This window comes from Anastrepha ludens, chromosome 2 (assembly GCF_028408465.1).
Source record: "Anastrepha ludens isolate Willacy chromosome 2, idAnaLude1.1, whole genome shotgun sequence".
Taxonomy (NCBI): Eukaryota; Metazoa; Arthropoda; class Insecta; order Diptera; family Tephritidae; genus Anastrepha; species Anastrepha ludens.
In genome coordinates, this window is record NC_071498.1 from 103,273,551 (window position 1) to 103,383,383 (window position 109,833).

General features: G+C 36.0%; 2 protein-coding genes across 2 annotated transcripts in view; one reads left to right on the forward strand and one right to left on the reverse strand.

Annotated features, from left to right (window-relative positions):
• The first annotated feature begins 28,589 nt into the window (after positions 1-28,589).
• Positions 28,590-94,390, forward strand: LOC128854975 (calexcitin-1). Its single transcript, XM_054089506.1, has 6 exons — positions 28,590-28,806; positions 60,670-60,827; positions 70,457-70,509; positions 70,980-71,099; positions 93,483-93,695; positions 93,786-94,390. Exons 2-6 carry the CDS (start codon positions 60,770-60,772, stop codon positions 93,894-93,896), a joined length of 555 nt encoding a protein of 184 aa, XP_053945481.1. The 5' UTR covers positions 28,590-28,806; positions 60,670-60,769; the 3' UTR covers positions 93,897-94,390.
• A 13,222-nt stretch (positions 94,391-107,612) lies between these two features.
• Positions 107,613-109,833, reverse strand: part of LOC128854976 (uncharacterized) — a 10,515-nt gene continuing 8,294 nt past the window's right edge. The window contains exon 4 of the mRNA XM_054089507.1: positions 107,613-108,547. Coding sequence (XP_053945482.1) covers positions 108,340-108,547 — 208 coding nt within the window. The 3' untranslated portion in view covers positions 107,613-108,339. The remainder of the gene's footprint in view (positions 108,548-109,833) is intronic.

Consider the following 109,833-nt stretch of genomic DNA (forward strand, 5'->3'; position numbering starts at 1 on the left):
TACCTTACATAAAATTCCAGTCTGATTTGCCAGTCCGTTTTCTGTCCTCATCGGAACCACTTTACCGATTTTTTTCACCAACCTTTGAATTGTCGACTATTCGGTCGATTATTTTCGCCAAAAACATTACAAATTTTGCGCTACGTTGTTCTTAAAAGTTGACCATTTTCATAATAAGTTTCATTAATTTTAAAGCGTTGTTCTATCGTAAAAAATTATACATCTCTCTGCTTGACAAACGTCAAATATGAGATAAGAAAATGTACCATCTAGGAATTATTCACTACTGACATCTAGTCGTCACTTTTGAAATGCCTTTTATATCATTTTGTACAAACAATTATTTATTTGCGGCTCGTGAAAATCAGCAAAATATCAAGATGTCTGTCTCTCTTATTTCGTACAAAGAAAGTTCAACTATTTTCTTAAGTTTTTATAAAGTAGCTAGAAAAACAAAGATGAGGGATGTATTATTATTCATATTTAACTTACATTTATTTCAAAATAACTCATTATTTCATGGAAAAGATATATTTTTCAAACGCCATTTTTGTACCGGCGAAATATAAACAAAAAAATTAGAAAAAGCAGAATATCTTTTCGTTGTTAACGATACTAATATCATAGATAGTATGGGTATATAAAAGCATTTTTTGAAAACTTAGCCCTTTGAAATTGAAGGTGCTTTAAAAAAATTTAATTACTGAGTAAAAGAAAATCTGAGTGCTGCTTACTTATATAAACTAATAGTTTATAGTTTAACATGCATTTTCTTAGATACTTACACAAAATATAATTGAATAACATAATTAGAATTTGGTGATATTTGTAATTAAAAAAAAATATATTAATTTGAGCCCTGAGGCTCGGTGACTTTCCAACTCAGTTATGCAATGCCGGAGGCCTTTTTTTTAGTTTTATTTAAATGGTGGATGAAAATCCAAAACACCAGGGTATTTCACCATCTGTGAGACCACTGATATGTAAGGCAATGCTAAAACTCAATGTTAGCTTCTTTAATAAACGAAAGCAAAGGATTAGGTCTGACACAATGAAAAACTTGATGTGTACAGGGTTTGAGCCTTCCCGCGTGGAGCGTCTGCCAAGCGATCAACCGAATCGGCTGGTGGGGGAAATTATCGTTGGGCTTTTCCCTTCCACTAGAAACCGGCCCCAGTTCGCTGGCAACAGCGGTGCAGTCAACATCGCTCCGCGCGTGAAAGCTGTTTTAAAAGTGTGTTAGGATTTTGCAGTGGCGAAAATGCAGCGATCGTTGGAGCAACATTACTCGATCAAATTTTACCTAAAGCTAAACAGTTTGTACCTCCAGGAAGCACTGTTAACGCGGTATTTTACAAAGAAGTGCTCCTTCGGCTGAAAAACCGCGTCGCCCGGGTTCGGCCCGACCTCGTTAACAATTGGACCCATCATCACGACAATGCGCCGGCGCACACCACCTTCTTCTGCACCTCTGCATTGGCCAAGATGGGGGTCCGGTGCTTCCCCACTCTCCCTACAGCCCAGACCTGTCCCCTCCGAACTTCTTCTTGTTCCCGCGCCTGAAAAGAAAGCTGAAGGGGAGGCGTTTCGACTCCATCGAGGTGATCCAAAAAACTGTGACAGCCGAATAGAACGTGATTCCGGCGGATGAGTTTAAAAATGTTTCCTGCAGTGGAAGAACCGCTTTTAGCGGTGTATTGACGCTCAAGGGTCCTATTTTGAAGAATATTAGTTGTATAAGCCAAAAGGTTTAATAAAACTGCTTAAAAAAAATAAGGCTCATTATCTTTTAATCAAACCCTGTATAGCTCCGAGTCAATGGCACGAATTATGTGTAAGTAACTGCCATCGTAAGTGTGATCAACCAGTATTCTGTTTATAAGTTGTATATCTTTAACAACAAACTTACAATCCTTGTAACTTTGTAACTTGTAGATGACTCAAATCCATCGAACCGTTCAGAGAAAATGTCACTGCGAATCATTTTCAAAGCTTCTTCTTGCATTCAATTTCGATGACAGTACTATTATCTGCTTTTTCTTTTGCAATTTCATCTGCCTTCTCATTAATTGGTGTACCAGAATAACCCGGAGACCACACGACATAAATATTTGTCCATTGTTTTTAACAATGCCCATAACTCTCCAAAGTTGGGTGATGTTCAACACTAGTAGGAATTTTGCGTAATATTTTGAATCATAGTAAAGTATTTTTGAAACTTTTATTTCAAAATATTTACTTAATTTCTAGCTCATCCTAAACTTGTGGATGAGAAATTTTCTGTTTATTATGGACTAGTTCGTTTACAGGTATGACGCTTATACACAGGCTAAGAATTTTTATTCCATGGCTCATCGTCTCGTTGAAAACAACAGTTGCATAGTAGAACTATGTACGAGTACTTCAGCTTCAAAGTACTCTGGTAATAGAGTATTGCAGAACGAATTGATTTGCCTGCAGGGTATTGAGGTTCCTTTTTTTTCTGAGTCTACATACATATATGTATTCATACTTATCTATATACACTTGTAAGCAACGAGGATGTACATACTTACATATATATGCATATTAGTCTATATGTATGTCTTTTTCAATAATATTTTCGGCAGCCTTTTTGATTCATTCGTAAGTGAAATGGGCCAAACTCTCATACATATACATTCATACATATATATCAAGGCCACTTTTCGGTTAGTAATTTTTTAGAAAAAATGGTATTTGCTTTTTCTTGGTGTCGGGTTTATTAATGCAATATAAAAGTTGCATTATATGATTTAATTTCAAACTACCTTGATGTTATGGCCTACAAATGTTACTCTTATGATGATAATTTGCATTAATTAATTTTTCAATATATGTTCTGCATATAAGTGACTTAAATAGTCATACACCTCCTTAGTATTCGGAAATTATTGAATTTAGCGCGTTTCTCAATATGTAACCACAAATTTCTACAAACATTAATCTAAGCTGCAAGTTTTAGATATCCTTAGGTAAGCTTCACTTGTTCTTCGATGCGAGTAAAAGTGGCATCACAAAAGTTAAATAGCGGTCAGTTAATATATTTGCCGAATATAACGTAATTTTTTTGTGTCGGTTTAGAAAGCAATTTAAACAAACAATAATTTTTTAATTGTTTACATAATTTTTAGCGACGGCTCTTAGAGGAAAAGATGATTTGAAAAGTTTGTTAATAAAATATTGCAAAGAGAACAAATCACTACGCGAAATCGATCATTTAGTGAGTAAAAGTTATGCTACAACTCAAAGGGTGGTAAATACCCTATGATCAAAAAGTACCGGGAATGTTTAATTTAAACGAACCGCGCACGTAGGAACCGGTCCATATTTTTTTCTCATGTTGGTCGGCCAGACAGTCAATAAAGACTAATATTTACCGTTTTGAAGCGTTTGAGCGGAAATGTGGGCAAATAATTCTTGGATTTTGCAAAATAATAACGCGCCATCGCACCGAGCCCAAATTGTGCTGGATTATTTGTCCAAACACTAAGTAAATACCATCATGCAAGCACACCGTATTCACATGAATGACCCCGTGAATGACTTCTTTATGTTTCCCAAGTTGAAGTTGACACTTCGTGGAAGGAGCTTTCAGTCGATACAGGAGACCAAAGAGAATGCGACGAAGGCCAACCCTTCGTCGGCCTACCAGGTGTGCATGGAGGACTGAGTTAAACGTTGGCACATGTGTGTTACTTCAGACGGGTCATATTTTGAAGGAGATAAAATAAATTTGTCTGAAATTTAACTCTGTCTTTTTTTATTATATTTCTAATAACCCTTTAACTGTTTATGTCGTCAAAGCGAGATTAAAATTTTTCGCATTATGTCGAGTATATTGGTCGTGAAAATAAACAATTCGCATTCGTTTTATTATTCAACGAATCAACTGTAAACTTTTTCCCCTGTAAAAGGCCAAATAAAGATCTTTTAAAAAATGTACATTTTAGAATATTCGTTAGGCAGGCAACCCTATTTATTTTTATACACAATAGCTTGTATAAGCAAATTCTGGGAAAGTACCGTTACAAAACGATTTTTTCAAATAAAAAAGTAATTTGTAGGCATTTCTCAGTTCTCAGCGTAATCATATATTAAATAAAAATACATCGCAGGATAAGTTCCCCAAATTGAAAACTTAAGTCGAAAATGATATTGGAAAGCCTAACTAACCAAACTAACCAACCTATCTGCCGAGTATTGTATGACGGTGGTTATTATTCACGGAATATTAGAAAGAAGACTTTCATGAGTAGTGACTATTGGCATAACCGGATCGCGTTCACAAAATATCACTAAAAGTATAACCAAACATTTTAGAACAAAGTCAGTGTTTCAAGTGAATGCAAATTTGCTACTCGTATTAGTGGACCCAATCGTCGTGAAAAGGTATAGAGAAAAGTCAACTCAGAATTAAATTCTAACAATATGGCCGGCACTGTCGAGCAGTGAGTGGTGATTCGGTGAAGGGTTGGGGATGCATAGTGGTAAAAAGGGCGGGCAATTTGACTATCAAGTGAACATTAAACATATTCTAACAAGATAATGGCCCTAAGCACACATCTAATAATGTAGCAGAATGACTTTTACACAATGTACGAAAACAACAGCAAACATCACCTCAATCAACAGATACAAACCCAATAGAACATTTACGGCGTCAAATGTGTAAATATCCAATATAAATTAAGAAACAATTAAAAAATGTCCTTCAAGAAGATTGGAATAAAATATCGCTTGCCGTAACTCAAAACTTGGTGAAAGCAATATCATTACCGCTTAATGCTATTACTAAGTGTAATGGTTATCGAACCAAATAACCAAACCAAATCGAACCAAATTTTTCATTTACATGAAAAATGAAAAATTTAAATTCTTTCAAGTTTCACTATTTTTATTCAAAATACGGCACTTAACTGAAAATTTACATCTCTTAAATGTCCCCATGAGCAAGTGTAAAGTTAAAATCTGTCTAGCAATCGATTCAGGAATGCCAAATTGTTGAGAACGTCGAGATATCGATGTTGAAGGTTGTTCAGCAACACTTTGCGCTACAGCAGCAACATTCTCAATAGAACGTCTAGCTTTTGATCTGCCAGCCCTTTTTTATTCTCAACATAACCAGTTTCTTGAAATGTTTTCACCTACCTTTGAATTGTCGGCCTATTCGAGTAAAAAGGTAATTCAAGCAAATTTGAAGTTTACATAAAATGACTTGTTTACACTTTGAATTTTGTAAGCATGTGATTGAAGTGCTGGAAGATTTTTTTTAGCTGCTTTATTCGTATAAAAATGCGTTATATACTTTCGTGAACGTTTGCCATCGGAATGAATACCGCATGAAAACATAAATCTCATCCAGCTGATTATTTCAATTTATATAAAAGTAGATTTCGAAAAGGAAATGTAAAATGATTAGCTAAACATATTTTTTGAACTTTTGCTGATACTCGCATAATTGAAAGGAGTTGTGATTTATTAAATGAAACTTCAAAATTCTTTAAAAAACCGAAAAAAACACGCACAGATTTCAATGATTTTATCGACGATTGGTCAGCAGAGCGGAATCGCTATCCAACGAGAAACTGTCTCTTTGCCGTTCGATACTGTAATTAGTCCATAAATTGCACACAATTCTCTGCCCACTTGTCATAACTTTTCACTTTGGCTGTAGTGGCGCTGAAGAATGTGCGATTTTTTGTTTATTTTCCTGCATTTTAGCACGCTAGAACACACATAATTGACTTCATTAAACACAGAAGAGTCAAACAACTTTTTTTAAGTGTACAGTCAATTTTAAATCGCACGATATCTGACAGCTGGTTTGGCATATCTTTTAATTTTCCCAATTTAGCTATAACTTTTCAGGTCTACCTAAATAGTACAGGGTGGGTCAAATAAAACCTACTAATGTTAAACAGAAATAACTTTTGCAATAATCATTTATTTTGGTTAATTGTTTTTATACATTGAATATATTTTATGGAAATTATGTATGAAATATTACATCAGACAAATGTCCACCATTTTTCTCGATACAAAGATTGACTCTTTTTATCGCGCTTTCCATTACACCACATAATGTTTCTGGTTGAAGGCTCAGTATTTCGTCTCGAATATTTTGCTTCAGCTGTCTAATAGTCTCTGGTTTATTAAGATACACTTTGTCTTTTAAATATCCCCATAAAAAGAAGTCGGGCGTAGTCAAATCTGGCGAACGAGGTGGCCAAGGGAAATCTGAATTTTTGGAAATCAGACGTTCGCCAAAAATTCCACGCAGCGGGTCCATAGTTTGTCTAGCAGTACACGCAGTTGATACATTTTGTTGAATCCACAAATTAGGATACTGCTCCGCCATTGGTCGCAAAAAGTTTTCTATCAATGTTCTGTAAGAAGCTCCTGAAATCGATTCCGGCGTTTCATCCTCATTTTCGAAGAAATATGGACCGATAACTCTAGTGGGCATAACGCCGCACCAAACAGTACATTTAGATGGGTGCAACTGGTGTTGGTGTGTTGCCCTTGGATTTTCAGAGCCCCACAATCTACAGTTTTGTTTGTTGACATAATCATCTAAATGGAAATGCGCTGGAATTAAAACGTTGCCGATATTTACGCTGCATTGAAACAATTTATCGTTGACAAGAATAGAAAAACTCGATCATTTTAACGCGTTCTGTTATACTGTAGGGTTCCTTAATAAATTTCCAACAATTCAATTATAGTCTACAAAAAGAGAAAAATAAATATGTCAAAAAATAAAAAAGTTATTTGTGCTTAACATTAGTGGGTCTTATTTGGCCCACCCTGTACTAGTAATAATTTTAACGCGTTGTGAAAATGTGCGTTTTTACTTGGCATATAGAACGTCAAGGACCCTTTATATCTAGTACTGAAAAATTAACGTAAGTGCTAGTACTTAGTACTATATATGGTAGTATACACTACCTTTTTAGTCACTTACCTCATTGGCACTTTTTAGCGCGTTTTCAATTCCGTCTCAAGTGACCTGCTTCAGCTGCCTAATAGTCCCTGGTTTTCTTTTTCAATATTCCTACAAAAAAACCGGATACGGTTAGAATAAATTTATATTAAAAAAAATGTCGTGAATTTCTTATATTTGAAAATATGCAACACTGTCAGCAAAAAATTATCAAACATCAACTCGTCTGATGATTCCTCTATCCGTTGATTCCTCTATCCCAAAGGACGCATCAAACGGTTGTTTACAATAGATGTAATGGCTGCTCTTGAATGGCTTCGCGTTGCTCTTCAGTCCAAACATGGCAATTTTACTTATTGTCGTAGCCATTAAGCCAAAAATGGATCACATCGCTGACTATCATAAGTTGGCTTGAGCGTTCGATGAACACTTTTCAAAGAGCGTCGATTTTCGTAATACGATTTGTAAACGTTGATGAGGCGTAAGTCTTTCCATGATGAGATGTCAATGAATACTGAAAAAGTTAATGGGGAGCACTCCTACCAGTCCCTTTGGTGTCTAAAATTAAAATATTTTGCTTGGAATGCTGTTCTTGGTAGTCAATGAGAATATTCTGGGCATGCTCATTTGATGAACCAAAACCAGTGAGTGTGTTGCTGTAGCCAAGCATCATATTTTGAGTGCGTATAAACTGAGCTCCAAATTAATTTTTTAATTATTTCAGCATATTGGCATTTAACTCCTTATAAAAGAATATCAGCCTGCAAGCTATGAGTAAATTAAAATTGATTGTAGTTGATGAAGATTGCGTACAACTGGAGGACATCCGGTTCGGGCAAGACAATACGATGGCCCACAAAGCATGGCAAGATGTATAGTTTGAGGCATACTTTCTCCCGGCAATTAAGTCTATCCATTAGGGATATTGGATAAAAATGACTTAAAAAAAAACCGAAAAATGCAAAAACTTTCATGGTGTCCACTTATCAGACCTCATTTTCGAAATACAAAAAATTTAATTGATTGTAAAAATAAATTTATTTATAACAGTTACCAATACTAATAAAAATACGAAAACTAAATATTTTTATTTAAATAAAAAAATTAAATTTCCTTAGGTATTTGTGAAAATTATAAGATACCCGTACCGGAATTTGCTACGATGCGTCGTTGTGTAAGATATCAGCTGCTTTCTAGCAAATCTAAATCCTAGTAATTTTCTTTTTCGTTTTAGAAATGTGACAATTTATTTTATCGCTTTAAATTGCAGCCCTTTCGATCCTCGTTTCATAAATATTGCTTATACCTGTTTTAGAGAGGGAATAAATTTTGAGAAAAAGATTAGATTTTAACTTATTTTGCAAACTAATATGCATAAAGGAAGCATAATTTAAACAATTTTTCTTTTATTTGGACGAAAACTTAAAAAATATGCGCATATACGAGTATGTTGGAGTTCCATGCATGTATGTATTGGTGCCACCATTCGTGTATGTAAGTTTAACAAATAACGAATTTCTTACTTGTTCGCGGACTGACTGGGCTAAGCTGCAAGCTGCCTGCACAAAAATACAATGCCAACAAATGCTTGCAATTCGAAAACAAACCAACTAACAAACTTGTAACTCTTCACGGCAATCCTATGGTGAAACCAATATATGACGTGCAATTACTGCAAACGGAGAAACGGAAAGACATAGTGACAAACTTTAGCCGACAAACTTTTGAGTTAAAATGAACGTAAGGTTTGAAGTCGCGAAAAAGTAGACCAATATGAGGTTTCAAACCCATTTAAGTATACATATACAAGGTGGCGCAAAATTAATCGCCCCGACGGAAGATTTATAATCTTTGCAAAAGGCATCCTTTATCATCGTATTTGACAATTTTGATTATGTGAACAGCTGTGGTATACAAACAAATAAGCAGTGGAGCGCGTAAAAGCCAAAATAAAGATTTTCATCATTCAATATAATTTTTTTATTTAGTAAAACAGTTATTCAAAAAACAAAAACAAATGGATGATTAATTTTGCCCCACCTTGAATATCTAGAGTTACGCTGCAGTAATTTTTTATTTATTAAAAAAGTGAATTATTAACTTTTCGCCAACATGATTGTTAGGTAGTTACTCTGCTGGTTTTTTTTTTTTATTTAGTAGAAAGGTTATTCAAAAATAACAAAATTATTAATGAATGATTAATTTCGCGCCACCTTATATATTTGAGTAGTTGCCCTGCAGTCAAATTTACTAGTTTGTAACTATCTGACTATCACTTTCCCTGCCATCACAGCTGCAAAATACTCGTAGTTGAGAATTGCCTTACTATCGGTTTGCTTTGCAGCTGAAGTAGTTCGCAGGCAACTGGTACTTTTTATTTGGTATCGTGTCAATAGTCAGTCTATGCATCAAAATGACACCAGATAACACAAGTTTATAATTAACACATTTTTTAAATAAATAAAAATTTAATAAAATGAGTAAAATATGGAAGGAAAATTCCAGTCCAATTTGAAGCGAAAATCACCGATTTTTGAATTGAGTAAAGGAAATCAAAACACTTAATTCTACGCTTAAGAAATATTTATTACGAATTTAAACTAAAAAATAATTCTAATATTTAATTTGTTGTTCGACTTGATATAGTTATATTTTTAAAATTACAAATGTCACGAATATTAGATTCTGTTATTCACAACATTTTGTCTTTTAATTAATTACTATATTACCTTATAGCTACCATTAGCCGCCTTTGAATCTATCGCCATCCTTCTCTAATCCAAAGCCTCTTCTTTCCTTTTCCACCAGTGCTGTTCTTCTCCCTCTGTTTTTCCTCTTTATTGTATCACAATGGACTAATTTGATTCTTTGTCCAAGTGTGCCCTCGACAGGCAATGGCAAACCTCCGAGTGTATTTCTGCCATCTAAAAGCTTCTCATAAAACATCTGTCGTTCGGAGTTGGTTTAAAGCTGTAGGTTCCTTCATTTGTGGTACGAAATCAAGTGCACACCACAAATAGGAGGAGGAGCTCGGTCAAACACCCAAAAAGGGTGTAAGCACAATCATATACGTATATAAGCTACGGCGATTACAAGTTTTTAAACTATTTCCAACTACACTACTAACCTGAGGAGAAAGACTTCGATGGAACTCTGACTTTGCTTAAACCCCTTTTCCTTATCAGAAATTTCTTTGTCTAAATTTTTTAACTTTGTTGAAACATCGGACAACTGATCTTTTAATTAACAAATATATCTGCCTTTCTCTTTCTGTTCCCTAGAAACAGACGTTGAACTTAAGTTTGTCTGACTTCCTCTTTCATGAAGCCATCGTTCGTCTGTTGATTTTGGCAAAAAATCACCAGTTCCTAATTCGATAATCGAATTATAACTCAAATTCTCCCGATATGGTTCGAAGCCATTTTTATTTTTTCAATCGAATCAAAAAAGCACTACGGGGAACGAGTTTTAACTGCCCGAAGTAGGTATTGGAAAAATTGGAAATAGAGTTCCAGAAGGCGATAATGTCACTTTTTAGTAATAACGGACAGACGGACAGATATAGCTAAATCGACTCATTTCGATTCCTTTATGCTTTTACATACAACTTTTGTGTGTACAATATTAGAAACCCTTGGGCACAAGTGCGCGGATATAAAAACTTTCTTATCTATGTGTATAAACTTTTTGGTCGACTTAATATGATTTTGTTTTCAAAAGTATATAAATATATTTCAAAGTCTTATTGATGCTGAAACTAAATGAAAACTACTCGAAGAATAATTATTAATTTTTTGCTATTTAAAACTAAAAAACAATGAGAATAACATTCATGAATTCTAATTCATCATTTTACGATAGGTACAATTCTAGTCGCTTTCGAACCACTTCTAGTATAACTTCTTCCAGAATGTTTGCTGAATAGTTTGGCCTTTTCCTGCAGATTGCACGCATGATAGGGTTTAAGGGGAGTGAAGGAAGCATATGTATTCAGATGATGCGAAGGATTTTACTCAAGGAATAGTAATAAATTAGTAGCGCGCAAGGGACATGGTGAAAAAGTACACACAACCACAAGCATATGACAACACAGGTGCATCTACACGCACACCCATTTATTTGCCCGCAAATGTAAACACAGTCGCGGGATGCAGTCAGCAGAAAGCGAAAGCAAGCTGACACAAGTGGAAAATCTGGCACACACAACATTAACCACTTCCAAATGCATACATACATATGCGCGTACGCATACTAGCAGCATGCGGCAGAAGCAGTTGAAGACAGCGTTTACCATAGCAGATGATTTAATCCTTTGAAGGATGAGTGAAATGAAAACCATGGAAATCCCAGCGAAATTCAGCTAAAGCGCATATCCTGTAACGAAATTGTATTTATAGTACGTGAGCAATGCGACTGTAGCGAAATACTAAGCGCAGTAGACGCGCTTTTCCAACGTACCACTTGAAAACAAAGGAGTAACGGAAGTATGTTCATCGGGCCGTAACGCCCATATGGTGGGAGGCATGAAATTGTCAGACAAATGAGCGTAAAAAGTAAACCAAGAAACCACAAATTTAAAATGAAATGCAATGAAATGATAAAAAAGAATGCGGTAACAACTGAAACAACAGCAGTAGAATTTCTAATTTACAATAGACGAAGCGCAAAAAATGAACCGACAAAAGGACGCTCGAACGCCGTTGAATGAATGGCAAGTCAGACATACACGAAGACGACAGCACTGCATTACGCCCACCTGCCAGCTGAAGGTAGCATCAGGACTGTATAAAATGCCAGAGAAGAAATAATGAAAAAGAAGGCATAGAAATGCGGAGCGTCAGCCCATAGGAAACAAAGCTTCACGAGGAATAGCGCACTGCCTATTCCATGCGCCTTTTGCATGGAATAACCTAAGACAAGTAAAATTCTAAAACATCTTACAATTTCTACTTCGTTGCTGCCAAGTTTAATAAAGTTGTCAAGATTTTTTCGCATTTTTGCTTTTAGTTAGACATTGCATGCCACAATTATCACTGTGGCACAAGGTAAGCACTGGTTATTGTTATTACCATTTTCCTTGCAACGTGCTACAAAACGCTTGTATATGTGTGTGTGTGTTGATAGTTCGGCGTTGCATTGCTACTCGCAACTTGGCATGCAACAATCAAAGACAGCCACAACAACAACAAAAAAACTCAAATGCTAACAAAAGCTGCGGGAGCTTAGTATAGTCAATTTGGCGCTTGAAAGAGTTAGTTCCACGTAGTTATTCTAAGTTGCGAGCTGAAGGACCTCCTACGGTACAATAACGGGGAAAATTCTAATGAGATTTAATTGAATTGTTCTCCAAATTATTTTGTGAGAACGAAAATCAGTTTGAGTTTTCAAGTGATCGCTCGTATTGCTCATATTATTCGCTGTATTATGCTAAATTTCTTAGGGGTGTGGAATGGAAAGAGATTTACGAGGGTTGTTTCTTTTATTTTTGGCCTTGAGCACTTCTAGTGTTGTCAGACGCCATCTGACTTTTCTATTGGAAAGTTTGACATATTTTACAATAATCGCATATTTTTTTCGTACATTTTAATATGTGCGCCATAGTAATGCTGTTTACTGCGGCAGGACGAAAATTGGTTCAAACGAATGCAAAAGGGTTTTGATCATCATGAGGAATGTTTTGAAATGCCATAAAACGATATTCAACCACCAATGTTTATTTTTTCCTTGTGAGACCTGAAATATAAATAACAACCGTAGGTACCGAGTAATTTTTTTTTTTTTTTGAAATTTTTAGATATGGCATTGTTGGAAAATATTAAACTTAGGTACAAGGTGACGCAAAATGGATGATCCAATTTTGATTCCCAATAACTTTTTTATTAAATAAAATCACTAATTTTGTATGCATGAAGCCTTTATTTTGACCTTCACGCGGACAGTTTGACCTGCACGTGGCCAATTTGTGTACTGCAGCTGTCTGGTTCCCAAGAGTTATGTTACAAAACAAAAGCTCAGAAAAATTATAAGTCTTCCGTTAGGGTGATTCCACCTTGTACAATTCTGGCAATATTAAGTATGTAAATGTTGTGCGCTTGTTGCGAAAAAATGAGACATTTTATTCCAAAACCCTAACCAAATTCAAATTGATTGGAGGTATCACACATAAATATTCATAATATTGGTAGAGAATGACCCAACCCATCCATTTTTAAAGCCAAGCCGAACTTCGGCCAATTTGACTGAACGCGAACCGATACCGAATTGAATTTTTTTGACCGATCATGGTCGAAGCTGAAACCGAATTTCGGTTCTTCTCTAATGTAATATTAAATCTTAGATCATCTCATTCATCCAATTGCTATACATGGGGAAAACTGTATGCATTGAAATTTAAGGAGATGGAAAACCTTTATATCAATAGTGTTATTTCATTTGTTACATGCCCTTAAATCCTTTTCTTTTTAATAATGAACCTAGTAATTACCCTGCGTCTACCAACCCATACGAGGAGCTCAGTCCGTTCCCACGGCTTCAATATACATGTTTTCGATACTTCAATTCAGTACAATTTCAACTATGGATCGCTTTGCACCGAAACAACCGAAATCTACGCTATAAAACCCGAAATGCTTGACAAAGTGATGACAAGCGCAGAAAAAAGATCGCAGTTTGTGATTGCTAATAAAGGTGGCCACTTGATTATATAAAGGGGGCCACTTGTAAATAACCACACCAAATACAATAAAAATACCTCACTTATGCAAATCAGATTTTTTTCTCAAAGTTATTCAATGTTTTCATACCGACCTAAAAAATGGCACACCCTGTACATGGGCAATGTTTATACTCCTACAATAAGAACAAAGAGTTTAGTCTGTATGACGCCCGCGTCTTTTTGGTTTTAGCGCCGGAATAACAAAGGCAGTGGTCGATGCTTAAGTGACGATATCTAAAAATGTTGAGTCCCCGAAAAAAAACTCATCATAGCATCGTCAATCATTTAGTGAGAGAGAATATCATCGTTTTCTTAATGGTAAAAAGCTATTCCGATGCATAAGAATCGATAAAGTTTGGCACGAATGACGGCTTTATAAACTAATAAACCTACTTTCATTCCAGTTCAGTGACATTCTGAAATCGTACATATCAAATAGGTACTTCAGAGTAAAGCAAAAACGGGGTATAGGCTGTATAATAGGAACGGTACTATACTCTCTGCCTCAGACCTGCAGTACCAAAAACGTAGAAAGTAGCTACATTTGCTGACGATACTTGTATCTTAGCTGTTGCATTAACCGAAAGCGAACCCATCATAAAATTGCAGAAATCCATTGACGAAGTTGTTACTGAAAATTGAACTATACAATTGAATGAAACCAAATCAGTTTTCACTAACAAGAAAATCTTATGTAAACCTGTATATTCTGTTAGCGATAATGCCACATGCTATACATGCCAAGTATCTAGGAATGACCACATCAAACCAATTGAACTCAATTTAAAAATTCTAAAGCTGCTATGATTAATGGGTCCCGGTGGCCTAGAAATTTCCAAAAATCCATTTTTTTAATTATATTTCGAAAGTATAGGCTTCTAAGAATATACTGTCAAATTTTTGGGAGGACATTCCTAGCATTTTCGATTATACAGCCGTTTTAGCAGGTAGAGTCAGATTCGTCACGCGGCCACTCTCAAAACTTTAAACTCAATTATCTCAAAATTTCTTGTTTCGGTCTGGTGTTGTCAAAAAAACAAAAATCTATTCAACCGAATCGTCTGAAATTTAATATGTTGTTCACAACATCAATGGCTACCGCCCGTACTAGAATCATATTATTATTTTAATTATTTCGTATTTTTTTGATTTAAAAACTAAAAAAATCCGATTTTTAGAGTGTCAAATTCAAAACAGCGCCAATTTGTCAAATTTTATTTTTTATTATTCTAGTACGAGACATAGCTAGTCATACTGAGTATTATTTTTTTTGGTTTTTGTGTTGCAGATAAATAGAAGAGCCAAATTGGACAACACCATCCAGGTCCAGTTTTTCGGAAGGATCAACTTCAGCGCCATTTTTAAATTGTTTTTTCATTTTTGTATGTAAAAGAAGTTAAATAAAAAACCTAAAAAATTTGAATATCGTGTTTCAATTGTAAAAAAAATCCTGAAAATACCTTAAATTTTGGCAGACATTCTGAGCTATTAACTTAAAACAAGCACCCCATTTACAACCAAATGATAAAACCAGATCCAATTAGATTGAACCGCAAAGATCAACATACAGCGTTTCCAAAGCAAACCAATCAGAGGAATTGCTAAAGCCCCGGTATGTACGTAATGAAGATCTGCACAAGAATTTAGCTTTAAAAACTGTATCGGATTCAATCAATCTTTTTGCCATGAAACATACAGAAATGATAATACACACATTAATGCAGAAGCTTCCGTGCTAAGTGATAAGCGATTTGTTACAAGAAGATTAAAAAAACAAAAAACTCAAGATTTAGTTGTCAAGATTATATGATTTGAGTTTGAATTTTGTTAACTGCAAATTACTTATTACATTTAAACTATGTAGATGTAATGTTATAGACGTTAATTATAATTATAGCATTTTAATTAAAATTAAAACAAAAAATTTATTTTATGTGAGTTTACTAAAAGAGGTCTGCGCATCTTAATGCTCGTCAGGGAACATCATGGTTAAATGCCGTTAGAAAGAATGGACTACTACTTACAGGAGTAGTTTAACTATACTATTTTTTCCCATTATTTTTCTACGACCACCAAGAGTGGAAACATTTATTTAACAAAAACAAAACAAAAGTTTCTTATCTTTCATTCTCAAATCACAACTAAACATTATTTTTTTCCTAATTATCCCAATTATTAGGAACATAGCTTTGTTTAATTTCCGTATTTATTTTTACATTCTTTGTTGTGTCTTTTGATGGAAGGCTTACAATTTTATGCCGCCTCCGAATGGCAGATGGTTTTTTATGAGGAACTTTTTCAATTCGGAAATACACTCGGAAGGTTACTCTTGCCTGTGACTACTATCAAATTAAACACATAATTTTATTCCGTATTCATTAACATTTCATCATGGAAAGACTTACGCTCCAACAACTTTTGCAAATCGTACAATTGTATTACGAAAATCGACGCTCTGTGAAAATTGTTCATCTCACGCTCAGGTCAACTTGTGGTGTAGATAATAACCGTTCTACCGAACGCACTATTGAATACGTCAATAAGCAAAATTTCCATATTTGGACCAATTATATATACATATATACCTATATACCATTACAACAGTAAAATAGAGTTAACTACTCTAAGGAGGATTATGAAGTAAGATCTTTGTCTCTTCTCGTTCAAAGTGCAATTTGCTCACAGACTGATGTAAATGGATAAGTCGCATCGCTTGTAGTATAGAAATATCGTCGCAGGGTTGATTTTTGAGATGAAATTTCAATAACGGATGAAACACATTTTGCACTCTCTGGCGGAGAGAATTTGGGAACAGATAAGCCGTACATTATTCATGGAATTCATGAATGAAATAAGAAAAAGTGGATGTAAAAAAATATTGTTTTAAAATAATCTTTAAAATCAAATACCTCAAAAACTGGAAATTTGTGGACATCTTGTCGTGTAACCTAAATAAAAAGTAGTATAATTAAGTAAATAAAACGACTTTCCCGCTAACTTTTTGTAATGTCTGGTCGGCTGGTTTCTTCGTCAAATCACATCTCATTTAGTATACGGAGCTTTGAGCTTTGTATACAATTTGTAAAAATTCCTCAAATTTTCATCAAAATATCAAACTTTTTACTCAGAATTTTTAGAAAAATTACGGTTACGGAGTTTATTAGGTCATTGAATTTTAGTAAAGTGCAATTTTCAAGGAGATCAAAATTAACTCCGATATTTGAGAATTTTTTTCGGGTGCGATCTTTTGCATCTTATATATATGGCAGAAAAAACGCAACACCATCAGCAGAAAAAATGGTCAAAAATCAACGCAGTTTTTAAACCACTTGAAACTTAAATCAGAATTCAATGCATACACGACATTTTTCTAAAAACTCAAAATAAAAAAAGTTTGAAATTTTGATGAAAATTTGCCGAATTTTTACAAATTGTATAGAAAACTAGAATCTTTGCCTTGTATGGTAGTTATTGCAGTTGTAATTGTACTGCATTGTAATTGAAATTACAAAATTAATGAATGAATAATAACAGCTTATCAATAAATGGTGTACACTTTATTTTGACGCTGCCGGTACATAGATATACGATAACTGGGATCATGCAGTAAAGCTCGAAATACATAGTTTCAAAGAATGTTAATACATTACAATTAACACTACAGATATTTAGCAGAAACAGTTAAGCCAATCTAAGCTACCTAATCTGCCGACGAAAATCGCATGTTGCACGTTATTGCCGCAAATAACTCCAATCAAGCGTGTTTCGTGTTTTTTGCTACTATAATATATTTACTACTTACGCTTTTGCACAAATTTCAGGTGCAAAAGTATGTGTAAGCCTTGAGCAGTGCCAACAACAAATCTTAGCGGCAGTGTCCATACACGAGTCCCATAAACGAGTACGAACCGGCAACTAAACATTATTTTTTATTCACACAATGGCACGATACTAACACTCTTACAATGGTGTTGTGTGTGGAAAGTGTGTCAATGCCATTTTTGGTATCCCGTTTTTTGAAGTGCCATCTGCAAGCGCACGCAAGAAAATACAAAATCAAATATACCCACACATACGAAATTCAGGTGTAGGATCTGCACTTGAAATGGTGAATGCTGTGAAAATATTGCGATGTGGAATTAAGTTCTACAATCAGATATTGAAATACACATATATATTTATATAAATAAACATGCATATGTAGGTATATTTCTATGTGATGGTACGTCTGCTTCGAGGTCGGTGGTTTTCAGCTCACAAGGCTGGAACTGGTATTCGGAAACATCAAGCTCCTGGTAGTACTAACGCTGATATATCAAATCTACTTATATATCAAAATTATTCAGAATCGTAATCATCATCATAACAGCACAGTTCGGGGTGAACCATTGCTTTCGTTACAACTCGCTTCCTCGTCACTCGGCTTTCAGCTTTTCTTTTGACATCACTTATGCCCATAGTTTGTATATCTTCTTCTATGCCATCTCTCCATATTCTTCTAGGCCGACCTCTCCTTTTGTCGCCTTGTGGGTTTGTTTCGAAGATCTGTTTTCCAGTTCTATTTCTGCTCATTCCCACACTGTGACCGTATCATCGAATTCTTTGCGCTTTAACGTATTTCATAAGTGTGTCATTGTACCGAATGCTGTAAGTATCATCTCCAAGTCGTAAAGGGACCATATAAGGGGTGATAAATTTAGAGTTGGGCTCTGAGGCCAACTTTTCTGCCACTCCCTTCTGCAGCCATTAAAGCCACAGTTAGCAAACGGGTTACTCTAACCCACAAACGAGCTTGGCAGGCTAAGAGAGGCTGCAGATGGACAAAAATGATGTTACCTGTCATATCCGACCAACTGTCGCAGTTCCTCCTGTCACTAAACAGAGGGGGTTGTTGACTGATGACGGGCCACTTTCTATGACCAAAGCACATGGAAAATGTGTGCATCTCAGACAGCGCCCTCTGCCCAGCATGTGGAGAGGAGGATGAGGCGGTCTTCGAAGGTCGAGTAGATTTAAAGAAAATTAAAAACGGAATCCGATTGTCTGTCCCGAAAAAAAGATACATTTAGAGGTATCGGATTTTAAATTGAAATAAAACAAGACAAATTCAAATTGATTGCGAAGTTTTTTATTATTTTTTGTAAAGATAATCCCTTTCAACTGTTGGCTGCAACTACGCCGTAATTCGGCCATCCGCAAACACCTATTTTGAATGACTCGCTGGAGGACTTCGGTCGGTATCTCGTGAATAACTTTAGTAATGTTGACTTCCTATAGCCCAATCGAAGCTGGTTTAATCACAAAGCATTTAGACCTTACAAATAAAAGACCAAATGTGTGGTGTCACACGATCTTGGTGGCCAATCCACTGGTCCGAGACGAGAGATAAATTGCTCGACGGCGCAATAACTTCATTGCTTCACGGGCTGTATAGCAAGTAGCGTCGTCTTGTTGGAACCAAATGTTGTGGAGATCGCGGGCTTCAATTTTTGGCGCGATAGTGTTCGCCATTCACTATTTTCGAAGAAATATGTGCCGATGATTCCTCCAGCCCATAGACCACACCAAACGGTTGTTTTCAATTGATTTAATGGCCTCGAGTTGCTCTTCAGCCCAAATATGGAAATTTTGCTTATTGACGTACCCAATAGTGCGTTCGGTAGGACGGTTATTACACCACAAGTTGACCTGAGCGTGTGATGAACAATTTTCACAGAGCGTCGATTTTCGTAATACAATTGTATAATAATGTTGAAGCGTAAGTCTTTCCATGATGAAATGTCAATGAATACGGAAAAAAATAAATTTGATAGTAGTCTCGCGTGATCTGTCGAAAACCCCTATTGGAAAAAGTACCTCCAATCTGATCATATATGTATGTAGGGTTTTCCAATAATATAGTATTCAAAAAAAAATGCTACAATATTTTTTAATATAAATGGTCGGATGTCATCATGAAGAGGAAAATATGCCGTTAATAGTGGAAAATAACATTAGGCAAATGACTACCACGACTCCGCTTACAGGACAATATACGTTTCATGAAATTTTCCATAACCGAACTGCAAAGTGGCTGCCCTATGTATGTCCTCGATAGCCTCACGAATCAAGGTGTTAAATCACAAGAAGAAATGCTGGCAGAGCAGTTGAGAGTGACCCAAAAAACCCATTTCCAAACGTTTGAATGACATGGGCATGATTTTAAAGGTCGGAAGATGGGTGCCGCATGAATGGTTTAAAAGGAAGTCTTTTTTGCATCGAATCGTTACGGCTGATTTGGTGTATTTCTCCAATCCCAAGCGTAAACGATCGTATGGTCCGCCCGGCTACAAGCCAAAAACAACGGCCAAACCAAATCGCTTCGGCCGCAAGGCAATGCTGTGTGTTTTCTGGCATCTGTGTGGTATGATTTGGTACGAACTATTAAAACCAGGTGAACCAGTTGACTGTGCACGTTACCAACGACAATTGGCCGGTTTGAACAGCGTTATACACCGAAAACGCCCCGAATATGCCGAACGGCGTCACAAAGTAATTTTTCTTGATGACAAGTGAACCGCCACATCGAACAAGAGCGACCCGGGAATTGGTGGAGACGTACGATTGGGAACCGCTGATGCATGCGGCTTACTCACCAGACTTGGCGTCTTCCGATAATCATTTGTTGCATCGATGGGGCACGCACTTTCACTAACAATTACGATTTGCATAAAAATTGCGAGAGTAAACCCTATCTTTTTGAGTTATGGAGCCCTTTTTCATTTAAATGGAAGTGTAAATAAGCAAAATTTCCGTTATTAGTCGTTTAAAGGACAGAGTCTACCATTAAAATATCAACAGCCACTTCATAGTACCAAAATGACAGTTTGGTGTGCATTGTCAAGCAGTGAAATAATTTTATATTTTTTTCATATTTCTTTTTTTCATATTTATAACCATCGAAGGCAAACAATTTTTGTCAATGATGTCTCTAATCGACTCATGCTGAATGAGTATATTCTGCTAATAATGAGAGAACTTCCTTCCTTCAGCGCACACAGTCACACATGGTTTCAGCAAGACGGCGCCATGCCGCACACGTCCAGAGAGTCCGTATCGATACTACGTGATTTCTTCCCTATCGAATTGATAAGCACTGTCGGTGACATTTCCATTTTTGCTATACGGGTTCCACAAAGTGTATGAAACAAATCAAGCGACCATCTCTACACTAAAATTAAATATCGTGCGTGATGTTAATGGCATCTCAACATCAGTTCCCCAGCCAGTGCCACGGAGTATGGAGGCCAGTTTTCAAAAATGTATCCGACGTATGGGCCAACAATAAATATTAGAAAGAAAAAAAAAATACAAAACCCGGACGTGTGTTCTTTATAATAGGTATTGAAACAACCTTTTATCATAAGTAATTCATTTGATGTTCAGGGACATCAAGGAGCTGAACTGACCTCCATTAAATACATATTTATCTATATATTGTATATATCTCAGTTACATTTTATATTAATTCGCAAAATTTTCCCCTCTATTGTACTATATCCTAAACATATTTGGTGCACTTCACAAAAAGGACTAAATAGAATCGTTTAAACTCCAACTGGAAGCATTAGACAAAATGTATATGTACCTATTTCCTGCACTCACACACATACATGCATTCGTATATGTACTTATGTATCAATGCAGCTTGCAAATCTTCACCACAAATACATGCGACATATATGCACAATCAGGATATTTTCAGTAAACCCAAAATGCGGAACGAAACATTGGTCTGAAATCAAAATTAGTGAACTGCAGAAAATGGTCATCTGCAATCAGTATCAGCATCCAAGGCGTTGCAACTGCGGAACAGGATACCTGAGAAGGGCAGCAAAAGGTGGTAGCAGCCGCAAAACCGCAGCGCCATCGCTTGTGTTATTGCGAAACGAAATGAGAAACGAACACACGTGCTCGAGAATCAATGTTGTTTACAAATTGCCTCTGCTTTTTAGCTGCAACTATACGAGAATGTAGGAGAGCCGGCAAGAGAGCAAATGAGAGCACAGCAGAAGGAGGTGGAGGTGGTTTCTCAATATCAATGATAATGAAAATATTAACAAAAGTTTTCCATAAATATATTTTTCATCTCGTATAAATAACCCATATACATACATACATACATATGTTTGTGTGTGTGCGATGAACATACCTACAGTAGGTATGTACTGCTGCCGCATAATTATTACGCACACAACTTCTAACACTGAATTGGATTACGGCTGCAATCTTGCAAAAACCCTTTTTGGTTCATGGGCATGCCTTGGTGATGCATTGGTTAGATGTGAATCGTTGGCATGAGAGCACACAGCGCAGTGATTTAAGCAAGGTTAGCCAAGCTCGACTGGTTAGCATGACTGATTATATGTACAAGAATAAACGAGTATACGGCCGACGTAGCTGAATGGGCTGGTTTGTGACTACCATTCAGTAGGGACCGTACTCGAAACCCGCCCGCTATGAACATGAAACACCAAATTTGGAAAAGGTCTTATCTTATAGCGGATACCCCTCGGCAGCAATGGCAAACCAGTGTAATTCTGGGAAGGAATTTTTTGTCTCTACTTAGTCCTGCCATAAGTTCCGTTACAAGTTAAACACGTTATAGATATGCAATTATAATACTTTTTGTAATGAAGTTAGTTTTATTTAATCATGAAAATATTAAAAAATAAAATTTAAAATTTTTATTCGAGCCGGTCAAGATTTGCCTTTACACAAGCCTTTAAACGATTAGGCCATTCAGCTTTTGTAGCACACACGGGTTCCATGAATATGGACGTCGGTGCTCCAAACAAAGATTATTTGAGATTCTCCACATTTCTGTAAAGTCTTCGACAGGCCATTTTCTCCAATTCTGATCACAAACTGCAGTTCAATGGGTTCATATTTGCCCTGCCAGACGGCCAATCTTCTTCGGCTATGATCACAGGAAAACTGTTTTTTAGCCACTGCTTGGTGATTTTTGCTTTAAGAGCTGTGGCGGAATCTTGCTGGTAGATCCAACGCTCTCCATTGGAGAGAGCACTGCTCATCTACTTCACCATGCCTTCTAGAACATCCTCCTGGTACACTTTTGACCCGGTCTAACTCCTTTTTCGCACAAATGAAGAAATGTAACGACTTTACAACACTCCCCACCAAACCATTACGGTGGTTGGATGGTGGACACACTGAACCCTTGGAGCAACATTGCGTCTTTAGAAACTTTAGCATAGATTTTGTCGTTTTGCTTATTATAATCTTTTACAATAGCGAACATTTTCTCATCCGTGAAAAGAATATTTTCATAGTCGTTGAACGCGTCCCACCGAAAAAGCTGCTTCCATCCCTCTAGTCTAATTTTCGTGCGTTGTCAAAAGATGGTCAGTTGAGCGACGGTCGATACATTCATTCCCTGGACATGGTTTTCTACTTTCTAAGGGGACAGCTTTTATGGCTGCACTAATTCGAACCACGCGAGGACGATTGATCGTGCGGTAAACAAACATCTGACTTGCACTTTTTCCGCACTTATGGAATGCAATCACTGCAATGCGATTTTACTTACCTCCCCTCTCCATTGTTAGCAAGCGGAATTTGCAACGAAACTGTATTATCTATGTAGTACACAATGCATATGAACAGAAGCAAAAATAACGGAACTTTTTTCTGCGAATTTGTTCTCGCCGTATGCATTGTAAAATTTGTCACAGAATTTGTGGCAGATCTAAGTAGAATTGTACAATTTCTCCTAGTGTATGGAAGTATTTACAACATGAAGCATTTAAGGAACATTTTACAATATAATCACTATTCGCTTTTTATAAAGTCTGCTACCGTTGTGCGTTTTAAACGTCTTCGAGAAGAATTCAAACGAAATTTTGCTGATGAGCTTGCCAGGAAGAGGACTGAATTGGCCTGAGAGACCTCCTACTCGGTCATCGGCAGTTGTTAAAGGGGAACTGCACAAATCATTTCTCAGGAAAGCGCAGAAAAGATGGTGCTCCATTTCTTCATGTGCAATTTCGGAAACCCTTTGGCCCCAGTACAATATACGAAGACTCAGAAAGTCCTTTTTACTCCTCACCATTCAATTTCTAACCTCGTAGGTGTGTTTACCGGTCACTGGGCGATCGGCACTCACGCGAAAAAGCTAGGGTTACCATTTAACCCCCATTGTAGAAGCTGAGAAGGAGACTGTTGAGCACTTTCTCTGTAAATGTCCGCGTTTGGCAGCTAGACTGGGTGTTCCTTTCTTCGACAGCCTGGGGCAGTGCGTCAACCTAAATTTCATCAATCTTCTCCGTTAAAGTAAACAACGAAACCACTAACCTTCACGCAATCAGAGCAGGTGTACCACAAGGAAGTGTTCTAGGCCCCGTCTTGTACACTTTGTTCACGGCAGATCTTCCATTATCAAAGAACACATATACAGCCACGTATGCAGATGATACAGTCGTCATGGCCAGGAGTACCCTTCCCTCAATTGCTTCTGATTACCTACAAGAAAACCTTAACAGTGTTAGCGGCTGGATGAAAAAATGGCGCATAAAAGCTAACGAAAGCAAATCGACGCAGATAACATTCACTCTTCGAAATGGCTCATGTCCTGCCGTATCTCTTAACAGCGTTCCAATACCACAAACAGATAATGCCAAATATTTAGGTATTCTATTAGACCGGCGTCTTACTTGGCGATCGCATATATTTTTAAAGCGAAAGCAACTTGGACTGAAATTGCGATCACTACACTGGTTAATCGGCTGCAATTCAGCACTTACACTAGACAATAAGGTGCTTATCTACAAAGCTATTCTGAAACCGATATGGACGTATGGCGTTCAATTATGGTGCTCAGCAGCAAAATCAAATCTAGAAATCATGCAAAGATTTCAGTCAAAGGTGCTCCGCATGTGTGCCAATGCGCCATGGTTTGTACGAAACGAGATTTTGCACCGTGACCTAAAAGTTACGACAGTTTTCGAAGAAATAAACAACCTCAGCCAGAGATACAACAACCGACTTGCCACTCATCCGAATAATCGAGCAAATAACCTTTCCAAGATAAGCTACTCCTCAAGATTAAAAAAATGTCAGCCTAACGATTTAATGCAAAGATTTAAACCGTAATATACGTAAATGCAAAAGTTGTAAAATTGTATAATATATGTATATGTTATATGTTGCTCATTATTAAGTAACGAATTCCACTGGGAATTCTTACTCTAAGCTATTCTTATTTAAATTGTAGGTAAAAATAGTACTTATTGTTATTGTTATGACAGATTGTATGGAATAAATGGAGTTCGAAAAAAAAAAAAAAAAAAATCTTCTCCATTATATCAACAGCTGGCTGTTGGAGGTCTCATAATGGTATCAAAACGGCGCTTCAGTGCCACTTGAGGAGTACCAGACTGACACTTCAACCAAGCTGGATGCCATCTACTTACCTAAGCTGAATGATGCATCGTTAACATTATTTTCAATCACAATTTCAATCAGTTTGACACCAAGTGTTATGCCCAAACATTTGGTCCCCCATAAATATTGACTTGTAAGTAGCATATTTTAGGTAAAATACTATACGCGGTGTGTTCAAAAAGAGTCGCCACTTTTGAATTTTCGCAGTTTACGTATATTAGAATTTTAATTTTTTTGTTCCCTTATTCGGCTCGTCTTCGATTTTTAACTATTCAAAAAGATGGATAAAAAACCTGTATCAAATTTTGTGGGAAAAACGAAATTAAAAGGCACGGATGCATTCCGAATGTTGACTGTGTCATACGGAGAAGCTACTTTGTACCAAAGCAACGTTTATCGGTGGTACAAAATGTTCTTAGAAGGCCGAAAAGATGTGAACGACGAAAAACATGCCGGACGCCCGAGCACTTCAACAACAGACGAAAAAATTGATAAAGTGTAGAAAGTCGTTTTGGCCAATCGTCGAATCACCGTTAGAGAAGTTGCCGAGGACCTAGACATATCGATTGGCTCGTGCCATTCTATTCTTTTCAATGATGTAGGCATGGGACGGAAAATTCAACGCAAAATTCGTACCAAAACTGCTCAATTTCATGAACATCATGAACGCATGAACATTGCTAATGAAATGTTGGACTCTGTCCGCGATGACCCAAATTTGCTCCAGAGGGTCATAGCTGGTGACGAATCGTGGATTTATGGTTATGACGTGGAAGCTAAAGTTCAATCATCTCAATGGAAGCTACCGCACGAACCAAGACCGAAAAAAGCGCGCCAAGTTCGGTCGAATGTAAAAGTTTTGCTTACCGTTTTCTTCGATTTGCTGTGGCGTTATGCATCAGGGTAACAAGGTAACGGTCAATAAAGAATATTAGCTGCAAGTAATGCGGAATTTGCGTGAAGCAATCCGCCAGAAACGCCCGGATTTGTGGAGAGACAAAAATTGGCTCTTGCATCTCGATAACGCCTCTGCTCACACATCGACTTTTTGGCCAAAAACAACAAACTAATGATGCCACAGCCACCTTATCCCCCAGGTCAGACTTGCTTTTGCTTAGCTTTATCCTCCATTTCTTGGCCATGTAGCAATAAGGTTAACAGCTTCTTGTAGCTTATTCGTTACGTCTTCGATAGTGTTATCGGCCGCAAGTATGGCAGTGTCATCCGCAAATGTTGCAGTTACTTGCTGATTTGCCCATAGTAGGGTATATATGAGATATAGCGGAGGACCCAAAATGCTTTCCCGTGGAACGCCTGCGTTATATTTATTTTTTTGAAACAAATGTGAATTTTCGTGTTGAATGCAAAAGTACCTATCATTAAGATATGGTGAAAAAACCTCTCAGTATTGTGTTGGCAACGCGAGCTTGAAATTTTGGAGAAGCTACTCGTACTATACTTTGTCGGAAGTTTGCGATATAACAAGAAAAACAGCTGGGCACACTTTTTCCTTTCGATAGCGCTTTGAGTGGTGCTTACGACTGTGTATGTGATTGGGCGTAGAATATTTTTTTCTGAAACCAAATTAATGAATAGATCTACGTTATTTTCGGTGAGTGACTGTAGACGTTCTAAAAGTATTTTTTCAAAAAACTGCGACATTACTGGTAATACCTATAAGAATTTTTAATAATATAAATAGGTACGTACTTCAAGCTGTGGCACTTGCTAAATAAACTGGTCAAATAGACAATGCAATTTTTTGACAGATTACGAAGGACTTTAGCCGTGATTAAATGAAATCCAGGGAACTTTTTAGGCTTCATTTTGTTAATTTTCTTAACAACTTCTTCTCCAGTAGTTTCCGTTAGACTATTTTCATCAGTTGAAATCGATTTTTGACAATTTGTCCCTCTCACGACGGGATGAGGAAGTGCACATTTTCTTCATTTACAAAAAAAAAAAACAATCGTCGATTTGTAATATGAAACACGGCCAAGAAAAAATGTTCAAAAATCCATGGGAATTTCAAGCCACTTCCAACTTGCTCTTCATTGTATTGAAATTTAATGGGCTTTAAATCTGCGTACCATATTTTTCTTAATCATGACTGAAAAAATTCAATATGTCCAAATTTTACAAATCCTGTTCAAAGTTTGAAACATGAAATAATAAAGCCTTTGATATACAGCGAACTGTATATTTATAAAAAATAATTGATATTCGAAAATAAATAAATTAATAATCAAAACTGTATGCCATATGTGGCATATATTTTTGCAATGGATTATATAACCCAGTGGTTAATATCCTCTCACCCGACCGACAAGGGGTAGCAGTCCGTGGCGTATGTGTAATATTTTTTAGCGATGTGGCAAGAAAAGCAGGAGATTGTTGAGTACAGAGAAACCATTTTATGTATTTCTGTTGTTGTCGATGTAACAACATAAAAAAAATGTTTGGGAAATTGCGCTGAAACAGTAGTCAGTGGCCATACATTCGAGTGCTTTCTTTTTCAGCTCTCAATTAAATGGAAAATTATTTTTTAAGGCATTGAAAAAATAGAATAAGTGTAAAAAGTAAAACATTTCTTCTTTAACGCAAATATGGATAAGACTAAGCTAGAAGATTGTATAAAGAGCATTTATTTATACTTAAGTATATATTGGTTACAAAATATATTTAAAAAAGTGCTAAAATTTTTGAATATTCTCATTTTGTCAAGACCTCGTCTGTGACTGCAGCGTAAATTGCAGCTTAACCAAACCTAAGCAGTCGCAGAGGAGCACGAAAATACGTAAGTACAAAGACAAAATTACGATCAAATTAGAGCAAACTGTTCGACAGAAATAACGAATTGCCGCACAATCCGAGAATGCACGTGGTTGAGCATGCACAACACGCCCTCGTCAACTGCGCTGCTCTGCAGCCGGCATCGGCTTGACAGCAAACACGCCAGCAAACATTTGAGCGACAAACAAATAATTCACCGTACATACTGCATACATACACATATAAACGTACATATATAAACACCCATACATATACGTGTTTATTTACATTTATACCAGAACAAACACAGCCGAATTATGACTTGGCAGCGGAACAACAGAATTAACTGCAGCAGTGGATTTGAACGAGAGAAATGCCGCAATGGCAGCTTCAAATAAGCAGTCAGTTACTTGTATTTGTCAGCTGTGATAAGATAGCGTCGGCAGTGCGATAACAATAGCTGCTGCGAAACAAGGCAATGGCATGACGTCGGCGCCGCAACGCCAGAACTACGGAACACAGTTATGAGAATGGAACAAAAATTCCAGCAGCAGAGCACCCAAACAACCCACCCCCCTGAAACAGCATCGGCGATATCCGAATTCACCAACACATACACACACAGCTGCAAGTAAAGATACAGGCACAATTCGCTAAACAGGCGTATAAAAACGGCAGTCAATTCGTGGGGCAATATCACAAACGTTTCGCACGCGCAACCAGCAACTTGCAACAGTCGCAGTTGGCCAGTCAAAAGGCATAGTATTCTAACGAAAATTCGTTGATTTTCAAACAAAAAAACTCAAAACAAACTTACCAGCCAGAGCGGAGGACAAATTATTGCAGTGCAATTAAGCAAAGGCCGCAGGAGTAGCAAAAATATATCTTAATTGCAGAAGCAATTAATAATTTGGTGAGTGAGTGCTGAAGAAATAAAAACTACGTTCATTAAAAGACAAAATAAAAAATTAAATAAAAGTATAAGTACAAAGCAAAAACTAAAAGTGAAATGGTATGAAATACGAAATAGGAAATAGGAAATGAACAGGCAAACTTTTGAATCATAAAGGATTGTATGTCATGAAAGGGATGAGAATCCTTTCGTAGTGGATAATTTTTCATTGCTAAAATTTCACTTTTTTAATTTTGTAATTCTGCAAATGGATAGAGAATTGTGTGGACTGAAAAGTGCTAGCAACAAGGTAGACAATTGTGTTGTCTTTTTTGTTTGGCTTTTGCTTCTACCTTCGGTTCACCAAGATTTAAGTGGAAAATTTGAAAAACGACTCGCCCAGCTGAAGGTAAAAAGCCTGGAAAATAATTTATGTAGTAGCAAATTAAATTGACATTACAGTGCAATATACACAGGCATACACGTGCGTATATAAACCCAGAAGTAACTGTTTGGAAAAGACAACAACAAGCAACCATAAATTAAGATGAAGTGGACGGGTGGTGATTAAGAATATCTCTGGAATACAAATTGATACAAATTGCCAACTATCCAGGGAAAATAAACTTATTATTGGTTGAATAGTGTTGAAGAAAATTTCTTAGTGAAAATTCGTCTAAAGGAATTAAGAATATTTGCATTTTATTGGTAGGAGGTTTGACAAAATATTCTTAATTAGATACAAATACACAAATGATGGATGAAGATGTGGAAATACACACCTATGGCCTAGCTTCTCCTCCGTTTTTTGTGTGCGCTTAGTTTGCTTTCTTATGTTCCGTTGGGCACAGATTTGTTTGAGTAAATTCTTGTGCTTTTTACGGGGTTAATTTGTCGATGCTTTAATTAAGAGGCAAATAAAGGTACTGGATTTTGTGTGATGGGTTGATTTATTGGAATGATGTGACACACATTTAACAAGTAATAAGATGTGGAAATTAAATCTAAGCACAATGAAATTAAATTCAGAAACGTAGATTAGGCGAAAAGTAAGTGCCAAGTCTTGGACGTACGATGTATCCAAAGGATTATGGAATTAACCTTGAATTGCATTGCCGTCTTTTCCCTTTTAGTGTGAAGCATTTTCTTGGGGAACAATATATTCTATTTTCCGCCATTACCTGTCGTGCTGAAGCGCTATTTGAAAAAGAAAATACTTCTATGAGACTACGAGCATTTTCAACTAAGACGACTCTCGAACAAACCGACGCCAAACAGAAATAATAAATATGGGAAGTTAAGACCAAGGGATGGTTACCAGTTTGTCAAAAAAGGGTGTCTACAAAGTTATATTTGTTTTTGTAATTATGCTTGGGGAAAAAGGAATCCATTATTTTGGCGCGAATGGCTTAAAATTGTTTTTTGGCCGATCTTTAGCTCCTGGGGATGCTACGACTACTGAAATTCCTGTTAGCTTCGATTATTTTGTGATTTTATCGACATTTTCATTAACATCAAAAATGCCTAAACAGAATTGACGAGACCAAAATTGCAGTTATTGCTGTTATATTTCGTATCGACACCATAAACACCATTCACAATTTCACCGGCCTGGCTTGTATTCTCGCCCTCATTAAAGAAACACTGTAAAATACACTGAATTTTTTCTTTTTTGGCTTCCATTGTTACCACCCTGTAACTCAGAACTAAATGTAACAATAACAGCAAAATAGTTTTTTAGTGTGAAATGTCTCCTTGACAACGAGTGTAAACTTTAAGTTGTTTGAACGATACTTTACAAGATATCGATCACTATTGTCATAAACAGAAAGTTGACAGTGAAAATAATTTACATCAGGTGACTAGAATATACAACTCCTCTACAATTGATTATTCGGATCATATCTGAATTAACAGTTCTGAATATCCGACTTAAGCAACTTTTTCAAATACCGTTATCTCGAAAACTGGAACCAACCTGCAAAACGGCGAGCGCCATTGAATTTACAAGGCCTCGATTAAGTAAGATCAGCAATCGACAATTTTCTCGTCGCAATCACTAGCACATTTTGCTTTTGGTCCATGAAGCTATTAAAATATGATAATTAATTTGAAATAAGAAGTTCTTAAAATTTCGAAGTGTTTAAATAATTTGGCTCACCATATGTATTTAATTTTTTTTTGTGGTAGCCATTTGGCTCCAATTCCTTCGAGTAAACATAACAAATTGCAAAAAAAGGTAATGTAATTATACACTAGTCATCTATTTACAAAATAAACGTAATAATTAACCCTTGAATAAACACTTCTTTCATAAATTGTGTTTACTAGGTGGCGTAAAATTTATCACCATATCGGAAGTTATGATATTTACAATTTGCGTTGTACGTCTACCTTATTTGCCCCTTGTGTACTATACAGCTGCAATGTACAAGCAAATCATCACTCAAAATCATATTTTTATTTAGTAAAAAAGTTATTCAAAAGCAAATTAATTTTGTGCCACCTTGTGTAATATATAAATACGAGATGTGCGATCACGACTAGAAGCACCCTTGATAATCATTCACAATTTACTTACGAGTATTTGGTACCACAGTTAACTTTTCCTTGACCTCCAGTACGCCGCCATGATGAGTGCCCTTGTGGTATCTACAACTTCATCTTGAGGAATTAAGAAATTTCAATTTTCGCTAAAAACTCTGGGATAACGAGCAAACAACGGGCCGATCCATTGGTAGAATTTAGTTCTTCTAGGGAAATACGGACCGCATACGTAAAATACTTACTCGCAGCAGTGCCAATACGACGATATATATTCATATTGAAAACACTTTTAGCATTACCTTCAGTCGGAACTTAGACGTTCTTACTTTCGTTAACAGCTCTCTATGTTTTTCTACACTGCTGACTTGTACTAAAATGTAATTTTAAATATGTATTATCTCTAGTGGCTGCTCGAGCCATCCAAACTCTGCCAGCGCTCTTAACTGGATATCCAATCGTTAGGGGGTATCTATCACTCATTTTCACAACGCAGGTCCCTTATTTCCACCCAGTTATTTTGTTTATGAATTTGAGGGCAGAAAATATTTCTTTGGGTAGTGGGTGGGTCGCGTAATATCTTCGGATTTTTGACATGAAATTTATGTCATTGATGCTTGCATGGCGAAATAGAAAGCCAATAAAATAAAATTAGTTTCCGACTTGGTTATTTATATTTCGGCTTTTATATAAAAATATTTCCTTAATGACTATATTTTGTTCATTTCTGACTAATTGCTGTAAACAAACGGCAATAATAAACAAAGAGGTTTGCTTATAAAATATTTATATAAGCGAAAATAAATTTAAATAATTTGACTTTTTTCAGAAATTTGGCACACAAGTTAAAATTGATTCTTTTCTAATTTACAAATTTAATTGCATTTGATTCAGTTATTAAGAACGGGTTGTTATTACAAATGCACATACATAGAGATAAAGCAAAAAATGCTCAGAGTTTTTTACTTGATCTAATATCCCAATGCGGTTAAACAAGAACAAGTATACTTCCACACACAACTGCAAAAGTATCATTAAATATTTTTGGATTATTTTTTCGTAAAATGCAAATATAGAAAATAAGCTCCTAAGTGAGAAAAAAGAAATTAAAGAAAGCAAAATCTTCTACAGATATTTTTAGTTTTATTTTACGATTATATAAGCTTTGGGCTAGATTTACAAATTTTTCTAAATTAAGAATGCATGGCTTAGTGCACAAAGATTCAAGCATGGAGTCAAAATGATATCTCGCTTGAGCAACATCTAAATCAAGGCTACTGTGGAATTTTTCTTTGAAAAAAATAAATTTGTTTGCGAGGCTCATAGAGCCCTTTTTTCATTTTTCGTGTGGTTTACACACTGGCGGTATCATCGGTCCTTATTTTGAAAGGAGCGCAGCCATTACGGTAACTGGCGAGCGCTATCATTTCTAAAAAAAGCTTTTTCATGTTCAACATTCATTCGGAGGTCTGCCATTGCCTGCCGAGGGGCGACCACTATTAGAAAAAATGTTCTCTATAATGTGATATTTCATGCCCGGAGATTCAAATCTGAGCACTTCTGAATGGTAGCCACCCACTAATCCATTCGACTACGGCGACCGTCAATAGTGTTGCTGCTGGCTTCTCTGAATAACCTTCATTTACTAATTTCTAATTTATGTCGATTATTCAGTAAAAGCTAATATAAGTACCTCTTAATTATTATTTTAAACTTGTTTGGCTTAGTGACTGGAATGAAAAATATCACAATTACCTTAAATTTTTTTAAGTAGTCAAAAGTAATTGTGGGAAATATCATTTCTCTTACTCAATTTGAACATCTTATTCATCTTTTCCTTCTAAAAATCATTTCCTACCTCTTCCTTATTTACTGTACCACAATTTGACTGCTGTAACGCGACACATTTTTCTCCACTCATTTGTTTGTCTTTACTTCTACGCATTTATTCAGCTGTCTGACCATTTGTTTGACTACCTGTCCGCACGTCCATCGCTTTGTGATTGCACTGACATTCATTTGCTTACTTTTTCGAAATTAGAAAACTTTGGTCAAATGCACACAATTAAACATAAAAACCACAAAACAACAACAAATGCAACCAATGCTTAAGTTGATATATATATATCTATGTATTCATACCTGCGAGATTGCACTTGGCATATGCAAGCATGAGGATATGTGGATTTTGAGAAACAATAAAGCGATGGCGAATAAAAGCACAATAGACAAAGCTGAACAAATAAATAGATGAGTGATGTGGAAATCGGGGAAATGAATTGTCATTGTGTCGCGATTTGGTCGTAATAAAGCCATCGTGACAACTGAAGAAGCAGCTAATTTGGAAAATATCTCAAAGCTTGTGTGCGCTAACCGCCATCAATGGTTGTGATTGTCGAGCGTTAACAAGCTCACATACATATATATGTGCACATGTGTTTTACTGCATGAACACATACGCATATTTTTACGTACTCCCGTTTAATAACATATTTGTATTACAAATGCTGGCATGCTGTCGTGCAGCTATGCTGCAGGCAGGCACTCAAACAATTAGTTCCATTGTTAGTAATGGAAATAACACTTTTATTGTTTTTTACTAAATTACTTTGGCGCTTGAAAAGTGAAAAGTTAACATAAAAATATCCTCATTTAATTCACATACGTTTTTTACAAGCCTTTACAGGCTCCCCCATATACATACGCAAGGCATAGGGCAGGCTTGACATTGCGTATACGCGACATTGATACATAATCATGTAAATTTATGCATGTTGATTTTGTACGCGATGACTCCCTGTCTCATTGTGATTTACAAACACTTTGATTTCTTGATCTGCTGGTAGTACAGATATGGGGCGTGCATGACACTCGAGAGATATGCAGACACGCGTTGATATGTGCTTGCACATCCACATGTGAATGCTGCGCTTGTTTTGTGTAACACGGTGGCGTATGAGTGATTTCAAATTCATGATAACGCGACACATTTGAATGACGGCACTCATTGCTTACATGTAGAAAATTTAGAGTGGATTTTTACTAACGGAACGATAATCATTAATTTTACAATTGCTTTACATGCTCATTTATCCTGGGAATGCGACACCCACTGCATGTGTATATAATGAATTGGTGATGAATAGAGAGACGAACCTATTAAATTTCAACTTCTTCGTTTCGGTTTACAGCATTGAAACAGCTCAAACCCCTATAAAATAGAAGAATAATAGTATCATAAATAGTTTTATTGAGAACATTAACAACTGTACAGCGAAAAGTTGTCATGCTTAACTCATTTATTGCATGCCACTGAAAGTAGCTGCGAAAAGAGTTGTATGAGCGAAAACTGTTTACCCATCAGTCCATAAAAATTCGAACATTGACAAGAAATATATTTGGCATTTGTAGTGAAGAAATTATCTAGTTTCTTTTATACAAAAGATTACTTAAATCTTCAAGCATTGTTTGAGTCAATTTGAATCAATCTTAAAGTTCAAGCGCATATTTGCACTAATCAGTATTAATTTGTGCCCCTGTTATTTCTTCTAATATACAGAATCTTAAATTCATATAAAAATATGCAACGAAAACCAAAGTTTCAAGCATTCTGCAAAATTATTCAAAATTCCATCAACATTTTTAACATTTTAACCAGCATCTTTAGAATTTTTCGGGTATATAGCTTTATAGCCCATTAAATTTTAGTATAACAAAGTAACTGTCACAAGTGTCTGCAACGAACCGCTGATTTTGCGCAATTTTTGTGACGGTGTTAGACTTTTCTTTCCTTTTAAAAAAATTCGAGCAAGTACTTTGTGTAAAAGCAAAGGCGGGACCAGATAGAAAAACCTGAAAACAAGCTGGTGCATATCCTAATACAGTTAAATGAACTGTAAACACTAAACTTAAATTGTATTCTTTATACTGGCATTAGTTGCTGAAGGGGAACTGTTTCAGCTTTTTTCTGGGCATGCAACTATTATTTTGAATTAAACCTTATGTGTATTGCTTATTTTGCAAAACCCTTCAAGTATGGATAAAACTGCAGCAAATGTTTAAGAATTTTGTACTAAATTTGAAACTTAGCTTATACGATTTTTGTTGTAGTATGAATTTATTTATTTTATTTCATTAAAAACAGTTCTGTACTTATAATCTTGCAACTGGTTGTATATGAAAAAAAATCATAGGGGTACGAATTGATAGCGATTAAGGCAAGTATACACATAGTGCGGCGCATTTAATTAGCCATTTTGCTTCTTTTCACTTAAGCACCCAACAACATTTGAAGTGAAGAATGTGCCAAGAAGAAGAAGAATGTAGACAAAACTTCCGCAATTCTTTTTCTCACCATCAGAACGCTACCGCATTGACTTTGAATACTTAATAATACCATACAATTTGGAAAAATTTACACCTCACTATTTTTGGAACTTTTTGGATTATATTAGTTTTGCGTAGTAATGAATTACGAATTATACTACAAGGAATCATATCCAATTTCATTTAATAGTTTTCGAGATTACCTCGTGCACAGAGTTATCGGCTTTATGCTCTATTAATTATGTGATGGCATTTAATTGAATATTAAATATTTTTATACTTAATTTTCAGTTTTAGTGAACAAGTAGCAAACAAAAAAAGGGAGAAATAGATGACTTAATTTAATAAAAATAAAAAACGTTTAATTTCGAAAATATATATATTTTTATACTCCACTATTTATTTATTTTATTTTATTTACTGATTCAATACTAACACAACAAAGATAAGGCTTATAATTTTAATGCTAGTCATAACTGGATAGAATTTTACAATCAATAACTAAAGGCAAACAATCGAGTGCAGCATTCAAATGTTAGGCTAGGTTAGGTTGAATTGGTTGACTTGCAGTCATAGACCGGATCGGTTCATAGCGATCCCAGATGTAGTTAGTTATGAGTTTTGAAATAGTCAACCCGCACGGGGCCTGTTTCTATTGCGAATTTAAGGAGATTTTTCCTACTCACTGCTGAGATTTTTCCCAATCAATCAAACCGTGGTCGCCATAGCCGAATGGGTTGTTGCATGACTACCATTTGGAGTTCAGAGAGAACGTAGGTTCGAATCTCGGTGAAACACTAAAATGAAGAAACAGTTTTTTCTAATAGCGGTCGCCCCTCGGCAGGCAATGGCTAACCTCCGAGTGTATTTCTGCCATGAAAAAGCTCTCATAAAAAATATCTGCCGTTCGAAGTAGACTTGAAACTGTAGGTCCATCCATTTGTTGAACAAGATCAAGACGCACACCACAAATAGGAGAAGGAGCTTGGCCAAATACCCAGAACTGTGGTGTTTTGCGTGTGGCGTATTTTGAACAACGCATGCCATCCGCAAATGAAATGCTCTACAACTTCCTCGTTGCCCGAGATTTCTATATCATAAGCATATGCTGCTAATGGGCTATATTCCATCAGCACGCCCTTCGTGTTACTGATATGACAATAAGACATATTAGAGTTTGACTGTGATCGATCAAAGAAACAAGAAAAGTAATTATGAATAAGTATTTGTGTTTTAGGTAGATGACTTCATGCTAATACATATTTGAGGTTCGCATCCAAATATGCTCATGCTAGTTATTAATATTAAATTTTGGGGGCTTGGATTTCCAAAGTCGATTCACATATACCAAGAACTGTGGTTCTGACGTCAGTGTTTTGTATCTATCAGCGAGTAGTTTAAAGCTTCTCACGAATTTCGAAGCGAATATTCTGAGAGCAATGTACTCAGGTTCATGATTTGATTATATTCTAAATTTCAGATCTAATATCGCTACTGTTACGAATTTAGCTTTATTCACAAATCTTATTTTAAAACAATTTAAAACAGGCCAACAATGCGATGTCATATTCTTTATATAAAACATATTATAACTTTATTCCCCTTAATGCTGGTATATGCTAGAACCTGTCCTTCGCAAAGTTGCGATTGATTTCGATTACAACTTGGGCACTACTACACTCACAAAAATGAGTGAAAAGGAAGAATTTGAGGTCATATTTATATCAACAATGACGTTTTCTAAACACATAGACTTTATGATTGCCAAGTCTAGATCTAAGCTCAGCTTTGTAGTAAAGAGTTCAAAGGAGTTCCAGGATCTTTCTACGCTGAAGAAAGAACTACGGTCACGGTAAAATCCAGGCTGGCACTTTGGATCTTCCCGGATTGGTGGACTATGCACTTCCGCCTACATTTACCATTACAACGTTCACGATCCTCCTACCCTTAAGGGAAGAGTGGTAACGGGACGATGTAGGACAGGGTGAGTCTAACCATGTATACACAGATGGCTCAAAGCTCAAGGGCAGGGTGGGCGAAGATGTATACTCCGAGCATTTGGGGACCTACTTCCGTTTTCGGCTCCCCGACTACTATAGTGTCTTTCAGGCTGAACTGATGGCAATAATGAAAGCCGCGACACTGGTACAGTGTGATGCGATGTCTGGAAATGACATCTACATTTTTACTCACAACCAGGCGGCGATAAAATCCCTCACACAACATCGACAACCTCCAAGGTAGCCATGAAATGCCGCACATAATAACATGGGTTCCTGGCCCTCTCAACATTGAGGGTAACTGCAGAGTGGATGAACTAGCGAGATTCGGCACCAAATTGACCGGCACCATAAACAATGACATATGTTAGCCATACTCTTACGAGCATGAAGGAAAGCGAACGAAAGATAGCGTAATGAAGCCACCTGCAAAATCGCCCGTCAAATGTGGCCGACTCTCAATGCTAAACGCACAGAATCTCTGCTAAGGCAAAATAAATACAGTCTCAGCACATTGATTTTAGTCATAACGGGGCACTGCCTAATAGGTAGGCACGACTAAAGGATGGGTGTATGAGCACATGACTTCTGTAGAAGTTGTCTTGATGAGGAAGAGGAAGAGACAATTTTACACTTTCTGTGCCATTGTTCTGCTCTATCCAGACGGAGATTTACTATTCTAGGCAGACAATTATTTAACGAATTGGAATATCTCAGTTCTGCAGAAATAGGAGATATTCTAAAATTTTTGAAAAGCATACACTGGAGATAGGGAAGGCCCCCACGCGGCATCACAATGGGCTATGAGCCTGAGTGTGTCCCACAGTACAACCGCTTCAACCTAACATAACCTAATATCAAGACTCGAATATTGCAGCGATATATCTGGGATACATTCTATGAGGGTGTATGTCTAAAAATTGAGAAGATACTGCAACGTTTCACTAGATTTGTCATTAATTCCCTTCCGTTGCCGTGTAGTTTACTTATATATAAAAGTGGATGCTATTTGTTACCATCGAAATACGATGAAAAAATGTCATCGGTAATTTGTATAGGGGGCATAGCCACGAATCATATCAAATGCCACTTCTTACTGGAGTTAATAACCTTTTTTTACTTACTTTTCATTGGAACTACTCGTAATCTTGGCCTCAGCTACAAGTAAGTTCCATTTACCTTATTACAAAAGCAATTTTAGTCAGAACGAATCGCTTACACGTTGTACAGAGCAGTCTCACCAATTCTGTAAAAAATTAGACATATTATCTAACTCATAAGAGACATTTGAGTAAAAACTTAATATAGGGATACTCCTTTTGAATTGTGACGAATGTATCTCATCATAAATCCAAGCTGTTACAGTAGCAGTTATAGCAATTTCAGTGGCTTGGCTTGCACTTTCGCTTTTATCAAAGAAAAATTGTAAAATATACCGAATTTTCTCTTTGTTGATTTCCATTGTTAACAACCTGTAATTCCCAACGGAATTGAGCAACCAAAAAATAGCAAAAGAATTATCTTAGTGTGAAATATCACCTTAACAACGAGCATAAACTTTGAATCCTTTGAGCGGGATATCGATCACTACAGCCATCTACCAAGAAAATAATAAATTTCTTTTCCCCAAGCTTTCGTGTTGTTAATCTATTTGAGTTATTCTTTAATTGATGACTAAATGAATAAATAAAGAAATAATTAAATAAATAAATCAGTGTAAACTTAACACTAATAAAGTGGTTTAGAAATAATACAAAATGTAAAAAAATAAGCAAAGAAGATATACAGTTTGAACACTCTAGGCACTATAATTTTGATAACCACAACTGTTTAACAAAGCGCTTATTAGCGTCACCATAAATAAGTAGAAAAAAACATAATATATTATTACTTTATTTACTGTTTTCGTATACTTTATTAGCAATTTGATTTGACCAATGTATACCAAATGTGGTTTTTAAATGATTCATCTTTGTTATGGATGATATTCGGCGCTGACATTTTTCCGTTTTGGTATGGCGTTCTCTGACTCATAACACGTAAAAATTTGTTGGCCTTGACTAGCAATTTGACCCACAAAGTCATTGTGTTGTCAAGAAGTCAGCGAGAAAACGATTTAAACAGGTTTTGTTATATTGCGAGTATTGCCATTAATTATTTGAAATTTACAAAATTTGCATAAAAGGTTTTGACAGCCATTAGAAATAATTCACGATATCCCCAAGTCAGCCAAGTCAGTGTGTGCTTGTTTATGTATCTTCCTTTCTCTCTCTATATATATATATTTATATATGTATATATAAATTAATTAGATAAATATAAAGTAATAAGAGAACCTGCTGTGATTTTTAACAAATTGGTGTGAAATAGCAAGAAGATTTCTGTTGACAATAAAAATGTTTTGCTTCTATTTTTTACTAGTTTGTTTACCCTAACATACAAAAGTTTACATTTTGATTAAGAAAATAATTTCAGAGGATTTATAAAGACCTCAGATAAGTAAAAGCTTCGTAATATTTCCTTTCGAAGTAAACATCCTATCAGGACTAAATATTTTATTGTACTATGGCAATGATAGTCTTCAGGCTTAGCTTGGACAAAGCAAAGGATGAATTTGGGGCATTACTTTTGAAATTAAATCGTATATACATGTACTATATGTACTTTCATAAATAATTCGAAGAACTCACCATTTAAAATTACCAGTTTGGCAAGCGAACTCAGTTTGTACTTTGTAATACAGGTTCTTTGATCTTGATGATTTAAATATGTATGTAATATATGTAAATACAGTGAATTATTGATTTGCTCGTGAAATTCAGTAAGCGGCTTGTGTTTATTTTTGGGATTGTAATCTCATGTTTTTTTCTTCATCTTCATCTTCTTTTTATGTATACATTTTGTTTTTTATATACACTTTGGGGAACTTTCAATAATAATAAATTAAGCATGCCCTCAGAACGCGTAATCATTTATTTCAAATATTATAATTTTTTTTATTCGATATAATTTCGCTCATCTTCAATATTTTTATTCCTACGATCCTTTAAAAATACTACTTCACAAATTTCCAAGTTATTATTTTATCTGAGATGGCACTCTGTGATTTCAGGCCAACCCAAAATACGTTCCAATATGTTTTTTGCTACGCATATATATGAATATGTTTTCCTTTAACTCCTTGGGGAGGCATAGGCGCACGTGTACAAGCAACAAGAAAAAAATTTTAAATTTAAGCTATATTTTCAGAGCATACTTTGCAATAAATGAATATTTTTGCACTGTGTTAAAAATGCAAAGCATATAAAAATGCACATTCACGGCGTATTTATGTATATAAACTCATTCTGCGCCAGAAACAGCCTACATTTTTCGACTGTCAGAAAAACAATTGTCAAAAATCAATGCAGTTTTTGAGCTGCTTCAAACTTGCACTTTATTGTTTCAAAATTTAATGCATTATAATCCTGCATATTTGATATTTTTCAAAATTTTCTGAATTTTTAGAAACTCGCACAAAATTTTAAAACTTGGATTTAAATGAATTTTGTAGGGAAGTGAACTATATTTTCATAAAATTTTAAAATTGAATAAGAAATAAATGAATAGCTTATGAAAATTTTTTAGGCATATATTTAGATTTTAATGGCATATTTTAAGCGCCTAAAATAAGTTTTAAGAGGATATGCTGATTTGCTCTGGTGATTATTATTCCTTAGCTGGCTTTTGTCTTACATTGGAATTCAAGGCAGTGGATTCCCATCTTCCTAGTTAAAGCTTTTTGAATGCAGTTCAATCGAGACGATATTTGGAGAAAAAAGTTCAAATATGAGTGAATCAACCGCATTTTTAATGACATGTGGCATGCCATTTTATAGTTATAGTTTTCCGTAGTTCCTAGCTGGAGCAAAGGGTCTCAATAAACAAGTAAAAATTAGATTTATTTAAAGCTAAGAATTTCCGCCAAGTGCTATCTACTTGTAGCGCTTTTGCTTCTAATAGTCGCCTCCCGCTGTTGTGTTGCATGTGTCACACCCCCACAGAACAATAGACTTTGCATTAGATTGAAAGATCCTCAATTTTGCTCACTTGAATATTTGTGCTGATCTCCAAACTTTGTTCAAAAGACCAAGCACGATTCTTTGACATTCGACTGCAAATGTCGGCTGCTGAGGCGCAATATTTGCTGATGACGCTTCCGAGAAAGCAGAATTCATTTATTTACTAAGTAGAACTCTTCGAAGAAGTAGTAAATGAGTTCTGCTATCTCGGAAGCAGAACATATTTTATCAGCGGACTTCTTATTACCAGGCAATTTTTGTGGCCGTTTATATGTATGAGTAAGTTTAAATAAACAAAAAGTTTAAATTCAGGTGTAGATGGCCCCACCGTCCACCCTGCAAACAAAACAATATCGCAAAATTGCTTTAAATTCACCATTCTCATTTATATTTAAAGTATTCTTATTATTATTTAATTATTTATTAAATTGTTTCATATACTTTGTTTATTAAATTATTTCTCATACATAATACTTTTTATAATAACATTAGCAAAAATAGGTCAAAATTTTGAACAGTTTGGACAATTTTTTTTTTAAGTGTTAATTGTTGCCTAACAAACTCACATAAATAAAAAATTTAAATTTTATACAAAAATTAGAATGAATCATGGTTTTTAATTAGTATTTCAAGAAAAACTTTTGGTAAGCAGTTTTGTAACTTGTTAAATTTTAGTCTAATTAAGTTGCTAAAAATCAGGTTGATTTCTTATAATTGCTCTCCTTGGCGTTATTGCGGATTGTCTCCATGTAGCAAATGCAGCACCCACAGGACAAAACAAATTATCTAATATAAACGAGAATTTTAGCCACTTCAAATGCACTTTATTATTCTCAAATTTAATTGATTGTAAAAATGCATAACCAAAATGAAAAAGTTTGAAAATTTGTCAAATTTTCACAGAATTTATAGAATTCTAAAAAATTCTTGTATAAATTTTGTAATTGGTATTAATGTGGCCTTTGTTATAGAAAGAACTGTGCTTTATAAAAAAAAATTAATTAAAAATTAATATGTAAATAGTCAAAACTTGCCAAAATGTTAAGATGCTATAGATTTTTTCCCGTACTGCGTTTTGAAAAGGAAAAATTATTTATTCAGTTCAGAAATTTTAATTATTTTAATTTCCTCCTAAAAAAATTCCTAAAATATGTTAATTTTCGCCACTACTGGATCACTGTGACCCCTTAAATTTAAAACTAAAACAATGACTGCATTAAAATTTGCATTTGAAGTATTCGTCTTCACTTTCCCGTGGATCTGTTCATTGACATTCAACTTTTTTATTAGGCATTCCAACAGAATCTCATAATGTGTCACTACTTTTAAGTGCTCTTCTGTCCGACTGGGTGCACATATGTTTGTATGTATTTACATACATACACATGCGTATGCTTATCCGCAATTGTCGCACTCCTATTATGGAAATATTCTACTTAAGGATGCAATCGCTTAGTAGTAGCATGTGCTGCAGCAAGGTGCCGTCTATAAAAACAGCAAACACTTGACATTCGGCAACGTTGCATGACCATTGAGAAAAGTCAAGAAGATCGCTGCTATTGGTGGAATTTTTAGTGCTACGGTGACAAATGCACAATCCACTCAATGTGAACGCAAACAAATTGCCATGCAATTCAGAAGGCAGTATACAAGTGCATACTATACATTCTTGCAAGCAATTGCCAGCGTTGATTATTTGCTATTGAATTTGTTACTGCAACACCAGTGACTGCAGCACACGCCGTTGCACTCGTAAATTTTTCTGGTTGCAGTTTTCGAAGATGTTTGGCGAGTGTTAAAAGCTTACAATAAATCCACTTAGTAGCGTCCTTTCTGGTAATAAAAAGGAGTGAAGGCTAATCGAGTATGTGAGCGCGTTTCTGAGCTTGTCGCATGTGGATTTGCTCGCTCGCCAGCTGGCTGACTGACTCAATAGCTTGTTCGACGTTTGCTTTTGATTTATTTATTTGAGAAGCATAGCAGCATTCGCATAATTGTGTTCTCGTCGAATGGAGGTGGATGCGCTGCATTTCCTTTTATTTCTCTGCAATTTCTTATTTTTGTAGAAAGTTCCAATAAAGAAGAACCTCTAAAAGTTGGCAGCATTTTTCCTCAAACATATGTACAGTTAGCGCCAAAATAAAGTCTACACCATGTGTTGATAAGTTTTGCCCATTTATTTATTTACTGTGAAATTTTTGTCGTTTTTTTATAAAAATGTAGTTTTGTATAAAATTTGGCAAACTTTAAATAAAATTTGAAACTCTTTACTCAGACTTCCTAGAAAAATTTCATAGATCATTGAGTTTTGGTAAAATAAAGTGCAAGTTTCAAGAAGATCAAAAGTAACACTGATTTTTGAGAATTGTTTTCGGATGCGGTCTTATGCATTTTCTCTATTTAACGCCTACTCCACATATTTAATATGGCAGAAAACGCCCCACACCGTCAGCAAAAAAATTGTCAAAAATCAGCGTGATTTTTGAACCACTCGACACTTGCACTTTATTATACCAAATTTCAATGGCCTATAAAATTGCATACATGTTTTTTTGTTTTAATTCGTAGTAGAAAGTTTGAAGTTTTGATGAAAATTTGCTGAATTTTTCAAATTTTATACAAAGTTCGAAACTTTGCTTTATATGATTCTTGTTGTAGCATGAACTATAGTTTTATAAAAAAAACACAAAAATAATTGAAATTACAAAATAAAAGTGTAATTGTGTAAAAAAGTGGTGGACACTTTATTTTGATGCTGACAGTATATATTTTGCGAACGATGTACATTCAAGTATAAAGTAGAACAAATTATTTACCTGTATTCTGTACATAATATCGTATACGTTTGATTATTCATTACTCATTACTTATACATTTCATTGGAGGAAAGTGGCGTTTTGCCGTATTTGGCAGAGACTATGCAAAATGACTGTTATCAAGCATGACTCTGCATGGCAATTTGGTTGTTAGACTAATGTGCGTTCGAATATAAATCTGTAACGTAAAAAATTGTAGGAAATATGTTCTTTATTTGCTCCATGGAATCGAAAATCGACAATAAGTAACTTGTATAACATCTACCGCGAATGGAAAATAACAAAGTGACAAAAAGTCAATTTTTCTTTTGAAACATCAAAGGGGTAAAAAACAGTTTTCTTTTCAAATAGTAATGCAATGAATATTCTTAAAAAAGAAAAACATAAAATTAAGGTTAGTTTGAGTAATTTAATTCCAACAGCATCCACTATGAAGAAAGAGTGTTTTAAGTTGGCATGGCCACATCTTTGAGACGCTTTGAGTACTTCTTCCGCCTCGAACAACTTTTGTTGGATTAAGCTCATCTTGATTTCTCGCGTTGATTTCTGAATTATTTAAATTTTTATTTTTGTATTTTTTGCTCCCGATTTTGTGCCTTTTCTCCATTTAAGCACGCTCCACATTTTTTATATCGCAGAAAACACTCAACACCGTTAAAAGAAAAAATTGTCAAAAATCAACGCGACTTTTTAACCACTTGAAACTTGCACTTTATTATGCTGTTATTATTCAAAAATGTCTGATTAAAAAGTACGAAATTTTGATGAGAATTTGTTCAGGTTTTTATTTATTTATTTAATTATTTGTTTTTAGTAAATTTATAAATACATAATTTCTTACAGACTACAATAAAAATACTTAACGATAGTATTCCATGCTTATCTATATAGTTCATTCAGTAACAATTTGAAAATTTGCTTAGAGGATGAAAACTCAAAAGGAAGAATCCAGGAGTAAATCCAGAAAGAATAAATCATTACTCTACAAGTTCTTTGTAAAAAAAGAGGATATTCAATTAAACCTTTGTTAAAATAAAAGAAAAATCAGAGTGAAGGAATACTCCCTCTATTTTGTAAAGACTTCAAATTTGAAGGAATGAATGAATAAAATTTGAGGCGTTCACTTCGACCTCATAGTCTTTTGTGCCCTCTAATTCATCCAAGCCCAGTTCCCTTATTAAACTTAAGATAGAGCTGGATTGGGCTGAGCGATTTTAAATTATTTTTTTATTTTTAAGACACATGAAATTATTAAAATTCATCTTGCACTTCATTCGAAGGAATCGTATCAACCGAAATAAGCGATCTGAGTGCAAAGCGAAGAAAATTCTTTGAATTTTGCACTAAGCTTGAAACTTGGACTTATATGGTTTTTATAGGAGAATGAACTATATTTTCATAAAAAAATATTCTTAATTGCGCAATTAGAAAACATGTCTGAATATGGTGTTAGTGTTGTTGAGAACTCGAAATATTCTTCAATGACCACGATCAATTGTGCAATTTATTGCTGATCGAGATAGAAGGCAGGATATCTCGATAAAAAAAACCATAGTTCGGAGCTTTGGTGTGCAAATAGATCGAAAGTTTGAAGATAGGAGAACTGAAGCTGGTTTGTGTCAAATCAAATCAAAAATCGAAACTAGTAAACAGCTATCCAACAAGTTTTAAAATGAATAATTTTGAAGTGCATCTACATACCTGTATCTATACCGTATCTAGCATTTAAAGGCAATGTTGACAATTAACAAGCTGACCGCTTAGTTCCCATAATTAGGTGTTATATCACTATTTTATGATTCGGATTCTTTCTGTGGGCTTACCTAACACAAACTTAAGAGGGCTCATAAAAAATTGTAATGTTAAAAGTTTAACAGATACTTCATATAATTTCCAGTCCAAAGAGAGAACAAAAGGTTTATATTCCCAACAAAGGAAGTGTAAAATGAACTATTTTCATTTAAGCAGAATGGATCTATGAACTCGCAATTGGTATTACAGGGCCAATATACGCAAAAGCGATTGTAACGATGAAACGTTAGAACAGATTTTCTGTATATTTTCTGTCCCTCGCACTCACTTAGCTGGTGTGAAACATACTAATTCTGATATGGGGTATAAAAAGTTCAAGGAAGTGCGCATAAAAGGTCTTCAATAGCAAAGTTTTCAAGTACAATAAATAAAGTAAGAGATTGTAGTGATTTTTGGCCTCTCTGATTGGTAGGCCACCCTTCCACCATTTGGCACTCGTTCATGAATAACGATTAAATTAAATATTACTAAACGAGAAATAATGGGTCTTAGAACTAATTATGTGAAATAAAAGAACAAAAACAAAAACAAACAAAAAAATATTGACTTATCGACATACCCTACTCTGTGGTGCGTTTAATGCCTGTAATATTATTTGCATTTAAACAACAAATTAATGGCCGTATTCCGCATAATGAACTCATTTATGGCATACTTTGCTAATAATTTTTGAAAAAAGTCAAATATTAAACTGTTAAATTGATCCTAACGTGCATAGTAATTACCTAAAATGGCCAGTAATGATGAAAGAAATTGACCACAGCAATTAATAGCTGTAAAATATTTATATCATTTATGTGCAATTTATTTTTCACACCTCTTTGGTGTTTAGAAGTGGGTAAAGGAAGCGATAAAATATTATTTTTAAGGATACCAGAAAAACCTTTCCTGTGCATTCATATACAGAATTTAATAGAAACGCGTCCGAAATTTGTATATTTGGCTATTTGGTGGGCTTGTGTGCGTTTTTGCTTTTTAAATATACCACCAAATTTTCGGGTGGAATTAACCTCTCTCCTTATATGTACCCAACATTGTAAGGACAAAAGCAAAGGTTGTCATTTCATACACAAACGAGAGAATAATTTGTTTTTGCATTGCTTCGCAGTTCACCTGTAATTATAAATTTAATTAAGTAGATAATCAGTAAATTATTGTAATATGTGACATTCGCCATTCTTATGTAAATACCCGCAAATATTAATTGGTGCATATGTACGTATGTATTTGTGTATTACAGTGAGATTATGAATTTCAGTAATCGTTGCCAAAGCTGCAAGCTGTGTGGCGAAACAAAAAAATATATCGGGCTTATTCGAATTTAAATTTTGTATCCCCCTGCTGGAATTTACTCAAATTATATAAAGAACGCGGAAAATTTTTAAACAAAAATTAAATTTTATTTTTGCCAATTAAATGCGTGTACCACCTATTCCAAGCTGAAAGTCAATGAAATTAAAGGCTCCTGTGGGCATTCGATATCGCGAGTTTTGTTAGTTGACTTTTTATTTGTGCTCATATACGAGTATTGAGTAGCCATAAAAAATAATAAAAGAATTTTTTTTTATGAATGCATAAAGCGATCAGAAAAATACTTTAATGACACCGAAGTGTGTTTGGTATTTAATGCTAACTGCTGCGCTGGTATTTATGCTGTTAGGAATTATACAATTTTTTTTGTATATTTTTGTTGTTGTTGAAAATGCCTTAATAAATTAAATTTCTTGTGCTTTTGTGTGAAGTGAAAAATGAATTGTTAAATAAAAATAAAAAAAGGGAGAGACCCTTGAGAGAATGAGAGAGAGATAGAGAGAGAGAGAGAGAGAGAGAGAGAGAATAATAAAATAAATTCACAACATTTGCAGTATTCTCTGCAAAAATTTACAAAAAACGGGGAAGGGTCGATCGGTCACAAACCGTGGCAACAACGTGCATTACTCCGAGCATTTATCACCCGCACAAACGCAGCGATTCCAGGACCGCAGCAATGACACAAATTACCGCAAGGCAATACCAATAAATCCGACGCCGGAATGGATAGCACTTTATAGTACGCACAAGCGCTAGACACCCAGGGAATATAACGCCAAAAAGTAGGCACCAAAAATATATTTCCCACAAGTTTGCACCAACAAATAAGCGCCAAAAGTACGCAGTGTTATTTCTCTCTAGAAATTAGAAACCACAAGGAAAAACTCAGGAAAAATAGCCTAAAGTGTATCTAAGATATATATAAGGTATAGCGCTCTCTCTCCTTTTCCTCTACGTCTCTACGTTATATCTTTTTTCTCTCTCGCGGAATGAAAATGCCCAAAACGTTGTATGGCCTTAAAATTTTACTATCCATTCTCGCTCGTCCATCGATGCCTAAGAAGTTTCACTTCAAAAATTCTGATTCTACCAACCCAGATTATTAGGCTCAATTTTCAAATGTAGGTCGCATTTGGTTTTCTAGTCACAAATATAAATCATAAGATTATAGAAGGGGGCTCAAAATTAGTCACCCAAGCGGAAGATGTATAATATTGCAAATGGCGTCGTATGTCAAATCAAATTGGACGCTAGTGAAATAGAGAGCTGCAGTATATAAACAGAAAAGTAACGGAGCGCGTAAAGGTCAAACTGAAGATTTCCATTATGCGAAATTATTTATTTTATTTATAAAAAGTTATTCAAAAACAAAAAAAAAATTAGAATGATTAATTTTGAGCCACCTTGCAAATATTACTGAAATTATATTGCACGAGGATTGTTAGATAAAATCTAAGGTAGACAAGTGTTACGTATCGAGTTAAATAAAACCACCGTCTACTTTAAAGATATATAATTACTCAGATATTTAATTCAATAATGGCAAATAAACTAAAAGAAAAGAGTGAATTTCATCGGTCTCTCCTGTTCGGTGTTTCTCCATCGGTTGCACATTACCTAGGCTTGCTATCTATCGTTGACACAAGTCAAGCTATATATTCTAAAATAGACTTTAATAACTTTATGGGTTCTCAAAGTATTTTCCATGCATGTTAATAGACTTTTGCAGGCATTCAAACCAATTTTCGAAGCACTTCTTGCCTTCTGATTGAGTTTATTTCAACGGATGTGATTTCACGCATCGGTCAGTTCTTCAGGCATTGAAAGCTATTTTATTTTTGATCTGCGTGAAGAAGGGATAAAAATTGATTGTCTATTAATTAGACTTACCGAATAGCCGACCAATCCAATATTTTTAAGGCTGATAATGCACTTATTTAAGCCGATAGTTGAGTATTTGAATTATCGGTATGACAAATCATCCATCTTCTAGGAAACGCTCGCTCAGTCGCCTGAAACGGGTGTAAGTGCCAATTGTACTTATATAAACTTATATACATATAAACATAGAATTTTGATTGATAAACTGTGTGGTAAATGAGGCTCAATACTTTTAATGGAATACAAAGATAGACCTTGATCACTCATAACACTGTTAGGCAATCAGCTGGGGATTTGATGAAACCACTTTTACTGACATTCTGGGTAATAAATAAAAAGGTAAATTCTGACCTTTCAGGGTGGGAATTTTAAGCAATTGTTTTTTGAGTTTCCAGTCGTGGTGGAATATTTAGCCAAATTAAATTGTTTAAAATGCAAATATGTACTTTTACCCTCAAAAGCTCTTCATGGGTATTCTCAGGTACGCGAAAAATGAATCTGCAATTTATTGCTACTCAAAACTGGCCCTAGGCTGTTCTTTGACGCAAAAAGCATGAGTTCATGTGAACAATATACAATAACTTCGGACATTGAGTTAAGGTTTACAAAACACATATGTAGTTTAAATAACTTTTAGCCAAACTTGTGCATTAGGGCTTAAAAAATATAACCGACTATAATTGTACTGACAATTCTGAACAAAACAGTCCAGGGAAGCGTAATTCAAAAATTTTTTTTTTTAGTTTTGTGTTTTTATTAATATCAGAGAATTTTTCCCCCCTTGGAGATTATTTTGGAAGAAAATGTATTTATGTTTATGGTTTTGTGTACCAGACATTAAATTTAGAATATTTATTTCACGCAAACTGCTTCCCTAAAGAGTAAAGATACTCAGTTTAGCTTTTTTTAAATGAAGAAACATGATTTTTCTAACATTTGAATAAGAAGAAAAACATGTATTTATACTCAAACTATTAAAAAAACAAAACCTATTTGCTAACAAAAACCTGCTGCAAGATTTAGTTATTAATCTCCAATCCATTTTTCGTTTTGTTTTTACATATTTTTTGATTGAGGATTAATAACTAAAATTAAAAATAAGGAAGCTCGAATTAAATTTAAGAGCAATGCCTCCATTTATTTATTTATTTTATTCAGAAGTGCCAGTCGAATACTTCAGTCGCCGAAATAAAGTAGAGAAAAATTTAAACCGCCCTAATGTGCGGTAGGTAGGTAGGTTAGATGGCAAGAGTACCACGGGTACACTACAAGTAATACTAGAGTGCCGTTATGATACCATAATGCAGACCGCTACCTGTGAAAAATGTCACAACTTAAAAGAAGAAAAACCATCTATAGCCATCTAGTGCTGTTGATGTAGTGGAGGAGAGAAACGGGATCTCGGCTCGAGAACTGCATCAGGCTATCCCTGAAGGCGCACTAAGAAACTCAAGCGCCTATCCGCTAGACCCGTGTATTTGCAATGAAAGTGTGCAACGGTATCTTTCCCTGCCGGATCTCCACAACTTCTGCAATGGGAGTTGTACGGAAGTCCGAGCTTCTCCACATGAGTTCCGATCACCCAGTGACCGGTGGCCACCGCTATGGAAATTAAATGGCGGGGGATCCTTGACACTTTGAGTGTCCTGCTTCTCCTCGTACTGAGACAAAGTGTTTTTGAGATAACACACGATAAGATTTAACTCCATCTGCTTTGCGCTTGTTTAAGGAAGAAATTTTGCAGTTTCTCTTTAACAACGGCCATGGACCACATGCAACAAAATTTAAAAATATTTGGAAGCTGATGATAAATAATTATCATGAATAGATAAATTTTGCTAGAAAATAATTCTCAAAGCTCATCAATCATTATAAACTAAAAAATAAAAAAATATTTACCACACCCAAGGCACATTCATTAATGGTGGTGTCACTAGGCCAACAACAATATTTTGTACGTTTGATTGTCAAAAAAAAGTATAGGCAAAGTAGAAAACAAAGAATGAATTCGCCTTGTGTCACTGTGGGCTGACAGCCACATGGACATGACGAAAGAAAAAAAATAAATCAGCTGATTTAGCGATATCACTTTTTATAGATTCACCTTGGCCACACCTCTATACAAAGATTTTTTTTTTTAATTTTTTAATTTTTTTTAATATCTGCAGTTTTTGCATCTTTCTAAAATCCCTTGTTTTTGTGTATTATTCTACATAAGAGACAATATTTGACATCCTTGCACGGCACCTTGTTGATTACATATTAAGTGCAATTTCCGCGACAAGATTGCCCGCATGTGTTAAAAAAACTGCTACAAACCGAAGAAATAGTCTGAGAAGATTTGTTAGACAATTTGAGCTGCAACATTTAACAAAGAACGCTTTTGGAAGCAAAAAGCAGCAAATAAAACTAACAGAAGCTGACGGGAGCTCTCTTTCTGTACATACAAAAACAAAAAACACAATTTTTTACTCAACATTACGTTTGCATGCACTTTCACCTACTCCTATACTTATATACTCATATACAATGCATATATATATATATAAATGTATATATATTTGTGTCTATATACATGCACATATGCACATAACACTGCACATGCAGCGCTGACTAAAAATCAAAAGCAAAATAAAGTCTAGAGAGAACACAGAAGCTTGCAAAACACAAAGTGAAGCATAAAGTGAGAATTTCAGATAGAAACTTACATATATAGTTCATATGCACTATGTAATTGGTATTATTTTCTAAAATAAAATGGTAGCACCGTACACTAGTCATAATTCGAAAACTAAGCTGACAAACGTGATGAAATTTTTAAAACTATAAAATGTTAATCTCTATACTAGTTGGTGTTTCATAAAACTAGCATTCATTTGACTAGTCGCTAAAGTGCTGAAGTGTAATTAAGCCATATTTACTACTATACACCACTCAACCAGTAGCAATAGAGCCTTAGCCAAAGGTAGTAGGCATCACATGAATTACAGAATTTTTCATTTCACAAACTAAAGCAATGATCTTTTATTAATAAATCAGTACAAATAAAAGGAATTAGTGATGATCTCATTAATATTTAGCACTTCCCTCCTTAGCTTTGATAGCAACAGCAATTCTCTGGAGCATGCTGCGTACACTCTTTGCACATTCGGCTGTACTTATGGCACTCCACTTGTGAAGTAAAGTATTTTTCACAGCTGTTTGAGATGCTATGAAGTGTTCCTTTATCTTACGTTTTCACATAATCCACATACTTATGGGGACTAGAACTGGATACTGTGCTGGCCAATCTAACAAAACAATACTATTGTCTGTAGACCAACTCATCCTAGTCGCTGATTTGTGACAAGGAGCATTATCTTCTTGGAATTGAACTCTACCTAAATTAGTGTCGCCGAAATTGCGCGTTAGCGAAGGCAAAGGTTCCGTTTCTTATACATTTATGTGCTTTTGACTTTCCATGCGACCATCGCAAATGAACATTTTGTTCCATGCTTAACAGTGGGTACCACGCTACTGGATAGTATTCCACCACCAGCCCACCATTTCCCTATGTGTTACACATCTACCACTACTTCAGCTATTTAAAGACTAAATTAAACGTAGCAATGATATCGAAGGCGAATTAGTTGTGAGATACGTTAATATTTTGCATTAATAGTCCCAGCTTGCATTAGATACACAAAACCAACTTCTTTTTACACTTGTAATGGTTCATTATAAATTACCCAGTCTAAAAATTAGACAAAAATGTTACTCAAGACGAACAAACACTAATAATCATGAAAGAGGACGTCTCCCAGACCAGCTTTGCTGATGACAATACTGCGCCAGTGGGTCGTACTTTTCCCACAGAGGTGCTGAAAATGTAACATTTTGACATTTGAAAGTGCAATAAGTCTATCGAAATAATCTTTATACATCAAATACAATTTTTCTTCTCATACTTATAAAGTAGAATTGAATGAGACAATTATTCGTTTTAACCCTCTAACTACTACTTAAATGGGCATTTTTTTACCTGTTTGCAAAGCAGATACAAGGTGGCGCAAAATTAATCAACCTATTGCAAGAATTATAATTTTTACAAATGGCGTCGTAGGTCAATCATATCACTTGTGAACTAGACAGCTGCAGTGCGCAAACAGGCAAGCTATGGAGCGTATAAAGGTCAATTAAGATTTCCATCATTCAAAATATATTTTTTTAAGTAAACAAGTTAAGATGATTAGTTTTGTATAATGAAATATCGTTAGAAAAGCTATTAGAAGGTTAAAATATTCCACAAAAAATTTTAAACAGATTATTTGATATGGGGTCGCTGAAGATGAGAAACCTGAAGAGCGTATGAATGCTTAATTCACGGTAATGTTTACACATTTGGGGTAGACACATTGCGAACACTTGCATTAGCGTTTGGGCAGATCAATTTGTATGGAACGATTTGTGGGTCTTTCCGTACCGCATAGGGTAAATTAAAAAAAATGAATTCAAAGAAGTTTTTGAGTGAGATAATTTTTTTCAGCTATGGTCAAGTGTTCGAATATACCTGGATTGAGCCCTATAATGTGAAAGAAAAATGAAATTGATGTAACTTTACCGAAAAAAGTAGGTAACAGTATTTTTGGTTTGTTCGAGTAACTTTTTCCGGTTCGAATCAATTGCTAGACTTCACCTTGTACGCAAATTTGAGTAGCAGCAGTGGCTCGAAAGCATCTCTGTAGGATGACTGCTAATTTCTCAATCTAGCCTAACTCAATTATGTAGTATAAATGGTGTAATCAAAGGTGGCACAAAATTAATCATCCAATTTTATTTTTGATTCACTTTTTTACTAAATAAAAGAAAAAAAAAGAGGTACTGGACCCTTTTATTTTGAGCTTTACACACTTCATTGCTTGTTTGTATACTCCAGCTGTCTACCTCAAAATTCCAAATATGATTGAAAAAATTATAAGTTCAATTTCAAAAATTCTAAATCTTCCTTAGTGTGATTCATTTTTCGCAACCTTGTATATCGAAATAGACTATCTTCATGCATTTGGAAACTATTTTCTCCTACGCTTCTCAAGAGAGTTATATCATTTTTTCTCCAAACTTATATGTAGTGTAGAATTTATTTTTGTTTTTTGTCGTCCGTTGACGCTGATGGCAAGATATTTTTAAACATTTCATTTATGATCCAATTTAGTACATATTTCAAACATATATGGATCAGTTACATAGGAAAAAATACTTTTCTGCAAAAATGGATTGTGATTAAAAATTAAATTAAAATAAATACAATTTCTATGTATTAGTATGTTAAGCTTGGAAGTCTCAAGAAAATATAAGCGATGGGTGTCAATTATGCTTAGTTGTAGTCTGGAATATTTTCTAAGATTTCAGGAACCGGAAAAATTTAGGATACATGAATGGCCCAACGGATAGTAAATTCCTTAATTTCAATTTAATTTTTAATCACAAATTGTCAATAAGGACTCGTCCCTATTAGAAAACTCTGCAAATAACTTCTAATGTTTACTAATATCAAATTGCTGAAAAAATGAACAAAATTTTGCATCCATAATTTAGCATCATATTGAGGTAATTATAAAAGGTAACTTGTCCCACAGTGCGACGGTAGTAGAAGACTACTATAGAAGTATTCAAGTGCTTATGTGCATATGTAAGTATATGTAAGTATTTTTACGAATATGTATTTTTGCATAAGCGTAGTAAAAGAAAAAGAGGCGGGCAGCGCAAAGCGCACAAAGCGGATGCACCTCGTGGAAGACAGTCAGAAGCAGCGCGGCAAAATCAACATAAAAGATGAATAAACATGAATGTGCTGCATGCCGACGACTGCTTGCTTCCCTCTTATGCCACAATAAACTGGCAATTGCTAGGAAATAAGTAACTACTATAATTCAAGAGCACTGCTGGCCGTGGCGACACTGGATGTAGGCACGAGGCTACGCTTGTCAGGTTGAAAAGCGAAATTGAATTTATGCGATCAATTTATGATAAAAACACATATTTGGTGCATTTCGTCATATAAATTATGCATATTTGCAACATTCTTGAAGAAAATTCATGCTTGCTTGTTGCAACGCGACAAATTTTGGACTAACTTGGAATGTGCAAGTTTATATATTCGGCCATCGTAGATAAGTAGAGGCGTGTCTCGTTAAATTGTCATTTGCAATTTTATTTTGGCAATCATTTTTCAAAGTCGCGAGTTTGAAATGTTTACTTCTCATGCTGCATACCTCTTCTAGTAAGCGAAATAACAATTCAATTTTTGCTGTACATTTCAGCTATGAATTTGTGCTGAAATTTTTCACTTATATCTAAATATAATTACACTACATATATTTCCTCTCACACAAAATATTTTGAATCAGAATCATGTTTTATTTTAAGTATATGAATATACAGAAAATAGCAGGAAAAAAGAACAGCACTAGCTCAAGGCCATCAGCTGAAAATATTTTGAGTTTTAAGTCTTTTGATGAATTTTGTAGCTCAGCGTAAGGATCTTAATTGCTTTTTAGCTCTTACTTCTTTAAGACATGCCAAATGTTTATCAAATATCTTTAAACGCTATTTTAGACATTTTTTTGTTCAGGATTTTCTTCTTTTTGGTGCCTGGATCAAATCGCAGTAGGCAAATACTAAATCGCGTTGCTATGCGCAATGTATAAAATGTATTGGTGCATAAAATTAAACAAAATAAGTACATATCCAAGCGACTGCGGTGCTCCACTTTCTCAAACTATGTACTATATTCTACGGATTATTCTTGTAAAAAAATCAGCAAGTTTTCTTGCAGAAGCTGTTGTGTGTACTCACACACCACCATTGAATTTTGAGGCTTCCTCTTCTTCTTGGTTGGCGCGATAAGCGATTTTGGCGAAATATAACAAAGCGCGCCAGTCGTTTCTTTCTTGTGCTAACCGGCACCAATTGAACATACCAATTGAAGCCAAGTTCTTTTCCATCCGATCTTTCTCTCGCAGAGGAGGCCTTCCTCTTCCTTAGCTACCACCAGCTGTTACCGGATCAAATACTTTCAGAACCGAAGCGTTTGTATTCATTCAGACGATAAATACTACTAAAACTACTGGATCTTTATTCGCTGGAGTATATCTATGACGTCGTAAAGCTGATATTGCTTATTGGCCTTATCGCCTACGATGCTCGCCGACGTGCAAAGGTCCGAAAATCTTCAGCAGAATTTTTCTCTCAAACACTGCAAAGGACGCCTAATCGTATATTGTCGAGGTTTACACTATTTAATTTAAGCAAAGCCAAAACCTTTGCCATCCCATAATTATAACTATCAGCAGAGACGTAAGTGTCTTCTGGCGTTTGTCTGCCAAATAGCGTCTATCGCTAGCGTTTCTTGAGTAAACTTCCGGTGACGAATAATGCCCTCTGGCATCATCGCAGATGGTTAAAACAGTAAGAGTGTGAAATGAGAATGAGGGTGAGAGGAAGAGAGAATGCCAAACTAAAAACAAAACAACTGCCCCCTTAAAAATACCGTTTCGTCGGCATTTTTAGAGGTGAGTTTTAGGCTATATTACAGAGTTAGCAATTTAACTACATGCCCTACATATGTCGGCAGAGGCAAAGTTATGTCAGTTTATGTTGGACGCATGAGCCATATTCATATTTTTAATACTAAAATGTGATGCTGTGCAAAAGCAAGAATTGATCAGAAGCACCGCCATAAACATTTTAATGTTCTAAATAACTAAACTGTAATACTATCGGGTGTTTTTTTAGTTAGATGAGAACTATCGATATCGATAAAGAGAATTTGACAGCTATAAATTGAAAACTGTATTGACATTTCTGTTCAGTAAGGTTTGACAAAATGAAGTAAAAAAATCATTGACAAATTATTTTGCATCTTCATTGATCCTTTTATTTTGCAACTTTGGTTTACTTTGCTTTTCATTCATGACCTACATATAAGTACACATCTGATTAGGGAATGACTAAAATAGTGCTAAGAAAAATAAATAAAATTAATTAAATATTTCTAAATAAAATTCTAAATAAAATTAATTAAATATTTCTATTTCAGTTTGAAACTGATTGTATGTTGAAGTTTACTAGAGTAAACTGATTGTTTCAAACTGTTTTAAAATTTTCCCATTATAAGTTTTATTGCTAAAAATCTTGTAATGAATGACCATCCTCTAAACGGAATACAGTTTTTTATCTACTATAGTACCATATAAGCTGTGAAACATATGATATTTTATTAGATACTTATCACCGAAATCTCATCGTAATTCTACCTCCAACATAACTGAGCGCATATAAAATGCCGCTCAGGGGATCAAAAGATCAAAAAGGCTGTAGGTGTTCACAAATTCTAGCGCTTTTTTGCTTTGATTCGACGACCACATTAACATAATAAGTATTATCTAACATATCGCACCCTAAATACAAAAGGGTCACAACTCAAAATGTACTTCTGCTCAAATATGAACGAGACGTTATCAATAAAACGGTCCGCGGATGACATATGGGAAAAATAAATTTTTTGTTTTTTGGTAGGACTGTTATAAGCTTACATGGCAAATTTCAGCGTGATATGTCACAGTTTGTTTTCTGTGCTACTGTAAACAAGTCAAGCTCGAGTGTGGAAAATTTTGAGTTGTGCCCCTTTTGTATTTAGGGTGCGATATATAACTTTACAATTTCTGGGCAATGAAATAAGTGCTCACATGTTAGTCATCACGATTGTCTCACCAGAACCTGGCTCATCTTCGAAGTTGATATCACCGTTGGAATCATCGCTATGCCTTCGATCTGGCATTCGATACTGCATGGAGTCTATAAATTGCACGGATTTTTTGGCTGTCTGCTCCCACTTTTCATCTTGTAGCGGTAGTGGTGCCGAAGGATATATCGAATTTCTTTTTTTCTGTCTTCTTTTCGGAACGATGTAACACAGAGCTGGCTTCACAAACACAAAACTGCCAAAGAACTTGTTTTGAAGCACAGTGTCGCCTTTAAACGATCAAAATTAATAATCCAATTTTGTTTTTGAATAAATTTTTTACTAAGTAAAGAAATATTATTTTAAATGATAAAAATATTTAATTTGACCTTTACGTGCATCATTGCTTGTCTGTTTGTATACTCCAGCTGTTTAGTTCACAAGTGTCAAACATGATTGATGTACGACGCCACTTGTAAAAATTATAAATCTTTCGATAAGGTGGGTAATTTTGTGGCACCTTGTATATACCGTAGAATATGAGCACAGCTCACTGAAGGCATCTCGCTAAAAACGCTCAAGAGTTTCAGAGCCGCGAAATTTCTCCAGCAACATACATTTGAGCGTCGCCTCAGAAGCAATTGGCAAAGTTTGGTAAAAAAAATATTTTTAAACTAACTAACACACATATACATTCATACAAAAAAATATATAGAAGATTGCTTTACACTCTTTGCGTAGACGTTTCGCTTAAAAATGCAATACCTATATTCGGAGTGTTCGAACGCAGGCACGTCACTCGCAAGCAAACTGCTAGATTTCGCTCAATTTTAAAGAGGTGCGAAAAAATGTTGCTGATATTTTGCACGGTGTTTTAACGACCTCAACTGAATACTACTTTGCCATGAGATGTATATGAAATTTCACGCATATTTCACAGTAAGGCAATATGTATGGATTTTGACAGTTATTTTACGTGAAACGCTAACTTAGTAGCATTCTTAATATGGATAGGAGAGCACAGTATTTGTTAAAAATCCTCATTACATTAACCTTCTTAATTTCGGGTTTTGAAATTTCCTAATTTTGAACTCATTGTTAATATTCCGATTTGTAGCATAACATGTTTTATAAAACACACTGTTCAACCACAGCATGGCCAAAAATTTAACAATCACTTTTATATGGAAAACATTAGTTGAAGGTATGCGAAAGTGAAAGAGAAAACGCTCGTTCTAGAGCATCTAAAAAATTGCCAGATTCACTCATACATATAAATATGTTACTCTTAGCAAAGTTTTCAACATGCTAATGAAGTCGAGATGCATAAACTTAAATACATATTTAAGCATAGACAAACGCTCTCTTCTATGCACACGCTTTTGCAAGTGAATGCCGCGCGAAATTCATGTTAGCAACAAAAGCATGACACCGTGAAAACATATTGGCAACATAAGTAAAATGGCTTGCTACAAATGCTTTGGCTACAAGGGGATACGGTTTACTTTTTTATTCCTACAATAAAGCGCTCATGGTTTGTTTAGTCCTTCGCGCCACATTTCTGCAATTTCACGGACATTCAATGCAACAAATAACAATCGTTTAGAAATGAGACAACACTGCGAATATACTTTATGTACATTTGTATGCAGCATAGCTTCCAGCGGAAATTTTCCAAGAATTTCAGTGGAGCAGTGAACGTCTTAAATCTTTGAGAAATGGAGTTAGGCCGATGATGCATAAAAATGCTTTCTCTTTACAAGGAACAGAAAAATCGCTATAAATAATAGTTTAATTGGCTATAGACTGCCAAAGAGTTGGAGTTATTATAAAAACCGAACAAAACTATTTTCAAAACCTTATTTTCAACTTATCTTCTTACCACCATTAGCGCCTCCCAGGATGCTTGTGCGTGGCTTATGGGTTCATAAGCCGAATATTGTGGATTCCAAGCCATTCAAGAACAGCTATACCATTAATTAGAGCATAATCTAGGTTTGAAGCTGGCAGGAGCGTAGCAAATATTGCATTTATACATACATACATAGAAACGTGGTATTATGTCTGCATCAGGAATAGCACTCTGCTCCTTCGATTAGCTAGCCTGCATAAGCACAGGCGCACTAAGGTGGCCGTCTATCTACAGTTTGGACTACAATGGCCGTCAAAACTTCAAATATGAATGTACATACAAACACGCTGCACATTTGCTCTTTCATTACGTCCATTAGAGGTCAACATTGAATGGGTAGAATGGTTGCACAATTTCATTTCGCCTAATGAATACAAGTTTGCAAGATTGCTCTTATTTTGTCTTGTTTTCTAATTTTATATGTTTCACTTTTTTTAACTTTTTAAAAACCTTTCTCTAACAATCTTCTTTCTCTTCTTCCTATTTAATTTAATTTCAGCATTCCAGAAACTTTTGGCGCGTAAAGCAGTTCCTTTGGGGCTTCAGCATTCGCTTTTACTTTTTCTGTGTTTAAGGCAGTAATAACAGCAACAAAAAATATGTCGATCTCTGACTTCCGTAAGAAGAAATTGCTCTTCCTGTTCAACGTTTTCTTTGGTGAGTAAGCCAAATTGATAAGCTACAAATAGAGTTGCCGCAAAATTTATTGCAAAAATTTAGCTTTGCTTAAGTACAAATTTTAAGGTTTTTTTTTAAATCCGTACATCTGATTTAGCTGAATGTTACTGCAAAATTTTAATTTTCCCCACACATATAAACTTACAAGATTTTAGTTATTTTTAAGAGATTTTATAAAAATATTATATGTACATATCGAGGGCATATATTTAAAATCCACCCTCAGTCCATGATTCAATAATAAAAGATTTGCTCAGTAAGCAGTTTTCTCGTTCCTTCTTGACAATTTGGCGCCCTTAGCAAAACACTGGATTGCTAACTCTGGGAATTTTAGGTAAAAATGGGGGAGAAGTAAAATTTGTACAAAAACATTTCGTTTTCAAAATTGTGTGCTTCTGAGCTCAAGGGTTTGTATTGATATGCCCAGGACCAGTATGACATGGAATGCATACATACCGCTTAAATCAGGACATCAAAGAGCATTTTTGGAGCAATGCATGCGAAAGGTGAAATGTGTGACACTTCAAACTTAGGGAAGGATCATTTAAAAATACATTAAAAATACATAAGAATAAAATACAAAAATATAAAAAAACCTTTTCTGCTACCATTTCTATCAAAAGGGATTTAACTTTTCCACTTTCATCACCCTACTTCGTTGCAACATTTTGTAAGAGAGTGTCAAAACTCGAATGGCACAAGTGAACAAACCTTAATAATTGAAGGAAAGCAAAAACCAAAAAAAATGATTTGCCTACTAGTTTCAAATTGCTACGTATGCGAAATATATAAATAATTATCAACTTTTTCAAAGGTTTTTAATATAAAAAAAATTCTAAGAGAAATCTTAAAACATTCACTGAAAGGCAAAAACTTAACTATGAAAATATTTTGTATAGTTTTCATAATTTTTACTTTGCTGTTTGACCATTTCTGTTGCTCACTGAAATTTATCTTGAACAGAAAAATGTTAACAAGTTTGCATTACAATAAATAGTTTCGAAGAAAGCCACCTAACATATATTTTTTCGTATTTTTCAATAGTTGTGATTTATTTTTATTTATTTAAAATTTTTTTTTTTTATTATTATAAATTAAATATTTCTCCCACTTAAGAACAAAAAATTTCTGTTGGCAGTTTTTGATTCGGACTAAGGCACATTGAACAGGATTGTATAAGTAAAGCAGATTTTTTGATTTTTTTCTGTTTGTTTGGTGTCTAAATTAGCAAAGTTTTTTTTAAATTACTCTAAATTAGCAAGAACGATATATATTCCTCTGGTATTGCGCATTAGTTCAGGCAAATACTATAATATATAATATTTTTATTTAGATATTTTTTCCTTGTTCTGCGAAAAACCAAATTATATTATTGTATTATTTGAGAATTATTTTCAATACTTTATACTACCACCGTTAAAAATTTACGTTACATAATAAAACTAGTTTTTTACCGTCGTTTTATTTTTGTTTATAATTCAGAAAAAGGTTAATACGATTCGAATTTTAACTATATTTATCATAAATATTGCTGATACGTGTTCTTGCAGAAAAATGAAGAGATCTAATATTTTAAACTATTTAGTTAGTTTATTGCAATCTTTTTACAAAAAAATATATGAAAAAAAGTTCCTCCAAAATCACGTTGATAGAGAATTTTGCTCTTATAATATCAATCTGATAGCGAAATTTTCAAAACAAGAGTATAATAACTTTAAATCTAGATATTAATTTTGACATTAATGCCATGAGAGCTGACAACTCATTTTTGTCAAAACCGCATTGAATATTAGTCCTCGATATGATGGAATATGTGAAAAATATACGTTGAGAACATGAATTTGATAGATCTGTAAGAAAATAATAAAGATAGAATTCGATTAAAAGTTTATACTTACCTTTTTACACTCACCTTAAACTCAACTCAACTTTGTAAAATACCCTGAACTGCCTAGTAAGCTTTTATGTAACAGTCATTACTCGCAATTGCATCGCCGAAGATTATAAATCACTTTTTTCCTATTCGAGTCATGCAATCTACAAGCACTTAATTTGTGAATAAATTCTTTATAAACCAATTAATTTAGTTTAGCAGAAAAACCTCTGCCTATTTTTATTGCTAAACGCAACTCTGTGCAAATCGTCGGTATATGAAATTGATGTTTAAGAATTAGAGTTATGTGACTCTTTTCTATAAAATGCGGTCTACAATTTGAAAGAAATGAAGGCTTATTAAACCAATTTAAATTTAATTGGTGAATAGAATAAAGTGAGAGCTATTATTAATAGGCATCTTAGATTGCCTTCTTCCTAAATGGCGTTTGAAACAGCTAAGCAATTTTGGATGACTTTGAAAATATGTTCGAGTCATTTTTACATGCAAACAAGCTAACATATGGTAGAAAATCCAAGTCTCGTCAGATATTTTATTATATGATCTCCGCCGCGCAGAAGGGTCTCTCATTTAATTCCCCACCACCAACATGAGCTACTTCATATAAGGATTAAAACATAGATTTCAGTTTAATTTGAGTAATAATAAATTTGTTCACAAGGCCTCTTTACAATAAACTTCTTGAAATATTACGTACTTCACTTGAAGGGGGCGTTATTACAATGAAATATCTGTCCTTTGATCGTTTTTTGTTGGGTATGTTCAATATATGTCCATGCGGTAGATTGGGGCGACACATAAAAATATATGTTTGAAAGGTTCACTTCTGTAATTCAAGCTTATTTTGAGGGGTTTTCGACAACATAGGACTATGAATAAGTTCGTGCGGTTTTACAACAGATGGCGTAACTTGATTATTATTCCATCGATCCACATTTCCAAACATTCATTGGAGAGCTACTGTCGTAAGGCACAAACGTCAGTATAAGTTTTTTATTTGAAGCGTAAACAACAATATTTTTACCACACTTGAAAATGTCGAATTTCGTGCCAAATAATGTGTTTTTGCGGGGAATTCTTCTTCATTATTTTAATATGAAGAAAAAAGCAGCCGAAAGTCATCGTATCTTGGTGGAAGTTTATGGTGAGCATGCTCTATCTGAGCGAACGTGCCAGAAGTGGTTTGCACGCTTTAAAAGTGGTGATTTTGGCTTGGAAGACGAAGAACGCGAGGGTGCGCCGCCAAAGTTCATGGATACCGAATTGGAGGAATTGCTCGATCAAGATCCGGCTCAAACGCAAGAAGAGGTTGCAAAAACTTTGGGAGTTGATCAATCAACCATTTCCAAACGTTTAAAAGCCATGGGAATGATCCGAAAGGTAGGCCATTGGGTGCCGTATGAATTGAAGCCAAGAGACGTTGAACGCCGTTTTATGGCATGCGAACAACTGCTTCAACGGCACAAAAGAAAGGGTTTTTTGCATCGAATTGTGACTGGCGATGAAAAGTGGGTCCATTACGACAATCCAAAACGTCGGGCAACGTATGGATACCCTGGCCATGCTTCAACATCGACGTCGGCGCAGAATATTCATGGCCTGAAGGTTATGCTGTGTATCTGGTGGGACCAGCTGGGTGTTGTGTATTATGAGCTACTGAAACCGAATGAAACGATTACGGGGGATGTCTACCGACGACAATTGATGCGTTTGAGCCGAGCACTGCGAGAAAAACGGCCGCAATACGCCGATAGACACGACAAAGTTATTTTGCAACATGACAATGCTCGGCCACATGTTGCACAAGTGGTCAAAACATACTTAGAAACGCTCAAATGGGATGTCCTACCCCACCCGCCGTATAGTCCAGACCTTGCGCCATCCGATTACTATCTCTTCCGATCGATGCAACATGGAATGGCTGACCAGCACTTCCGTAATTACGATGAAGTCAAAAAATGGATCGATTCGTGGATTGCGGCAAAACCGACCGAATTTTTCACAAAGGGAATCCGTGAATTGCCAGAAAGATGGGAAAAAGTAGTAGTAAGCGATGGACAATATTTTGAATATTAAATTTGTAACCATTTTACGTCAATAAAGTTTCAAATTTCGAAAAAAAACCGCACGAACTTATTCATAGTCCTATTAAAAACATTTTTTTATATATATGTAATTGGCGTGTACACCCCTTGTGGGTGTTTGGCCGAGCTCCTCCTCTTATTTGTGGCGTGCGTCTTGATATTGTTCCACAAATGGTGGGGCCTACAGTTTCAAGCCGATTCCGAACGGCAGTTTTTTTTTATGACGAACTTTTTTATATATTTTTATCTTTCTAAAAACCGCGTAAATTTTTTTTTTATTATAGCTTGGTTATTAGTTATCCAATTTTCGGAAGCAATGTGCCTTTTTGGAGTCTTGAAAAGTTCTATATTTCCTTGTTATCCTCCTTTTGAGCTCTAAAAACGTTTTTATATAGTAGGGTCAGTTACGGACTTCTAATTTTAATTTTATAGTACCGAAATCCTTTCAGCAAAAGCTTTAAATACGGGATTAAATGTACGGTGATCACAGTTCTTCTGTTATCTTGCATTTGTTGAATTGATCCCTTTACTCACTATACTTATGGTGCTCATACTCACCAACGTAAACATACGATCCGTGTCAGCTGACACGAAAGCCTTTTTGAGAACCCCATGCAAATGAAACAGCACCACCGTTCCATTTCGTAATATCGTAGATCGTGTACGTGGGTAAATGAAAAAAATTTAGTTTGCTCCGTAGAAACGTGTCAGCTGATTGCTCTCTCACCACACAGTGTTACCAAATAGTACATTTCGAAATCATCTACAAAATAAACTTAAAATTTAATTTTAATTTTTATTAAATTAACATAAAAACAATATTGAATAATGTTAATTATAGATAAATTATTTATTTGCATTTGTTAGTTTTTGTCTTTGGTTTATTAAATAAAGAAAAATTGTAACTGATAACGCCGATGTGTGTAAAAGTGTGTTTGCAAAAATATGAATGCCAACATTGTGTCGATACCACGAAACACAAACCGATGCAATGTGTAAATATGTAACCTAAGGAAAACAGTTGTCTCCTACGGCCACAAGGGTTGCTCAATTTTGTTTATCTCACGGGCTACAGAAAGGGACTACGATAACGTCGGTGTTTGCGGGCACCATTACTGGCTGCTATTATACCCGTTCATAGCGTCCGTCATTTCCCACATCATAACTTTTCGACTGGACCATTTCATTTCCACGACATGGTGTAACTAGTAAATGTGAAAATTCCTCTGGTTCATATTCGCACTTCTGTTTTTCGGTGGCTCTCATTTTCTACGAATCTTTGTATGTATCTCTCCCTTTCTCAACTATAGGTAGCGCTCACACAGGACTCGCCTTGTTCCTAATCGCAGCATCCATTTATTGCAATGGGTGACTTGGTTTCAAGTATTTCGATCAGACTATCCGGAACTGTCACTCATCCTCCATCTGTTACCAAACCTTTTGTCGTGGAGTTAGAATTTTCTGGCTGCAAGATAAAAGAAGCAGTCCTTATCAATTCTTTCAACCTATCGGCACTCATCTTCTCCATCAGAAAATGGACGCAAATTAGATCGATGTTGAAAAGTCTCACTTTTATAGGGATTGCTAATGAGATGTTCGCTCACCGGGGAGAGCAAAAGAACTTGACAAATTCTTCTACAACTCCAAGCTTTGGCTTCCTACCCTAACATCTGCTCGTAGTGGAATTTTTTTGCCAAAAGCTACAAACGCACCGCCAAGCACCTATTTTCTTTTTCTTATTGGATATTTAAAGATCAGGAAACTGGTTATTTAGTACACCTTTGTTTAGCCCCTGGTACTACGGAGGTCATAGAAATGAACGATTTTACTGGAGCAACATTAGGGCTGTGGACCCGAAATACCTATATAGTTATATCTTCAAAATGGTTTACTCAATCCGATTCTCAACGGATTTCCGTGAATTTGAAACTTGCACATACACATATTCACACTCACATGCATATATGTTAGGTTAATTATTATTATTAAAATAACCAACTATTGCAATCACAAAGCGCATTATATTCTATGGCCGACTTTATTGGGTTTGATAGGCGTATGAGTAATATAATATTTTAATTGTTAAATTGTGCTGGCATTTATGTGGTATTCTAAATTTAATCGTTTTATTTCTAACCGAATGGAAAAACAATTAATTCATATAGTTTATTTCATAAGCATCGTTGGCAACTCGAAATATGACACGGGCGACCACGGCTGGGTGCGGCATGAATGTTAGTGTGCGCTTCCGGAGCCGTTGTACTGCCACAGTCAATGTCAACGGATTGTGGTATGCGGAAGTGCTGACAGCTGTGTGCGTGATGCTCAAAATAGAATTCGAATTTCTAAAATAAGAAGAAAAAAAATTAAGTAATAAAATTAATCAACTTTTTCATGTGCTCTCGAACTCAATAGATCATGGTTTTAGAAGACCCAATGGGAAACACCTGCATGAATTTGGAGTTAAGCGAAAACAACTAACTTTATTTATAACCTTTGTACTATCACAAGTGACGTTTCACTAATGGCAGAGGAGTTGGGTTACGATTTGAGTTTTCTGTACTAAATTGAAAAAAATTTAATTTATGATAGGAAGGAAAATTTGGTTAAGTTCAGCATTTGACGTAATCATGTGGAAGCAGTCTCCCTCAAGGGAGGAATGGACGGGGTGCCACCTTTGGAGACAGGGCATGGCAACCAGATGTAAGGATGGCTCGAAGCTGGACGGGAGGGTTGGTGGGAGAGTGTTCTGGGAAAAGCTCCCCATAAAATTTATGCTTCCGGTCACATTGGCATAGAGGAAAACTGCTGGGCTGATTAGTTGGCTAGACAGGGGATCCTGGAGACAGTTTCATCGAAAATGAGAGTATTGGGGTTCTCTTAAGAAACTGTGGTCTACTCCTGGAATGAATGACCTCACGTCAACTTAGTGAGCGCTGAGTTAATGCGCAAATGTGCAAAATAGCGATCTTCTTCTGACCACGGGTAGATCGGAAGCGCTCGGGCGAACTTCTAAAACTAACAAAGCCGCAGCTCTCGAATTAGGTATCCATGCGGTCATACTTCAGATTGCGTCAAATCCTATCCGCAAAAGCTATCTGAAGGATGAGTTGTAATCATCTCAGCACCTTCTTTTCAGCTATTTTGCACTCGTTGAGCAAAGATTCAGACAACTGAGCTCTCACTTTTTTACTACACCTGCGGATATTGCGGGTTTAAATATCGCACACCTGATGAATTTCATCAGTAGCTTTAATTAGTTAATACAAGCGTAATTATCTACTATTTGTCGTCTTTCTTTAATGAAAGGCCCCTTCTTTCTTTTTTCCGCCTGTTTTGTTCTTTTTACTCTGTTTTCCCCCCTCCGTATGATATCACAATGGACGAATTTTGATTTTTTGCCCACATTTATCCTATCCCACTATCTTATGATTCACTTTCCGAGAATACTGAATGGATATCCAAGGCACCTTTTCATAGCACCTTTGAGGTGCTTGAATTCAACAAAATCAAAGACTATCTGAACAACTTAACTAGTGAACATTTTCGGGTGGATTTCAATGACTATCGAAAATTAAATTTAAAAATCCAAATTACATTTATCCAAATCGGCCTACGGATGTTACTACTTACCTAAGCACACGCTTCAAAAGGCTAGCAGCCTCTGGTCGTGATAAGCAGTTCTGCTGAAAAACGTTTATAAATTGCGAGAAGCTGGAGATTTTTTAACCTTATTAATCTAAGAATTGTACATTCTTGAACGTGAATAAGCTATTACTTCGATTGGTCCCGATTCCTATGCCTTCTATGGGCATGAAACAATAAACGATAGAAAAAGTTTTTTCTAGTAGCGGTCGCTCTTCGTCAGACCATGTCAAACCTCTTGTTCTGTATACCCCTCTCATAAGATTCAGTTACTTTAAACTGTAGCTTTACTCTGTAGCCTAATTTAAAATTAGGATGTGCCCCAGAGATTCGACGAGAAGATCAGAAAAATATCTAACTAAACAAATACATAATTTTTTTTATTTTATTTATTCATTTATATTAGAAGGAATTATAAATTATTAATCCACTACATAATAATACGCACTGACTACTCGGTTATTCGTGAATTTTATACTAAATATATTGGTATAAATTACATGTATTTATTTAAATTTATTATATTTAATTTTCTAAATAAGTTGTTGTTTAAGGGACTTCCGCTTAGTCTGCTTTCCTTAGGTATGCAGAAAGTTGAAAGTTTGCTTATGGTTCTGTTTGCCGAGCTGGTTTAAATGCGCACAGCTAAGGGAAGGCTTTTGGGGTTATATCACTGTATATATCATTCTTAGGTTCATTTACTCGCTGTCTAACAGATATCTTTTTAAAACATAAACATGTGCAGCCGTTAAAAAATACTTAGTACTTTGCATTGACATTATTAAACCTCTGCAGCGTTCAACAGGCTGTCTTGGCCTCTTCAAATACCTGATCCTTTGTGATATTCTGCGTACTGAGTGTATTTTTTACATCGTTCCAAAAATGTTCTATTGATCCAAGATCGAATTGTCTTCGAAAAACTTTTTTGCCACAAGAGAAGTGTATACTCGTATATATATATATATTTTCCTATAGTTCCTAGATGAAACATAGGGCCACGAGAAGTGTGCTTCGGGTTATTGTCTTGTTGAAATCTCCAAACCATCGGTAAATTCTCTTCCGCATAATATAGTATTATATTTTGATGTATCTAAGTGTATTTGACCGCATCTATATTATGTTTAACCCACCATTATTGAGGCTCCCCGTGCTTCAAGATTAGTGAGACGAACGATTGCTGCACGTTCTGACCGCCACATGTATTCCTACCTTCTGGACCAACTCTATTTATTTTCATTTCATCGCCGAATAAAATATAACGCCACTGATTTCGAGTCCCGGATATATGCTCTGGAGCAAACTCAATTCGGTGTCCTTCTTGCAATGCTGTTACCAATGGCTTCTTCCCTGCTAGTCGACCCTGAAGTATTGCTTCTGCCAATCGAAGCGCAACTGTTATTTTCGTTATTGGCTTTGCAGGTGCACAAAAATATACCGATGGTTATCAGCAGCACTCTTCCTGCAACCCTGTTTTGACAAACTAACGATCATCCTATCTTCCAATTTGTATTTAGAGTATTGAGAGGATTTTATACGAACTGCGTCACAATAAGCATCCCTTCCAGTGTCTTCGAGCCACAGTGTCTTCGAACTGAAATAAATAAACTCGTAAGCAAACTCCCGCAATAGCTCAGTTATCATTTTCGTCATCCTCGGTTTTTCCAATCTCCCTAAACTAAGCAGGCTATATCATACGCACATTGACTTCCAAATTTTTAAACTTACTTTAACAATTTTAAAATTGCTTCTACTCAAAAAAATAATTGAGTAATTTTTCTTTACTTTTTTTCTTCTCCACTCTCTGTACACCATGGCGCATGGACAACCGTCAACATCACTAAATAACCCAACAATAAACCAATCCACTACGCATACAAACAATCAACAATCGATGTGCAACAATGTGCCTTGAAAACTTTAACAAACTATCCAACTGCTAACTTCGTCCGGAACCGCCCTCACTGCGTTATTCCAACTGTCAACAGATGTCAATCAGAGTGGCGAAATCGACGTTAAAGACTTCGAATTGGCCATTGAGGTGAGTTTTGGTGGGAAAAAGTTTTGCTTGAAATTTTACTTCCTGAAAGTTTTTCTTTCATTTCCACAACACACGAGGTAGCGCACAAAAAATGGCAACGCACAACACTTGAGCGAAATTTATTTGCATGCAAATAATTGCCTGCATATTTGTTGTTGCGCGCAGGAATTTTTTTTAGTTTTGTTTCGACCACTTTTTTGGTTGTCTGTATGTTTTTGTGTTGCACACACATGTATAATCACATATATATGAGTGTAAAATTCTGTCCCGAGGTGTGTGCCCGAAAATGCCAAGTAATTTATGCGTCCGCCCTTGTGTGGAGAATTGTGCGCTCACTCTCGTTTACTTTTTATCTCTCTTATATGTACATTTTATTGTCGCTGCTATTGTTGTTTTACTGTTAGTGACATATTTTTTTTTTCCTTTAATTTTCATTTTGGTTGTGCTTTCACGTTTTGCAATTTTTTCAGCGTGTGTGCCAACTACGTGGCTGGGCAAAGGATACACCCAAGAATAAGGAGATTCATGCGGTGATGTTGGAAATCTGGGAGGGTCTGCGTTCCAAAGCTGACAAGGACAACGATGGACAGGTGAGTGCATAACTAAAGGACAGGCAAAGGCTAAAAAAATTAAAAAAAAAAAAAACAAAAACAAACACTAAATGGTTTTTTTTTCTTGTGTGCAGTGATAAAAATCCACCCATGTGTGGGCTTTTAATTTATTTGGCAATTTGCATATCAATGCTAGGCAATTGAATTAGCGTTACGATATGGGATGATCCTAGATTAACTTAAGCCGTATTTGAGATACCTCTAAAAAAATTATCATTTTTTATATTCCATGGTCATAAGGGATTTGAAATTTTTAGGTTGAATCTGAGCAGCTCCTATATCAAAAACTTAGATTAGGTTATTTTTAGTGTACGTTCGTCGTACGTACGTGTACGTAGAAAGTCGTCTGGTCCCGTAGTACAAGCCTACAGTCAACATGAAAGACTAAGTGATAGAAAACGGTTGCGCAGACAATGAGAAACCTCAGAGTGCTTTTTTGCTAAACAAAAAAATTATTTTTCATTAGGTCCAAGATGGTTTGAAACTGTAGGGCCCCTCCTTATCACTGCAGCTCAAATGACCACTTTTTCTATGCGAAATTAAAAACAGCTACCAAGTTATAATATCTAAACCTAAAAGTGTTGCAATTGCATAAAAAATAAATAAACTTAGTAAAAAAGTGAAATTAATCTATTCAACTAAAAAGAAAAATAACTCTTTCCCGACCAGTGGTGCTTAAATAAACTAATTTAGTTTATTGCTTGCCACTATTTAAGCATTTAAAAAATTAAACTACATAAATCGATTAAAATGTTTCCCTTTGAACGTATTCCCGGAGCCAAATTTCAATTTTGCCACTTTTTTGAAAGTTTATTGCTCGAAAAATGCTACAGATCGCAAAGAAAGTGAAAGTAATGAGGTTTGTCGGAGCTGCTCGTATTACTCTGAACAAAACTCGGTATCAGAAAGAAATTAATTTGCTTTCCAATATTTTTCCGGACTAATGATAGGCGGTGATTTGAATAGCAAATCAGAAAGATCAAAGTTCGCCCACTCACGAACTGGTGTCTGTTTTTCCAGAAACATTTGCCTATAAGTTTTCCACCAAACCTAAGTCCGGGCTTAGATCCAGCCAACTCGATAAAGGAAAAGGGTTTTGTGTGGTCGGCTTTGTGTGAGCGTTACTCTATTCTTTATTGGAATATTCAGGATTCGTGAATAACACTTCATTCGGGAGCTTCGTATATCGCTAAGCAAAATGTGGCAAAATGGGGTTTTACCTTACCATCTACAAGTGAAAAATTGCATGAGAGATCCATCCTACGTGAATGGCGGCTTTTCTGTAAAACTTTAATATCACACCAACCGACCGACAAGCAACCGGCTCTTTCAGGTTTAAAGCCAACAGATTGTCGCTCCATCTTCTAAAACGTGTAGCTTTCAACAGACTCTGCTAATGCTGATTTGCGTTGAAGTAACAACTTAGGTTTGGCAAGTTGGTTCTGGTAGTTGAGGCTAGAATCGTTACTCTAAATTTATTGTAACGATTAAGTGATTGGAAGGTGACAAGGTGAAGTGAAAGCTAGCAGTTACTTAATTTCTTCGTGACCTATGCTTTAAGTAACCACAGGAGGCTTGATATTTGATATATGGATTTTACAGTATTTTTCGGTATTTATTTATAAGCTATGCTTCATATTTTGATGGATTGGATATGAAGACTGAAAATGGTACTAGGGAGGCATAACATATAGATAGCAATAATGTTTCACTCTTTTAGATATGATATCAACAGTTTTTCAATTGGAAATTTCTGCAATACGTAAAGGAACAGATTGTATAACTGATGAAAAGTGCCATGGAATCAAAATCAGAGTCTGTAGTGATAGCCAAGTTCCTCTGAAGGCCGCTCGCACGTCTTAAAATTAGTTCAGGAATGCAAATTGAGTCTAAACTTCGTTGCAAGGTGGAATGAACTTGCGCTTATATGGACACCGAGAAACTTTGGTGCTCAAGGCAGTAAATAAAGTAATGGAGTAAATTTTAGAGCCAAGTATAGAAGGGATAGTCGGGTATATCGAGGCCTGACAGGGTGATAGTACAATTGGTACGACATATGGTTAGCATATTCATCATCGATGATTAACCATGCACATCTTATTTGGAGGATGGAAATAGTTCAGAGCAGTTTCTCTGCCGCTGTTTGACTTTCGCCAGACTCCGATGATACATTTTTGGGTCGGATATACTGAGAATGAACGAGCTTCATTCTCTTTCTCTCGACAAACTGCTAAGATTTTTATAAAATCTGGGAAGATTGTAGAGGAATAATGAATCTCTATCCCACCTGTCTTCCCCTATGCTTTAAATCCAAGCTTAGCCTTAAGTGCAGTAAGCAATATTGTTTGAATGCCTGAAAATTTTCGGCAATCTGCAATTCCATTCCATTCCATTGGAATGCAGATGTCTTTAACACTCGCAGCTGTCATAGATAAAGTTTTTAGTGCAATAATAAGAAAAAATTAAAACGAATGACTTTAGTGATAGACGAGAACAAAGCTAGATATCTTCTGTGATAGTTTTAAATACCAAAAGACTTCCGGGAATGAGATAAGACTCGACTTATATTTTCTATTAATTGCCAATCTTTTTGAGCTTCCCTCTCATTCAAGGGCGTTCATACAAGTTTATGGAATTTTCCAACTTACTTCATGCATTTTTCACTGGGTAGTTAATAACTGTAATTCCAAACGACACTGACACTTTATCTTCGCTCTTCATTTTGGCAGTAAATTTGAATGTGCCAAGGGGTCATTTTGTCTGCAATTCTTTGGCATTGACAGGTACTACTTCAACAGTTTCAGCACCACTTGAGCATAACTTTGGCACATTTCAATACCAAAAAATACATTTGCATACTTATGTAGGTATGTATGTATATGTAGCCAAATAAATTTAGGGTGGACGGCTTGTTTCGACATTTTTGATTATGATGTGTAGATTTTCGTTGCTTGTGCTTTTACCCGCAAAAATTTGAAATTTCAAGAAAATTTGCAAATCAACAAATATTCTTACTTACTACAACAACTGGTTCACCTTGAAACACCCGTAGGATATTTTTATTCGAAGAAGCTAGATTTTCTAAGTTTGTAATATTTTTCCATTTCCATTTTTTTTTTTTTTGTGTTTACATTTCACCCAATCCTATTCGGCTGTTTATTCAAGTTTTTTGGTTCCGCTCCGCTGTGAGTTTGCTTTCGCCACTTCACTGCCAATGTCGCATAAATATCTTCTATGTCACAAACCTAAAACTCAATGCTGCGTGAATTGGACATGCAAACGCGTCCCAACCGAGGCATACACATACACACACCGACACACACAATTATAGTACAAATGCAGATAGAGTTGCGAATGCAAATGCAATTGTTTGAATAGGTATCCATTCTTTTTTTTTTGTTTTTTTTTTTTGGGTCCAGTAAATAATTTGCAAGCTCGCGCTTTCATTTCAATTGAGTGAGCAGCTGGTACGCCCCCGCTTCCAACGCCTCTCAGATCTCTGTACCCTTTGACATACATATATGTTGGTATGTGTTTGAGCATGTACTTATGTAGTGGTAAGCACCCACTGCATCCACTGCGCAAAATGACAAGCAACAATAAATGGTGGCCGTTATGCGCACTGTGATTGTCACGCAGGAATTTATGGCAGCTGTTTGTAGTCCCAAATTCAGCCGATTGAGAAATTCTGCATTGAATAAATTATTTTTTTAGGATTTTTTCAATTTCCGTTATATTGATCGCATTTATTTCATAGGTAATTTCTCTGGCTATATGAAATCTAATTTTTGGTGTTGATGAGAATATAGAGGCTCAGTTGGACAGTTAGTTAGTTCAGATACATATTGAATTAATTAAATGAAACTAGTGAGAGGAAAGTTGGCACCAGTACGCAAGTGGAATAGCTAATTATTATTCCTTTTTGCCTAAATATCATTCTAGACATGAAATACGTGGCTCATACCGTCCCTCCCTTAAAAAATATTCAATTATTCGATTTCTCTCGATTGCGAAGCGAAGTTTTTTTACTGTTATTATTATTATTATTATTCACTAGATATATTAAAAATGCTTAGAAAAGTACCACCCTGGCAACGTTTACCACTCTATCATTACAATATTGGCTGTTAGATCCAGGTGGCACAAAATTATTCATCTAATTTTGTTTTTGAATAACTTTTTTACTACAATACATAAATAAAAAATGATTTTGAGTGATGCAAATCTGTATTTTGACCTTTACGCGCTCCATCTCAGCTGCCTAGTTCACAAGTGGCAAATATGGTTGACGTATTTATGACGCCATTTGCAAAAATTATATGTAAATCTTCGGATAGGCTGATTAATTTTGCGCCATCTAGTGGCTTAGGACCATGACTGATGTACTTTGATATATACCTAACCAAGACTTATATACAAAGCGCTACCAGGAGACACATAACCCGATTATTGACGCGCACAAATTCTGTAATGAGAAGGCTTCCAAATATATAATATATTTTGTTAATATTTTCTGAAGAGATTTTGTTGTTGTTGTAGTAGCATAAACATTCCCCATACAAGTACCGAGAATACTGATGAAGTGACAGTTTTTGGCCGGATATTAATCAGCGTCGTTCCGATAACGTAGAACCGATTATCGTGGGAGTGAAGAGGGTTTGTCAAGAAGTTCGGTTGGCTTAATATTCTAAAATATTTAGAACCTGTGGCCTTGCAGACGCGGCCATTCGTTTAATAGGAGGTGCACCGTGGAGAGTGATCCACATCACGGACATATATAGCTTTGGGCTTCCCTGTAAGGAGGGGTTCGTGGGGCAGGAAAGTGTGGTCAGTGTATTGCCATATAAAAGTAGAAGCCTGGTTCTGAGATATTGAATAGGAAGTTGGAGAAGATAGGTGGACCTTTGGGTTTGAGTTGCTGAAGATTTGTCTTCTGCGGGCGGAGTATATTCGGTAATGGAGGAGGATATGGGTATATTATTTCTTACATTGCACGTGCATGTACTTGGGTTGGTGTGGGTCATGAGATGTCCGTGTGTAGTCTTCATATGCCCAAGACGAAGTCGTCCGAACTTAATATAAGTCTATTTATTAAATGGGTTTTTGGATAGTTTACTTGTTGGTAGGCTAGGTTTGCCAGCCGCATCGCACATAGAGACAGCGATGCCACTTAGACCACGAAATGGGTCCGTTGTGAGCCGCGGGGGCTGGGCTACATTTCCCTCTCCATATTGAACCATCCTGAGCTTTTAACAAAGCGTAAAAGGTTGTTGATACCTAAAGTGTATAGATAATCTATATTCGTTAGGAAGTAGGATTTTAAAAATCGGTTCCTCCTTGTTGGTACCTGTCATTAGTTGAGATCTATTCACGGTGCTGTTTAGTATAGGCATGTTTTTTATATGTCAGTTAAGTTGAAGTTTTCTCTCGTTAGTACTGGTGCTTGATGTGCTTGTTTGGCGGTATAATCGGCGAATTCGATTCCGGTTATGTTGGCGTGTCCCGTCACACAAATTATTTTTATTTTAAGGTGTTTTGCTGTCATAATATTTCTAATGCATATATTTTCTATAGAGTTGATAGCCGAAAGGGAATCACAGCATATTTCGACATTTTTTGGTTTTGCTCTTTATTGTGTTTATAACTTCGAATATGGCTATAATTTCTGCGAAGTATATTGAGCAATAGGGAAGGTTTGAAATTTGTATAACTTCATTTTGTAAGGTTATACCTTCTGCTCAAATATGAACGAGACGTTATCAATAATCATGTGACTTTTTCCTGTTTCCCAAGCTCAAGTTACCGCTCCGTGAAAAACATTTTGAGACAATTGAAGTCATAAAAGAGAATTCGAAGAACACACTCGAGCTTGACTTGTTTACAGTAGCACAGAAAACAAACTATGTGACATATCACGCTGAAATTTGCCATGGAAGCTTATAACAGTCCTACCAAAAAACAAACAATTAATTTTTTTTCCATATGTCATCCGCGGCCCGTTTTATTGATAACGTCTCGTTCATATTTGAGCAGAAGGTACTGTATTTTGTATCATTGTCGACCATAGAGCCATCTGTGTAGCTTTGTTTCATCTTTGTTTGTTACTGAACTGGGTTCGTGTTGTTTTTGTTCAAGTTACTTAGAGTGGTATTTATTTCTTTACTTAGAGTGGTGCTTATTGCTGCCTGTACAATAAGGCAGGCGAGTAATGGGTGATTTACTTTTTAAATAGATTGATTTCTGAACAGATGTTTAATATAATATTTAATAAGACTAGAGCGTGATTTTGAAAAATAAAATTTTATTACAATCATTCCACCAATAGCCAATGCAAAAACAGAACAAAAAAATATAAAAATCAGTATTTGTTTGGCTGAGTTATGTGATCGATTTCCCTGTCAAGTGGGCAAACTTAAATTTTTTATTAAAAATTTTTATAAGAAATTGTTTATTAAGAAACATACATTTTTTTAAATTTATATTAGAAAACTTAAATTTTGTAGGATAAAATTTACTGTTTTTATCAAAAAAATTAAATGTGTTTTAAATAACCTAATTTTTTTTCAATTTTCATTAAAAAACTTAAATTTTTTAGGATAAAATTTGCTTATATTGGAGATTGAATTAGTTTTAAAGGTTTTTTTCGAAGATTTGGGGCTTTATTGTGAAAAAACGGTACAAAATATTTTATTCGAAGTATTGGCCATCGCTAGCTACAACTTTCGCCCATCTTTCGGGCAATTTCCGGATGCCGTTTCTCCAAAATTCTGGCCGCTGCTTGGCTATCCATGACTCAACCCATATTTTGGTAGCCTCGTAGGAGGAGAACCGCTGGTCCGCCAAATCGAACAAATGATAATCGGAGGGAGCTATGTCTGGACTATACGGCGGGTGGGGTAACACTTCCCAGCCAAGCGTTCCAAGGTATTTTTTGACAGGTTGAGCAACATGCGGCCGAGCGTTGTCATGTTGCAAAATAACCTTGTCGTGCCTTTTTACCGTTTCCGGCCGTTTTTCTTTCAATGCCCGGCTTAAACGCATCAATTGCAGTCGGTAACGATCCCCCGTGATTGTTTCGCCCGGTTGGAGCAGCTCAAAATATACGACGCCGACCTGATCCCACCAAATGCAGAGCATGATTTTCTTGCCGTGAATATTCTGCTTGCCCGTCGACGTTGATGCGTGGCCGGGCAAACCCCATGATTTTTTGCGTTTTGGGTTATCGTAGTGGATCCATTTTTCGTCGCCAGTCACCACCCGATGCAAAAAACCCTTCCAATTTTGTCGCTCGATCAGCAATTCGCACGTAAAAATCGCCGTTCGACGTCGCGCAGCTTCAACTCGTACGGGACTCAATGTCCTTGCTTTTGGATCATTCCCATCGCTTTTAGATGCTTGCAAACGGTTGATTTATCAACGCCCAATGATTCAGCAAGCTCTTCTTGGGTTTGGCACGAGTCCTCGTTTACCAATTCCCCCAATTCCGCGTCCTCGAACTTTTTGGGCTGGCCAAGACGCTCCTTGTCTTCGGTGTGAAAATCACCACTTTTGAATCGTCGAAACCAGTACTCACATGTTGAAATCGACGGAGTATGGTCTGGGTAGGCCTCCTGCAGCAATTCACGGGCTTGGGCTGTATTTTTTTTCAAATTGAAGCAGAAAAGCAAAGCTTCCCGCAAATTGCGTTTCGACGGCACGAAAGTTGACATACTCGGAGCACGAAAACACTGCGTTGTTTATACTTCAGCGAAATGACAGATACTGATAAACAAAGCCTAGGAATGAGGCTTTGTCATGAATATATATTCAGTATTGCCAACGCGATAAAGTGATAAATAGCGCCATCTGTGTGTCACCTTTAAAACTAATTCAACCTCCCATATTTTATTAAAAACCTTTAAAAATTTAATAAAAAAAACCTGCAATTATTTATTTATAAACATCAATATAATAAGAAGTAAACTGGAAAAATTTTGAAAAAAATTAACAATAATGAAATTCATTCAATGTTGAAAATTTTAGTATTGAATGTTTTGAAGTTAGAGCTTCTATTAAACATTTTTTTAATTTTTTTTAATTTATAGGATAAAATTTGCTTTTGCGAAGAAAATTTAGATAGAAAAAAAAGTTTGTTAACAAACTTAACATATTATTAAAAAACTTAAATTTTTATTAAAAAAATTGAATTTTTTAATAAATATTTTTATAAAAAATATTTATGTTTCTTAATTATTTTTTTTATTACTGTTAAAAAACTGAAGTTTTAGAAAACTTTTTATAAATAAGTTTTTTTAGAAATAAATTTAATTATTTTATAACAAATGTTTAGTTTTTTTATTGATAACTAAGATTATTCTTAGGACTCCCTGAAAATTTCAATAGCGAGTTTCCCATAACTTTTCGAGAATATTAGACATCTGCCTAAGTACAATACTAATCTAACATGTAGAGATGCTTCGGCCGACTTGCAAATAAACGTAATATACGAGTAGGTATGCCAGCGCTTTGCTAGAGCTGAGAATACCACTTTCAAACTTTAAGGAATTACTAAGCATAGTTCCAGCTATTAGTGGAAATAATAAGAAAACAATCTGAGGGAAGGGCTTTTCTAAAATGGGAAAGAAATAACGATGTTGAACCAAAAAGTTTTGTTTTTAGTCATATTTATGACATCAATTAATTTCTATAAAAAAAATGAATAAAATTGGAAATCAAGCAATTTTAATCATTATTTAAGAAAACCAATTAAATACAAAGGAAGCAACAGATTATAATAAAATAATGGGCATTGATATTTCAATTAGTTTTGAATACTGAGGTTATCTATGTTCAGATGATTCCGTCGTCATAGACTGTTTTAGCCGCCTGAGATATATGGTTTGCACTATCGGTATCTCCCGCAATTCGCTATTTGTGTGTGCTAATAGACTTAAGGTGTGCTTAGTATGATTTTTTTTAAAGAAATTAAAAACAAATATATTGAATCTTCCATTCTGGCATCGAATCTTCTTCATTCAATCACCAAAACTCTAATGACCTACTTTAGTGTGCTTTGGAATATTATTTTTTCAGACGTCTTTTACTTTTCATAGTTCTTTTCTTAAATTTCGCTTTTCATAGCTTCTTATGCTTTTACTTTCGATAATTTCACAAGTATTTTTCTAGTTGTTTTCCTAGTGCAAAGTGTACCACCATTGATTCGCTCAACAATACATTATTGCTTGACATATCCATTAGTTTCCGACATACATATAAATGCTACAAAGAAACAAAAGTATTTAATTTTAAAAAACTTTATATAAAAGTTTTCAACATTGAATGAGTTTCCTTATTATTAAATCTTTTTCTAAATCATTTCAATGTATTATTAAATCTTTTTTCTTTATTAAATCTTTTTCAAAATTGTTTCAATTTATTTTAAAATCTTTCTTTAATTATTAAATCTTTTTTTGAATTGTTTCAATTTATTTTAAAATCTTTCTTTAATTATTAAATCTTTTTCAAAATTGTTTCAATTTATTTTAAAATCTTTCTTTAATTATTAAATATTTTTTTGAATTGTTTCAATTATTAAATCTTTTTCTAAATTGTTTCAATTTATTTTTTTAGATTTATTTCTTTTCTCTTCCTTTTTGCAGTTGGATAATTAAGATTCGTGTGGATTTTTTATTTTTTTTCTCTTTTTTAGTCTTATTAAAGTAAAACCTACAAATAAACCATCGCTCATTTGTAAAGCGATTTTAATGCCCCCAAATTGAAATGTGACTCACCTTAAAAATATTATTTTATGAATTTCAAATTATCGGCAAGTGATGCCAAAATTTATGTAAAGAAGGAGGCGCCATTTCACACTAACTCTGCAAATGGCAGAATAATTGAATATTAATATAAATTTTTCTAAAATTTTTAAGCTGCCTTGGCTTTGTTGGATTACCTATGAGAAAATCTGTAATCTGTAAAAGCTTCGAAGAAGCAGCTGCAGTTGTCACCTTGAATAGAGAAATAAAATAAATCCGTGAATCATGAGTTTTAATATTGCATTTAAGCGTCACTCATAAAAGTGTAGATGTAAGGTGCAGTGGCTAAATTGGAATTTGTTTACTGTAGAGGACAATTTGGTTGTAGATTTGGCTGAGCATTAAAAAACGCCTACCCAGCTGATTTATTTGAAAAGAAATGAAAATACCTTTGAAGTCCAACAACTGGCACACATATGAGTGCATAACTACACACAAGTAAACGTACCTATGTATGTACATTAATTGTACTTGTAAGGGAAATTAAAAATGAGAAAAATTTATGCACAGCCAGCAAAACATGCCACACACTAACAACATTGCACAATTGTACACTCAGAAAATGTTCTGCACTTTTAGTGCTATTAAATATTTTCAATGTTCTTGTTGCTGTTGTCGAGCTGTTTTTGAGTTATGTGGTGGCATTGTTGGCAGTGATTTTCTGTTGGCACAGCACCAACATTTAACAGCAGCATAAAAACATCAAAGTATGGTATGGAAGTTGGTGGTGCTCATGACCAACACTTCTGTACCTGTATATCTACTTACATATATACGGATATATGTGTGCATCTGGGAGTGTACATATGTGTATGTGGCTACAGCAATTTGACTGCTGATGATTATAGTTATTGTGCATAAATCTACAAATTGTTATGTCAACACAACATTTTTCCACCGCTTTTAAACTTTAATCAGCATACATGCAACATGGGCGGGGTGGACAATGTGCTAAGGTGAAGCGGCATGAGGTGAGGTGAGATGATGGTTGCTAGATGGTAAACGTGCAATTGCAATTTAATTCTTTCCGCCATGGCCGAGAATAAACGATGACGTAGTGGGGTGTTGTCGCGGAGGTGATGGTCAAATTATGTGTGGCATGTGTGGCGAAATTTTGTTGCCTGCAAGTGGCAAACAGCTATGCAACAGACAATAGTCGCGAATACGAGTAGCTTGCAACATGCCACAATGGCCTACGAAAACAGCATTTAAACCAATGTCGGTTAGTGGGCAGCCCGTATGCTTGAATGTGTCAGCTGCGCTAGTTGGTTGTGGTGTCTGTACAGGTGAGCATACAGAGCATGGTTTGTAGCAGCGGTGATAGGTGACTGTTCACCACTATTTTGCTCAGTTAGTTACTTGGATGCAGGCCAAAAACATGTCAAAGAGCATGCATTCATGCACGGTGCGCCTGTAAATATACCTCGTACAAATGCACATGCGGTTGTTTGTGTGATCCTACAATGATAGTGTGGCAAAAAAACGAAACTGCCACAAGAGTTCTATTTTCATTACGTTGTCATATTAACTTTTGCTTAGGTTGTTCTTGTTATTGTTGCAGCTACTATCACTACTTAGCCTGGCACCCGTATTTAAGTAAGCAAACATAGTGGGCAACTACCTTGATTGCTATCTTGTATTTTGACTTTCGGGCTAATAAAGACGCTTCTTTCAACATGAGTGCGTAATCCCCGCGCATACCCTGTTGGAAAAACCTTTTACAATGAATTCAGAAATAATAGACATTGATTATGCAGTTCGTGTTCTGCTGAATTTTTTCAATAGGTACACAACAGTATAGACAATAAGAAATAAAGCCTGAAATTCAGAAAAATACCTATCCTGCAGTTTGGTTGGGAGGTTGGTTGAAGTGGTGATTCACTAGGAGTTCACACCCTCGCTGTCAAAAAGTTATACGATTTTTTCTTCACGACTATATCCAGTCTATGCCGGCCCGAGGTTTTCAAAAAGCAATTTGCCAAGGATTAACATCCTCGCACTGCATAGGGCAGGGCATTCTAGGAGGAGGTGGAAGATATTTGGTTACAACTAAGGCAGTTATGTTATAAGGGAAGCCCGTTTTGACTGCCTGCTCTCCTCGTTGCCGTTAGTCAGCAGGCAAATCTTCGTTCCATTGACATATGTTGACGTTTGTTCGTGGTTGTATATGGGCTATAACGTTGGGCTGACTTTGCAGATTGTCTAGTATCTCTATCTACTTATACTTATACAATCCGCGATTCGTATATATTTTAAGATTGCATTCTTGATTGCACCCAGTGGTGTGAATATCGATTCTGGAAGAATGTTACTCATGTCAGATCTCCGTCTTGCCAGTTCGTCCGCTTTTTCGGTTTCCTCAATGTTCCAAAGTCCTAGGACGTAGATTAAGGTAACGTTATGATTTACGCTCAAGACGGTAAGGCTATTTTGCTTTATTCCACCAGTTTAGTTGTGCTTTGCAGCTTGGATATCCGAAAGAATAGCCATATTGCACTAAAACACAGAGAAGTTTGCGATTAGTAGGCTACAAGCAATAAGGGAATCCAATACTTCATCCTGAAAGAGTAGTATTAGGAAGACGTACAGATTTTTCAATTCTCAGTCTATGAGAATATGTATACTTACATATATACCTGCTCCAACACCACAATCCATTTTTGAACTATCTGTGTAGACGTAATATCGAAGTTGTTTAGTAAAAGTCCCTTACCCCATTCCTCTCGAGATTCCTATTGAATGGCACCGTTTGGACAATGTAATCAGTCCTCCCCGAGATGAACTGAATTTTTCGAAATAATAGATTAGTATGACCCTAAGTTTTTGCCTTCCAGACATGCAGTTTAACATGGCGATACAATTTCAACGGATGGAGTGGAAGCTAAGGTGTTTGAATATTAGTTGCGCAAAAGTAGGAGAGGGGACTAACCTGATACTGCCTGCATGCCCTACAAACATTTACTACCATATACATATTTATAAAATTAGCGCTTATAGCCTTTATTGGGTATTTGGCCGAATTCTTTCTCCTATTTGTTGTGAGCATCTTAATGTATTTCCAGAAATGGAGGAACCGACAATTTTATTCCGCTTCCGAACGGCAGATGCTTATTGAAGTTTTTTCTTGGCAAAAATACACTCGGAGGGCTGCCATTACCAGCCGAGGGGTGACCACTATTTAAAAAAACCATTTCTATCATTTGGTGTTTCATGCCTGAAGTTTCAAAACCGGGTACTACCGAATGGTAGTCACGCACCAAACTTACGACTACGACGGCCGCCGCTACTAGTATGGGTACTTAAAATAATAGATTTCTATCAGATAAGTGCTCGATTAAAATCCTCTAAAACTATAGAGAGAAGCATAGTGCAATAGAGAGTTGCAGCTTGGTTAACCTGCAAAGCTCACCCACATAAAACATTGAATGGCACATAGTAGCTGGTGTTTGTTCAGTTGACTTATAGTAAAGTCTTCCTGCTCTCGAGCAGCCAGCAGGTCTCAAGGCACTTGCTTTGTTCAGATACACTATTACGAGGGTGTTCTAGCTCTCTAATCAGCCATACAATTTCTTGCAATGTCATTACATTCTTGCACCCAAATCCGTTTAAAAAAATACCGATGCGACAGATACTGAATTCAGGCATTCCTTGACACATTTCAAGCCCACTGGTCTCGATTTATCCATGACTTTCAGAATGTTGATTTATTACGCCAAAGAAAACAAACTATAATTAATCGTGTCTATAGTTTCTCGTGCCAAAAGTACAAGTATTTGTATACCTTTTTCCTACATTAACAACTCTAACTGATGCTATGTAGTAGTTTACTTTAAGATTTTGCCACTGAGATTTTATTGCGTCTAATTTCATAACAAAATTGGCTTTTTGTTTTCTCATTAAAGATCAACATGCTTTTTCATGCATTTGGTTCCAATCTGGAAACAATTCTTACTTTTGATTTGATTTAAAGCCATCAACTAATTTTCCAGGTGTCGGAAAACATTAAATTCCCATTGTATTTTTGATTTTCGAAAATCAGAGGCTGGCATTGATTGTCAAAAATGTCCCACGGATGACCCAGCAATTAGCCGTGGTCTTTTATTTGTCTTATCCTATCTGACTTATATCAGTTCATACCCATCGTAATTGTTTCTGGTGCAATAACCGAATTTGGTTGACCTTTACGGAATTCGTCCTGTTTCAGATGGCACTTCTGCTCTAAAAGCCGAAGCGTTTTGATTGGTACACTTTGTTCTTTAATAACTTCAAAAAATCATAGAAAATCAACACGCAGAAATGGACACAAATTAATTATATTTTTACAAATTTTCAAATATTTGTAAACAACACAAATTAGTACCACTCGTGCGACAAAATATTCTGAGTGTCATTACTATTAAAAATATCACGCAGGTGCCGCGTTAGCTCAACCCTTAAGCAGCAACCCTCGCATCCCTCCAGCCTCGTGAAAGCAATTTTATTATTTGATTGTTATCTCAATTCTGCTGATCACCACTTCTTATTTGTTGCAGCATTCTTGCAGGGTACTAATATGCAAACATTGTCGTGACATAGAATTTATAGCGTTTTTATGTGCAATATTTTTGTCTTTTTTAATGTCGCGATGCACTTGACAACTTAGTTGACCTCCAGCGAGTCCGCTCTCATTCTTACAGTAGCAAAATGGGCACATACATAAATATTTGTATCCTTGCACTGTGAGCTTTGAGCTTTCGGTTTCATCTAACTCTGCGTACTTCGCCTCTGATTGCTTTTGTTTTATTGCCACTTGCGCATTACTCGCCACACATTTTTCTGTTGTTCATTATTCTGCCCATTTTAACACAGTATACGCGCCCACTTTCTCCTTACGCAAATCGATTTCACTAGAATTAATTGCCAAAATGTAGTGTGTACTGGCACTTTTTCCCCCCTTCCCAACCAGTCACATTTGTAAGTGATGGCCAAAGTTCTAGCAGCGAACTTCCCCTTATTTACACAATAATTACCGGACGCTTACTGTACTTCTGTTCAGTTTTTGTATTTATGAACAAGTTAATGCATAGCACGATTTGTTGTTGCCTAATAAAACTGGTCTGATGCCAAAGTGCCAGTGCAGTTAACATACGCAACTAATTGGTTGGGACTTGTCGTCCAAAGCCATAACCATTTAAGAAAAAATGAAATTTAGCTTCCATTTTCTGGGCACTTAAAGCAGAGATTAAGTATGCCTACGTACAAGCGTGGTTCGTCTTGTGAGAATTTCAGTAAATATCCGCATGTAAGAAAACATGATAATTAGCACCACCAGGATGGAAATGACTTAGGAATCCAAATGTCGCAAGAGGACAGGGCAGTGCGAGAGTAAAGGTAAAATACAAAAAAAAAATGCTTAAGCACGTGAAACTATAGGTTTTGTATACTATTTTATTTGAAAAATCCGTGGGAAAAAGAAAATTACTTACATGTTTTGGGTAAATCTTCTTTTATTTTTCAACATAGTCCCCTTTTATACTTATAACTTCGTCTAACGCTGTTCCAGTTTGTTAATTTTTTCCGAATAATAGGATTTGTTCAAGTCTGATAAATAGAAATTTCCTTCTGCAATCACCGCCTCATTTGAATAACATATTTTTTTCCCGCCAGTCATTGCTTTAAATTGGGAACAAATAGTAACTAAGTCTGGCGAATAGGAGGGATGTGAAACGAGGGAGCCCTATTTCTAATAATTTTGCAACCACAACTGCTGAGGCGTGACTGATTCGATGTCGTAATGGAAAAGGCAAATCACTGCACTTTCTCGATTCAACCAACAGACAAACACAAATAAATATACCGATCTGGCTGAAATTTGGAGAGCGTTCTTCCTAGAGATGCTACTAACTAAACATAACCTCGATACGCGCTAGTAGTTTCATCTCTCTGACTTATATAGCTACATGTTAAAAAAAAAAAATTCTTTACTTTAGATGGAAAAATATTTTTTATATTGTAGTATCCATTGCGTATACTTAATTTCATGATAAGAAAGTTCAACTATTTTTTTTGTAAGAATCACAAAAAAGTAATACTTTTCGCTGTTCGAAAATTTTAAAAGTTAGAAAGGCAAATTTGTATCAAACTATAAATTATACATACAACTGCCGTTCGAATCCACACAGACATCGAGATATGCACGTACCATATTCGTATTCCTCCGTATGGTATATTTATATACATATAAGTATAACAACATCGCGAGAATTATGATAGTAAAAATTACAGGTCATAGCTTAAACTTGCATTTTATTGAACGAGATCTTATAAAAGATATTACAATGTTACTTTAAGACTAATGGAGTGCTTAACATAGCGAACTTTAGAGAGAAAATAGCACAGCTGTTAGAGTAACAGTATGCAACTCTCACACTAATGGACGTCGCACTTTTACTTGTTTTACATTATGACTTAAGAGCGTTACAATTTATAAACCTAAATTAAGTCCCTTTTCTTTCGAAAAAAATATGGAAAAATTATGCTATCGGATCGAATTGCAAATTTGATTTTCGTAGTATACTCGTAATACTATATTAAATAAGTAGAGAACGATCTAGCATCATTTTTTGAAGATGCAACCGAACCGAACAGAACAAAATTTGGCTTAAAAGTTTTCCCATCGAATCAATGTTTTGAGAGAATTGGACTCAAAGTGTCGAAAGAAAGCCTTTTATGTCAGAAATGAGAATATTTAGCTATGGGAAAGAAATTCACTAATGAAAAATTATTCAGTGCAATGAAAAAGCAAAAAAGTGTAGGCACTTATTCCGAGCTAGCGGTACCGCTTATTTGTATATGCTGACTGCTCCATGGCGGAGCTGATGGGTAAATGTTTTTAAACCATTTTGTTACAAGAATTCAAGGTTCATAAAATGTGTCTACTAAAAAAAGGAAAAAACATTTTCGGCCGTTTGCGCTCGAAGCCGAACTGAATTTTTGTGCTTGGAATTCGGTCGATCTCTAATATTATAAGAAGTAGTGTGGAAGGTGAGCTTTAGGGCGACATAGACATAGCGCAGCGAATAAAGATCCAGCGGCTACGTTGGCTGGGTCATGTCGTCCGAATGGATACAAACGCTCCGGCTTTGAAAGTATTCGATGCGGTACCAGCTGGTGGTAGCAGAGGAAGAGGAAGGCCTCCTCTGCGTTGGAAAGATCAGGTGGAGAAGGACTTGGCTTCACTTGGTGTGTCCAACTGGCGCCGGTTAGCACGAGAAAGAAACGACTGGCGCGCTTTGTTAAGCTCGGCCAAAATCGCGTAAGCGGTTATCGCGCCAATTAAGAAGAAGAAGAAGTGTGGAAGGTTAAACACTTTTTGGTAAAAAACTATACAAACCGAAAAAGTACTAAAAAGTAATACAAATAACACTGAAACAAAGTAATAGAAAATAGAACTCAAAAATAGTACCAAAAAGCCTTAAGTTTATCCCCTCTTGAAATCCATGAACGGAATAGATCTTCACTAAATAACAAAATCCTAGTAGGTACTGATGTCCGACAACGACCTTGACTAGGCAGGCGATATATGTCTGCTTACGTATAGCTTTACCGGCATGACCGCAAAAATTCAACGCCTTGCAGAAGTGGAAGCCTACTATGGCCTCAAAATCAATATTTATAAGACCGAAACACTACGAATCAACGCAGCGAATAACAACTGTTTCGCAATATATAACCAGCCGATCGAGAATGTCAACGCCTTCTCCTACCTGGGTAGCATTATTACTACCAATGGCAAAAAAATTAACTTCAATAAAATCAGTACTCCTGCATGGCTGTGATTCGGGAAACACGGCTGCCATTGATATACAAAAACAGCAACTTTTTATCAACAAGTGTTTGCGACGAATATTACGCATTTTCTGTCCGAATAACAAACTATGGGAGATAATGCAACAAAACGCTATTAACGTTGACAGGCGAACAGGCGACGTAACGAAAGTGGTCATCGAAATTCAGTTAAATTATAAATTGCATGCCTGCCGCAAACGGCGATTGATGTTTATGAAAAGTTTTTCGTGCCAGAAAATGTACTCAGGCAATTGCCATTGACCACTCGTAGCTCATGAATGTTGATTACCATTCTCTGTATTGGAAAAGATCAAAATTTGTCAATCAAACGGCGGTTATAGCGATTGGGCTGAAGTTAAGAACGTTATTTTGGACTATTGGAAATGATATGGTTACGGACTATAAGTGCTTTCAACAGGAGGACATGCGTTGTACTATAGTACCATACAGCCAACTAAATAATCAATTTACTGCATTTAAGATTCCTGAAAGGAATTTTTTTACGACAATCTGCGGCCGAATTGCCGCCTGGTTAAATGCCCTTGAATTATTTTTTGTAGCACCATCTCGAAGATAGAGTTTATTTCACTAAGCCAATGAACTTGCAGAATAAAAATGTAGAACCAAAAACGGAATCTGCATGTTTTTCCTATTTAACAGGAGCTGACATTTACGAATTTATTTTCTTGCATTTTTGTTCAATAAAAACGGAATAAGCACCAGCTATCCTTTACAAATATGCCAATTAAGTTATTATAGCTATTATCCAGGGATTTAGCAGATCTATTGTGCCCACTTCATGATTTCGAAGTATTTCCTTAAGCCCAACATTTTTATATTTGTCTTTTTTTATCGAGTTTTATGCCATTTAAGTTATTCACAACAAATATTTTTTCAAGTGTACGGAAAGCATATGGCAAAAGTCCAGTGCACCATCATGGCGATTGCCTTATTGGCCTTATTTGCTATATTGACCTTGTTAGCCCTTTTTTGTATTGCATTGCACATACATAAATACATGAAGCCAAGCCGGCACAAAAGTGAAGTAGTCTTGATTATATTTACGAGAGCATACGAGTGTGTGTATGGTATATATAGTAAATATTAATGTGTGTACAATGTAAAGTTGTGTTGTGGCTTTCAATGCTTCACATTTGTTGTTCCAGTTGTGGCACGGAAAATGGTCTAAATCGCGACCACAACAACAACATGTTTAGTGGAATATTTATTGTGGTGGTCAACCAAAGAATATGGCTACATTAGTGGGGGTGTCAATGCTAACCTATAGCTACATACACATGTATGTGTGTATGTACCAGCATTAGCCACCACCTAAGCGCATAAATTACTTGATGTGCGAGTAGAAGTTTCCGCTGCCAAAAATGTTACAGAAAATACAAAAATTCTAACAACAAAGGAAAATTATTTTATGTCTGCAAATGTAATGTACGGTTATTGCAGTATAACGGATAGGGTATTGCATGTTCGAGTGCAGGTGTGTGAGTGAGCGCTTGTGTTTTAAGAATGCATACATACGCTCGTACATACCTATTGTGGAGCGCTATAAATATATTTAGCACATTCTCATAGTGAATTTTCATGAGATATGCAAAGTTATGCGCTAGTATTTATTTACTATGCGCGAAACATTAATAAATTTTGTTGAAATTACTTTATTGTAACTGGGCGAATGGGGCCGAGGCTCGCTACTTAGAGTTTGATTGAGCGTTTTGTAACAACGCCCACTAGCACACATAAATAATGAATGGTGAAGTAAGAAGTTCTGACTATTTTGCGCTGGATGCCTTTAGTGGGCAATATCTCACACTAAGTACACTGCAACTGATCTTACTTTATAGCGATTTAAGGAGTTGTTTAACAGTTACATATTTGGTGAAACCAGTTGAGTGTTACAGCGCTCCAAATGATGGTGAAAAAACAGAGAATTTGATCAATTTTCCTTACAAATCTCATTCAAAAATCTGGGCAAGCGGTCAAAAACATGTATGCTATTCATCCAATCAATACAGCATCGAACACAAGAGCAAAGTGGTTATTTGAACGATTCCTTTCTAGTACTCGTAATACGATCTTCGAAGATATGGCAGGCAGTAGTAAACCAATCATCAGGAATGTCGATAAATTCGTCTTGGAGTGAACTACGACCACGATTGAATTCACCATACCATCGATAAACACTAGTCCTTAATGGAGCTTCATCGCCAAAAAATTAATTAAGCTCATCCATGCAATGTTCCTGAGTTAATCCACGTCGAAAGTTGTAAAAAATATATTAATCTCACGAAAATGTTCACGATTTAATTCCATTTTTGAACCGAGATGAATCTTATAAGTTACTGTAAACATCACAAATAGCGCTGGTATTTCAAAACGTTCTGAATACGTAAAAGCCAAAAATGTCAAACTTTGCGATACAGCTTTCAGTTGCCAGATTGCAACACCAGGGTTGCCAAGTCCTGCCAAATAAAAGGCACCCCTCGTAATACGATCTTCGAAGATATGGCAGGCTGTAGTAGACCGAGTCGAACAGGCATGTGAGCACTAAAAGTTAAAAATAGCCAGAGAGTCACTCAGAACTACTCACTTCTTCATCATGCTGATTTCAAGGGTAAGGTCGATGTATAAATGCCACACGAATTGACGTAAAGGGAACTTTTGAACCGAATTTAAGTCCGCGATGATTTGCTGAAGTGTAACGAAGTCGACTATATCTTGAAGCGAATGGCAACGGGCGATGGTTCGCTTACGAGAACGATAGCTGAAAGGCATGTATTAATGGCAGATTGAAGCAGACGATCGGCTGGAAGTGGAAATAGGAAAGATGTATATACTAAATATATTCCTCGTGGTTCATAGGAGGGCTGCATTACCCCACAATTACGTTCTAGGCGTGGTAGTAGGTTAATCTTCCACTAATCCAGAATTGACACTGACAAACTCAGCATTTATCCGACATGTGAAGATATTACATATGATAGTAAGCACCTCTTCTCATGTCCACTTAAATCAATGCGGCAAACTCACCCCTCGCTTTGGTGCTAACCTGTTTAAACTGATCACCTGTTTAAACTGATCACAGTGTATCTGTAGATGATCTCGACCGCGGCCTCTGATGGTTTCTTAACTGCCGTAAGCTTCAACAACAACAGCTATTGGAAGGGTGTTAGTAAAGAGAACGCCAGTCTAGACATATCCATTTAATTTTATCAGCGCACCAGGAGCTGCGAGAGCTTGTTCCATTACATCCCCTACATGGTCCAGATCTGACATAAAGCGATTACTGCCTTTACAAGCATTTCAAATATGTATTGTGTAATGGTAGAAAATTTGCCTCAAGAGAGGCTTACGAAATTGAGCCTGTCAACTTTTTTACTAATAATAGCGATAATTTATTCAATAATGGAATTATGAAATTGCTTTTCACTTGAGGAAAAATTATTGAGCAGAATGGTTCATGTTTGATTTCAATCGGATTAATCTAAATATGTTAGTTTCAACATCAAAATAAAGTGAAAAGTCCTCAGAACTTTTTACTTGACCTACTTACTAGAGTAGCTGATTTTTTTTAATTTTATTTTGGAGTTCGAATGTCAAAATGATATGGTTTTTTTAGATTCTGATTGAAATATGAAAAAAGGTTTCTGGAATTCATGAAAACTGTGGAAAGTGCTGAAAATAATTATTTTTGTACTAATAAAGGGTATTTCAAAAGACGTACGTATGTGTTGTTTTAAAATAAAACATCTACAAATTAAGTTTCTTCAGTTTTCACTATTTTTATACAAAATACGGCACTTAACTGAAAAATTACATCTTTTAAATGCCCTCATGAGCACGTGTAAAGTTAAAATCCGCCTACCAGTCGGTCACTGTTTAATTGTTGAGAATGTCGAGATATCCATTTTGAAGGTTGTTCAGCAACAATTTACGCTACAGCAACAATATTCTCAATAGAACATCCAGCTTTTAATCTGTGGGTCTTTTTATATTTGCACCGACCTTTGAATTGTCGACTCATCCGGACGATTTTCACCAAAAAATCACAAATTTTCCGAATATTTGGTTTTTCAGGAGTCAATAAGTTTCAATAATTTTAACGCATTGCTCTATTTTGTAAGTATCTATATACATATATATATATGTATATATATATATATATAATTGGCGCGTACACCCTTTTTGGGTGTTTGGCCGAGCACCTCCTCCTATTTGTGGTGTGCGTCTTGATGTTGTTCCACAAATGGAGGGACCTACAGTTTCAAGCCGATTCCGAACGGCAGATATTTTTGTGAGGAGCTTTTTCATGGCAGAAATACACTCGGAGGTTTGCCATTGCCTACCGAGGGGCGACCGCTATTAGAAAAACGTTTTTCTTAATTTTGGGGTTTCACCGAGATTCGAACCTATGCTCTCTCTGGGAATTCCGAATGGTAGTCACACACCAACCCATTCGGCTACGTCGGCCGTCATATCCGACGACCGTAAGTATCTATCCATGGTTGAAATTGTATATCTGATACTTGAGAAATGTCAAAGAAGACATAAGGCATAACCGCCACTTTTGAAAGACCCTTTACTACCACCTTGCATGAATTCGCCTAAGATCAAATATTTTAAGTATATTAAACATTTTCTTAGCACCAAATATTGTAGTTTTTTTGTTTTTTGATCAAAACAATTTTTTACGACAAATTCTTTATTGTGCATCTATTTACAGGTTTCTGTTGACGAGTGGTGCAACATGTGGGACGTTTACGCCAAGGACCCCAGCAGCGCCATGGACTGGCAGACAAAATATATGAACTTCATGTTTGATCTAGAAGATGCTTCGACTGATGGCAGCATCGATGTAGAGGAGTTCGCTTTAGTCTGCTCCAGCTATGGGTTAGAGAAGTCTGAGTGCGAGAATGCATTTAAGAAAATGGCGCAGGTAAGCTATATTCAAACCATTTTGTGTTTAGTGTTTGTTTTTAATTTTACTCTCTTTGTATCTCTCTCTCTCTTTACATCTCTCTTCAAGGGTAAGTCGGAAGTTTCGCGCGACCAATTCGCTACTTTATGGAAGGAATACTTTGCCTCAGAGGATGTTAACGCGCCAGGAAACTTCATCTTCGGCAAGACCTCATTTTAACGCTCTAAAACTTGCTCAGCTGGTCGATGAGCTCATAGCCAATAACCAGCTATTAATTTCTTCAAAATGTTTTTACGGGCAATAGTTGAAGGTACACAATGGGGCGAAGTAAAAGATTTAATTGGTATTAATTTTTAAGTGTTAATGTTGAGATATGCCCCTGATAACAGAATGATTAAAAAAATGAAGTAAATTAATAAATATTTATTAAAAAACACATAAAAAAATATTGAAAGAACGTATCGTGAATTAATCAAATTTTGGGGTATTCAACACTTTTAGTCAGTCAGTAATGGGAAAAAGCAATATTAAGAGAAAAGTTTGCAAGTTTTGATGCGCTTTAGGGCCCATTTGTGGAGAATTAACCGAAAAGATACTTTAAAAAATCAAAAATCAAAAAAGCGTACAACTTTATTTAAAACAAAAAAATATATATGATTCCTGATCAATGTGCTCAACTATATATATCTACAAATTAAAAAAAAATATACATACATACACACTTAAATATGAGACTATATCGAATGCTGACACATACATGCACACATGTACTATAATCAGGTTTGGTGTAAGGTATTCTCGTATATATGTAGTCAATTCTTCGTTAATAGAGCCTATGTATGTATTTATATATATTGTACATTCCTGACATTGAGTGATCTATCCTGTTACTTTTTTGTATAAATGTAGATAAGCGTTCAAAAAATATTTCTCAGTGGTTAAAGTAGTGGTATAAAAAAATTTTAATTATTAAAGAAAAATTTATTAATTAGTTAAAATATAAAGAAATCAAGTAAAAGTTTCCAAAACTAATAATATAAAAAAGAAAAACTATGAAATATGTAAATGATATTTAAAATGAAATTGTTTATTAAATGTTTGTGTGTGTAGCTAAATAAATTCAATATAAAAGGTCAAATAAAATGTTTTAAGAGAAATAAAAGAAAATTGCGTTTAATTCATTTATTATTAACCCTTTGGGGATGAGGCATATAACCGCCCATATTAGTACGCAGCTGCAAGGTTCGCAACATTTGTCGTTCTCAGCTATTAGTAAAAGAGTCACGTTTCATTCAAAGGCATTAGGGGCCATTAGCGATGAAGTCTTATCTTCTGTATAATGTAAACTTACGATATGAGACGACGGTAGAGTCCAAACGGATTTCGGTTCTTCGATTCAGTCTCAGTGTGACTGCCAGAGGAACCAACAGGTTTTTTATATATTTTATATTTTATCCTATGCACGATGGCTAAGCGATCTAGCGATGATACGTTAGATAGTAACAATTCTGACGAATATTACTTTGAGTCTGATAAGACGGAAGATGACGGCATTACTTCGTCAAGTGGAAGTGAAATCTGTGCAATAAGGAAACCACACAAGCATTTCAACATTAGCAGTGATAGCAGTTTCTTTAAAAATATTTTTTGATTTTATAAAAAAAATTTCTTGTGTTAAATAAAGCGTATAAACGTATTTATTTTCTTTACTGCGCACTCCAATACTTCTCGTCCTCAGCGACGCTCGCCCGTCGAGCGGCTCCGTCCCGAAAGGGTTAAACACTGTCGTCACAGTTCTTATAGGGCTTTGTCTAAAGCAAGCATCGTCTGTAGTAAAAACGGTGAGGAGAAGCAATTTTCTATGTGCACTCATGGACAACAAAATAGGTCTATAGGTACTTTTTTATAAAAGTTAAGCTCATTATACCACAAAAATTAAATAAATTCAAGCTTCATTCAATTTTAGAGCAATAAAGTGTAAGTTGCACATGGCTGCAAAAACCGTTGATTTTTAACATTTTCTTCCAAGCAAATTACGTCCGAAAATTTTTGTTTATGGAAAAAGAATGGCAAGTACTGGCAATAATTTTCAGTCGAATGAGTTAGGGCCTGGCTACCATTCAGAAGTAAGTAGCGCATGAAATATTAAATGCCAGAAATTTTTTTTTTTCTAATAGCGTTCGCCTCTCGGTAGACACCTTCAAGCCTCCGAATGTATTTCTGCCATGAAAAATATCCTCCTCCTGGCGTTCGTAGTCGCCTTAAAACTGTGCATATCCTCTTCCACTTGCCCACACTGTGTCTAGGGTGGCTTCGGTATAGGTGTAGTGACACTCTTTTTAGGCGCCCTTAAAAGACATGTAACACCGTTTTTTTTTTTTAGCAGGGGTGACTCACGCTCCTGCTCCTGGCGATCAGATTTATATCCGGCAAGGCACTGGCTCTTTAGTAGAACTCCCAATAAATTAACGAAGATATTTTATGCTGATCTAATGCCAATTAGTGATTTCAGTGCATCCTCACCAAAATATTATTTACTGGCTGAAGGCAGAAACTTTTCATCTGTCAGATCAGGTGTCGGTCAAAATTTGTATTACTTTGGTAAGAGAGATAGGGCCCAAATTTCATGGATTCCGTCCAAAGCTTAAACGGGCAATGTAAGATTTGGGCAAAGAAACGCCGGCCCTAAGATGCCAAGCAGAAATTAAACAAAAACTAGTAGAAAAAAGCAAACTTAAGCAATTTGTAGAAAAAAGCAAACTTAGCTGTTGTTTGTAATGAGTGACTTAGTTGTTACCTCTCACAGAAATCTGGCCACTGATTGAGGCCAAAGCGGAAGCAGAAATTGCTACATTTATTTTGACCAACATGATTGAAATTAAGCAATTAGTAAACGGCTAGAACAGTTAGTTCTTGATCCTTAGGGTTCACAGACACTTGACCTGCTGATAAAACTAGTTTCGCCGCAATCACGGCTTATTAACTTGAACATTAAGTCACACGTGCAAGTTGCTACTTCTCCTCAAATGACAAAATCTAAGCCTTTAAATATAAGATTCGGATTAAGTTATTTATTGACGAGTACTTCCATGCCAGGTTTTTGAATGCCGCGCACACTCACCAGGATAAACGGGTTCCTGAACGGCTGTACAATCAGTACTCCTACACGGGAAAAAAGTATGGGAAATTATGAAATACCGAAAGCAGATTTACTCGGACCTATGGAGAGGTAAGCTTGAGTCAGCCTTCTGTGGATTATTTGCGGATGCGTTCTTGTCTATTTCTGGGGTTATGTTGATAGATTTTCTTAAACGAAAGAAGACAAAAAAAGTAGACAGATTAACCGCCGCCGTGTAGAGAGCGAGTAACCTATATATCAGCGAAATTTCGAATATCCAGCCTAGCGGGCGGCCTAGGTGACTTGGTGCGTGACCCCTCGGAAGTACGTCGGTTCGAATCTCCGTGTATGAAACAATGATAGAAAACGTTTTATTCTAATTGCGGTCGCCCCTCGGCAGGCAATGGCCAACCTCCGAGTGTATTTCGGAGCCGGCATAAAACTGTAGGTTCCTCTATTTGTGGAACAACATCAGCACACCACACCAAACACCCAAAAAGAGTGTAAACGCCAATTATTTATTTGACTATTTGTTTAAATCTTTATATGAATGCTTCCGTGAAGCTTTTTCTTCTAATTTGCTTGTGATTTACTTCTAAAGCTTCTTCCGAGAAAAGGCCTATGGGGAGTGATGGCAGATGGTTTCTATGAGAAACTTTTAGATGACAGTAATACACTCGGAGATTTGCCATTGCCTGCGAGAGGTATCTCATGATGTTTCATGCGCGGAGTTTCGAACCTGTGCACTATCGAATGGTAATCATACTCCAACGCAGCATCATTTTTTTGTGTAGAATGGAATTATGTGTGGAAAATGAATATTAGGATATTAGGAAAGATCTAAGAGTAATTAAAATGTAAGTAAATCTTTGAAGAAAGTAAGAAACAATTAAACATGCAAATATTTTGAATCTTCCAGGTTTCACAATTTCAAATCAAAATACGGCTCTTAACAGTTATGTTTGAAAATGGCATCATTTAAATTTTCACCGTGACTACCTCTTTTGGTAAAATCCGTCACACAGTCGGTTCATGAATGCCTAATTGTGAAGAACGTCGAGATATCGATGTTGAAGGTTGTTCAACAACACAGCCGCAGCAAACTCCTCAACAGAACGTTCATTCTGTTTGGTGTGCCAGTCCTTTTTCAATCCTCGACAAAAACAATTTCTTGAAATTTTTCCACCAACCTTTGTATTGGTGACCTTTAGAAAGATTATTTCCACACAAAAAAAAAAACAAATTTCGCGATAAGTGGCTCTTAAAGATCAAATATTTTCATAATAAGTTTCAATAATTTTTACTCATTGTTCTATCGTGTAAAATTGTACATCTGTCTACTTGAATTGGAGGACGATATAAAAAAAATGTTACCGTCTAGGAGTCACTCTCCGAATAGCCTTTATAAGAGAACTGTAGAAAAGTCGTGTCTGCACTAGGTTGCTTAAGAAGTTTTGCGGTTCGATAAGAAAAACACAATTTTATGGTTTGGAATACACTTTATTATTCATTATAGGCTCCCTGAACCTATATACTTGTTCCAACGCGATTCCAATTTATGAATTCCATCCCTGAAGTGAGAATCTGTAAGAGCTGCAAAATACGCTTCCCCTGCTGTTATGACCTCATCATTTGATGAAAAACGCTTTCCACACATGAATTTTTGTAGGTCTGGATTCACACGGAAATCACTAAGGGCCAAATCTGGTGAATACAGTGGATGCCCCAACAATTCGAATTCATGAATTTTAGCCATTGTCAAAATGCTCTTGTGACACGGTGCATTGTCCTGTTGAGAAGTAATTTTTTTTCTTTGGCAAATGGGTATTTTTTCACGAATTTCTTCCTTCAGCTGGTCTAAAAGGTTTCAATAATATTCAGAATTTATTGTTTTATCAGTAGTCAAGTAATCCACAGTCAATTTTCTCTACGCATCCCTAAAACATTGATGCTACAATAATGCCTTCTTGACCGATTTCGGGGCACGAACTCGTTTCAACAAAATATTGCTTACACTTCCCAATGAGATGCCTGGGGCTTTTACTAAATCTCTTTCCTTCACTCGACGATTTTCCAATACGATATCCAGTATTTTGTCTATGATTTCTGGTGTGAAACTTCACGCACTTTCTTATGAAGAGTGTACCAACATAACAAAAAATGGAGGCTAGTAGCAACGCTCTGTCTTTTCGAACCGCAAAACTTATTTAACAACTTAGTACATTGAACATTTTTTAAATGAGTGACCGATGTATTTAAAGAACTTACAAGTACATACCAAATTTTTTCTCGGAAGCAGACTTGAAAAAATAATCTTAATCCTCGAACGAGACACAATAGATGTCAAGGTTGCAGTGTTTTACCCTCAACATAATAATAATGATAAAACAGACTAAGCCACAGAGGCGTGGCTGCTTACAGTTAGTTTTATTGTAAATGGTTAGATGCGCATGTCTTATTTGGGTTTTGGATACAACGTAGTAGTAAATTAATTGACCATTATCCTTAAGTATTTATTATACATAATTAATAACTCAGCTGCATATGTATAATAAATTTGTACATACTTAGGTGAGGTCAAAAGCTCTTAACCAATCTGCCAACAAATATAGTTGCTGGTGCTCTTCTAAATCTACTTACAGCACTAACATAACAACAAATCGTAGTTTTACGCTCATATAAGTGCTTATGTATGTATAGTGGGAGCTTTCGCAATAAACTAGAAGTGCACGAATGTCACCAAAGCCAACAATGCCGGCAGCAAAGTGTCCTTTGTGGCATGCACCAAGGCCTCATCGCTCACTCAAATCGAAAACTTGAATGATGAAAAAGCCACAGCTACTCAAGTATGTACGTAGCAGCACTTCAGCGTTTGGCTTATCTTTAAATTAAGATTATTTACATAAATTGCTTCACGTCTTATCAACGCGCAGTAAATAAAAATACAATAAAAACCATATACATATGTACGTACGTGTAGGTGATAAAACAAAAACAAAGTAGCTAAGGAAAATTGTCGAATAAGCAGCACAGTCAGAGCATAGCCAGGGTGCCCTGAGCTCGATAGGAAAGCGCACATAAATATGATAGTTTGCGAAGGATGTGCAGAGTGCTGGCCATAAGTGGCACTTGCATTTGCCACACAGTAAATTTTACTCAGATAATTGTGCACTGATGCACTCCGACGATAGCCTGAGGCACAAACTGAGGTCAGTGGCGGAAAGAGTAGAGCTTCAGCGCCAGCATGTTTCGTTAATCTTCGACAACCGTGAAAGGAAGTAAATATGCAGACGTGGCCAGTAAATTGTGGAATGCGGTGCTCGCTTTGGATCACTTACAATGCATCGATGGGACAGTTGCGTTGTCGGTTGGTGACAATGACAATGGCAGTGGCAGTGATTTCGGCAATGACTAGCACAAACAAATCTGCATACATACAAACATTCGCACAATGCACGTCGTGTGCCGCATCCGGGTTCCGCTGCACCGCTGCAAGGGAATACATTTTAATCATATGCGACATTTAGGGCCAACAGCTAGTCCGCCCCTCGGTATGTGTGGCACAATTGAGCAACTAACCGCCTTAAGTGACCACTTATGCACGCACGCACACATGTTTGCATTCATACATTTATGTGCACATACATACAAGTATATGGACATTTGCATATGCGCTCATTCATATGGACTTGCAATAAGTGTTGCGGGTGCCTGTACATGCGTACTTACATCTGTTCGCGTGTGCGTGTTATCAGCTTGTTTACAATGTAAGCACGCATCTGAACAATAACTGTATTGGTGTGTGTTTGCTATGGATCTTCATGCAAATGCGAGTGCGATGCATAGGTGAGTGAGTTTGTGTGCGCGCATTTGAAGTCATGAGATAAATTAAGCGTTTAATAAGCAACATCCAAATATGGATGTATGCACATGACTCCGTTGCCGCCCAGAGGCGAAAGTGTTGCTGACACAATTTGGGGACGATCTGAGCTGCAATCGCATACAAAATTCTATGATTCCATTTAAGCTGATATCACATTAAGTACAACAACTTAGGATAACTTAATTCATAAATACAATACGCAAAACTACAAATTACAATATGTTTAACATATCTTTAGCTTCCGGGATCTTCTTAGATGACTGGAAAGTAACGCTCTCTTTAAAAGTGTTAGTAAAAGTGACGTTTACAATTATCGGCCAACGCCCAAGTTACTGGGTTGTTCAATAAGTTTTGCGATTTGATAAGAGAGGGTGAATGCCACAAGCCTAAATCTTTTTTTATGTTGGTACGCTCTTGACATGAAGTTTTATTTCAATCCGCTATTCATTCTTTGTTTGCAAGCCATTTAGTATCGACGTGTCACAGTATTTTATAAAATGGAAATAATCACGCAACGTGCAGTGATTGAAATTTTATTATACCTGTACTTTTGCAAGGTTTAAAAGCAACGGAAATTTATAAACGAATGCTGAAAGTGTAGTAGTTAGTATAGCAGAAAGAGGGGTTACTGAATTTAAATGTGGTCGTACGAACTTTGAAGACGATCCACGTCACGGACGTCCAAAATCAGCAACACCAGAAATCTTAGAAAAAATACTGGATATCGTATTGGAGAATCGTCGAGTGACTGAAAGAGATTTATTAGAAGCCCTAAACATCTCATTGGGCAGTGTAAGCAATATTTTGACTGAAGTATTGGGTTTCAGAGAGCTGTGTGCACAATGGGTATCGCAATCCCTAACAATAGAACACAAACATATTCGAATGCAGCTTCTTTAGAAACATTTAGAACCTTTTCGACTCCGAAACGAGTTCGTGCCCAGAGATCGGTGAGGAAGGTGTCAGCATCATTTTTTTGAAATGTGAAAGAAATTTTGTTTGTGGATTACTTGCAAACTGATAAAACAATAAATTCTGAATATTATTGACGAGCTAAAGGAAAAAATTCGTGAAAAAGACCCAGTTTCCAAAAGAAAAAAATTATTTTTCATCAGGACAATGCACCGTGTTTTTTTCCGGAAGCAACAAGGCTTGTAGGCCTTACTAAACCCTTCGACAGGGTTAAACTAAAGAACGTGATAGAGCTGCTCAGCAAAAAACGGTTGCAAAAACACGCAAGCTAAACAAAAACAACAAAGCAGCCATAAAAGTGAACTCAAAGCTAATGTGGGGCTAACATTAGGCAAGGTGATAGCTGATTCAAACATTATTTAATATCATAATGAACAATATAATATCTAGATCAAGTGAAAATGGCTGTATCTGTGTTCCGAATGACAACCGGCGCAGACGACGCAGTTCTTATTGCTGAGAATGAAGACGGGCTACAGAGACTTTCCTTCAAATTTGAGCAAGTTGCGGAAGTGTAAAGCATGCAAATATCTGCTGAAACCAAGCCAAACCAAAGCAGGCGGCAAATAAAGCAGCATCGCTATCTGGCTGCCTGAGAACTGCTGTATGGAGAAACAAGCATATGAGGAGCGGAAGAAAAGTAGGAATACAGAAGACATGCATTCGACCAATTCTCACGTACGTGTATGCTGCAGAGACAACGTCGGTCGCGGCTGTAACGCAAAAACACTTGGCAACAGTTGAAATGAAAACACTGGACGCAATACTGGATGTACCATGTGCGATCAAAAGGCAAACGAAGAAATAAGTACAGGGTGGCTGATGAATTTTGCTACATTAAGAAACTCAAATAACTTTTTTTTAGTGTATGGAATTCATTTATTTTTTTTTCAAGTTGAAGGTCATTAAATTTTATTAAATGTAGCTTAACTAGTTTTAAAAATAATTGAATTTAAATGCCCCCCATGCTCGTTGACACAAGTGCGGCATCTTAGTAAAAAGTTGTTCATTGCTGCTTTGAGAGTTGCGACAGGAATAGCCGCAATTGTTGCCCGAATGGATTGTTTTAGTTCATCCAAATTTGTTGGTTTTGTTTTATAAACTTCTTGTTTACATAAACCCCACAAGAAAAGGTCAGGTGCAGTAAGGTCAGGCGACCTGGGGGGCCAACGAAATTCGGAGTTTCTTGAAATCAGTTTATTGGGAAATTTTCGTCGCAACTCTGTCATAACAGTCTGGGCTATGTGAGACGTTGCCCCATCTTGTTGAAACCACACAGAGTTGAAAGGAATTCTCTTTCGGCGTAGTTCTGGATAGAAAAATTCTTTCAGCATTTTCAAATAACGGTCTCCAGTAACCGTAACGGTGTGACCATTTTCTTCAAAAAAATAAGGCCCGACAATACAGCGTGAAGAAACCGCACACCACACTGTCACGCGAAGAGGATGCAATTCCGTCTCGTGGAGTATCTGTGGGTTAGAAGTACTCCATATTCGACAATTTTGTTTGTTCCATGAAAAGGCAGTTTAACATGTTTTGGTCTTCTTCCACCATTTGCAGGATCTTCTGGCAAAATTCCAAGCGAATCGGCAAGTCTGCTGCATTCAGTTTGTTAACCATTTGAATTTTGTAGGGAAATAAGTCTAAATCTTTGTGCATTATTGTTTGCAAAGACTGTCGGCTGACACCAAGTTGAGCAGATAAGCTTCTTGTTGAAACCCTTGGATTGCTTTGTATAGCTGCAGCTACAGCAGCGATCGTTTCCTCCGTCCGAACTGGTGGGTTTCGATGATAAGGCCTTCTTGCGACTGTTCCTTGCTCAGCAAAATTATTCACCAGTCTCATTATGGTCCATCTGCTCGGGGGATCGCCGCCAAACATCCGCCTGTACTCTCTCTGTACCAAAACTACGGACTCCAGTGCGTGATAGCGGCGGACTATCCAAATTCTTGTTTGCGTGTCCCAGTTATCCATTTAAATAAATTTTAAAGATCAATCTGCAAATTAAAACAAAAATGGAACAGATAGCTTAAAAAGAAAAAAGTTATTCAATTTTTTTTTGGTAGCGGCTTTCATCAGCCACCCTGTACAATTTGTGGCATAGCCGAATAACAACATGGGTTCGAACTCGAAGATATGCATGAAGGGATCACGTCCGAAGAATGCCGAATGGACGCCTGGTGAAGATAGTATAAGGCGGTAAAGTTAAACACGCAGACCACTCGGAAGACCGCCAAATTTGCCTTACAACAATGTCTTGCAGCTTGATTGGCTGCTGGCGTTTACAATTTAGATATACAGTTTAAACACAATTTCCATCAAACACGCAGTGGAAACAATTGACAATTCTCGCAAACCCAAAGCCTGCAAACCCAGCGTTTGACTTTGGTAGAAACGCATTATAAGTTAGCATACTTAGGATTTCTCTCAATTTTGGAATTCCACTCATGTCAGCATTTTATAGCCTCCCCGAGTATATTAAGGTATTTGCTTTTTTATAATATTATTCATCAATTCTTCATTATATAAGAACGCCACACTGAAATATTTAATCCCATTTTTGAGTTTACAGTTCCCCCGATTTCAATTAAAAATCCACCGATTTGAAAGAAATAACTTCCTTTAGTACAGTTATGTTAACCCCGATATATAGGAGGCAGGACATCTGACACATAAATCAAAATATGAAAATCAATATATCTCTAAAACCTATCAAGCTAGGGATATTCTGCCATCCCGCTTCCACAGCTGTTGTGACCTTATCGTGGATGCTCCGAAAATTCGAATTCATGGATTTTAGCCATTGTTAAAATGCTTTTGTGACACGATGCATTGTCCTGATGAGAAATAATTTGTTTCTTTTGGAGACTTTGGAAACTGAATCTTTTTTCACGATTTTTTTGTTCAGCTAGTCTAAAAGGCTACAATAATGTTCAGAATTTAGTCAGTCTGCAAGTAATCCACACAAAAATTCCGATTGGCCGATTTCGGGATACGAACTTATTTCGGAGCCGAAGAACCACCTTCACACCACTTTTAAGCCTCTTGCTTTGATTTAGGACCACGGTGATAGATCCAAGGCTCATCCATAGAGGAGAATCGACGCAAAAAGTCCACTTTATGCTTTCGAAAACGCTCTACATGTTGCTGAGAAAGTCAAATTCGAATGTGTTTTTGTTCCATTGTTAGGGGTTGCGGCACCCATCGTGCACACAAGCTCTCTGAAACCCAATACTTCAGTCAAAATATTGTTACCTTGCCCAATGAGATGTTTAGGGCTTCTAATAAATCTCTTTCAGTCACTCGACGATTTTCCAATATTCAGTATTTTTTCTACGATTTCTGGTGTCGTTGCTATTTTTTGACTATACACTTAAATTATAATATTATACACACTTTTCGATGAATCAAATTTCGAATATGATATACAGGGTATCCGGTGACAGAATTAGGTTTTAAATTTAAAGTTTCTGCCAAACCGTTGAACGTTAGCTTCGTTATTCGTGCGGGTTATTTAGTCACGATGCCGCAGTGTGCAGGACTTCCAAAAACTATTGTGCATGAAATATTGAGGATATAAGACTTCACCCCTCCAAATTCAAATCCTGCAAGCACTTAAGCCTAATGATTACAATTTGGCTAACAATCTCTGGCAGACAATGTTTGAGCATTTTCGTAGGTGAAATATCTGTTATTGGTCAGAGCCCGCTATCATAACATAACAGCCACTTCACAGTCCCAAAGCGATCGTTTGGTGCGCATTGTCAAATAGTGGAATAATTTCATCATTTTTTTTTAAATCGTCGAGGACACACAAGACTTTAGCAAGATTGCGCCACGCCCCACCCGACCAGAGTGATCATGGTGATACTGCGTAATTTCTTCCCTAATAAACTGAGAAGCGGACCATCTGAACAAAAAAAAAAATATCGTTCGTGAGGTTAAAGACATTCCGACATTACTTCACCAGCGAGTTGTTGTTGTTTCCAAGTCAGATCCATGAAAGCAATGAATGCTTTTATTGTGTTCAGTGGGGTGGAGACTGTCACCGCCTCTGATAAGTCTAGTGTCGAGCCTTTTCTTGCTAGCTCATCCGCTATCTTATTACCCCGTATGTTCCTATGACCGGAGTAATTTCAAGCCAATGACTAAGCAATTCTAGCTCCCCTCTACACTGTAAGACTAGTTTGGACGAAATGGAGTTGGAGTCTAAGGCCTCGATAGCTGCTTGACTGCCTGAGAAGATAGCTACTCTTGCACCAACTTCCTTGTAGAGTTTTAGTGATTTGCATGCTTCTCTGATTGCTAAAAGTTCTGCCTGGAACACGCTGGCATAGTCAGGAAATCGGATTGACTGAGATAGGTGGAGTGGCTCCGAATGGAAGCCAGCTCCCACACCACAGTTCATCTTAGAACCGTCGGTATATATTTCGATATCTTATCTTCCAATCACCTTCCCTTTGCTTCGTTCGGCTCTCGGAGGAAAACGTACCGTAAAATCTTTCTTGAAGTTAAGGTCGAGGACTGTGTAGTCTGATCTGTTTTTGAGCAGCGAGGGTTCCTGTAGGAGGATCTTACTGTGACCGTACGACCATGTTGTCCAGCTTCCTATGTCTCTGAGCCTCTCAACACTGCAAGTAACGATTGTTTTAATGTGTAAATCATTGAGCGCTTCAGTAGGACAGGTGCTAGGCGTTCCTGTTGTTAAGATACACGCTGTTTTTTGTATCTTGTGCAGCTTAGTTTTGTTGTATTTCTTTTCTGTTGCAGCCACCAAACTAGTGCCGCATATGTTAGTATTGGCCTTACAATGGCTGTGTAGGACCAATTGGATATTTTGGTTGGAGACCCCATTTTTTACCCAACATTCTCTTACACGTGTAAAATGCTATATTCGCTTTCTTTACCCTGTACTCTACGTTGGAATTCCAGCTGAGTTTGGGGTCTAGGATAACACCTAGGAATTTTGCCTGATGGGTTAGCGTGAGATCAACGCCGTTTAGTTTTGGGGGATTAAAGTTTGGATAACACCTAGGAATTTTGCCTGATGGGTTAGCGTGAGATTAACGCCGTTTAGTTTTGGGGGATTAAAGTTTGGTACCTTGGTTTTCTTGGTGAATAGTATCAGTTCAGTTTTTCTCGGGTTTGCACTTAAATCAGCGAGTAGTACGGAGTGCGGAGGCCAGATTCCAAAAGTGTAACCGACGTAACGGTCAACATTTAGAGAGCATAGTTAAAAAAATACAAATAAAGCCCGCACTTGCCTTCTGCGTAATAGTTTTGAACTAAACTTTTATCAATAATAAATAATTTTTTAATTTAGCTTTCCATTTCTAATTGCGCCACCGGACACCTTGCATTTATTTGGAAACCTGCTCAAAACCCCTTATTTAGTCGAACTAAACGTATTCAAAAATTTCCTGCTACAGGGTAATCGCTTACATGGCTGACGTGACATTTACTGTTAAAAGAAAGTTTGTGGATACTCTAAATACGATTTGCACAGGGTTATCTAAACGCAGTTGTTAGTTACGACCTATTGGTAAATCCTCTCAAGACGCAGTTCGTCCTATTCACGAGGGAATATAAAATACCCAGAGCTCACTTCTCTTCAATATGGGGCGCTCCGACATCGTGAAATATGTAGATCTTCGACAGTAAGCTAGCGAAGAGGCCCAACATTGAGGAGAGGATAAGGAGGGCACAATCTCCTTGTATGGTTGCAGGGTCGCCATTGGCAAAAGATGGGGTCTCTCGCCTAGAACTTTACCAAACACAACCAAAGGAGTCACTAATCCGTGCTCCAAAGTTCACCAAGACTCTCTCGAAACTTTTCAATAACTAAATTTAATATGACATTACATACATTTGTGGGATAGTGCATAGGTGAAAACTTTAATGAAATGGTTAGAGAAAACAAACTATTTTTTGTACTAAGAACATACTTTTATTGAAGATCGGGTTGAATGTTAAAATGTTTATTTGTTAAGTCAAACATTACAGTTTTTATAAAGTACACCCTCCTTCATGGGACGTATACCATGTGGAGTAGCTAATCTTTACAACGCAGCATTTTGCAAATTTTGTAAATATGTATATATAGGGCTTTTCAGTAAGAACGCTTCAACTTTTGAACTTTTTTGAATACAACACAAACGGTTTGACTTTTTTAACTATTTTTTTTTTTATTATCGAGTTTGAACATATACATTTAAGTATGAAATTCGATTTCTTTTGCATGACCACCGCGTGAACGTTTTACGAAGTCCAATCGTTGAACCTAATTTTCGATCACTCTTTTGCATAAATCGGCCGAAATTCTAGCAATTTTGCGTTCAATATTGGCTCTGAGCTCACAAATCGTCGCCGGCTTGTTACTGTAGACCAATGACTTCACATAACCCCAAAACGGGACGGCTTGTTGAATGGACCGTAAAATGGCCGTAATGCTCTTAAAGTAGCAGCAACAGAACGATTATTTTCATAAAAAATTTGCACAATTTGCAATCGTTGCTCAAGTGTATAGCGTTCCATGATGAAATGTATACTAATGAAGTTTGCAAATGACAAGCGAAAAATAAAAATTTTGCGTCGTTCGCCCTCTCTATCGGAAAAAAGTTGAAGCGCACCTATTGAATAACCCTATACTTATATAATATATGTAGATATGGGGGCCGTATTTAAGCTTGTCAATCTGGCTTTTTCAGTATCTTTTTCAGTCTACTTTCCATATTTTTGCACTGATTTTCCGCTTTCAATGCTCTATCTTCTAGGACTTTTAAATTGGTTGTATACTCTTCTGCCTGTTTTTTATAATCACGTTCCAGTGCGGTAAATAATCGGCGATATTTGCGATTTTCCTCACGCAGTTTTAAGTTTTCTCGATGTAGGTTTTCTCTGTAAATAAAGAACAGTTTTAAATTCATAAATACTCATATATGAACGATTCAGAATCGCATTCCTCATGATTTGTCTATGTCATGTGCAAAATGTTACATGAAAATATTAGTGTAAAAAATGCTCAACCCAAAAAATACGAGAGAGAAATATAAATAGTTTATTGCATGTCTCTTCACAATAAAAATGGTAATTGAAGTTCATAATATGGCTTATTATTATTATTAATTTTCTTTTTTTTTTTGCAGCCAATACTTATGTATTTATCGAGGTTGAAATGAAAAAAAAAAAAACAATGTTTATAAAGAAATTTTATGTATTGGAAACGAAAAACACAAAACAAAGCGTTGTTGTTGTTGTGCTATTTAAATTGTTTTGTTCTGATATAACCTTTTCTTAAAATACCTTTTGGTAGCGTAATCATATTTGAAGATGAACGTTATTTTAACTTCCAAGGGATTTTTGTCTGAATTCCATTAATCCTATCTCAAACGACAGTTCACTAACCAAAGGAAGTATTATTGAGTGTACCTTCACATTTACGAGTATACATAAGTATGAATTCTGGTAAACTAACGAAATCTTTAACTTGCAAATATGACCCGCTCGTTTTCCTCCCTATGATGTCTAAAAGATTTGATTAGTTAACTGTTTGATAACTGGGAAATGAAATTGCTGACGAGCTTGCCAGCAAGGGGACTGAAGTGGTCTCAGAGATATCCTACCCGGTTATCGGCATCCCCCTGACTATTGTTAAAGTGAGTTTGCAATTTCTCAGGAAAGCGCAAAAAAGATGCAGGTCCATTGTTTCATGCGCTATTTTGAAAACCCTGTGGCCCTAGTACAATAGACCTAGGACTCAGAAAGTCCTGGGGACTTCACGCCATTCAATTTCCAAACTCGTAGCTGTGTTTACCGGTCATTGGACGATCGGCACACACGCGAAAAAGCTAGGTTCACCATTTAACCCCCATTGTAGAAGTTGTGACGACCTTTTAGAGAAGGAGACTCTTGAGCACTTTCTCTGTAGATGTCCCGATTTGGCAGCTGGTCGATTAAGGTCACTGGGTGCTCCTTTCTTCGAAAGCCTGGAGCAGTGCGCCAACCTAAATCCCACCAATCTGCTCCGTTGCATTAACAGCTCTGACTGGCTGTAGATATCTGCCTGCTGGAGATCTCATAATGGTATCAAGTAGTACTTCAACCATTTAACTACCTACTTATCTTGATGGCTATAATCGAAGAGAGAAATATCAGTACGCCTTTACAATTCAGGATAAATAACT

What these genes read in the sequence shown, in the direction of transcription:
- LOC128854975 (XM_054089506.1), top strand. Translation starts at nt 60,770, where the DNA reads ATGTCGATCTCTGACTTCCGTAAGAAGAAATTGCTCTTCCTGTTCAAC. An exon ending in ACTTCGAATTGGCCATTGAG is followed by an intron (nt 70,510 to 70,979) that starts GTGAGTTTTGGT and finishes CAATTTTTTCAG; the next exon opens with CGTGTGTGCCAACTACGTGG. An exon ending in CATTTAAGAAAATGGCGCAG is followed by an intron (nt 93,696 to 93,785) that starts GTAAGCTATATT and finishes TCTCTCTTCAAG; the next exon opens with GGTAAGTCGGAAGTTTCGCG.